Genomic DNA, 144,179 nt, shown 5'->3' on the forward strand with positions numbered 1-144,179 from the left:
GGGGCGCCCCGACCTCCATGGCGGCGGGAGTCCCCACGCAGAGCTGAGCTGTGTGGTGCCCAGGATGGGCCAAGGCGTCCAGACGGTGCCTGTGCTCAGTGGGGCCGCCGTCTGGCAAGCCGCCAGGGGCGCTGGCCAGCGTCCGACCCAGACCACGAGCCCAGGGAATGGACGTGGGAGGAAGCGGCCCAGCCGCGAGGAGGCTTCCCGGTCTGTGAAGCTTCCACGGCGCTGTCTGTTTTCCGGAGCTGCAGTGTCCCCGTGGTCAGCGTCTTCGCCGCCTTCTTCTCCAAGGTCTGAGCCCAGCAGCTGCGGCCATTTTCAGGTTTCTCTGTGGAACCGCGCATCACAGCCGGGTCCTGTCCTCCAAAGCCAGGCTAAAGCACCAGGCCCTGCTCTCCGCAGTCAAGCAGTCAGAGCAGGCCCAGCCCTCTGCCGCCGCGCCACCCAGTCTGGCCCTGCTGTCCGCAGCCGTGTATCGGTGCAACGCCCTGCTCGCCGCGGGCGCACCACCCCGTCGGCTCCCGTTCTCTGCAGTCAGACAGCCAGGCTAGCTCTCCGTAGCCACGCATCGGGGTCCAGCGCTGCTAATCGTAGCCGTGCAGCTGAGCAGAGCCCTGCTCGCCACCACCACCGTGCACCCGAACCAGGCGCAGCTGGTTGCCATCTCTCCGGGCCGGGCGCTGCTCTCCAGCGCCAAACATCAGCGCCAGGCCCTGTTCGACGCCGCTGCTGGACACCCGAGCCAGGTCCTGCTCATCGCCGCCGCCATGCTTCCGCGCCAGGCCCCGCTTCCCGCCGCCGTGCATCTGGGCCAGGCCCTGCCATCGACAGCCACTCCAGCCCGCCAGGTCCTGCTCATCGCCGCCGCCATGCTTCGGCACCAGGCCCCGCTTCCCGCCGCCGTGCATCTGGGCCAGGCCCTGCCATCGACAGCCACTCCAGCCCGCCAGGTCCTGCTCATCGCCGCCGCCATGCTTCCGCGCCAGGCCCCGCTTCCCGCCGCCGTGCATCTGGGCCAGGCCCTGCCATCGACAGCCACTCCAGCCCGCCAGGTCCTGCTCATCGCCGCCGCCATGCTTCCGCGCCAGGCCCCGCTTCCCGCCGCCGTGCATCTGGGCCAGGCCCTGCCATCGACAGCCACTCCAGCCCGCCAGGCCCTGCTCTTCGCCGCCGCCGTGCTTCTGCTCCAGGCCCTGCTCATCGCCGCCGCCGTGCTTCCGCGCCAGGCCTTGCTTCCCGCCGCCGTGCATCTGAGCCAGGTGCTGCCATCGACCACCACTCCAGCCCGCCAGGTCCTGCTCATCGCCGCCGCCATGCTTCCGCGCCAGGCCCCGCTTCCCGCCGCCGTGCGTCTGGGCCAGGCCCTGCCATCGACAGCCACTCCAGCCCGCCAGGTCCTGCTCATCGCCGCCGCCATGCTTCCGCGCCAGGCCCCGCTTCCCGCCGCCGTGTATCTGGGCCAGGCCCTGCCGTCGACAACCACTCCAGCCCGCCAGGCCCTGCTCTTCGCCGCCGCCGTGCTTCTGCTCCAAGCCCTGCTCATCGCCGCCGCCATGCTTCCGCGCCAGGCCTCGCTTCCCGCCGCCGTGCATCTGAGCCAGGTGCTGCCATCGACAACCACTCCAGCCCGCCAGGTCCTGCTCTTCGCCGCCGCCATGCTTCCGCGCCAGGCCCCGCTTCCCACCGCCGTGTATCTGGGCCAGGCCCTGCTGTCGACAACCACTCTAGCCCGCCAGGCCCTGCTCTTCGCCGCCGCCGTGCTTCTGCTCCAGGCCCTGCTCATCGCCGCCGCCGTGCTTCCCGCCGCTGTGCATCTGGTCCAGGCCCTGCCGTCGACAATCACTCCAGCCCGCCAGGCCCTGTTCTCCGCGGTCGCGCATCCGGGCCAAGCCCTACCCTCGGAAGCCGTGCCGCCCAGCTAGGCCCTACCCTCCAAAGCAGCAGCACGACTCCAGGCTTTGTCCTCTGGAGCCCCGCCACCCAGGGAAGATCAGCCCCTAGCAGCCACCCTTCTCCACCTGGGCTTAATGGCCAGAGTCCTCCTTCATCCCCTGGGTTCGCCTTAAGAAGGCTAGTCTTCCAGAGCAGCTCAAGCTCTTCTGATTCTGAGGTCCCAAATCTTGCTTCCCAGCAGGTTTGGCATGCAGTTCGTATGCGTGCCTCCTCACCCTCACCTCCTGGGCCATATGGTGAGAGTTCCTCCTCCCCCTTCTCCTCCTCTGCCGCTGCTCTTTGGTTTCCGGACCAGAGCACCTCCTCCTCCCCCACTGCTTTTTCTGGCAGGAGTTCTCCTAGGTTTCCTGGCCTGAGCTCCATCTCTATTCCTAGCCCTGCTAGCCTTAGGCACATGTTGCTGCCCGATTTTGAGGTCCTGAGCCTTCTCTCTTCAGGAGAGCCGGCTGAAACAGGGAGCATGCCTCCCTCTCCTACATCTCCTATGCTGTGATCCTCCATGAGCATAATCATAAGGCCTACAAAAGAAATCAACCTCCACCCACTGTCCTGAATGGGCTGCCTACTCCGCTGGTTAACTGTGAGGTTTCCAAGTGCTCTAGCTATTAAGCAACATCATGAGCAGTTTTGAAGTTGTTGTTTGAAGAGGCAGTTTTGAAGCCTCCCCTCCCCATAATGGCACTACCTAGCACTTATCTGCTGTTGGCACTTGATTCCAGCCCCCGCTTATCCCCCAAAAAGGCCTGCCTTGGCCTCTGAGATTTCCCTTTTCCAAGTTGCCTTTCCATAATGAAATTTTTGAGTTAACAAATTAAAATGTTGGTTTCACTTAAAAATTGTAGCTTTTTTTATTGTCCAAAAAACGGTTAGTCCTGTGTCTTATTTAGAGGACTTAAGAAAGTTGTTGGCATACTAGCTTACTCATTGCAAGGGAGGGGGAATAAAATATTATCCTAGCAATCATTTATTTCCCCTGTCTAACATGGAGTTCTGTCCAGGAAAATTCCATTTATATGTTATATATGCTCTTTGCATAGGTGTTTTGCAACTATGGACAAGAAAAGGGGGCAGGGTTTACCTCAGGGTGGCTAGAGAAAAGGAGGGGTGATGGAGATATCCAGGTTGAAGAAAGAGGCAGGGCATGACCCTGTATGGATAGGGAGAGTATTTCCTCCTCAGATGGGAGTAGGGGGTGCTAGAAGGAAGACTCCGGATCAGGAAGGGGGAGAACAGCAGGAGTTAGGAGCAGAAGGGGGAAGGTCTCAGTTTCTAGGGGAGAAAAAAATTTGTGTGTTGGGAACAGGGGCTCCTGAGGTCTGTGGGGAGAGGGGAGGGGAAGGTATGGGAGAGTGATTCAAGGTTAATGAGTATGTAAAAATGGTCATATATTTAGTGAAAATTGTGTTAATGGATAATCCCATTTAAAAAATTATTGTGACTAAGTGTGAGCAGATATGCGAGGGTGAGTGTGTATGTGTGTGTTTGTGTGTGCACATATAGACATATTTGGAGACAACTGGATGGACATACACCATGCTGTGATCAGGGCATATATCTCATCTTTGGAATAACTGGTGGTATGGTCTTCTACATTTTCCACCATGACCATATTGCTGGTTCTATGATGAAACTCAACTCAGCTGTTTTTTTTAAGAAGTTTAGTTGTAGAAACATGGTAGGAGACCACATTAAAAGAATAGAGTGAAAAAAATTTAAACCAAACCAGTAAAAGGAAACTCCTCCCTACTTTCCCATATTTTTTTTCTCCTTGCTTTTCTGGTATGTGGCCAGTACTGACCAAGAAGAACCCTATTCCTGGGCCCCACATTATAAAGGTTCCCACTCAGGCCCTCTTCGTGCTGTGTCCAGACCACAAAGCTAGGGACATTGACCACAAGGACTATGGGATGTTCTCACCAGGTCCCAGCACCCTGCAACATTTGGGTAAAACGTTTAGGTTTCCTTATTCCCCGAGGCTGCTTCCAGGTCCTGTAAGGCCTTACTTTCAGGGTCCTTCCTAAGGAAGGGAGGTCTGGGCCTATAGTATGCAAACTCAGGCCCAAAAGGTGGCCAAGTGGCCACTGTAGAAGCAAAGGGTAGACAAAGCTTGGAGATGTAGGCTGAAGTGTTCTCTGGGTTAGGTGTGAGCGATCTCTTGGTGTAGGACATAGCTGGCAATGGGAAGAGATCAAGGACATGGACCAAGGGCCTTCATTTGTACTTTTGTGCCAGACATACTGCAAATGTTAGCGACTGCCCTGTATGTATAGTTAGCTCTGTAGGCCAGCCCCAGAGAATTAGAGACACTAAGGGATATATCAATATATTTAGGAAGCCACATCTTGTCCCTGGAAGTGGCTCTGACCATACAACACCCCCTCAATATCTCAGATGTTGAGGGAAGCAATATTTCAGGTCCTAGGTTTGGTCCTTCCTGCAGTGAGCTAGCATTCAGTGGGCTGAATCAGAGATGCCAGCACTCTACTGCATGTTAATGTTTTAGTGCGTCTCCTGGGCATTTGATCTGTTTGGGAGTGGACCTCAATCCAATGTCCTTAACTCAAGCCCACCATACTAAAATTTACATAGCTGCTATTGACCATAAGCATTTCTTCCTTCTCTGGACCCTCCCTATGAAGGTATCAAATGTCATCACATAGCAGACCTTCATTCTGCAAAATCCAGTGGACACTTCCTAGATTTCATCTTTTTTTTTTTTTTTTTGGCTGTGCAATATGTGGGATCTTAGTTCCCCGACCAGGGATAGCACCTGGGCCCTTGGCAGTCCTAACCACTGGCCCACAAGGGAATTCCCAGTACACTTTAAATTTTTTTTCGTTAATTGTGGTAAGATACATATAACAAAATTTACCATTTGTAAGTGTACGGTTCTATGGCATTCACTGTTATGCAACCATCACCACATTCCATCTCCAGAATTTTTTCATCTTCTCCAACTGAAACTCTGTCCCATCAAACCATAACTCCCCATTCCTCTCTTCCTGAAGTCCCTGGCAATCAACATTCCACTTTCTCTTTCTATGGGTTTGACTACTCTTTTTTTTTTTTAATATTTATTTATTTATTTATTTATTTGGCTTTGTCGGGTCTTAGTTGCAGCGCACAGGCTTCTCTCCAGTTGTGGTGCTTCGGCTTAGTTGCCCTGTGGCCTGTGGGATCTTAGTTCCCCGACCAGGGATTGAACCCACTTCCCCTGCGTTGGGAGGCAGATTCTTAACCACTGGACCACTAAAGAAGTCCCTGTTTTGTTTTTTGATAGCAGCCATCCTAATAAATGTGGAGTGATATCTCACTGTGGTTTTGATTTGCATTTCCTTAATGATTAGTGGTGTTGAGCATCTTTTCGTATGCTTGTTGGCCATTTGTATATCTTCTTTGGAGAAATGTCTATTCAAGTCCTTTGCCCATTTTTAAAATCAGTTTTCTTGTTATTGAGTTGTAGGGGTTCTTTATATGTTCTGGAAGTTAGCCTCTTTTCAGATATATGATTGGCAAATATTTTCTCCCATAGGTTGCCTTTTCACTCTATTTAAACTGTGTCCTTTGATGCAGAAAGTTTTCATTTTGATGTAATCCAATTTATCTATTTTCACTTTTGTTGCTTGTGTTTTTAGTGTCAAATCCTAGAAATCATTGCCAAACCCAACATCATGAAGCTTTTTTTTAAAAATTTTATTTATTTATTTTTGGCTCTGTTGGGTCTTCGTTGCTGCACACGGGCTCCCTCCAGTTGTGGCGAGCAGGGGCTACTCTTCGTTGCAGTGCGCGGGCTTCTCATTGCAGTGGCCTCTCTTGTTGCAGAGCACAGGCTCTAGGCGCGCGGGACTTCAGTAGTTGTGGCTCGCTGGCTCTAGAGTGCGGGCTCAGTAGTTGTGGCACACGGGCTTTGTTGCTCCTCGGCATGTGGGATCTTCCTGGACCAGGGCTCGAACCTGTGTCCCCTGCATTGGCAGGTGGATTCTTAACCACTGCGCCACCAGGGAAGCCCTAGATTTCATCTTAATTCACCTTTTGGCAGCATTTCACCTTTTGGCAGCATTTGACACAGTTAATCATTCCCTTTTCCTTTATATATGTTCTTCTTTAATCTTTGAAGACTGTTCTCTTTATGTCCACCCCACATTCTCCTAGACCTTTCTCATTTTCCACACCTCTAAGTGTTGGATTGCCCAAGGCCTCCGTTTTTTTTTTGCCTTTTTTGCCCTTTTTCCCTATACACATTTACTTCCTAGGTGATTCCATCTAGTCTCACATCTTTGAGTACTGTTTTAGGCTGGTGAATCAAAATATTGTATATCCACTCCCATCTATTCCCTTGTACTCCAGTCACGTATATCCAGCTACCTAATTGACTTTTCCACTTGAGATGTCGAAAAGGCATCTCAAACTTCAGTAATATGGAGTTCTGTCCAGTAGAAATATAATGCTAGCCACACATGTAATACCATTTTCTAGTAGTCACATTTAAAAGTGCCTAAAGAAACACATTTAATTATTTATTTAATTCCATCTATCCAAAATATTATTTCAACATGTAATCAATATAAAAATTATTGAGATATTTATTTTTTAGATAAAAAAATATTTTTAATTGAAGTATAGTTGATATACAATGCTGTGTTAGCTTCTGGTGTACAGCAAAGCGATTCAGCCATGCATATATATACACACTCTTTTTCATATTCTTTCCCATTATGGTTTATTACAGTATATTGAATATAGTTCCCTGTGCTGTACAGTAGGACCTTGTCTATGTATTTTCTACATAGTAGTTTGAATCGGCTAATCCCAAACTCCCAGTTTATCACTTCTCTACCCCCTTTCCCCTTTGGTAACCATAAGATTGTTGTCCATGTCTGTGAGTATGTTTCTGTTTCATAAATAAATTCATTTGTGTCATATTTTAGATTCCACGTATAAGTGATATCACATGGTATTTGTCTTTCTCTTTCTGACTTACTTCACTTAATAATTTATGATATATTTAAAATTTTTCCTACTAAGTTTTCAAAAGCTGGTGTGTACTTTACACCTGCAGCATATCTCAGCCACATTTCAAGTACTCAATAGCCACAAGTGTGGACGTGTGTATACAGCACAGTTTTAGACCTTCTCATTTCCTTAGTCTCTCTTATTCATTTCCTACTGAATCATGATTCCAGTTCCAGAGGTTTCTCATATGGTGGGCTCCTGTCCTAGAAGGGAGCCCTGAAGTGTCAGTTTTGAGAGTTCGCAGGGGCTATGATGCTTCCAGCCCCTTTAGTGCCTTTTCAGCTGGGCTCCCTGCACTTACCTGGTATTGAAAAGGGCAGAAACCCTGCCGGTTTCAGTTTCTCTTTCCAGTGAGCTGGCTAGTTTGTGGTTCTCCTATTATCAAGTTAGTAAAATGCTGTGATGTTACTTCTTTTTCTTCCTGCACAGACACCGGTACCATGTAAGTAATGCAACTTTTAGTGGTTTGTCCTCATCCACTTGAATTGTGGAGGCTGAGGGGATATCTTATAACCTAGATTTGTTGAAAATATTATTCATGCATTTTGCTTTTGCTCTCTAGTTGCTCTGTTTTTATGTGAGTGTTTGGAGAGATCAAAAACCTATATAGCTACTGACGCCACCATCTTCCCAGAATCTCTACCACCAAGTGTCCTTACTCCTTGAAAAATGTTCCACCCAGTCAACCCTTTGGTAGCTCTGAAGGAACACAGTGGGATCCATCATCTGTACTAAAATGGAAAAAAATTAAATTCAGGAATTGGAACAAAAACCTATGGGGCATAGTACTAAAAATCTTTAGAACTAAAGGAATTATTTTTGAGAACACATTTTAAAAACTTTGTCATGTTACTCTGTTGGCTCACAAACTGGCCCCTGTACATGAAGGGCAAGGAGAGATGGAAGAAAGAGGCAGACCACTCCAGATAGGTAGGTGGCAGTTTAATAAGCAAAGAACTTACATTATTTTCAGAAAATATTGGCCTTTAACATTTAAGTCTTTATTTATTTATTTGGCCGCACCATGTGGCTTGTGGGATCTCAGTTCCCCAACCCGGGATTGAACCCAGACCCTTGGCAGTGAAAGCACAGAATTCTAATTACTGGACTGCCAGGGAATTCCCCACAAGGGACTTACATTTCAGGCTTGTCTTGAGCAGCTGCAAGACAGTAGATCTCCATACCTGCTTGCCAGAATCTTGAAAGTTTACATAGAGGCCTTAATGGGGTTCGGTCACATATACCAACCAGATGGTCTCAACATCACATTACTGTCTCAAGGCTGTGTCCTTGAAAACGGCTCCAGCTTTGAGAATGGTGGACTGAAGGTACATTCCAAGGATTGGAGAGGGGATGAGGAGCCTCTGATTGCCCAGGTCCGGCTTGAGAGTCAGCAGTTGGTCACGTCCTCTTGATGACCTCCACCAACATACTAATTCTTTTTTCTTTTTTAACATCTTTATTGGAGTATAATTGCTTTACATGGTGTGTTAGTTTCTGCTTTATAACAAAGTGAAAGAGTTATACATATACATATGTCCCCATATCTCTTCCCTCTTGCGTCTCCCTCCCTCCCACCCTCCCTATACCCCCACTAGGTGGTCACAAAGCACCGAGCTGATCTCCCTGTGCTATGCGGCTGCTTCCCACTAGCTATCTATTTTACGTTTAGTAGTGTATATATGTCCATGCCACTCTCTCACTTTGTCCCAGCTTACCCTTCCCGCTCCCCATATCCTCAAGTCCATTCTCTAGTAGGTCTGCGTCTTTATTCTCATCTTGCCCCAAGGTTCTTCATGACCTTCTTTTTTAAGATTCCATATATATGTGTTAGCGTACGGTATTTGTTTTTTCTTTCTGACTTACTTCACTCTATATGACAGACTCTAGGTCCATCCACCTCACTAAAAGTAACTGAATTTCGTTTCTTTTTATGGCTGAGTAATATTCCATTGTATATATGTGCCACAACTTCTTTATCCATTCATCTGCTGATGGACACTTAGGTTGCTTCTATGTCCTGACTATTGTAAATAGAGCTACAATGAACATTTTGGTACATGACTCTTTTTGAATGATGGTTTTCTCAGGGTATATGCCCAGTAGTGGGATTGCTGTGTCGTATGGCAGTTCTATTTTTAGTTTTTGAAGGAACCTCCATACTGTTCTCCATAGTGGCTGTATCAATTTACATTCCCACCAACAGTGCAAGAGGGTTCCCTTTTCTCCACACCCTCTCCAGCATTTGTTGTTTGTAGATTTTTTGATGATAGCCATTCTGACCGGTGTGAGATGATATCTCATTGTAGTTTTGATTTGCATTTCTCTAATGATTAATGATGTCGAGCATTCTTTCATGTGTTTGTTGGCAATCTGTATATCTTCTTTGGAGAAATGTCTATTTAGGTCTTCTGCCCATTTGGGGATTGGGTTGTTCGTTTTTTTGATATTAAGCTGCATGAGCTGCTTGTAAATTTTGGAGATTAATCCTTTGGCAATTGCTTCATTTGCAAATATTTTCTCCCATTCTGAGGGTTGTCTTTGTGTCTTGTTTATGGTTTCCTTTGCTGTGCAAAAGCTTTTAAGTTTCATTATGTCCCATTTGTTTATTTTTGTTTTTATTTCCATTTCCCTAGGGGGTGGGTCAAAAAGGATCTTGCTGTGATTTATATCATAGAGTGTTCTGCCTATGTTTTCCTCTAAGAGTTTTATAGTGTCTGGCCTTACATTTAGGTCTTTAATCCATTTGAGTTTATTTTTGTGTATGGTGTTAGGGAGTGTTCTAAATTCATTCTTTTACATGTAGCTGTCCAGTTTTCCCAGCACCACTTATTGAAGAGGCTGTCTTTTCTCCACTGTATATGCTTGCCACCTTTCGCAAAGATAAGGTGAACATAGGTGCGTGGGTTTATCTCTGGGCTTTCTATCCTTTTCCATTGATCTATATTTCTGTTTTTGTGCTAGTACCATACTGTCGTGATTACTGTAGCTTTGTAGTATAATCTGAAGTCAGAGAGCCTGATTCCTCCAGCTCCGTTTTTCTTTCTCAAGATAAATAAAGAATGGCTGTTAAGTTTACATAAATAAACAAACAAACAAATAAATAAATAAATAAAACAAGGGTAATGTAAACTGCAGGCGGCACTGAGATCACACAGACTTGGGTTTGAAAACTGGCCGTACCTTGGGCTTACCTTGTGACTCTGAGCAAATATAACCAGACCCTTGTTCTCCTCATATGTAAATTGGGGTTAATAATGGTATCTACTACATAATCCTTCCTCTGAGAGGTGCCTATCCTGATCCTGCTCACCCACCCCTCCAGATGTGATTTAGGGTCTTTCCTCTGTATTCCCAGAGCCCCTTGTTCTTAACCTTGCCAGAGCCTTCTACACATTTTTGGAAATTACATTTCTGTATAACCATCTTCCCATTGGACTGTGAGAATTTTGATAATTTGAATAGAGCCTGAATTTTCTGTATCCCCAGAACTCAGGAAAGTGCCCTGGGGCCTGGTATCCAGAGAGAATTATTTATTGAATTAATGGTGATACCACAAGCTATGTGCTTAATAAAGAATAAAAATTAATTTACAAAATATTTATTTGTTGAAAATAACCTATAAGAAATGCATGAACTCAGGATATTTCTCTACCTCAATTTTCTTCACTCAGGGAGGGTTTGTACCTATCATTCTTTTCCTTTTTCAGAACCATCAAGAATCAGTGTGGCTTCCCTGGTGGCGCAGTGGTTGAGAATCCGCCTGCCAATGCAGGGGACACGGGTTCGAGCCCTGGTCCAGGAAGATCCCACAAGCCGCGGAGCAACTGGGCCCGTGAGCCACAACTACTGAGCCTGCGCGTCTGGAGCCTGTGCCCCGCAACAAGAGAGGCCATGATAGTGAGAGGCCCGCGCACAGCGATGAAGAGTGGCCCCCGCTCGCCGCAACTAGAGAAAGCCCTCGCACAGAAACGAAGACCCAACACAGCCAAAAATAAATAAATAAATTTATAAAAAAAAAAAAGAATCAGTGTGTCCCAGATATAGTAGGTTCATAATGTAATTAGGACCTTCTGTTACTCACTCAGCCTCAGATCTGGCCTCACAGTGGGACTGCATTGGACATGACACTGAAGGCTTCCCAAACAAGTATTACTGATGCTAAACAGCCCCTCAAAAATATTTGCTGAACGGATGTCTGGTTGGATGAATAAAAACCAGCTCATTACAGCTAAAACTGTTATGTTTTGTGGGTTTTTAAAAAATATTTATTTATTTATTTATTTATTTATTTATGGCTGTGTTGGGTCTTCGTTTCTGTGCGAGGGCTTTCTCTAGTTGCGGCAAGCGGGGGCCACTCTTCATCGTGGTGTGCAGGCTTCTCACTATCGCGGCCTCTGTTGTTGCGGAGCACAGGCTCCAGACGCGCAGGCTCAGTAATTGTGGCTCACGGGCCTAGCTGCTCCGCGGCATGTGGGATCTTCCCAGACCAGGGCTCGAACCCGTGTCCCCTACATTGGCAGGCAGATTCTCAACCACTGCACCACCAGGGAAGCCCTATGTTTTGTTTTATAGGTAAAAGGCTTACATATCATTTGATCTTAAGTTGGCAAAATTGAAGACATGAACCAAAAAGTCAGTAGAACTGTGAAAATCAAGTGATCACTTCCACACAGAAAGAGCCTGCTCTACTGGTGTTCCTCCCTCTTCCATGACCAGTCATCTCCAGTCAATTTCACTTCCTTATCTTCTCCTGTGCCCTTTATTTTCGTGTCAGTACACTGTACCTGCAAAGACTATCTAGTCCAGCTAATGATCATGTGACCTTTATTGATCATGTGACTGCCTTCCTCAACAGAATGTGAGACCATGCTTCCTTGGTCATTGCCAGAGCCAGAATCCAAGCCAATGCCTAAAATATGGTGGGGATCACTGAATAGTTGTCAAATTAATTAATCTTTTGTTGTGACATTTATACAAAAAATATCTACCTTCCAATCTGGGGATCATTCTATAGATACTACCTGTTTAGCCAACGTATGTACATCTTTTGTATATCAGGTACCAGATGCACTCTGGTATTCAGGTGTGAGTTGAGGCGGAATTATTCCAATTCCTTTTTCTATATCATTTTGTATAGTAAGTACTACAGTTTTCAGTACATACCTTAAATAAGGGTAGCATTTTACAGACCTCAGGCATTTGTAAGAAACTTTGGGATTTTTTTCCTTTCTGTTTTCTTTCTCTATGTGTTTTTATCTTTCTATTTCCTTCTTTCTCCCTTTCTCTCTTACTTTCTCTCTCACTTTCTTTCCTCCCTTCTTTCCTTTCTTTCCTTCCTTCCCTCATACTTCCCTTTCCCCTTTCCCCTTCCTTTCCCTTCCTCTACTTTCCCCTCCCTTTTTTACAGCTTAATTGAAGTATAAGTGAGATAAAATAAATGGACGTATTTAAACATATGATTTGATAAGTTTGGACATATATATATTCCCATGAAACCATCACCAAGTTTACAAACAAATACTTTACCCCCAATGGTCCCTCATGTCCTTCGCCACCAGGCCTCATCCATGGACAATTACTGACCTGCTTTCTTTATATACTGTGTTGCATTTTCAAGAGAGTTTTATATAAATTGAAATACGTAATGTTTACTCCTTTTTGTTTTGTCTCTTTCACTAAGCATGATTATTTTGAGATTCATCCAAAACAATTGTGTGTATCAGTAGTTAATACTTTTTATTGCTGAGTGGTATTCCATTGTATGGCTATACCACAATTTGTTTATTCAAACATGTGTTGATGGGTATTTGTTTTCATGTTTTGGTATTAGACATAAAGCTTCTGTGAACACTTATGTACAACCCTTTGCATAGACATGCTTTCTTTTCTCTTGGGTAAATACCTAATAGTGAAATGTCTGGGTCATACGGTAAATATATGTTTAACTTTTTTTTTAGTTTTTAAAAAAATGTTTTATTTTTATACAATTTTAAAGGCTACTTTCCATTTACAGTTATTACAAAATATTGGCTATATTCCCTGTGTTGTACAATACATCCTTGAGCCCATCTTACACCCAATAGTTTGTACCTCCTACTCCCCTACCCCTGTATTGCCCCTCCCCCACTGGTAGCCACTAGCTTGTTCTCTATATCTGTGAGTCTGCTTCTTTTATGTTATATTCACTAGTTTGTTTTATTTTTTAGATTCCACATATAAGCGATATCATACAGTATTTGTCTTTGTCTGGCTTATTTCACTTAGTTGCTGCAAGGCAAAATATCATTTTTTTATTGAAGTATAGTTGATTTACAACGTTGTGTTAGTTTCTGGTGTACAGCAAAGTGATTCAGTTATACATATATATACATATTCTTTTTCAAAGTCTTTTCCATTATGGTTTATTATACGAAGTTGAATATAGTTCCTTGTGCTATACAGTAAATCCTTGTCTATCTATTTTATACATAGTAGTTTGTATCTGCTAATCCCAAACTCCTCATTTACCCCTCCTCCACCCCCTTTCCCCTTTGGTAACCATAAGTTTGTTTTCTCTGTCTGTGGGTCTGTTTCTGTTTCATAGATAGGTTCATTTGTGTCATATTTTAGATTTCACATGTAAATGATAGCATTAGTATTTGCCTTGCTCTGACATACTTCACTTAGTACGATAATCTCTAGGTCCATCCATCTTGCTGAAAATGGCATTATTTCATTCTTTTTTACAGCAGAGTAGTATTCCATTGTGTATATATAAAACATCTTTATCCATTCATCTGTTGATAGACACTTAGGTTGCTTCCATGTCTTGGCAATTGTAAATAATGCTGCTATGAACATTGGGGTACATGTATCTTTTCAAATTAGTGGGGTTTTTTTTCAGATATATACCCATGAGTGGTGTGTGTGTGTGTGTGTGTGTGTGTTTGTGTGTGTGTGTGTGTGTGTGTGTGTGTGTATAGTCATATGGTAGTTCTATTTTTAGTTTTTTGAGAAACCTCCATAATGTTTTCCACAGTGGCTGTACCAGTTTACATTTCCACCAACAACATACAAGGACAAGGGTTCCCTTTTCTCCACATCCTCGCCAACATTTGTTATTTGTAGACTTTTTGATGGTAGCCATTCTGACAGGTGTGAGGTGACAGCTCATTGTGGTTTTGATTTGCATTTCCCTGATGATTAGCGATGTTGAGCATCATTGCATGTGCCTGTTGGCCACCTGCATTTCCTCTTTGGAAAAATGTCTATGCAGTTCTTCTGCCCATTTTTTAATTGGGTTTTTTTTTTGATGTTGAGTTGTATGAGCTGTTTATATATGTGGGATTTTAATCCCTTAACAGTCATATCATTTGCAAATATTTTCATCCATTGAGTAGGTTGTCTTTTCATTTTGTTTATGGTTTCCTTTGCTGTGCAAAAGCTTTTAAGCTTAATTGGGTCCCATTTGTTTATTTATGTTTTTATTTCCTTTACTTTAGGAGATGGATCCAAAAAATATTGCTTCAATTTATGTCAAAGAGTGTTCTGCCTATGTTTTCCTCCAGGAGTTTTATGGTATCCGGTCTTACATTTAGGTCTTTAATCCATCTTGATTTTTGTATATGGTGTGAGAAAAATTTCTAATTTCATTCTTTTACATGTAGCTGTCCAGTTTTCCCAGCACCACTTATTGAAGAGACTGTCCTTTCCCCATTGTATATTCTTGCTTCCTTTGTTGTAGATTAATTGACTGTAAGTGTGTGGGTTTATTTCTGGGATATCTATACTGTTTCATTGATCTATATATCTGTTTTTGTGCAGGTACCATACTGTTTTGATTACTGTAGCCTTGTGGTATAGTCCAAAGTCTGGGAGCCCGATACCTCCAGCTTTGTTCTTTTTTCTCAAGATTGCTTTGGATTTGGGGGATGTTTTGGGGTTCCATATAAATTTTAGGATTATAAGAGCTTGGTCTCTGCCATCTGGAACGTACACATACGGTGTACATTTGGTAGCCAGTCAAATAGAATGGGATTCCAAGCAGTCTTTTGTCTGTCTGTGCCAACTCTCAGGGGCCTTTGTCATTTCAACCTTCATTGCATCTGCCTGTGCAATGAAGGTATTTACTTTCTTAGACTAATTTTGGGAGTTAACTTTCTGGATCTTGTGAAGGCTGCAAATCCTTTACAGTATCTTGTGGGGACTCCTCTTGCATCTTTTTGGTTTGAGTCACTATTAAGATGCTACTTGTCAAAGACCAGATGATGGATCCTTTAAATTTTAGAAACTTCTAAATTGGTAAATTTTGAGAGAGCTCTCATATGAAGAGCTGTTTTGTTGGTACCTATGAAAAAAAAGCAAATTAGAAGGTGGATACAAAAAAAAATAAAGGCTAACTAAGAACTTGCTTAGTCAAAAGCAAACAAACAGAAAAACATTTTGGGAAGCCTTATTTGTGGTCTTGGCTTCCCCTCAATGGGTCTTACAGATGCTAATTAAAAAATTAGGTTAACTAATGTTAGTTAGGTTGATTAATGGGGGAAAAATGCTGAAGGGAAAATCAAGAGTCTTCTTCCCAGCAAGGTGAAAACTTCAAAGGGAATTGTTCCGGTAGGATAGAAATCTTTAGATGATTATAAAGAAATAGGATAAATAAAACAGACATTAATAGGATTAAAACAAATGTTTTGATAGAACAATACCTAAGGTTGGGTGGGGCAAAGGGACCCGCTATTGGTCCCCAGAATTAAAGGGCCCCAAAAATGTCTGCTCTATTTACCCCAGTTTAAAACATATATGCATTTGAAAGGCTGGAAGAAAATTATACTAAGATACATGACCAGCAATTACTTGCTGGAGTGTGCACCAGGGTGGTCATAGTAAACTGGTCAGAGTCCCATGCAGTTTCAATCTGCTTTCTCCACTTTGTTTTGGAAGTAAGTGTGGGTGCACTCTTCTTGAGTGGAGTCTAGGTTTCTTACAGCCCTCATGTTAGTCCCACTGGTTTTCTAACCATCTACAAGTCTCATCTTCCTGGTCTTTGGCCCCAGGCCTGGGGCACCCAATATGCTGCTTCACCCAGTCTTAATAACAATTATAACTTAATGACCTCTCAAGATCTAATCAAATAACAATATAATGTGGATCTTTATAAAGATCCTAGAATTTCCTCCCCTGAAACTCCTCCATTTGACTATTCACATCAGTGAAAACTGGACTTGGAGTATTATAAAAATCCTGCTCGAAAGCATATATTAAACCATTGCCATTTACTATTAAGTACACATTTAAAAGGGCCAATTAAATACATGCTGCACATGGGATTTCAAAAAGGTAGTTCTATCACTCTTAAATGATTTTCCCCTCGCCTTTTGGGTATCTGGACTTCACGGATCAGAAGTAGTAGTATCCTAGAATGAAAAAAACTAAAAATAAAAATAAAACTTTTCCTCCATTTTCTTCTTTTTTAAAAATTTATCTCTACACTATACAGTGACCTTAGTGAGAAAAACTGTGATAACTAAATATGTGTGTGTGTGTATTTCTGAATGGTATATTTTCAACCATTTATGACCATTGTCTGTAGAGAAATTGCCTAATATTTCTGATTTTTGGTTTCCCATTATGTAAAATGTTGGGTAAAACAACTACTTCCCAGTGATGGTGTGAGTATTAGATGCCATTATTGTATGTGGAAATACTTCTGTGAACTATAAAGGGCTATATATGTGTTATATGCTCCTTAGGAACATTCTGGTGCACTACACATGTAAACCACTGAAAAAGCAATTTTTATAAAGGCAAACAGTTTCTCTAGCCCGATTCCTGGTATGCGATAGTGCTGCGTAATATATTTTATTGTACCAATGAATTTATGCACACTTAACCCATTCAGAAGCCATACTAAATTATGCTGACACCACACTAGGAACCTGAGATCCAAATGGACAAAACAGGGTCCGTGGAACTCATGGTCTAGTAGGAGAACAACCTGGAACAAATAACTCAAGGACTATGACAGGGTACACAGAAGTGTATACTGGGTAAAGTGTGGTTGTATAGGTACTCCCAAATTCTTTCACCCTCTCAAGCTCTTGTTCCGTTGGTTACCACATCTTCCTATGTCTTCATCCTCTCACTCTCTACTGGCTCCTCCCCATCAACAAATAAGCCATGCTACCATCTCTGTCTTAGTCACAGTTTAGTGAGTCAGACAAGTACTTCAAGAAACTGCTGGATTCACAGTGGAATTTCATTTTAAAGTTAAATGGGAAGGGAAGGCTGTGGAATAGTGGTAGGGTGAGGTGTTTGGCTTTAGTTACTGAGAACGTGGTGGGGTCATTTGCCAAGACAGGGAACCCAGGAAGAGGGAAATTATTAGGGAAGAGAGGCTTTGCAAAAAGGCAGGTTCAGATGTAGATGAATAAATCAGAATAATGTTTAATGCTTTGTACTTGGCAAGAAGTGGAACAAGATAATTGTGGAAGAAGATAGTCTTTGTCAGGCCAAATTCAGCTCACATCCTGGCTCTGGTGTACATTAGCTCTATGACCTTGGGAAATTGACTTTTATGTGTTGAAGGTTCAATTCACCCAACATTATTGGTAAAATTAAAAACAACAGTATAAGACATACTATGGCACAGTGGTTGAGACTCTGGAATTGGATTGCCTAGGTTTGAAGCTCAGTACTATCCCTTACTTGCTATAGGAGAGTGAGTAAATTTTAACCTTCCAAGTATTCTCATCTATAAAATGGCATATTAAATACAGGCATACCTTGTTTTATTGCACTTAGCAGATATTGTGTTCTTTACAAATTGAAGGTTTGTGGCAATCCTTTGTCAAGGAAGTCTATTGGTGCATTTGCTCGCTTCCTTACTCTGTGCTACATTTTGGTAATTCTCCACCAGATATTGTAAACCCTCCACCAGGAAAATAATTAAGACTCCCTGAAGGCTCAGATGATGGTTAGCATTTTTTAACTTCTTACTTTTGTAAAAAGTGCTTTTGTTTACTTTTAAATTAAGGTATACACATTGGGATTTTTTAGACATAATGCTATTGCACACTTAATGCAGTATAAACATAACTTTTATATGCCCTGGGAAACCAAAAAACTGGTGTGACTCACTTTGTTGCGATATTCACTTTATTGTGGTGGTCTGGAACTGAACCTGCAATATCTCCAAGGTATGCCTGTAATAGTGACGACTTCACAGGGTTCTTATGAAAATTCAAATGCTTACTATGTTAAATAGTATAGAACAGTGCCTGGTATACAGAAACTGCTATGCATTTTCTAAATGTATTTAAAATACATAATTAAAAGTTTATTGCAAATCTCAGAGGACATGAAATAATAAATAGTAGTTGTTATTATGCCATTATACTCTCTTCTAAAATCCTGTTTGAAAAAATGTCATGGCATGTCTTCATAGTTTAGGATTATGTTTAACTTTAAAATAGAATTCCACTGTGAATCCTATGGTCCCTTGAAGTCCTCACCTCACCTGAGATCACCAAGTTTGCTTTTCTCCTTTCCTTCAGAACTTTCCCCTACATTCCCTCTGACATTTCATAGGGCACACAAATGTCCTAGTGTCTGGCAAAGTGCTATTAAGACAAGTCATGAGACAGACTTTGAATATGTGGATTTTGAGCTTCCTGAAATAGGTAAAGTACAAAATCCAAATAATGGATAATATATATTCAAATAGAGGTATTGTTTTTATTTTTTAAGGTTTCGTTTTATTTTATTTAGTTTTTATTGAGGTGTAGTTGATGTACAATATTGTATAAGTTTCAGGTGTACAATATAGTGACTCATAATTTTTAAAGGTTATGCTCAATTTATAGTTCTTATGAAATATTCGCTATATTCCCTGTGTTGTACAATATATCCTTGTAGCTTATTTTACACATAATAGTTTGTACCTCTTACTCTCCTACTCCTATATTGCTCCTCTTCCCTTCCTTCTCCCCACTGATAACCACTAGTTTGTTCTCTATATCTGTGAGTCTGTTTTTTTTATTATATTCACTAGTTTGTTTTATTTTTTAGATTCCAGAAGTATTGTTTTTAGAGTGGAAGCAGTGGAAGTTTATTTAGTCTGTCATTTAACTGTAAAGAAACAGGGTCACATTAAATAGTTTCTATGGGTCTATAGCCACTTGTCACCACACAGGTGTTTTCCGACCTCACCTCTCACTGCTGCCTAGAAATCTTGCTCTATTTTCTTAGTTCTCTTTTCTGTTCTCCACAGAGTTATTCAATACATCAATTCTGCTCTTCTTTCTCCTAACCTCTTATCTTACACATTCTCTCCTCACACAGTAGATGATTTGACTCTTACCTCCCCAAGGGAAATGAATCTCTCAAGTGTAACATACCTCAGTTTTACAGCACAAATGTACAACCTTCCTTATACATAATCCAGCCTTTCCTCCTTCCCTCCAGGTATGGTGGAAGAGGTAGCCTTCCCCCCATCTAAGATAAATTCCTTCACTGTGCTTCACACACAATTTGTTCTACCCTCTTGTTCCATTGGTTACCACATCTTCCTGTGTTTTCAGGCTTTCCCTCTCTACTGGCTCCTCCTCATCAATAAGTAAAGGTGGTCAAGTGTCTGCCACCTTGAAAACATTAAAGCTGTCCTTCAATGCGACATGAACTTTGAGCTACCATTCCATTTCTCTCCTCTTTCATAATTTAACTGCTTGAATGAATTATTTAGACTCACTGAATCTAATTCCTTATCTCCCACTCATTCCTTAGCCCACTGTCATCTGTCTTCCCACCCTTCTATTTTATTGAGGCAGTTCCTATTAATCATTTTTTCTACTATGTCATTGTCACTGTAACACCCCATATGCCTTAAACTCCCTCCTTAAAATGTTGTATGCCCTCAACTCTGTCATTACTTTCTCCCCATTTCCCTCTTATTTTGATAACTACTCCTTTTTTGATGATCGTTTTGTATGCACTTCTCTCTCTGCCCAACCCAGAAATTTTTGTTAACGGTTTTATTAAGATGTAAATTACATATCATAACCTTCACCAATTTAGTGTATAAGTCAATGGTTGTTAGTGCATTTATAGAGTTGGGCAACCATCATCATAATCTAATTTTCAAATATCTTCATCATTTCAAAGAAAAACCTTGTACCCATTAGAGGTCAATCCCTATTCCCCTTTCCTTCAGGCACAGGCAACCATTAATCTATTTTTTTGATTCTATATGTTTGCCCAAACTAGACATTAAGTGAAATTGTACAATATGTGATGTATGATGTCTGGCCTCTTGTTCATCCATGTAATAGCATAGTACTTCATTCCTTTTTACTGTTGAATAATATATCCCATTGTATGAATGTACTACATTTGTTTATACATTCATCAGTTGATGGGCATTTGGGTTGTTTCCCTTTTTTGGCTATTATGAATAATGCTGCTATAAAAATTCATGAACAAATCTTTTTTATGGAATATGTTTTTATTTCTCTTGGGTATATATCTAGTAGTAGAATTGTTGGGTTATGTGGTAACTCTAACATTTTAAAGAACTGCCAAACTATTTTCCAAAGTGGTAGTAATATTTTACACATATGAGGGCTCCAATTTCTCCACATCTTCAATAGCCTTGTTATTTTTAGTCTTTTTCATTATAGTCATTCTAGTGGGTGAGTAGTATCTCATTGTGGTTTTGATTTGCATTTCCCTAATAGCTAATAATGTTTCATGTACTTATGGTCCACATGTGTATTTCTTTGGAGAAGTCTATTCAAATCCTTTGCCCATTTTTAATTGCATTATTTGTTTTATTATTGACTTATACATATTCTTAATATTCTGGATATAATACAGATTGTTGATCATTTCAAAGAGTCAACTTTTAGTGTTGTTGATTTTCACTATTGTTTTTCTATTGTTTATTTTCATTCTATTCTTTTGTATTACTTTCTTTTTGCTTGTTTTGTGTTTACTTTGCTCTTCTTTTCATAGGAATTAATAATTATGAATTATCCTTTAAAGTACTGCTCTAGCTGCATCTCAAGTTTTGGTGTTTTGATTGTATCCATCTCAAAGTATTTCCTAATTTCCATCATGATTTCTTCTTTAACCCATTGGTTATTTAGGAATGTATTGTTTAATATCCACATATTTGTTAGTTTCCCATGTATCTCTCTCTTGTTGATTTCTAATTTAATTCCATTTTGGTTAGAGAACATAATTTGTATGATTTCAATCTTTTAGATCTTTTGAGGCATGTTTATGGCCTAGCATACAGTCTTTTTTGGAGAAGGATCCATGCACTTGAGTGGAATGTACATTTTGTTGTTTTTTGGTGGAGTAGTCATTAGATGTATATTAGTCCAGTCGTTTTATAGTGTTGTTCCCCTGTTGCTACTAGTATCCTGGAGCTACCAGGCCCCTCTTAATTGCTCACCATTAAGATCCCATTGTTTTTTCAAAAATGCCCTTAGGCATAAATGTTTCCAGGTTCTTTTCCAAATAAATTCAGTCCCTTCAGGCAAAGCTGCTGTGCTTAGTTCTTATGGCCTGCTTCTGCACCCAGGCAGAAACTTCAGACAACTATACCTGAACTGGGGGTGGATATAGCAGGACACTTTTCCTGCAGTAACACCCCATTGGGCATTCAGGGGAGATGGTAACACCTGGTTATTTCAGCTTGCTTGTCTCCATGTAGAAACTTCACCCTACAAATGAATTTGGGCAGAGGAGATTGGGATCCCACTTTTACTGGCCTCTCATGCCTGATGTCAAGCCCTCACCCTATAATTAGGAGTTAGTCCTCTAGCCCAGGCTTGCCTGGAATAGTGCCTTGGCAACTGTGGTGGAATAAAAGACACTGGTGCCCACCTCCTGGGATGAAAGTATAGCCCTAGACTAGGAACTGGGGGGATAGGGAGCCCTCGTCTTCTTGGGAACATCCATATCTGGAGTAAAGCTTGTCACATAGAGCTGGGGGAGATGGAACAGGTTATAGCTCAAATGCCAGATTCTATTTTTACAGAGATTTAGTAGATTTTTTTGAACAAATGTTTATCCATTTGCTGTATGCCCTTATGACAATTTCTAGGGACTTTAAACGTGTGTGTGTGTGTGTGTGTGTGTGTGTGTGTGTGTGTGTGGTATGTGTGTATGTATATACATATTTGTCACCAATTAAATGGTGTTTCATTGGGGAGTGGGTCCACCAAGATCCTCACACAACTATTCTGGAAGTCCTGCACCCACCCTTAAGTGTTGATATTCCTCAGGGAGATTTTCACTGTCCTCTCTGTACACCCTCTCCTGGATGACCTTGACCCACCTCTTCACCTATTACCCATCTACTGATGATTCCAAAATCTACACTTCCAGCTCATTCTTCTTTCCTAAGCTGCTTGTCTATGTATCTCTGGCCTTTTGGACATGTCCAAGTTAATGTCCCTTGGGTACCAGAAACTAACAGTTATAAAACTAATCTCATCTTCTCAGTCCTCCGTAACTAATGCTTTCCCTCTATTAGATTCCACCTAAGGGAATGGTACCATCAACTCAGTTGCTCTAGACAGATATCTTTAAATATATCTATATCTACCTCTCTCTAATCTCCTACATCCAATTAATCAACTCATGCCCCTTTAAACCCTATAAATTTCTAAAATGTGTCCACGCCTATAAATATACTCAATTACCCTAGTTCAGGTCACCATCATTTCTCACCTGAACTACTATCACAGTCTTCTCTCCCTTTACAAATAGTTTTCCATTCTTCAGACAAACTGATGTCATGTCTCCTCTCCTCAAATCCCTGAACAAGTCACATCAGACCCTCTATAATCTTTTTCTTACCCCATTGACTTCATCACTAGGAGATCCTTTCTTCTTCTCTACATGCTCAAACTATGTTCCAGACATAATGAACAAGTTCCTGTTCCTAAAAGCATCATACTTTATCTGGCTTCTAGAACCTCACACCTGCTCTTCCCTCCTTCTGGAGGAATACCCTCCCACTACTTCTCCTGGCTAAGCTCTATTCACCCTTCAGGTGAAGGCACTTTCTCTGAGAATCTCTCATCCCCGCTAAACTAGGTTAGTTTACTATGTGCTGGCAGAGCCCACTGAATCCCCACTATCATAAAAACTGTACATTTTGTTGAGATTTCTTGTTTTGTCATCTGTCTCCCCAATACACTGAGAGCTCCAACTGTAAGGACTGAGGTACTAGATAAATGCAAATATTTTCCTATTTATCTACCAGGTTAAAGCTAGATGAAAGAACACAGCTTAAAGACTCGAAATTTTATTGATTGGGACATGATAGAGGGTCTTTCTTCATATATAACATATTAAGATTTAATTCAGGATTATGAAAAAGGTAATTGTAAATAGACTTGGACAGCAAGGTGCTCTTGCGCAGCAAAGTATTGATATTCCTGGGAAGGGTTTCCTTGCTCTAAACAGAATGCATCCAGGACTGGGTTAATTCCTAAAATGCCCACTAGGGATTGTGATGCCATCTCTGATACCACCTACTAAAAATGATTTTGCAGTCCATTTATCTTTTGTAACACCCAAGAAATGAGGTCTAAGTTTGAGTACGTAGACAAAAGGAAAAGAGAGAATTGATACCAACTCTGTTCCAAGTCCTCTATGCCCTCAGCACTGGCCCCAAAGAAGTCTAAACTTCTAGAGGTCCTGCCTGCTTTTTCACACTGCTGTGTAGGATTACACAGGGGCAGGGTGTTAAGTCTTCTTGGACCAAGGATGGACATTTTGGTTCCCTATGTTTACTATCCTGGGAAGAGGTGGAGCACTGAGTTCACTGTAAGATATTGTCAGCCCTGTTCTTCTTCATCTTAACATGAATCATGATCTTTGGAGTAATACGAGACTGAATTTCTATATCCAACCCATCACATTCTAGCCCTTTGATCCATTCCATTGATTTCAGGTTCACATCTTTGATTCCAGGAATATAAATTTGAGACACTTTGAGTACTTTTTAGAGATTGAGTTGTGGGAGCAGCTTTCCCTTCTCCATGGTGAGGATCAGTTTATCCATGATTTGAAACTGCAAACTCTCAGGTTTTTGGTAGTGATGGGGAGTGGGGGGTTGAGGGACTTTCCTAGGCCATTTGGAGTCAGCCTGCATTAGGGAATTGGTCTAGCAATGGAACCTAGAGAAGGTATGAACTGTGCAGTAGGTGTAAATTGTGTTCTTTGCCTCACATAATCTGGTAATCTTCAATAAAATCTCATCAAAAGTTACGGCCTTGTCTCTGGAGTACTGTAGGAAATTAGGGATGGATAAGGGCACATTCTGGGGTAAAAAGGTAGAAGGGTGAGAACAGGGTTCCATTTCCTGAGTCCAGAGTGGTGGTGTCCTTGTTTACCAGTTGAAAATCACTGTCCCCAGAAGAGCACATGAGGGTCAGAGGCTGCAGACATGGTAGCTTGCTGAGGATTCAGAAAAGACAGAGGGAACTTTCTGGAAAACAAGGTAGTAGCAGGCCTACTTTTAGCCAATACATTGCAATGTGTGATTTAACAAAGGGGCACTCCCCTCTGAATTGATATTTCCCCCTCTCCTGCCAGCCTCAGTGCTTGTTGAGTAGAAAGTTTGTGTGGGAATTAGACAAAAACCAAACCAAACCAAACCAAAACAAGCCTATTCTGCCCTACATCAGGACTTGGTAGAGAGCTTGGTCTGGATTTCACACCCAAGTTTTGTGCCATGCCTGCCTCACTTGTGCAGGAAAGAAGTAGCACAAATTCCATGACAGCCCTGAGCATTAGCCTAAAAAACTGAGGAACAGCAAGGTGCCTGTGTGGTATTGCTTAACAAAAGGGGTCATGGATTTTGGGAAATATTCTGGAGGAAGGGGCTCACTTGTGCCATCTGTGTCTGGGTTACATATGTTTATATTTGAAAAGAAAAAAGGCTGGAATATATATACACACACACACACACATATTTTTTTGAACTTGGTTATTCTGGGTAGGGGGATCATGTGTGATTTTTGATTCATTTATTTTGGGGGGAATTTTCCAAATTTTCTGAAATTAAGATGAATTAATTTTGTAATCAGGAAAACAATTCAATTTTTTTAAGGTAAATTGTAGAATGGGGAGTGGAACCTAAGCTTATGTCCACCACTGGGGTTCAAAACTTTCTGGTCACATCTGACATACTGATGCAACTAAAAGTCTTTTTACATGTAGAACTGGGAGACCTCTAAGGAAACAACTCACACTAAGGGAAGAGCAAGTCTGCCAACATGTCAGCTCAGGAACAAAACCTAGGTTTTTGGAGGGGAGGAGAGAGTCTGGCAGGCTGGGCTATAGATTGATGTTCCAACCAAACTTCTCTACTTAAGTCTTAGGGATAGAGGGGGGCCTACAAGTAAACTCTGAAGAAAGTTTTTTCAATTTTTATTATGGAAAATTTCAAACATATACAAAAGTATAGAGAATAGAGTAATGAACTCCCAAATATCCATCACGCAGCTTCAATAATTATCAATTTATCACCAATTTCATTTCATCTATATGCTCTCTTACTCCACCCTCAGATTATTTTGAAGCAAATATCAGTAGCATATCACTTCATGTGTCAAATTTACAGTACATTTCTCTAAAAGATAAGAATAAAAAAAACATAACCACAGTACCATATCACACCTAAAAAACCCCAATATGTTGGGGAGGTGTGTTTTTATTTCAAATTCTGTAAAGGTTGGGGGAACAATTAATAAATAAATACATTTCACTGGTAACATGAGGAAGGGTGTAACACTCAAATGGAGCCCATTTTTTTCCCGATGTAGTTGCTTTACAATGCAAAAGAAAGAAAACTACCATATTAAAGCCACTTTAGGGCCTTTGTAGGGACCTGGGGAAGAGTGCTGACATCACAAACCCCATGGCAGAACTCCATAAAACTTCCTCTGAACACCTTTGTCATTTTCTTAAAGTTGATCTCCTGGAGGTAGCTGACCCAAGTCCTCTCTAAATCTTTCATTTTCAGTACCCCCCCAACAGAAGTTTTTTTTTTTCCCCCCAATGCCTTTGCCAAGTGACAACAATTTAGTTGTCTTTCAGTCCTCTGCATTCTCACATGCAGAAACCAGGGGGGATGAGGAGCTAGCTGATGTATTGGAAAAGGGGAGGAAAACTGTGGCCAACTGAATCACTAAGAGATGCAAAAGAAACCTAGGCAAACTAAGTGGCATGATTAACTTTGGAAACTGCCTATAGCAGTCTTTGTTGCCGCTGGCATCAAATAATACAGTATACTGAATCTGAAAAATAAGAAAAAACATCTTTTCTTCAAAGAGATGTTAAGATTACATGAAAGAGGTGGTTAGAGCAGTGCAAAAACATTAAATTTATTATTTGTATATCATTTTAAAATTTTTATAAAAAGCACATTATCTTTTGTTCATTGTATTTATTTTTATAGTTACTTTTATAGCAAGTGATATTTTTGAATAAAATTTTAAGCAAATTAACAACAGTACAAAAACACTGAAGTTGTTACACAAAGGACTGATTCTACAAAATGTTGCCTTAAGTGATGGGTAATCTTAAAACTGTGCTAGCCACTGTGTGGTATGACTTAGAAATATGAGTAATAATTCTTGTCCTTGAATATCTTACAACTGCCTTGAAAAGTTTCTGAAACACCTGATACAGAAAAGCCACACACGTGGTGCCTGGACAGCATATACTCTACTAGCACCAGATTGGAAGGGGAATGTTTTGCCATGTAGTGATTATAAAATATGAGTTGAATCAAAGAACCTTCAGTGATGCCAACCATATTTCAAGTAGTGTCTCAGATGCAGAATATGCAAAGAGTAAGGAAACGTGGTCCTTGCTCTCAAGGATATCATAGTCTAATGAAGAAGGCAGACATATCAAAAAAGCACAATAAAAGGCTACGGGTGCTGAATAAGAGTCTGTTCACATACAATAGTACAATCACCAGGGCAAGAGGAGTCAGTGGAATAGACAGGGAAGGAGTGTCCCAAGATGTAGGAGGAAAACCAGATGAGCTGTCTCCTTGGAAACATGGAAGTGCTCACCTATACTTGCCAATTCCATTCATCAGTGGTTCACATCAATGACTCTTTCAAAACAATCCTGGACATCTTTGCTGTTCATCTGGAGAAACAAACCAACATACAATTAGGAGGCTCATACTAATTTAACAATTCTTCCAATTGATAAATTTACAAAAGGTTTATTATCTGCATCACTCACTTTGCATTTGGAAAGCCTTCACAGAATTATCTAATGCAGATGCAATGTGAGTCTGGATCAGCAGCTGAGGGAGTTACAGATCAGTATATGTTACAAAACAAAAAAGTCAGGAAAGCAGTGATACCAGAAGTTTTGCAAAGGGAGGAGTGGTCATCTAAGACATAAAAAAGTCCTAAATTCCATGTTCTGGACTCTAAGCTTATGGAAATTATTCAGGCTGGTTCTTACCCATCAAAAAGTTTGTGGTCTACTGGCCACACAGCCATGCAAATAGAGAAGTACAATAAATTGTGAGAACCATGACACACACAGAAGAGGGTATGTTGACCCAGGTGGTCAGAAAAGGCTTCTCATAGGAAAAGTTTATGAAGTAACTATTTTTATTATCTTCAATTTTATATTTAAAAACCCTGAGCATCAGATAGTTAGATAACTTGGCTGAAGTTACAGAATTAACAAAAGCTGGAAGCAGTTTTCAACCCTAGGTCTGTTTGACTTCAAAGCCCAATGTAGTTTGATGTATCACATCAAACTCTCATAAAAATGTCAAGTTTTATTTCAGTCACCATAGTGACTTTTCCATTTCTCATAATGCTGTTTGCCCATAAAATCTGTTAAATACAGTGTAACAGTTTATCAGGAGACAACTACCAGGAAAATACTGATGAAACTCTGGTAGTGCCTGGTGGCTTCCCCATATGGGACGCCTGGAAGTAAAAGCTCTGCCCCCCAAAATATACATTATTTGTGTGTGTGTACATATACAGACACAATTTCTTGAAAAAATTTTATACTTTATAGACATAGCACTAATTATTTCCAGTGTTTCTATGTATCTACATTAATCTCTAACGTTTTCTCTCTATACATTAAAATAATAAAATATTTGAGCAGCTGAAAATATATGCTGTTTATAAAACATGCAGAAAATAAATCTGATTCATTTCTGCAAACTTCAGTTATCTATGGAGAGTACCCTTTCTCCGTTTTTACCAAGGGGAGGGCTGAAAAACCAAACAAACAACATATAAGTGACTTTTTAACACTCTTAGAAGGAAAAAGAATCCCAACTGTACATTAATCTTTGGAGCGCTGAGGTGGTAGAAATTTTCTATATATGACCTCTGCTCACCTGTTTAGCCTGAAACACTTGGTCTTAAAGAGAAAAAATGAAATCTCCTTGGAGCTTTAAACTATTTTAGGCTAGGTTCCAGAGAATATTTCACAAAAACTACTTAAATGAACCTAACGGTCAATCCTAAAAAATAGCATGACATATTCTAAATGTTTCTGGCAAAAAACAACAACGACAAAAAAAACCAACCAAACAAACAAAAAAACCCAAACCCACAACATATTTATAGGCTAAATTCTTTAAAACGGGTTAATATGAATACTGTACATTTTTGCCTTTGTCAGCTAATTTAAGAACCAAATAAGATGATGCATTATTACCTCTAAGAATAACAAGTTAAGGCTCCAAAGTATTTGTGACAGCATTTCAGGTGGAAGGGGTTTTTATCTGCAAAAATATCTGTAAAATAAGAACCCAGTATATCTGCTGCGTTAATGTTAATGTAGAATTTAAGAATCTTCTTGAATAACTAGGTTATTGGGGGAAAATATCTTTGGGTCTATTTGAGATTGAATGAATAGTAAAATTCAAATTGTTTGGAATTAAAAATATGTACTCAAATATATATTCGATATATATCACTTTTGCAGAGAAAAATAGAAAAATACACAATAACCATAATTAATTAAATGATATAATTCAGATAATAAAACTGTCATTGGTTTTAAAAACCCACTCATTTTTTAGTTTACTTTGATAGCATTAGTACCGAAAATGTTTTGTTAACTGAAACTTGTACATTGTTTATCTGTGCTTGAATGTGTAATAAGATTTGTTTTCAAAAGAGTGGTACTGAATTTCTTTAGAAAGTGGAACAGAACCCACTTTTCAGAAGCAATCATATAAGCATGTTACCAATTTGTAGAATTAAAATGCAACCAAATAGAGAAAAATATTTGAGTATTTTGAGGAACAAAATACGTATAGCACACAAGGGGGCAGCACAAAAGAGTATGTGTTCTAAAATTCAATATAAAGTTCAAAAGCAGAACTTAAAAGATAGGAGGGCAGAGTATGGTCTTAAAAGATAGGAGGGCGGAGTACTGATTAGGAAGAGGAATGCAATGGGCTTTTGAGTTACAGGTAATATTAATTTCTGGATCTGAACTCTGTTTACACGTATGCGCTCACTATATAAAGATTCATTAAGCTGTAAAGATTTGTCAACTGTTCTGTATGTATGCTGCACAACAGTAAACTATGAATTAATTTAAGAAAGGTAACTTCCATTAAATCTTCAGCAGTAATTGTGTTTAAAAACAGGTTACTTTGAGGACTAACAAAATGTTTTAAACAACCATTATTTTCTACCTTATTTATTTACTAGAAGGATGTTTTAAAAATGCTTAAGCATTATATAAGGAATGACCTTTCCACCCTGATGTCCTCTTCAGAAAGTAGATTTTCCCTCTACCTAACTGCCGACATGGCTAGAGGAATAAAGGTAGTTCCAGAAGACAGACCTATGCACTTTAGATAGGATCCCTGATTTCAAACAAGTACTGAAGCAAATGTAAGAGCTTTTAATTTGGTAGCGTTTAAGTCTGTCATGTGACACAAAACCTTTATCCTAAATCTTCACGAGAGATTGTTCAGGCGTTCTGACAGTTTGAGAATTCTGTAGCAGCTGTATATCAATAAAGCTAACTCACTCAACTGGGATGTAATTACCATATAATATTCCATTCCTTTGGCTACTGGCATTCAGACAAGTTTAAGTGGACTATCATGAATTCAAATATGTGAACTAACTTTCTTTCAAAGACTATAATGAGAGAACCACGGTTGTTCTAGGGCACTGAGAAAGGAGCAATGGGAGTTGGAAGTTGAGCACGCTAAACCACACTCAGAATACAGTTTTCATAATATGTACATATCAGGATATGTACATAACAATACCTTCCCGAGAGGGTCTTTATTCTATAAAATAATATTTTGCTAAGCTACATTCAGGCTCAATGGGAAATGGCCATTTTAAGTAAGAAGTAAAAAACTACCAGTTGTGAAAATGTTCTGAAAATCGAATTATCGAAATATGAATTAAGCAATTTCAGAAAAGGGCAAATTAGATCACATATCTGAAGATAAAATTATTGTTCAGTGTGGAAAGAGCACATGATGTAAAATTCCTTAAATACTTCTTTGAAATTCAACACTTGTCCTTCAAACCAATCACAGAAGGGCTTGCTGACAAGGGCTAATGCTGTGAATGAGAAAACAACTTAGGAGGAAAAATTAATGAAATTGCCACACAACCAAGGTGATCAGATTTTAAAGGCCTTCACTACAGAAAAAACCACAAGACTGGTACCAAAAGTGCACATACACACACAGACAGACGCAGACACATACGGACACACACACACGTGTGAACTGTAAAAAAAACAAAAACAAAAACCACAACACGTATACACGTGTACACACACACACACACCCGCCCCCCAAAGACTGGGTCAGCAGTTAAGGCACCTTTATAAAAGACAAACAAACAAAACAAACAAACCAAAAAATACCATGTGGCTTTGGCTTTCCGAAATGTGTTACAGTGCTACCAAGAAGCGATTCTGAAAGCATCTGAAAAACGTGCAAAATGTCTGAAAACAGTGCCTGGCAACTGAGACAGTTTGCAAGCGTGATTCAGAGGTCTGCCAAGGAAACAAAAGAAGCCTCCCTCCTCCCGGTGAGACCGCACACGGCACCAGGGGTGCTCCGGGCACTATTTACTGTCAGGTGGGTGGAAAGCAAGAGTCTGTGCAGGAGCGGTACATACTAGGAATCGCTCTCTGGCAGGGACGGGGCCATGGAGTTTCCACTGGTTGGGGAACCGCCCAGCTTTAGTTTTTGCAGATATTCGGCATGCACGGGCTTGTGGCACTGGAGAACCTTGATCGCATCTTCGATTTTGAACCACTCTCGCTTCCTCCCAATGCTAACCGAATCTTCCCAATCCTCCAGAATCTCAGTGACAGTCAGTACATACACGTACGTTCTGTGCTTGCGATCTTGGTTCTGCTCGAAAATGCCCAGGAGCCGGCCTAACTTCCCCTTGACTCCCGCCTCTTCGTACACCTCGCGGACGGCAGCACCGCCCGGCTCCTCCTCGGGCTCCACGCCCCCGCCCGGCACGATCCAGCGGTCCGGGTACCGACTGCTACTCACTAACAGCACCTCGTCCTCGCGCTCGCTCCGGAAGCACAGGCACGCCGCCCGCTTCTTGAACCCCTCCGGGTCGTAGGTCCGCGTCTGGTTCGGTTTGCACTTCATCCTCGAGGCCGCTCGCCGCTGCTCGGGTGCTCGCTGCCGCCGCCACCGGGCCGAGGGACTCCGAGGTGCCGCGGAGAGAAAGGGCCGCGGCGAGGGGCGGTGAGAGAGAGGCGTCTCAGCCCGCGAGCCCCGGGAGCTCGGGGAAGATGAGGCGGGGGCGGGGACGGAGGCGGGGGCGCGCGAGGTACGTCAGTCGGTCCTTCCCCCCGCGCGGCCGGGGGGTCCCGGGCGCAGACGCCTGAGTGGAGGAGGCGCCGCCGCCACCGCCCCCATCCCCGCCTCCGCCCCGGAGCCCGCCACTCTGCGCGGAGCCCACCGGCGTCTCCGGTGCGCGTCCCCGTCTCTCCCTCCTCAGCCGCCGGGGCCGGGGCCGGGGTTGAGCGAGGTGAGGCGCATTCGCGGACGCGTCCGCGTCCCCGGGCACGTGCGCGTTCCCGTCGGAGGGCGTGGGGCGGGGGTCTCGCGGCTCCCGCAGCGCGCGGCGCCTGGGGCGCACTGCGCAGGCGCCCCGCACCTCCGGGCTGGGAATCTCCGTCCCCCGGGGTGAAATGCACCGCCTTGTGACTTGGGCCAAGCTTGCCTCCACGTGTGCCTTCGAGCCCGACGTGGCTGTGGCGCGGTCGGACGTTTCTCCTCACCCTCCCCACCAGGTTGCAGGCAACACACACGCAGTCGTTTTACACACAGGACGGACGGTCAAGTAAGTGCGTATGGTCCTCGTCATCACCCATAAGGTAGAGTACCGGCTTACTTACAGGAAGGCCCCGGTTTTGTCAAGACGATCCTCGGTATTCTTGACAAAACAGTACCTAATCTTTGCTGAGTCATATCATGCAGTTTTGTTTCTTCAACAGGTTCTTCACCTTGCCAGGCATCTTGGCACAGCCCATAAGTGAACACTTTTCTTGAACCCCTATTGACATCTTACCTAACCTCTGGTCCTCGGTTTCCTCAGCAGTAAACTCCTCACCTACTTGGTTCAGACCTTTGCACTTTGGGTCATGTTCACCCAACAGCTGGAGAACCACCCAAAGCAGTGTTTTATTAAATCCCAGGCATCTCTCCCCTCCACGCACTCCACCCTTGGCTCTCTTTCTCATTGAGAAGTACTGGTTGAGGCTTTGGGAAACGTGCCTCTGGCAATCCCTTCATATTTTGCATTTTGAGTTTTAGGAGCCTCCTGGCCTGGGACTCCAGCAAGGCCACTTGGTGCTCTCTCACCTCTGTCTGGTCATCCTGCCTCCTTGGCCAAGAAGTGGCCCTCCCACAGCCCCAGATGTAACAACCTAAAGCCTTCCCCCTCCTTTGTATTTTTTCTTATCGTTTCCCTGCTCTCACAGGAACCTATGGAGAAGACCTCTGATATCCCCTCCCTTTTGCCTTATTGCAACTTAGGCATCTTTGTCTCTCTCTCACCCACAGACCCTCTGCTGGCATCAGGCAAGCAGGATCACAACAACTCACTTTTCCAGTGAAATAATCCATTCATCAAGGGGAAATTGAATCGGAAAGGTATGTGGAAAATGGTTATGAAACATACAGTCCGGTTTTTAAATAACAAGTTAGTTCAGCTTGCCAGGGTCTGTTCCACGCCGTGTATATCCAAATAGCTCATAAAAATGATTCTGTTCCTGGTGGCAAGACTACCCTCAATATCTAGAGCATAATATGACAACAATATATGGGCATAATATAATAAAACTGTATGAAGAAAATGATAAAATGGAGAAATGAAGAGAATGACCTCAACCAATAGCGATACTAGTGCTAATGACCATATTTTACCGATACATGGATCATTTGGAGGAAGGCAACATACCATGATTAAAAACAAACTAGGAGGACTTCCCTGGTGGCCAAGTGGTTAAGACTCTGCGCTTCAATGCAGGGGGCACGGGTTGGATCCCTGGCTGGGGAACTGCCTTATGCCGCGAGGTGCGGGCAAAACAAACAAACAAACAAACAAACAAAACAAAACAAAAAACCCCAAGACACTAGAAAAAATAGATTTCAGCACAGGCTGTGTACCTCAGTGTGCCCATACTCACAAATACACAAATGATGTTAAACAACTAGAAACAAAATCCATTATAGTCAGGATCTAGGCAAATATACCAATTCTCACCCATATTATTACATATCATTTTAGATTTTCTTTCCCGTGTAATGAGATTGTAAAGAGAAAAAAGCCTACCGTTTTGGTAAAGAAGACAAAATTGTCATTCTTAGCAGATGGTAGGAATATATTCTTGGGAAACACCTAAGAAACGATGTAAAGATAAATTTCTTTAAACGGTAGAAGTTAATAAACATTAACATTTAAAATCCCAAGAGCTTTCATGTATGCCAGCAATAACCCTGTAGAAAATATAATGGGGAAACGATGACATCACAGTAGCAATATCAACCACTACAAAGTAAACAAAATACCGAGGGATCCTAAAAAATATGGTTAGGGCGTTGTAGTAGAAAATGATAAAACTTGTACTCAACTCTAAGAGATATTTGAATAAATCAAGAGGAACTTTAGCGAAGCTGGGAGATTGGGCTGGTGTCTGCAGGGAGGTGTGGACCAAACAGGCCCCAGCCACATGACAAGTCTGCTTCACAGTTACCAGGTACTATGTCCTTGTCTCACAAGAGGTGCCGTTTTATAGTCTGCTGCATCACTCCCACATCAGATTATGCCTATGCAATATGTCTGTGCCGGGGGTGGGGCATATTTATTGGAAGGGGGAGGAGAAGCAACATTATAATATGGAAGGAGGTAGAGACTGAGTTCCTCCTGGCAAAGTCATAGCATGTTTCTGGATAAAGAGATCCACAGGTTGTAGGTTTAGTGCAATGCCAAGGAAATTTTCAAATTAGTTTTTTTCCAAATTTCATAAAATAATTTTATTTTCCACCTGTTAAAACAATAGGGCAAGACAGTTTTAACTTTTTCTAAAGAAGAGTAGAAATCTTTTTTGGGAGACTAGCACTCTGCTGTCTGGTTTATCTATAGTTCATTGCTTCTCCGCTGATGAACAGGGTTGTTTCATGAGCCACTGTGGTAGCAGACTGTTACAGCAACAGCTGTGATAACGTGCATGCCTCCCGCATTGTCCTTGGCCTTGGCATGGAGCTTGCTCTGTGCCATGGGACCACAGCAAGTGTGAAGCAAGCAGAGAATTGAAAAGTGCCTGTGCACTGGGGTTTGCCCTCTCTTGCTGCTCTTGAAACAAGATGACAACAATGTGAAGAAGCCTGGGCTAGGTGAATGATGAGAGATCCACAGTCCATGCATCGCCTTCACCCCACCTTACAGTGGATCCTTTGCCAGAAATGTAGGTGAGACCATCCTAGACCATCCAGCCCCCAGCAGAGCCAGTTAGCCGATAGAGCACCGACCACGGATGCATAAGTAAGCCTTCTGAGAAGAGCAGAAGGACCAGTCACCCGAGCCCAGCTGAAGTCGTTGAGCTGCAGAATTATGAGCAAAGGAATCAGTTGTTGTTTAAAGCCACTAAAATTCGGGGTGGTTTCTTATACATCAAGAGCTAGCTGACACCACCATTAACTGCCATCCATCAAAGTCCAACCAAAAATAAAGTATGTTTCCCAGTAGAAATTCCACCTCTTCTTGAAGAGGTTGCTGTTGAACTTTCCCTGGAGTCAGAAGGAAAGGGATGAAGTTAAGACATGTAATATTTGTACGTGTCAGTCTTTGTGCCGGACCCTGTGTTGAGCCCTGTATCCTGTGTAACTGACAGCCCGTTAAATCCTAAGGAGTCAGTTATTATTTCCGTTTCGTAGAAGAGAAGGCTTAGAGTGGAGTTAGTATTTGAATCCAAGTCCTCATGTCTCTATAGCTGTGCTCTGACAAAGTCACCATGTCTTGTCAAAAGGATTCTTTTTATCAAGAGCTGCGGCTTGTTGCGGCATTTTTAAAAATTTATTTTATTGAAGTGTAGTTGATTTACAACGTTGTGTTCGTTTCTGCTGTGTAGCAGAGTGATTCAGTTATACATATGTATACATTCTTTTTCATGTTCTTTTCCATTATGGTTTATCACAGGATATTGAATATAGATCCCAGTGCTGTACAGTAGAACCTTGCTGTTTATCCATTCTATATATAATACTTTGCATCTGCTAATCCCAGACTCCCAATCCATCCCTCCCCCAGCCTCCTCCCCCTTGGCAACCACGAGGCTGCTCTCTATGTCTGTGAGTCCTTTTGTGTTTCGTAGATAAGTTCATTCGCGTCATATTTTAGATTCCACATATAAGTGATAGCATATGGTATTTGTCTTTCTGTTTCTGACTTACTTCACTTCGTATGATAATCTCTAGGTCCATCCATGTTGCTGCAAGTGGCATTATTTCATTCTCTTTTGTGGCTGAGTAGTGTTCCATTGTATATAGGTACCACATCTTCTTTATCCATTCCTCGGTCGATGGACATGTAGGTTGTTTCCATGTCTTGGCTCTTGTGAAGAGTGCTGCAGTGAACACTGGGGTGCACGTATCTTTTCAAGTTATGTTTTTCTCCGGATATATGCCCGGGAGTGGGATTGCAGGATCATATGGCAACTCGGTTTTTGGTTTTTTTGAGGAACCTCCATACCGTTTTCCATAGTGGCTCCGCCAGTTTACATTCTGTTGTGGCATTTTTGGATGACGTTCAGAGTTGGCTTCTTAGGTAAGGTGTTCACTTGCTAAGGGTCACTGAGTTCAAAGGAAGCTATTTCCGCTCTGGATGTTCTTCTCCTGAAAACTGTAGTGAAAAGCCCACCTGAGGGCCCATCTCACTCCCACCAATGAAGGGTGTCACCTTGACATGTTACTTCACAACTTGAAGTTCAGTTTCCCCTGCAAGCATAAAATGGAATTAGCGTTACAGAGAAGAAGATGTTCTATTTTGTCATCATCCTGGGCATTGATTTTGGTTTGTCGAGGGTCCGCTTTACGCATGTAATATTTATTTACCAGCAAAATTGAAAAATGAGTATCAGAATCTTCTTTCAACAGATTAAGAGACAGGCTGAGATGGGTTTAAGTAAGTGAGGCAGCAAGTGATGGAGCTGAGTCACACGCTGGTCTGCCTGACACCAAAGGTAATCTTCCCTTCACTGTGACAGATTTCGCGTGTGTTGAGAGTTGCTGAGATACACACACAGTACATGTCATTCCTTGTGGCACAGACTTCCTCCGCTCTCACTTTTTTCTGCCTGGGAGATCTGGGCACCCAGGAGAACACAGCTTCTCTGTAATGTTCTAAAACTGAGAGGGTCTGCTCTGAGCGCAACAAGTCTAGGATACACATTTCCGCATGTTTTCTGATTTAGGAAAGAGCAGGCAGATTGGAAAGTGACAGCAACATTAGAAGCATGGTCCTGGGAAGTTGGGTGCCTTTCTTGGTGGGATGGGCATGGAACCTAGAGCTGCCTCTTTTGCGATTAATTTTAAGTGAAATGCAATTCTAAGAGGGAGGAGCTCTCCAGAACAGCTGTCACTGCAGATGGAGAATGTTACAGACCTTCTGAGAGCCTTGTGGTCTTCACAGCTGGACCCAGCTTTCAGGAGAGTGACCACACATACCTGGGAGGATTTCTAGATGTACTAAAGGGAAGCAGAGTCGGGAAATGTGATTTTAGTAGTAGTCAGTGAGTGGGAAAGAATTGGTGTTTTGTAAACCGAATGCCCTAGAATTTAAATCTGGCTCTCTCAGTAGCTATGCAGCCTTAAGCAAGTGAGTATCTTGGACCTTGATAGTTCTCATCTGTAAAATGGGGATAATAAAAGTACCTACCTTATTAACTTCAACCCTCCCCCAAAGGCTTTCCCGACCATGTGTACTCACCCACCCCTTAGACTGCGATTAAATGACCCTCCTCCATTTTACCGGGCTCCCTTGACTTTAATTCTGTCTTGGCTGTAATCAAGGAGTGTTGTGATGATCTGTCTGTATGTTTGTGAGAAATTGAAAGGCTAGGGTCCAGCCTGATACATACCTGTTCCCCCTGAGTCAGCACAGTGACCTGAACTTGGCATCCAGCAGGGGTTCAAAATACATTGATTGAGTGAAAGAGTGTGACAAAGCCTACATGGATCATAGAGGATGGTTCTCATTGCACCTAATAATTGTTTATTACAAATATAAAATGAAAGACGAGTGAAGAGAGGCAACTCCACACATAGCTTTTCACGTATGTGAAAAGGGAGGCTTCATCATGTTCCTTGGATAGTCTGTTTTTCCTTGAAGCACAACAAGGGCTTCAGAGTGGGGCTACAGTAGGTAGTTCAGTAGAAACTTCTCAAATACAAAGGGATTGGAACAAAAAACTACCTCCCCATTTTTTTTTTTTTTCTTTGCTTAACGGATGAACCATGGGGATGAATACGGGACTTGTAAGTTTGTGATTTTGTGAGTAACGGCACACGTGTGCACAGTCACGGGTGTGAGCCCAACGGTCAACGGAGGTCAAGTCCAGGTGAGTGTTTCCACTCTCTCGCAAAGAGGCAGCGCTCCTTGATTTCTCCTGCTTCTTTGATCACTCCCTCTGGTCCCCTGACTGCTGTATCCCCGCTTTTCAGTGATTTTGTCCTCTGTACAGACCTCTAATTCAGCAACTAAACCCTTCCTAGCGCTGTTCCGTTCATGCCTCAGAGTCAAATGTGAAACCCTCAGAAAGGTGTACGAGGCCCTACAAGATCTGGCCCCATTTCCTCTCTGGCTTTACGCCCCCAGCCTCCCTTCAGTCACTCAGGTCCAGGACTCTGCAGTTTCTGGGTCTTGTCAGCCAGGCTCCCTCCTCAGGGTCTTTGCTCTAGCTCTTCCCTTTGCCCGGATGCTCCTCACCCACATGTGCTTGGCTGACTTCCTCATTTCCCTGGAGGCCTTGCTCAGTTCTCGCCTTCTCAGTGAGGGCTAACCAGGCCACAGGACAGCATATTGCCAAGTGCACCCATCTTTCCCACCCTCCACCCTATCCCTGATCCCCTTTGCCTTGGCCTAAATTGTCCTTTTGTCATAACACTTGTCAACTGACAGACTCTGTTATTTACTTCTTTGTTAGGTTTGTTGCTTACCTCTGTCCTCCCCCAGAGCTCCCAGCTGTGAGGTCCTTGGTCTTAGGGATCTTTGTCTCTTGCTCACTGGTCAATCTCCAGCAGCCCAGAACTTTGCTGAGCACACACTGTAGTCATGCAGAGGATATCTGTTGATGTAATGAGTGTGTCTGCCTCCCTTGGTACATTGTGATACCCTTGAGGGCAAGGGCCATGTTTCATTGGTCTTTGTCAGTCCATGATCCAGGACACTTTCTGGTACAACTGGGAAGGCACTACTGAATGTTCATTGAATTAATCAATCAATTAATTAATTTGTGAAAGTGATACTAACAGGGAAAACATTTTGTTTTACAAACTGCAGTTATTCCAGTAGGTGCCATCTGTGTGAGCACCATGTCTGTATGAGCTGCCATGCAAACTCTGCTAGTCGGCGCGGCCAGATGTCTGACTCATTTTCTGTGGCTGCCTCCTAGGCCAGCCCTGTGCTGACTACACAGCATGACTTAGGGTGGCGTTTCCAGACCTCAGGCCTTCGTCACCTAAATAGACTTTGCCTTATCTGCGCAGAACACGTACTAAGTTACATAATATATTTTCTTCAAATAAAATTATATCTTTGAGAATAAAAGATAATCATACAGTTAAACACGGTGAATGCAAAAGAATGTAATGAGCTAGTTGAGATGAAAGTTGAGAGTAATGTGAAGTAATAGTACACGCAATGATGGGCACCAAGCTAGGCTCGTCATTGATCTTCTGTCGTTGAATCCTAGGACTACGGGATTTGTAGTTGAATTCCTTCAAAGGAGATATTGTCATTCCCACTTCATAAGGCAGACTGTTGAGATGACGGACATTCTGTAAGTTGCCCACGATCTGGCAGTAGATAGCCCAAGTGAGCGGGAAACTCGGGGCTCATCGATGATAACACCCCAGAAAGAGTGCAGCATAGGCAGACCCCCGCTTAATTTGCTCCCAGCAGTCCTGTCGGGTTCCCTTCCTTTTTTCACTGATCCAGCTCTCCAAAGCTTTCATCCCATCTCCTAACACTTGCAGAAGCTCTTCATCCCAGAGCTCTCGCCCCAGCTGCTTTGGCCAGATGTTGGCACATTCAACACTGATTCCTGCTGCGGCAGATGGAAGGTGACTATTCTGAGTCCTTGTGAAGGAACAAAGTAATTGTTGTTTACACTCCTTCATGCCTTTTGATGACTGTGGATCCTGGGGAGGGTCCCTTGTTGCAGAGCTAGTTTCCTTGTGTGAGAATCCTGTTCTTGGCAGGATGCCCTTTCCTTCCACAAAGACATCAGACTGGCCCAGGAGGGAGGATCAGGAGTTTACTGATCGATGCTGCTGTGCACCCACAGGCCCAGGCACCGTGAGACCAGTTCCCTCAGAAGCAATACTACAGATTTCTCAGGGTTACCAAGCTGTTCTGCACATTTCGCAGGCTCCTTTGATGAAGACAACAAGTGCGGTGTGGAATCAAAATTGGGGTCAGGAAAACGGCCACATTCTCCCAGTACCCCCAGTAAAATCCACCTGTTCTGGGAAGGTGCACCATTAGTGAGCAGCATGGTAGGGTGGCCCTGACCAGGGGTTCTGAGCCGGGCATCATCCTCTGGAATTCGAGATTAGTAGGAAAACGGCTTTTCCTTTACTTTCCCCCCCCCCCCCACCCCATCTTCTCCTCGGGTGTTTATTATTTCAGGGCACATTGGAAAATCGGTGGTTTTGTTAGCAGTTCTCCCCAAATGCGAGATCTCCTAGGAGAGGACACCCATTAGACTCTTAGTTTCTAAACTTTGCTTTAACTTCGATCAAACGGCTTTTAGTACCAGCCTACATCTCAAAGGAAGTATCCTTGATTTGTTACTTCGGATGAACTTGCTGCTGTGTGTAATTCCCAAAATTCTTGTAAAGGAATCCTTTTTTTCTGTTGTTGCTTTTTCCTAACTACGTATCAGAAGAGATGATAAAATCTCTTTGAGGGCCTACCATGTGTCAGGTATTTACATATCTCACTGACAATTTTCATAAAATCCCTGTGGCATAAGTACCATTATTCCAGTTTCACAAATGAGGAAATCAAGGCCCAGGAGGGTAGATAACCTTGCTCATCACAGAGCTAGGAAGTGGCAGAGCTGGGATTTAGGAGAACTGCTGTCACAATCCATTGTCTGCATATCTCCACATTTTTAAAAAGTTTTTGAAAAAAGTTCCTGTGTTCTTGAGAGTCACCAATGTAAATTTTAAAATTCCACACCGTTGCTGTGTCCTCATTCTATTTATTTTTCGAGGTTTTCTCATGACAAATAGTACCTTCCTTTACAGAAAACGTTAAGCTTATAACATTAGAGTTGGGGGTGGCAGACATGGAAAGGCTTACACATGACTAAGTTCTGGGAATTGTTGCTTTTAGCCATACTGTGGGCTAAAGCCCGTGCCACGTGCTGTGTAGAGGCACATGGACAAATAAATGAACCAGATCTCGTCCTCCAACACCTCCTAGGTTCTAGAAGAGTTTGCATGATACTCAAAAACCACACACATGCTACCTATATAGAATGCATCTACTGTCCTCCCAGATTGCAAGTGGATGTTTTTGCTGTCAGCGTTTCAGTATGAAAGAAATGCCTTCAGCAAACCTTCAGCAATGCCTACCATGTTTCATGCCGTGTACGTCGTACAGGATAAGCGAAGAGCAAAGAAAATATGGTCCCAGCCCTTAAGGATCTCACAGGAAAACAAACATAAAAAAGAATGTAATTTCTGAATTAGAAGTATCCACGGAGTACATACATTTACAGTGCAAGAGAGGAAAAGAGGAAGAAGAGACAAAGATTTGGGGGATAAAAAAATAGAGGCAGTAGGATCAGGAGTCAGATCAGGGGAACTGAGACCTTGTGACTGTGAACATGAAGGCCTCTAGCTGAAAATGCCACTGTCTGGGGGCTCGTGGATGTGATTCCTTAATCCTGAATATTTGTGATTTTCAGCAAAACAATTAAATAATCAAATTATCAGTCTTATATTCACTAATTAATTTCTGCAGTTAAAGTTTTTAAAATGATTTTTGTGCTTCAGTCACTTTTTACTTGCAAAGCCTAGGGGATTGAAAAAGGCTCCCACCGTGAGGACATTTCAGAAACTGAGAGATTGTTAGAAAGGCCGGCACTGATCACGAAGCCAGGAAGTCAGCAGTGCACTGGTACTAGAAGCTGCTGCATACAGGGAGCTGGTATAAAAGTCAGAAAATGCGTGTGTTCCATGTGCCATGGTAGGCTCTGGGGTTAGAGGGATCAGGCAAGCTGATCCAGCTGTCTTAGTACAGAAAGTCACGCAGGCCGATCTTAAACCCAGTGGTCTGTAAAGATTTGTCAGGATTATCGAGGAGGTGTCTCACCTGCACACACACAGGAGCACGCGTGCGCGCGCGCACACACACACACGCCACACACACACACTCACACACAGTTAATAAATTAGAATTCCGAAACACAGCTAGGATCACAGAGTGTTGGAGCCAGTCTGTCTACCTCTAAAGCCTCAAAGAATGTCTATGACATCAAACCCTTTTTCATAATAATTTATTTCCATTTAATTCAGAGCCACTACCTGCAGTTCCCCTGACTGCTTGCCTGCTGTTGCCCTGTAGAGAGCCTGGGAACTGAGTGTTCTGCTTTACCTGAAGTGCAGGGACTGAGTGGGCAGCTCCAGTGTCCAAGCCCTTCACACTGAGTATGGCCCTACCTTACCAGGACGTGCCCTCATGTTGCTGTCACACTGCAGGCTGTCTGTCCTTGCCTCTGTATTGCAGTTAATCTTCCAGTACACTAGCGTTAGAATTCTCTGCCCTGCGACTTTGGTGGCGCTTATTTTAATTTGCACCTTAGAGGTTCATGTGGTTATGGCTGGGCCAGAAATGATTCCTCACCCTCGCCAGTAGGTTGGATACTACAGAGAATTACCTTACGCACAACAGATTCAATATGCTAATGACCTGAATAGCGGTGTATCAGCTTTCTAGTGCTGCGTAACAAACTGCCGCAAATTTGGCAGCTTAAACCAGCACGTATTTATTATTTCACGGCTTCCACAGGTAACACGTGTGGCATGCATCAAGTGAGTTCTCTGCTTAGGGTCTCACAAGGCTGAAATCAAGGTGCCAGTGGGCCTGGGATCTTACCTGGAGGCTCCGGGGAAAAAGCAGCTGCCAAGCTCATTCATCCAGGTGAGTGGCAGAATCCAGCTCCTGTGGTGGCAGGACTGAACTATGTCCTTGCAGGATGTCGTCGGGGCTGCTCTCAGATCCTAGAGGCTGCCTGTATATGGTTCCCTCCATCTTTAAGCAAACAGTGGTGTGTCAGATCCTCCTTGGGCTTCAGATCTCTGTTGCTTCCCTCTGCTGCAAGCCAGAGAACACGGTCTGCTTTTAAAGGGCGCCTGTGGTTAGATTAGGCCCTTTTGGATAATCCAGGATAATCTCCTTATTCTAAGGTCAGGGGTTTAATAACCTCAATTACAACTGCAAAATCCTGTTAGCCATGCAGCATAGTGCAAATGTGCACGTGATTCCTCCTCTAATTCACAGTACCTGGGATTATGGTGGGATATGTTGGGAGACCAGTTTTAGAATTCTGCCTACCACAGCCTTTACTAACCGTCAGATGATTATTTGTTAAAACCCTGTTTTGTGACCCTGATGGGGTATCTGTAATTCCTGTGATCATACTGCCCACTCTTTACTGAGTTCCATCATGTCATCATGTAGTTTTACTTGCACCAGGAGCTTGTGCCTTCCCAAGTGTATTGGTCAGGGTTCCAGAGGAACAGGACCAATAGGATATTGAGAGAGAGAGAGAGAGAGAGAGAGAGAGAGAGAGAGAGAGAGAGAGAGAGAGAGAGAGATAGATTGAGAGATTTTTTATTAGGAATTGGCTCCCATGTTGTGGAGGCTGACAAGACCCAAGGTCTGCATTTGGCAAGGTGGAGACCCAGGAGAGCTGATGGTGTAGTTCCAGTCCGGGTCCAAAGGCCTGAGAACCAGGAGAGCCAGTGGTGTAAGTTCCAGTCGCAAAGCTGCTGGCATCGTCTCAAGAAGATGCGCTTTTTCAGTTCAAGTCCGCAGGCAGGGAAAGACCAGTGTCCCACCTCAAGCAGTCAGGCTTCGGTCCCTCCTGCTTGAGGGAAGGTCAGCTTTTTTTGTCCTGTTCAGGCTTTCAAGTGATTGCTATGGGACACCCCCATTAGAGGGCCACCTGCTTTACTCAGTCTACCTATCCAAATGGTGATCTCATCTAAAACTCCCTCACAGACACACTCACAATAATGGTCGACCTAATATCTGGGCATCCTCCGTGGGCCAGTCACGTCGACACATAATATTACACATCACTCCAGGCACCTTGACACAGTCCATGAGTTAACATTGATTTTAAAATCCCTATTCTATCTCAATTAACCGTTCGGTTTCCCAGCTTCCTCGCCTATAAGACGGAGTTGTGAATAATTTCGCTTTGTTAGTTGCATTTAAACTAATTACCTTTAAGGTTATATGTGTGAAAGGGAAAAACGGATCAGGAAGCAGCTTACATTCTTTACCGTAAAGGAGAATTCTGCATCATGTGGCATGCAGATTTAATAATACCTAATATTTATGAAATAGTTACCATATTTAGCAAGTCCTCTTGTAAGCTGTTTAAATGCTTTACCTCATTTGTTCAGCAAAACACCATGAGATACATGCCATTGTTAGTCCCCTTTCCATATGAAGAAACTGAAGCACAGAAGTTAAGAAATTTGTCCAAGATGACGGCTGGTAAGTGGCAGGCCCAGGATTGGAATCTATGGCTTCAGAACCAATGTCCCTAACTAATTAGTGTGACCATATAATTTGTCATCCACACCAGAATGAGAGCACTATTAAAAATTATACCTCAGTGGGCATAAAACAGGAAAGACTTAGATGTATGAAGACACTGCTCACTCTGTTAGTGAACATTCTTTGGGTTGCAAGTAGCAGAAACTTCTTTTCTAGATTGGCTCAATCCAAAAGGAAGTTCATGATCTCAGAGTATTTGTGACATCAGCATCACTTTTCCTCCCTCTGCTCGATGATTCCTGTCAGCATACAAACTGGTGTTGTTATTTCTTTTGATTATTATTATTTTAGAAAAACAAACACAAAACAGACAAAAAGACGTTCTTTTTGCCTCACTCCCTCTTACCTCCTGTGGGGCCATTTCTCCTCCCCTTGGTAGCAGACCTCCCATAAGGAGTGTCTACACTCGCTGTCTCCAGTTCCCCTCCTCCCATTCTGTCTTAATCTCACTCTGATCAAACGAGTACACCTTCACCTAAACTGCAACTGTTCCGGTCAACGTATAATGGCATCGATATTTCTAAGTCAATGGCTGTGTCACAGTCCCCTCCTTAAGTGACCTGTCCATAATTTTGGACCCAGTTGATCCCTCCCTCCACCTGGAACTACTTTCTCCCCTGGTGTATTATTCAGCATTCTCTAGAGACGTGGAAACAATAGGATATGTATACGGGAAGTGATTTATTAAAAGGAATTGTCTCACGCAATTTTGGAGGCTGAGAAGTCTCCCAATCTGGTGTCTGCAAGCTGGAGTCCCAGAAGAGCTGGTGGCCTAATTCAGTTTGACTCCAGTGGCCCAAGAACCAAGAGAACCAACGATGTAGATTCCAGTCGGGGTCTGAAGACCTGAGAAACTGTAGTGCCGAGGACAGAAGAAGATCAGTGTCCCAGTTCATTCATTCAGTCAGGCAGGAAAGGCTCAGTTTTTCCTTCCTCCACGTTTTGGTTCTGTTCAGGCCTCGAGGGATTGTTTGATGTCCACGCGTGCTGGGAAGGGCACACTGCTTTCCTGAGTCCGCAGATTCAAATGTTAGTTTCACCTGGAAAGAGCCTTACGGACATACCCAGAGATGATGTTTAGCCAAATATTTGGACACCCCGTGATCCAGTCAAGTTGACACATACACACCTGCGTTCCAGGACCGTACTTTCCTGGTTGTTCTCTGATGTCATGTAGCTGTAGCTCCTCAGTCTTCTTGGCTGTTTCTCCTCCTTTTCCTGTGATCTCTTGATACCGACAAAGCTCAGAACTGAATCCTTGTCCTCTTCTCCTCTCTACCTACGCTCATTCCTTTCGTGATCTCATCCGGTACTGTGGCTTTCTATGCCATCTGTACCCTCTTCTCTCCCCACTTTAGATAGCCAACTTAGACTGCAGAGTCTGTTGCCACTGTCCCCTTGGAAGTCCACATGGATGTCTAATAGGCATTAGATTTTAGCCATGTAAAAACTGAACTTATTTCAAACAGTCGACTTCTGTTCTTTGTCATCTCAGTTAACATTAACATTATCCTTCTAACGACAGCCTCTTCAATAAGTGGTGCTGGGAAAACTGGACAGCTACATGGAAAAGAATGAAATGAGAACACTGCCTAACACCATACACAAAAATAAACTCAAAATGTATTGAAGACCTAAAGGTAAGGCCAGACACTATCAAACTCTTAGAGGAAAGCCTAGGCAGAACACTCTATGACATCAATCACAGCAGGTTCCTTTTTGACCCACCTCCTAGAGGAATGGAAATAAAACCAAAAGTAAACACATGGGACCTAATGAAACTTAAAAGCTTTTGCACAGCAAAGGAAACCATAAAGAAGACGAAAAGACAACCCTCAGAATAGGAGAAAGTATTTGCAAACGAAGCAATGGACAAAGGATTCATCTTCAAAACATACAAGCAGCTCATGCAGCTCAATATCAAAAAAACAAACAACCCAATCCAAAAAATGGGAGGAAGACCTAAATAGACGTTTCTCCAAAGAAGATATACAGATGGCCAACAAACACATGAAAGGATGCTCACCATCACTAATCATTAGAGAAATGCAAATCAAAACTACAATGAGGTATCACCTCACACCAGTCAGAATGGCCGTCATCAAAATATCTTCAAGCAATAAATGCTGGAGAGGGTGTGGAGAAAAGGGAACCCTCTTGCCCTGTTGGCGGGAATGTAAACTGATACAGCCACTATGGAGGACAGTATGGAGGTTCCTTAAAAAACTAAAAATAGAACTACCATACGACCTAGCAATCCCACTCCTGGGCGTATACCCTGAGAAAACCATCATTCAAAAAGAGTCATGGCCCACAATGTTCATTGCAGCTCTATTTACATTAGCCAGGACATGGAAGCAGCCTAAGTGTCCATCGACAGATGAATGGATAAAGAAGATGTGGCACATATATACAATGGAATATTACTCAGCCATAAAAAGAAACGAAACTGAGTTATTTGTAGTGAGGTGGTTGTACCTAGAGACTGTCATACAGAGTGAAGTAAGTCAGAAAGAAAAACAAATACCGTAGGCTAACACGTATATATGGAATCTAAAAAAAAAAAAACACACAAAAAAAGAAATGGTTCTGAAGAACCTAGGGGCCGGAAAGGAATAAAGACACAGACGTAGAGCATGGACTTGAGGATACGGGGAAGGGGAAGGGTAAGCTGGGACGAAGTGAGAGAGTAGCATTGACATATACACACTACCACATGTAAAATAGATAGCTAGTGGGAAGCAGCTGCATAGCACGGGGAGATCAGCTCGGTGCTTTGTGACCACCTAGAGGGGAAGGATAGGGAGGGTGAGAGGGAGACGCAAGAGGGAGGAGATATGGGGATATATGTATTATGTATAGCCGATTCACTTTGTTATACGGCAGCAACTAACACACCATTGTAAAGCAATTATGCTCCTCTAAAGATGTTGAAAACAAGCAACAACAACAAAAGAAACAAACAGAAAAACACATTATCCTTCTAGATGCTCACCTAGAAAGATTGGGGTCAGTCTTGCCATTATATCCATCCAGAAATCCTGTTGCTTCCATGGTCTAATGCCTCCTCCCGTGCTACCACTTGATTCTAAGCCACTACACTTTATTGCCTTAGAACAGCAACAACTTGCAACACCTCCGAAGTATTTACGTGGTCTACAGCTTTCTACAAGATTTGCTCTTGTGTTATTTCTCTGAAATCCAACTACACTACCACTAGATCCCTCCACATCTACCTTAACCCTAGTAGTTACACTTTAACTGAAGCCTCTTGCACTGGCTGTTCTCTGTGTTGCAAATGTTCTTCCTCCACATATTTAATGGCTCGCCCCATCAACTCCTTCAAGACTTTACTCAAATAATCACTTTCTGAGGAAGGCCTATCCTGACCACTTCACAAAATTTCCAGTTTCTCAGCATTCCAGACCTAGTTTGCTTTTCATAACAGTGTAATCTTCCTACTTAGAGTATAATTTAATCATTTATTTGATTTATTGTTTATACAGTTACCCCAAAATATGCGTTCTGTGAGGGCAGAGACAGATGTCTGTTTGTTGACTACAGTCTCTTCAGGGTCAACAGGAGTGCCTGGCAGTTAGCTGTCAGTCACTACCGTTTGGTCCACTTCCCAAATAGCCTGCAAGTGCAAAGTAGGGTGGGTTGTAGCCATGGCGAAGTCTAGCTCAGGGATGTCATCAAGGGTTCAGATACTTTCCCTCTCGTTTTCTCAGCCACCTCAGTGTCCTCATCATTCTGGTCCCCAGATGTCTGAGGCAGTTCAGGGCTCGTATCTAGGAATGGTAATATTTAGGCAAAAAGGGAAGATATCTTCCAGGGTTCCTTTTCAAAGAGAAAGAAAACTGACATGATACTTTCCGGAAGGTATCCACCCGCATCGACCCAAACATGTGAGACTGAATCTGGTCACATGACCAACCTAAAATCAGAGATTGTCAAGGATATTGGATGCGTCCTGACCGGCTTAGATGAACATGAGATGATGAGGAGTTTATCACAGTGTTCCCTGAAGCACATCTGTGCACTGGTGTGATAAGATGAGAGCGGGGTCGGGGGCGGGGCGGGGAGAGAGAGAGAGGAGAGAGAGAGAGAGAGAGAGGTTTTGTGTGTGTACTTGATAGGGGGCGGAATTCTGGTACTCAGTGGTTTCAGATTGTAAAGAAACAGATGATGGTAATTCAGGAGGCAGAAGATGGGGGAAAGTTGTCGTCTTGCATAGAGACTCCTGGTCTGTTAACGGCATGAGGCTAACATCATCTGATATGTCCATCTCATACTAGGTAATGCTTTGACAGAGGCACCAGAAATACTCACAGTCAAGTTGGTAGAGACACTTTTACCCACACAGTGTTTAGATAGGCATTGAAAGTGTTTTATTTCATGGATGAGTAACCAACCCCTTCTGACTGGTAACATCTTCTTCACGTAGCCATGTTAATACCTTTATTCAAATCTCAAGGTTTCCCTGTCTTGGGACCTTCCTATTCTCTTTTGTTGGGTTCAGTTTTGAAATAACATATAGCTGCATACAAAAGAAGCATAAAACATATATACAGAGATTTATAATGAACAGTTATAATGTGAAAACCTATGTGACCACCACTCAAAGCAATGAATCAAATAGTATTAAAACCCCAGAGCCCCTGAGGCTTCCCTCCCTGACCACGACCGTGTGTCTCCTCAGTAGAGAAATCTGCCATCCTAATCGTTGTTCAGTATCTCTTTTTTTTTTTTATATTAATTAATTAATTTATTCATTTTGGGCTGTGTTGGGTCTTCGTTGCTGCGTGTGGGCTTTCTCTAGTTGCGGCGAGCGGGGGCCACTGTTGGTTGCGGTGCACGGGCCTCTCATTGCGGTGGCTCCTCTTGTTGCGGAGCACGGGCTCTAGGCACACGGGCTTCAGTAATGGTGGCACGCGGGCTCAGTAGTTGTGGCTCACGGGCTCCAGAGCGCAGGCTCAGTAGTTGTGGCGTGCGGGCTGAGTTGCTCCGCGGCATGTGAGATCTTCCCGGACCAGGGCTCGAACCCATGTCCCCTGACTTGGCAGGCAGATTCTTAACCACTGTGCCACCACGGAAGTCCCCAGTATCTCTTCTTGTTGCTCATTGTAGCTTCACCTACCACCTATGTAAACTACACTAAACTATCTAGTTTGATTAAAAAACAAAAACAAAAAGCCTTATGGCATCAGGCATCCCTTGTCTGCTTTGAGTTTTTAGGGTACACTCAGAAAACCACCTCATGCAACTTGTTTCTAGAGGCTCCTTGAAATGTGTAAAGAAATCCCTCTTCCCAGGTTAAAGGGACAAACCGTCTTCCCAAATATGTGCTTGGGGGTGAGTTCAATGCCAGGGTATACATGAGAGCTAAACGGTGTTCTCTACCTCCAGTGAGTCTATAGTCTAGGTAGGAAGATGGTGCTTACCGATGCTGTGCACTGGCAGAGCTGAAGACAGCTCAGGTTAGCAGGAAGGCCATGGGTGAGATATTCTATGTGCCGCCTCTCCCTAGTTTGTGATTTGGGGCGAGTCTCGCTACCTCTCTGAGCCTGTGTACTTACTTCTTAAAGAGAGATTTAAAACCTGCTCCCCAGGGTTGCCATGTGTGGAAGCTTGTAGCTCTCTGCAGTAACCCACTGCACTGGTCCGAAGGAAGGGTGAACAATATTTCAGTTCTCCCTCAACAGTCTACACGGCATACATACGAGTCTAGTGACTTTAGTACCTACTAGGTGTTAATGTGAGGATTTCTTTGGCCCCAGGAGCACACCAAGGCAGCCAAGTGGAGTGGTAGGAGGCTGGGCATTAAGATCAGAAATATCGGGCTTAATGATCATAATCATGGTGAAAGCGAACTTGTACTGTGCCCTGTAAGCCCCCACAGGCACAGAGAGTCTGCCTCCTAGCGGGCACCGCAGTGACACAGTAAGATCTGAGTACTGAGACCAGAAGCGTCTAGGTTACTGATGTACTTTCCTTTTTAAAGAATCAAAAACGTTAGAGAGCCTGAAGTTCTGTTGAGTATTCCCTGCATCCAGTCTGTTGCTCAAAACATACTATATGCATCATCTCATTTAATCCTTACCATGGCCTGGGGAGGTAGGTGCACTCAGTGATTACCCCTATTTACCAGTCAAAAACCTTGACTTCAGAGATTAAGTAACTTTTCTGTGATCACACAGTTAATAATGAAGGACACAGGAAATGATCCCAGTCGCTATCTAGAGCCCACGTTACTTTTTGTGAGGGAGATAACTTTTTTGGGGAAATAATTTCAAACTTAGAGAAAAGTTTCAAAAATAGTGCAAGGAACTCCCATTTCTACTTCACCCAAATTCCTCAATAGGTAATAGTTCCCATATTTGTTCTCTCTCTTTCTCTCTCTCCTCCACCTTTCTCTTTCTGTCTGTCTCACTGTCTTGTTTTCCTGTCCATACACACACCACACGCAGGTGCACATACATACAAACTTTTTCTAAGTCGTTTGAGAGTAAGCTGCAGACATGTCCTTTGACCCCTAAACACTGCAGGGTTACTTCCTGAGAACTAGGGCATCCTTTGGGGTAAGCACTGTACGATTATCAAAGTCAGGAAACTAACATTGACAGAGTACTGTTATGTATCTGATCACAGACCTTATTCAAACGTGGCAATTATCTCAACCATGTCATTTATAGAAAGTTTTATAATTTTCTGTTCTACTCTCCAGTCTAGAATCACGCTTGTATGTATTTGTTGTTTCACTTAAGTCTTCTTCAGTCTGGAACAAGTCCTCAGACTTACTGTCTTGAACGACCGTAACAGTTTTGAAAAGTATGAACCATGCCCCTCAATGTGGGTTTGCCTGATTTTCGATTCTCATGACTAGATTCAGCTTGTGTATCTTTGCCAGGGAAACGACAAGAGTGATAGTATATTCCTTCTTAGTGCATTATATCAGTCAGCACATGCTATTTATTTACTCTGTACTGGTGAGGTTAAATTTGATCACTTGGTTAAGGTTGTATTCACCAGGTTACCCCAAAGTGAAGTTATTATTTTCCCTTTGTCCACTTAAATATATTGTGGGGGGATACTTGGAGACTACGGAAATATCCTGTTCTACCATCATTGATGATTCTTCCCTAAACCCACTAATATAGGACGGTTGAAAAATCATGCGTTTCCAACTCCATCATTTCCCCCCATTTACTAGTTGGGATTCTTCTGCAATGAAGAGCTTTTCTCTGACCCTCATTTGTGAATTATTCATGTCTTCACTGATATCCTATGAGCTCATGGACATATATTTTATTCACTGGGTATATCAACCCATTACCATCGCGATTCAGTTTGACGCCCCAGTTTGCCCAGATTTGGTCAGTGGAACAATGGAAGCCCCGTAAATCTTGTTCCTGTATCCTTTTAGATGTACCCCTATATTTTTCTTTGAAAATTTCTTTTGGTACAGCAAGATATTCCTGGCTCTTCTTGTACTTTCCCTGTTCCGGCCCTGGAATCAGCCATTTCCCAAGGAGCTCTGGTTTCTTTTGTGTAGAATGGTATTTAGAATCAAGTCTGTGCTTTTAACTATTGTTCTCTTACTGGCAGTATGAATTTACACCCCCGTACATTTCCCTTAACTTCGTTACCCAATATGTGGAATTGGCATAAAAATAGGAATTTTTTTTTTTTTTTGGCCGTGTTGCGCAGCTCGTGAGATCTTAGTTCCCTGACCAGGGGTCAAACCCAGGCCCCAGCAGTGAAAGCGCTGAGTCCTAACCCATGGACCGCCGGGGAATTCCCCAAAACAGGGTTTTTTTGTTATTGGTATGTTGTAAGGTTTAGATACAGTAATGAAGCATGTAGTACAGTGCTTGGCACACAGGTAGTTTTAAACAAATAGCATAATTTCAGCATCAAAAAGAATAATAATAACGGTTTATCACCCAATGAATAAAATAAGAATCTATAAGTCCATTTGAAAATGTGTGGTAGCTATTTTCATCATCATTTTTGTTACTACCAAGTACTTCTGACTGTCAATAAGAGATACCTCTGGGAAAGACCTCAGGTTTACAATAGTAGCCTTGTCAAGTCAAGGCCAACTCAATAGCATCACAGAGCTTGCAAAAATAGAAGCATGAAGAATGATTGCAGAAGCAGGCCTCAGGCCTCGGTGACTGACACCACTTGAGTATTAGAAACAAGGGACATGAAGTGAAGGGCACCAGCTACTCCTACAGCCTGCTTCTGGCACCCAGGACCTCCCTTATCATGGCCCTAAGAGCACTGTGCTGTAAACAGTTGTTTGTCTGCTTCATTCATTAGACTGTGAGCTGATGATGGATGTAACTTGTTTATGACTTATTCTCGGCACCTAAAACAGTACCTGTCAGATAGGAGACATTCGGCAAATGTTTGCCGACTGAATGAATGGAAGTGTTGAGCAGTTTCGAATATCTCATTAGGATAACTAAGGAGAGGAGGAAACTAAGGCTCAAGAAGGTAGAGAAGTATCCCCAAGGTCATACAACTAGTAAGAGATAGAGGTGGAATTCCATCCTGGTCTGACTCTAGAAGCCTGAAGTCTTAGTTGTATTGGCCTCTTTGGGCAGTGGGCCTTCCCAGAAAGATTAACTTGTCCAGTTTCCATGTTTCCCAGAGTCAGGTGGGAGACCCCTAGGCCCCAGATTGCATATCCGAGACTGGTTCAAGGATCAGGCATTTAACTCAACAAATATTTATGGATCACTTACTATAGGCCTTTCCATCTCGGGGGACAGAGCTCTGAGCACGATAGTCAGATCCCCTTTGTTCAGCTATATTTCATTCTAGTGTGAAAAGACAGACAGTGAAGATAGGGATAGATAAGAGTTAATATGGTGGATAAGTTATAGCTTGATTATCAAATAAGTAATTATCCATCATGTGTGTGTACAGAAGAGAGAGTGGATGTGGAGGTGAGAGAGAGCTTGCTGGGGTCAGGGAAGTAGGAGTAGTGTGTAATGGCTGGAGGTAGAATGAGATGTAGACTGGGGGCTGAGGTGGGAAATTGGAAAGCAGAATCCACAAGAAAGTGAGTCACTTAACTTCCCTGAGATGAAGTGTTCTTTTCAAGAAAATGGGGATTTGAATATCTGAGAAAATGCATGGAAATGTCTAAGGCTGAAATCTAAAAACAATAATTTTATTGTTATCACGTAATATGCATTTAAGATTCTTCCATGTCTTTTCATATCTTGAGAGTTCATTTCCTTTTAGCTCTGAATAATATTTCATTGTCTGGATGGACCACAGTTTATTTATCCATTCACCTACTGAAGGCCATTTATTGCTTCCAAGTTTTGACAATTGTGAATTAAGTTGTTACAAACATTTGTATGCAGATATTTGTGTGGTTATAAGTTTTCAATTCATTTGGGTAAATACCAAGGAGCATGATTGCTGGATCATATGGTAAGAGTATGTTTAGTTTTGTAAGAAGTGCCAAACTGTTTTCCAAACTGACTGCACCATTTTGCGTTCCCACCAGTAATGAATGAGAGTTCCTGTTGTTTGACATCCTTGCCAGCATTTGATGTTGTCAGCATTTTGGATTTGGCCATCCTAATAGGTGTGTAATAGTATTTCATTGTTGTTGAACATGTTTTCATATGCTTATTTGTCATTTGTACATCTTCTTTGGTAAGGTGTCTCTTCAGATCTTTGTTTTTATATCAGGCTATTTTTTAAGCTTTATTGAGGTATAATTTGTATACAAAAAATTGCACATACTTAATGTATATATTTTGATGAGTTTGGTCATGTGCATACACCTGTGATATCATATCCACAATCAAGGTATTAAATATATCCATCACACCCCAAAATTTCCTTGTGCTCTTTTGTGTTTTTTTTGTTGTTGTTGTTTTGTGTGGGGTAAGAACACTTAACATGAGATGTATCCTCTTAACATATTTTAAAGCACACGATATTATATTGTTAACTCTAGGTACTGTGTTGTACAACAGATCTCTTCTTGTTGAGTTTTAAGAATGCTTTGTATATTTTGGATAACAATTCTTTATCAGATGTGTCTTTTGCAAATATTTTCCCCAGGCTGTGGCTTGTCTTCTCTTTCTCTTGACATTGTCTTTTGCAGAGCAGAAGTTTTTTATTTTAATGAAATCTAGCTTATCAGTTATTTCTTTCATGGATCGTGCCTTTGGTGTTGCTAGCTACCGTGTAGGGCTGGTAAACTTTTTTTGTTGATGAGATTCTCCCAGAAAGGCTCACAGTTGCCGAGTGGTCTGCTTGGAAACTGATCTCAGAAGTCGTAGAAATAGTGTCTGCAAAAACAGCATCTACTGTATCAAGTCCCTATTGGAAGTGGGTATCTTTCCAATCTGTGGTCTCTATAAAATATTAATTTGTTATGACAGCAAATACTCAGTTATTTCCACCATATTTCCAGAAGTGTTCTGTACCCTGGATATGCAAAGCTCAATGAAATATGGTATATCATAATGATGGATTTCACCATCTTGTGTTGGAAACAGACAGACAAATGAAAAAAGAAGGAACTGTAGACTCTGAGATATAAATCTGTACAGACTATAGTGGAAATACTAAGGAGGGACGCAGGAAAAGTGGACCAGAGAAATGGACAGAGAAGGAGTATCCCAAAATGTAGGATAAGGGCAGGAGAGCTGTCTCTTCCTTGTTAAGGTCAGAGTCTTCACCTTTACATGACCATTGATTTCTTCATTGAATTCATCATATCCTTGTTTTTATCAGTATAAACCTGAATGAAATATATCTTTATTATGTGAAATAAAATAATTTAATTATCAGACACTTATTTGTTCAACTGTTTCTCCATCCAAAAAATAAAAACTACTTGAGAAGCTATGTTAAAAATTAATCATTTTATATTTGATAAGTTTTTGGAGAATTACCAAATCAAGTCCAACTGTAAGTTCAGATCAGACGGTCAGAAAATAACAGACTGTCCCAAGTACATTGTGAAATCATACGTTAAGAAGTTCAGAATGTGCTGGTACTAGATATTTCTCAAAACAGAGCAATGATCAAGTACATAAACTTTCTCTAAGTGAGGGTAAACTGAGTACAGTGATATCCTATATTCAGTAATTTATCATGGATTTTCCCCAATGAACAAATGGCTCATAAAAAATAGCCATGTTTTATTGGGTGATTATCAGATCATGGGTCATCCACATTTATACCATGAATGTTTATTGAGCACCTGCTGGACACATTTCCAGGCTATGTGCCAAATTCTGTGAACACGTGTGACGTGGACTGAGTCCCATTTTTCAGCGACTTCTCAGATTAATGAACATAAAAACACAGAAACAGATAATTTCTGGGTTATTATCAAGAAAACATGACAGAAGTAAGCACAGTGGACATTAAGAACAGAGAATGTGATGCTAATTCAAAATTTCTAAACTGCTTCTCATTCTTTATTAGATAGTTGCTATTATTATCATTCCCATTTTTCAGATAGGGAAACCTAGGAACAGAGAGAATGGTGCCAGGAAGATAGCAGACACTCATAATTTGTGGAATGCATGAAAGTATTTGACCAACATTTCAGAGACAGATACTGTATGGAAGTAATTTTTTATATTAAAAAAATTAATCTCTTTTAGAGCAGTTTTAGGTTTATGAAATATGAGCAGAAATTACAGAGTCTCCATATACCCCCTCACAACCCCCTTCCTCTGTTATTAGCATCTTGAGTTAATGTGGTACATTTGTAACAATTGTTGAGCCAATATTAATATGCTATTAATAACTAAAGTCTGTAATTTATATAAAGTTTCACTCTTTGCATTATACCGTTCTCTGGGTTTTTGTAAATGTATTAGATGTATCTATCATTACAGCATCATACAGAGTAGTTTCACTGCCTGAAAATCCTCTGTGCTCCACCTATTTTAGCCCTTCCTCCCTCCCCCCCGCAACCCACTTGCTGCCACTGATTTTTTTTTCTCTCTCCATAATTTTGCCTTTTCTACAGTGTCACATAGTTGGGATCATACAATATGTAGTCATTTCAGATTGGCTTCTTTAACTTAACAATTAGGGATCCTCCATGTCTTTTTATGGCTTGATAGCTCTTTTTAAAATTTATTTATTTATTTATTTTTGGCTGTGTTGGGTCTTCGTTTCTGTGCGAGGGCTTTCTCCAGTTGTGGCAAGCAGGGGCCACTCTTCATCGCGGTGCGCGGGCCTCTCACCGTCGCGGCCTCTCTCGCTGCGGAGCACAGGCTCCAGATGCGCAGGCTCAGTAATTATGGCTCACGGGCCCAGCCGCTCCACGGCATGTGGGATCTTCCCAGACCAGGGCTCGAACCCGTGTCCCCTGCATTGGCAGGCGGATTCTCAACTACTGCGCCACCAGGGAAGCCCGATAGCTCTTTTTTTATCATTGAATAATATTCCATTGTATAGGCGTACCACAATTTGTTTATCCATTCACCTTTGAAGGATATTTTGGTTATTTCCAAGGTTTGGCAGTTATGACTAAAGCTAGTATAAACATCTATGTGCAGATTTTTGTGTGGATATAATTTTCAACTCACTTGGGTAAATACTAAGGAGTTTTGTAAGAAACCGCCAAACTGTCTTCCAAATTGGCTGTACTATTTTTCATTTCCACCAGCAATGAATGAGAGTTCCTTTTGCTCCATATCCTTGCCAGCATTTGGCAGTGTTTTGGATTTTAGCCATTCTAATAGATTTATAGCAGTTTCCCTTTGTTGTTTTAATTTGCAATTTCCTCAATAAATATGATGTTGAGCATCTTTTCACACGCTTACTTGCCATTTGCATATCTTGTTTGGTGAGATATTTGTTCATATCTCTTGTCCATATTTAATTGGGTTGTTTTCTTATTGTTGAGTTTTTTCTTTGTATATTTTGGATATCAGCCTTTTATTGTATCTATGTGTTTTGCAAAGATTTTTTTCCCCTGTCTTCAGCTTATCTTTTCATTCTCTTAAGAGTGTATTTTGCAGAGCACAGTTTTTAATTTTAATTATATCTAAGTTATCAGTTTTTTCTTTCATGGATCATACATTTGGTATTGTATCTAAAATGTAATCGCCAGGGACTTCCCTGGTGGTCCAGTGGCTAAGACTCTGTGCTCCCAATGCAGGGGGCCCAGATTCGATCCCTGGTCAGGGAACTAGATCCCACATGCCGCAACTAAAGATCCTGCATGTGGCAACGAAGATCCTGCATGCCACAACTAAGACCCAGCACAGCCTAAATAAATAAATAAATGTATGTATGTATGTATGTAATCACCAAACCCAAGGTCACCTCGATTTTCTCCTATGGTTTCTTCTAGGTGTTTTATAGTTTCATGTTTTACATTTAGATCTGTGATCCATTTTGAGTTAATTTTTGTGAAAGATATAAAGTCTGTGTCTCCACTCATTTATTTTGCACGTGGATGTCCAGTTGTTCCAGCATCATTTGTTGAGAAGACTTCCTTTGTCCATCAAATCGCCTTTGATTTTTTTGTCAAAGATCAATTGACTATATTTGTATGGGTCTGTTTCTGGGCTCTCTATTCTGTTCCATTGATCTATTTGTTTATTATTTTGCCAATATGACAAGGTGTTGATTATTGTAGGTTTATAGTAAGTCTTGAACTTGGGTAAAGTCAGCTACCAACTTTGTTCTTCAATATTGTGTTGACAATTTTGGTATTTTGTCTTTCCATATAAACTTTAGAATAAGTTTGTCGATATCCACAAAATAACTTGCTGTTACTTTGATTGGGATTGCACTGAATCTATAGATCAAGTTGGAAAAGCTAACATCTTGACAATGTTGAGTCTTCCTATACATGTACATGGAATATTTCTCCATTTATTTAGTGCTTTTCTGATCTTTCATCAGAGTTTTATAGTTTTCCTCATATAGATCTTGTGCTTATTTTGTTAGATTGTTTTACTTAGGCACTTCATTTTGAGGGAAATGTTACTGTATATGGTGTTGTGTTTTTAACTTCCAATTCAAATTCTTCATTGTCTGTACATAAGAAAGCAGTTGAATTTTGTATATTAGCATTGTGTCCTGAAACTTTGTTATAATTACTTATTAGTTCCAGTTTTTGTTGTTGTTGATTCTTTGGAATTTTCTATATAGACAATCATGTCATCTGTGACCAAAGATAGTTTTATTTCTTCCTTCCCAATCTATATACCTTTTATTTCCTTTTATGTCTTATTCCATTAGCTAGATCTTCCAGTATAAAGTTGAATAAGAGTGGTGATAGTGGACATCCTATCTTAGGGGGAAAGCATCTAGTTTCTCGTCATTGATGTTAACTGTAGGAGTTTGTAGTTATTCTTCATCAAGTTGAGGAAGTTCCACTCTCTTCCTTGTTTGCTGAAGTTTTTAATCATGAATGGGTATTGGATTGTTTCAAATGCTTTTTCTGTATCTACTGATATCACAATATTATTTTTCTTCTTTACCCTCTTGATGTGATGAATTAGATTAACAGATTAGTAAATATTGAACCAGCTTTGCATACCTGGAATAAATCTCACTTGGCTGTTGTGTGTAATTTTTTTATACTTGTTGGATTCAATTTTTTAATATTTTGTTGAGGATTTTTGCATCTATGCTCATGAGAGATACTGAACTGTATTTCCATTTCCTATAATATCTTTGGTTTTGGTGTTAATGTAATGGCTGGACTCATAGAGTGAGTTAGGGAGTGTTCACTTTGCTTCTATTTTCTGCTAGAGATTATGGAGAATTGGTAAAATTTCTTTCTTAAATGCTTGGTAAAATTCACCAGTGAACCAATCTGTGTTTGGTACTTTCTGTTTTGGAAAGCTCTTCATTGTTTATTCAATTGCTTTAATAGATGTAGGCCTATTCAACTTATCTAATTATCCTTATGTGAGTTTTGGTAGATTGTGTCTTACAAAGAATTGGTCCATTTCACCTATGTTATCAGGTTTGTGGGCATAGAGTTGTTCATAATATTCCTTTATTTTCCTTTTAGTGTCCATGGGATCAGTAGTAATGGCCCCTCTTTCATTTCTGATACTAGCGATTTGTGTCTTCTCTATTTTTTTCTTAGTTAACCTGGATAGAGGTTTAACCAGGTCAATTCTTTTGGCCTTTTCAAATAACAGATTTTGGTTTTGTTGATTTTCTGTATTGATATCCTGTTTTCAATTTCATTGATTTATACTCTAAGTTTTATTATTTTTCTTTTTATTTTGAATATAATTTGCTCTTCTTTTTCTAATTCCCTAAGGTGGAGACTTAGATTATTGATTTTAGGTTTTTCTTCTTTTCTAATATATGCATTCAATAGTATGAATTTCTGTCTAAGCACTGCTTCCACTGCATCCCACAAATTTTGATAATTTGTATTTTCATTTTTATTTAGTTCAAAATGATTTAAAATCTCTCTTGATATATCTTCTTTGACTCAGTATTTACTTAGAAGTGTGTTGAAGAAGTGTGTTTAGAAGAAGTGATCTTCAAGTATTTTGGGATATTCCAGGTATCTTTCTGTTATTAATTTTTAGTTTAATACCATTGTGGTCATTTTTGTTTAATTCCATTGTGGTCTTTGTATGATTTCTATTTGTTTAAATTTGTTTAGGTGTGTTTTAGGGTACATAATGTGGTCTGTCTTGGTGAATGTTCCATGTGAACTTGAAAAGAATTTGTATTGTGTATTCTGGTTTTGGATAAAATATTATATAAATGTCAGTTCATTCCAGTTGATTGATGGTGCTGTTCAGTTTAACTAAGTCCTTACAATTTTTTGCCTGTTGGATCTGTCAGTTATATAGTCTCCAACTATAATAGTCGATTCATCTATTTCTTCTTACAGTTCTGTCAGTTTTTGCCTCACATGTTTGATGCCTTGTTGTTAGGCACATACACATTAAAGACTGTTATGTCTTCTTTGAGGATTGACCCCTTTATCATTATGTAATGACCCTCTTTATTCCTGATAATTTTCCTTGCTCTGAAGCCTGCTTCCTTTGAAATTAATATAGCTATTAATATAGCTATTAATATAGCTACTTAAGCTTTCTTGATTAGTTTTAGTTTGGTAGACCTTTTTCCACCACTTTACTTTTAACCTGTGTCTCTATATTTAAAGTGGGTTTCTTGTAGACAATATATAGTTGGGTCTTGTTTTTTATCCACTTTGTCTTTTTATTGGTATATTTAATTGGTATATTTATTGGTATATTTTTATCCACTCTGTCATTTCAAATGATTATTGATATAGTTGGATTAATAGCTACCATAAGTGCTACTATTTTCAAAACCAGGTTTTTATCTTATTTTTTTAAAGAATGAATAATCTTTTAATCATTTAATCTCCTTTACTGCACAGATACTAGCTACATTTCCTTGGCTTTGCTTGCCCATAAATTTGAAAACTAAATTTGCTCAGGATAGTATAAAATTGACCAGGAGAAAACATCCAAGGCAAAACAGGTAAAAATCTCTGTTTTTGCCTGATGCCTAACTTAATCCTCATGGGAACATTTTGAACTATTTTCTGACATATGGTATGTGCAATGATTTTCCTAATTCCACAATAGAGGAAGCAGAGGCACTTGATGAGGCATCTCAGGTCACTTGATGAAGGTCCCACTGCCAACAATGGCTGAGGCTGGAATTTGAACCCAAGTGGTCTGGCTCATTGCTCATGTTCTTTAACTTATTCGCATTAAGCAGTTGGGGCCCTGATAATTTTGAAGGGGGGTGTGCAGCTGCATACACCAATATCTTCTGTGATCTGCTACTGGGGCTAGTGAAGAAGATTGCTCCTTCAGTGCTCTCTCTGGCCCCCAGGATCTCATTCGTGCTGTTCCTCTGCCTGGACAACTCACCACCCACTCTCCACTGGGCTACCTCCTACTCATCCTTTAAATCTGAACTTACCAGTCACTTGGGGAGACTTATACCCTTAAGCAGCATTATAGTCCCCTGCCATATGCTGCTAGAGCTCACTGAATTCTGCTCATCACAAAGTGCACTCATCACAGTTGAAGATTATTTGTGGTCTGCCTCCCCTCAGCTGACTGTGAATTCCCTAAAAGCAGAGTCTATGTCTGCCTTTCTCAGCCGAGAAGCCCCAAATCCTCACTCTACAGGAGTGTGAGGTCCATAGATCTTAGAGGAAGTCTATTCCTGCTGGGACCAAATGATTGGTTGAGGGTGGGTGCTAGCATATATATGAATAATTCAACATCTTTTTCCTGTTCATCCAGGAAAAATTCAAAAATGGATAAAAAGATACAGCTAAAGATTGACATTTTGATGGAATGAAAAATGATGGATTTCTAGGGAAGAGACTGGTTAGGTTATTTTATTATAACATACTTATGTGTGTAATACACACATGAGATTATATATTTGAACCATTAATGTATTAACAAGATAAAATGCTCATAGTATTTTCTATATATATTATATGTAGTATATAACATATATATGTTAATGCAGTATATAGACAGATACCTAGATAAAGGGAAATATTCACTTTACACAGTAATTAGTACTAGAACAGCTATTTAGGGTTTACAAAAGTGAACATTCTAGTACACTAAGCGAATGAAGCAGAAATTAGTAACTGAAATTAAACAGTGTCTCTAACAGAGTGCCTGTTATATAGTGGGTGCTCAGTAAGTATTTGTTGTGTAAATGAATCTGTGCATCCTTATGGATAAAATTCCCTCATACTCATTTTTTAACAGCTTTATTGTGGTGTAATTGTCATGTACAAATCAAATATACAATTTGATCTTTTTACATATGTATATACTTGTGAAACAATTACCACAATCAAGATAGTGAATATATTCATGTCTCTTTCTCACCCCTCCCACCACTCCTTATCCCCATGCAACCATTGATCTGATTTCTATTATATTTTATTAGTTTATATTTCCTAGTTTTATATAAATGGAATGACACTTACGTAATTTCTTTCTGGGTTCTTTCACTCAGATAATTATTTTGAGATTCATCCATGTTGAATTATTTTGAGTTATTTCTTTGTGGTTGCTTTGAGGATTACAATATGCATTTTTTTAAAGGAATTCCTTTCTTTTTATTTATTTATTTATTTTATTTTTGGCTGTGTTGGGTCTTTGCGAGTTGGGTTTCTGTGCGAGGGCTTTCTCTAGTTGCGGCGAGTGGGGGCCACTCTTCATCACGGTGCACAGGCCTCTCACTGTCGCGGCCTCTCTTGTTGCGGAGCACAGGCTCCAGACGCGCAGGCTCAGTAATTGTGGCTCACGGGCCTAGTTGCTCCGCGGCATGTGGGATCTTCCCAGACCAGGGCTCGAACCCGTGTCCCCTGCATTGGCAGGCAGATTCTCAACCACTGCGCCACCAGGGAAGCCCCCTACAATATGCATTTTAATTAAACCAATCTACTACAGATTAATACTAATCTAAATGCAGTAGTGTATAGAAAGTTTGCTACAGTATAGCACCCTTTTGTCCTATTATTTCATATGTATTACCTTTATGTTATAAACCCAAAAATGCAACAATGTTGTAATTTTTCATTAAACTGTCTTATATTTTCAAGGAAACTAAGAAAATATATATATATAATATATATATAAATACTGTGTATAGTATTTACTCATATATTTACTATTTCTGGTGCTTCTCATTGCATCTTATGTTTTCAAGCTAATGCCTGATATAATTTCCTTTCAGTTTATAGGACTCCCCTTAGGATTTCATATAGGGCAGGTCTGCTAGCAATAAATCCTCTTAGTTTTCATTTATCTGGGAATGTCATTATTTCCATTTATTTTTAAAGGATAGTTTCACTGGATATAGAATTTTGGTTGACTTTTTTTTTCCTTTTAGTAATATGTCATTCTACTATCTTCTGGCCTCCATAGTTTCTGGTGTGAAGTCAGCTATTATTGTATTGTTATTCCACTATAAGTGACTGGTCATTTTTCTCTTGTTCCTTTTAAGATTTTCTCCTTGTATTTTAGACTTCGACTATGATGTGTCTAGGTAGGGATACCTTTCTGTTTGTCCTACTCATGGTTGGTTGGGCTTCTTAGATCTATATATATTGTTTCTATTAAATTTCAAAAATGTTGGCCATTATTTCCTCAAATGTTTTTCCACCTTTCTCTCTCCTCCCCTTCTGGCATTCCCATTAAATATATATTTAGGTGTATAACATGTTGTTTCACAACTCTCTGAGGCTCTCTTAATTTTTCTTCATTTTTTATTCTCTCTGCTCTTATTTTTAAATGTTTATTGACGTATAATTGACATACAACATTATATTAGTATCAGATGTATAGCATAGATTCAATATTTGTATATATTTTGAAATGATCACCACAATGTCTAGTTAGCATCTGTCACCATATATAGTTACAGAATATTTTTTTCTTTGTGATGAGAACTTTTAAGATCTACTTTCTTAGCAACTTTCAAATATAGAATACAGTATTCTTAACTACAGTTGCCATGCTATAGATTACATCCCCAGGGCTTATTTTATAACTGGACTCCCTTCACTCATTTTGCCACCATTCAAGCCCTGCCCCAGCAACCAGCAATCTGTTCTCTGTACCTATAAGCTTTTTTTTTTAACATCTTTATTGGAGTATAATTGCTTTACAATGGTGTGTTAGTTTCTGCTTTATAACAAAGTGAATCAGCTATACATATACATATAATCCCATATCCCCTCCCTCTTGTGTCTCCCTCCCATCCTCCCTATCCCACCCCTCTAGGTGGTCACAGAGCACAGAGCTGATCTCCCTTTGCTATGTGGCTACTTCCCACTAGCTATCTATTTTACATTTGGTAGTGTATATATGTCCATGGCACTCTCTCACTTCGTCCCAGCTTACCCTTCCCCCTCCCTGTGTCCTCAAGTCCATTCTCTATGTCTGTGTCTTTATTCCTGTCCTGCCCCTAGGTTCTTCAGAAACTTTTTTTTTTTAGATTCCATATATATGTATTAGCATATCATATTTGTTTTTCTCTCTCTGACTTACTTCACTGTGTATGACAGATTCTAGGTCCATCCACCTCACTACAAATAACTCAATTTTGTTTCTCTTTATGGCTGAGTAATAGTCCATTGTATATATGTGACACATATTCTTTATCCACTCATCTGTCGATGGACACTTAGGTTGCTTCCATGTCCTGGCTATTGTAAATACAGCTGCAATGAACATTGTGGTACGTGACTCTTTTTGAATAATGGTTTTCTCAGGGTATATGCCCAGTAGTGGGATTGCTGGGTCGTATGGTAGTTCTATTTTTAGTTTTTTAAGGAACCTCCATACTGTTCTCCATAGTGGCTGTATCAATTTACATTCCCACCAACAGTGCAAGAGGGTTCCCTTTTCTCCACACCCTCTCCAGCATTTATTGTTTGTGGATTTTTTGATGATGGCCATTCTGACTGATGTGAGGTGATACTTCATTGTAGTTTCGATTTGCATTTCTCTAATGATTAGTGATGTTGAGCATCCTTTCATGTGTTTATTGGCAATCTGTATATCTTCTTTGGAGAAATGTCTATTTAGATCTTCTGCCCATTTTTGGATTGGGTTGTTTGTTTTTTAGATATTGAGCTGCATGAGCTGCTTGTATATTTTGGAGATTAATCCTTTGACTGTTGCTTCATCTGCAAATATTTTCTCCCATTCTGAGGGTTGTCTTTTCATCTTGTTTATGGTTTCCTTTGCTGTGCAAAAGCTTTTAAGTTTCATTAGGTCCTATTTGTTTATTTTTGTTTTTATTTCCATTTCTCTAGGAGGTGGGTCAAAAAGGATCTTGCTGTGATTTATGTTGTAGAGTGTTCTGCCTATGTTTTCCTCTAAGAGTTTTATAGTGTCTGGCCTTACATTTAGGTCTTTAATCCATTTTGAGTTTATTTTTGTGTATGGTGTTAGGGAGTGTTCTAATTTCATTCTTTTACATGTAGCTCTTCAGTTTTCCTGAGCTTGTTTTTTGTTTGTAGATTCCACATATAAGTGAGATCATACGGTATTTGTCTTTGTCTGACTTCACTTAGCATAATGCCCTCGAGATTTCATTATTTTTATGGCTGAATAATATTCCATTATATATGTATATATATATGTATATATCACATTTTCTTTATCCATTTATATTTTGATAGATATTTTGTTTATTTCAGTATCTTGACTATTGTAAATAATGCTGCAGTGAACATGGGGGTGCATGTATCTTTTTGAGTTAATGTTTTCATTTCCTTCAGATAAGTACTCAGAAGTCAAATTGCTAAATCATATTCTCTCTGCTCTTAGATTAAGTAGCTCTCTTGGTATATAGTCAAGTCCACTGACTCTTTCTTCTGACATCTCAAATCTGCCATTGCACCCCTCTAGTGAATGTTTAATTTTATGATTGAATGTTTCAACTCCAGAATTTACATTTGGTCCTTTTTAATAGTTTCTCTTTATCTGTTGAGACTCTCTGTTTGTTTTGTCATTGTCATCATATTTTCCATTAATTATTTTAGTATTGTTTCCTTTAATTCTTTCAGCATACATGCATACCTTGTTTTATTGTGCTTCCCTTTATTGCATTTCACAGATACTGCATTTTTTACAAATTGAAAGTTTGTGTCAATCCTGCATTGTCAGGGTTAGAATTTTTTAGCAATAAATTATTTTTTAATTAAGGTATGTACATTTTTTTAGACATAATGCTATTGCACACTTAACAGAGTGTGGTATAGTATAAACATAAGTTTTATATATACTGGGAAACCAAAAAATTTGTGTGACTTGCTTTGTTGTGATATTTGCTTTACTGCAGTGCTCTGGAACCAAACCCGATCTCCATTGTATGCGTGTAGTTATATTGGGCTGGCCAAAAAGTTCGTTCGGGTTTTCCATATGAAAAACCCGAATGAACTTTTTGGCCAACCCAATAACTGCTTTGAATGATCTGTCTGCTAAATATAACATCCGGGCCAACTCAGAGTAAGTTTTGCCTATTTTTTTTTCTGCTATGTATGTGTCACACTTTCGATTTGGTTGTCTCAAAACTTTGGGTGGTAAACTGGATATTTTAGATAATATATTGTAGCAATTCTGGATTTGGTTTTAACTTTATGAGTTTTTTTTTTCTGGAGAGTTGCCTAGCTTTAGCATTGTAATTTCTCATTCCATGGTAAGCAGCCACTGAGATCTCTGTTCAGTTTTTTTTTTTAATTTTTTTATTCTGTCTTCCTGTTGGTTACCCCTGTGCTTACATAGTTTAGTGGTCAGGCAATCATTTGGGAAGAGGTTGTTCTCAAATATCTTGAGGTTGTAAGGCTTCCAGTCTCAGCTGCTCTGGGAAGCACCGTCAACCAAATGAACAGATTTTACCATTTGTTTCCTAATGAGTTTACAAGCATTAGCTAACGGTGACCTGTTTTTTTCCCATCTGACCCAAATGGAATTTACTTCCTCTCAGAGTAAAGCTGCTAATTTTGGGGGGCCAGCCCATAGTTTGGTAAAACTATGCTTTTCACCTTCATAGCTGAAGGAGAATGAAGTAGGTGCTGTATGGGAATAGCCTCATGCAAGGCCACAGACTCCTATTCCTATACACAGCTCTAGTAGTTTTTCAAGGCAGTGTCTCAGTAAGTTGTTTGCCTTCAGTAGACTTTCAGAGACATAAAATAGTTGCTTGTTCTGTATCGGTCTCAACCTATCAATAGTGATGCTCTCAGCTACAAATGCCTGGGGGCACTCATCTGGACCCCTACTACTTGTGGGGAGCCCCCACAGACATTTCCCCAATCAGAGCCAATCTGGCCCTTGTGATGCTTATTATGATAGCAAGACACACCTCAGCAGTAACCATCATGGAACTTCGAAAAATACAAGGTTTATTACTTACAAATCCTGGAGGGTACATGGCATACCCAGGGCCACAAAGGGAGGTCACAGGGAGAGACAGAGAGAGAGAGAGAGAGAGAGAGAACCTGAACCTGAGGTTCTGCCTTTATTTGGGGTTGACGGTGGGGCACCTAGGGTTTCGTGGGTTCAGTCTTTATTGGTGAATTTAAGAGGAGAGCGGGTATTAAAGCATGGGAAGGGAAAAGCAGGATCACTCAAATGGTCGGTAATCTAGGTCAACCAGGGATTTCTAAAATGGGTGAGGTGGCCTGGCTCCTTATCTAGTTGTGTATTGGGCAATGTGCTTGTTGGAGATGGATGTTGGAAATAGATGCCTCAGCAATCAAAAGCTTAATGTCAGGCAGTTACATTACAATCAGCAAAGCTAATTGTCTGGCACTTACTACATTACTTTTGACAATTTTTTCCAGTTTTATACTTGATTTTGGCAGAGGGGATTAGCCAAACTCTTCAAGCCACCATAACCAGAATTTTCACTCTATCAGGTAGAATTCTTCTCATTTTCTCACAACCAAACCTAAAAACTTTGCCACATTCACTCTTGTATCAGTTTGTTATTTCTGTACAACAAATAACCCCTATACTTAGTGGCTTAAAATGATACCCATTTATTTAGCTCTTCTTACTCTGGGTGAGCAATTAAGGCTTAGCTCAAATAATCAGTTCTTCTGGTCTCAGTTGGACCCATTCATATTCCTCTGGTGAACTGACAGATAAACCAGGGACTGGATTTTTTAAGATGGCCCCAGAAGGGATGGGTTGTCTGTCTCTGCTACATGTGGTCTCTCATCCTTCAGCCAACTGGCCCAGGATTATTCACCTGGAAACTGATCAGGGTTCCAAGAGTGAGAGCAGAAGTACTCAAGGCTTCTTTAGGCCTATACTCAGAATTAGCACAATACCATTTATTCAGCACTTTATTAGTCAAACCAAGTCACAAGGCTAGCCCCAATTCAAGCTGTAGAGAAATAGAGTACGCCTCTTGATGTGAGGAGCTTCAGAGTCACATTGGAAAGGGATGTAACCCAGGGAGGGGTAGAAAATTCCATTTTTGAAATTGATCACAGCATCCATCTTCCCTTCCTTTCAAGTACAGTGGAATAGATGTTCTTTCTCCCACCTAAGATAAATCCATCTACGTGTGCTCTGTATGCTCACTTCTTCCACCTTTTAACTCTCTAGAGGGAAGGTATCATTGGAGCAATCAGGCAAAAAGAAGATGGTGGTTTTATTTACGGGTATTTCTTTGAGAGATTATAATAATGGATGGGTTTGTCCTTTTTGTGTGAATTTCCAGATCCTCCCTTGTTCATTTGTAAGTATGAAAATGATGTCCTTGCCAAATATGGATGTTTTGTGTTACTAGATATTTTCCTTCTATTCAAGAATAGTCAAGGGTAGTATTGATAAACATGCATGTTCCCTAGGTCCTGATTACATTGTTGCTCTAATAATTATTATTGGCCCCATTTTACAGATGAAGAAAATGAGGCAGCAAGGCACTGCTCCGAGGTTAAGAAATGGGTAAGTACATATTTCAATCCATATATGCTCTTCTAGATTTTGTGTTTTCTCCATCATACATTTCAAGTGATATATTGAGGGTTTGGAGAAAAATGATCACAGCTGAAGTCCATTTTGAGGGATGGAGGTAACGTATAGAAATAAAGACTTTGTCACATTCGTGTTCCTGTTCCAGATTTCATTTGCTGCTCATCACATACCGCTTTTCATACAAGTAAAAGCTTGAAATTTCACTGGCTGGAGCTTGATGGAGGTTCATTATAACTATCTAGAATGGACCAAGGTCTAATTCCTCTTCAAACAAAGATCACTGGAAATAAAGTCTGTTAGCGTGATTGATATATGTAGTCTAAAACATTACATGTTAACTTTTTTTCTGTTTCAGTCTGCCAGATTATTGAGTTGCGAAAGATACTTTTTGTTTGACTGACTTTAGTATTGTTATTTTAGTAGTATTTTTAGTTGTGAGAATGGAAAGTCATTAATGTATTTAGAAATGGGGGAAAAAAAGCAACCACTCATAACATTTTCACATATTTCCTGTTCAGTCATTTTTCTGTTTATTTATAATGGATAAATATTTTTATATTTTACATTTTTAGCAAATACGCAATATATAGTTTTTGTCTTGGGTATTTTAGTTCATTTTTCTGATTAAAAACATAATAATTTTTAAAGTAAAACATAAACAGTGGAGATTTGGGGGAAAAGTAAACAGTCTGTATAGGATCCCCTACAAAATTAAAATGTACACTAACAAGCATAATGCTGGTTAAACAAATAATTCCTTATTTATAAGCAATTTGATTGTATATCTAGAAAAACGAAGAGAGTTAATGGTGAAAATAAGTCTCTTAGTCAAAGTGCTTGGTAAATCATCTATATGCACAACAACTCCCAGATTGGTATTTCCCAATATACCATAAATAATGACTTATTGACACTAGTAGTAAAAACAAAATATCTTAAGAATAATATAAAAGAGATATGGGTCCTATATGAGGACAAATATTAAATGGAGTGAGAATAAAAGGTGATTTGAACAAGCTGAAATATTTACTGTGCAACTGGATTTGAAGACTGTATTATACAGATATAAATTATCTTATACACTCAATAGATTTTCCAAAGGCACTCAATAATAATTCAACACCTATTCCCATTTTTTTAAAATGTATATTTTAAAAGTAGATATGTATTAGGCTATATTGATGTGAGGTTTTGGGTTTTTTTTTCTGTAAAAAGGCACAAAATGATTTTATACCACTGGAGGAAATTCCATTAAAATTAGGACCAAGACAAATATGCTCATTATCCCTACTACCTAATATTGCTTTAGAAATTCTCTCCACCATAAAAATATATTAAAAAGAAATAAGGCCTATAACTTTCAGGACGGAGAAAAAATAATCATTGCTTGAAGCTGAAAGCAGTGTATTCTTGGAAAACACATTAGAAACAACATAAAATGCCTTGCTATACATGAATTCTATAAAAAGCTAGAATAAACAGTGACTATTTAAGATATCAATAACTTTTACGTGTGTCAGCAAGAACCACATACAAAACATAATGAGAGAAATGATGGCACTCACAACAGTTAGTTAAAAAGAAATGATAAAATTGAGAGTTTATTTATTTATTTATTTATTTATTTATGGCTGTGTTGGGTCTTCGTTTCTGTGTGAGGGCTTTCTCTAGTTGCGGCGAGCGGGGGCCACTCTTCATCGCGGTGCGCGGGCCTCTCACTATCGCAGCCTCTCTTGTTGCGGAGCACAGGCTCCAGATGCGCAGGCTCAGTAATTGTGGCTCACGGGCCCAGTTGCTCCGTGGCATGTGGGATCTTCCCAGACCAGGGCTCGAACCCGTGTCCCCTGCATTGGCAGGCAGATTCTCAACCACTGCGCCACCAGGGAAGCCCAAAATTGAGAGTTTTGAAAGAAGGTTTGAATGATAAATGGAGAGACAGTTTTTCAGAGCTAGTGATGATTGAGGTGGTGGCTGGGATGATAAGGAAACAATCACAATGCCCCTCTCAGATTATAAAGTCCCCAGGTTCTAGCCGTGTCACAGGGATCCCTCGTAATCATTAGGCAGGGTTCCCATGTCTCATCTATGTGTCCTTTTGTATAATTCATTATAATTGAATAATCCAACACTTCCACAACGCATTATGCCCTTCCAATCTTTGCAAAGACCTGTGTCAAAGGGAAGCAGAAAGAGGAGAAAGGCGTGCTAACACAGCAGGGGAGTTATGGGATAGGTGGTCCCCTAATGATGATGGTAGACAAAACTTTATTTCTAGAGCGCAAGGACCATAACTTACAGGTTTAATACAATCCCAATCAAAATGTCAATGGAATTTTATTTGCAGAACTCAGCATAACCATGTTAATATTCACCTATTAGAATAACGTTGAAAGAATGCATAATTTAAGAAGAGTAAAATCATTTTCAAAAGCTTGGCATTCCAATGTCTGAATTTGCAATAATTATTAAATAATTTGCTAATATTGCTTAAATATTATTTGCTAACTGCTTTGAACTTTAGCTCCCATCTTTTAGCTTCACCACAAAGGAGAGAGACAAAAATAACACAAAACTTGCTTTTGTAGTAGAAATTAAATCTATGGCCAAGGGGGTAAATGCTTAACATTGCCTAGGTAGAAGGAAAGGGAAGGGTTTAAGTCATCCAACATTGGTTGAGAACAATCTATGTGCCAGGTCCTGTGCTAAGCACTTCATCTTTAATTCTCATAATATTTTGCTATTGATGCTAATTATATTAAAGGAGACCAAAGATTAGAGTGGAGTTGGGATTTGAATTCAAGTTTTTCTGGCTCCCTATCCTGTGCTCCCTAGCCTGTGCTCCTTACACCACCACCATTACTTATCTAAAGAATTATTTCACTGAGTACTGTTTTTTTGGTTATGTCAGTTTTGGTGGTGTATAGAGTTTACAACTTAGATAAGTTCCTCATCTGCTTAAAACACTAGTTCCCTGGATGGTGTTAGCTGTGTTGGGTTTTTTCTTCTTCTGCAGGATATGATGAATAATCTTGAGTTTTATCGTAATACAGATCTGCATTCCAATTACATTCCCAGCAGTTAATAGCTGTGTAACCTTGGACAAACTGTTTAAAAAGTTGGAGCCTCAGTTCCCTCAACATGCATAAAACTTCATGTAGTCACTCAGAAAAGAGGACAGTCTACTTTGCCATCACCCCATGCAACCATTTTGATAAAAATCTTCACCTTCACAAGGGATTCCGTGACATTTTGGGTAACGATGATATTGTCGAGTTGCCTTTATTGTACCTTAACTGTTGGGCGTGTTTATCACCCAGCCTAGTGTAGAATGTGAAGAAACAAATCTGGTCCACATCTAGAAACATCCAAATCAAAGCCTCAAGTAAAAATAACCAATTTAAAAGTCATAATGCAGGAAAATTTGAATTTTCTGTTTGGTGGATTAGTAGTTTTCATAGAAGTGTTGGATACACTTTCAAATGGAATCACATTATCTTGCAGAGGAAGAGATCAAGAATGTATTTGATCAACTAGAATACACTGACACCAAGCATGTTAGGTGCTGTGCTAGGTATGGAGGTGCAGAGGTGAATCATATAGAAATCCTTCCGTCAAGATGTTAAGAGTCTAGTTGGGGGAGAAACATAAACAGATTAATAAATCATAACCTTTCTTGATGATCTACTCTGTGCCATGCAAATTTATATATATATATTTATAATATATATATATATATAATATATATACATAATTTTTTTCTCAATGGGGTTTTTTCAATGTTGCTGAGAGGGTAAATAACTAAATAGTGCTAAAGCTGGGACTTACATACACTAAGTATTTTGACACTAAAGCTGATCCTCTTTCCACTCGTTATGGCAACACTTATTTCATATGTAGTAGCAGGTATAATTCCCAATGAGACAGTCATCCTGTTCCCAATAGGATTCATGTCTGGAAAATCCAGGCATACAGCAAGGCTTAGCTTCCCTGTAAAGAACCAGATCACTCTCAGTCAGAGCACAGATAAGAAATGTGCTTTGTGTTAGTGTCAACTTAAAGAAAATTGCACGATGTAAAAGGTGTGAGTTAAGTTTTATTCTGGGACTTACTGAGGACGATAACCCAGGAGACAGCCTCTCAGATAGCTCTGAGGAACTGCTCTGAAGAGGTAGGGGAGGAGCCAGGATACATACAAATTTTTTTGGCTGGGAAATACTTGTAGTCAAGCATACATCTTGGTAAAAAATGACTGCTAATTACAAAGAACATATACTTCAAGTTAATGATTCTAGTGCTTTTCTATGTATGGGAAGATGCAAGGAGCAGGGGTCATTGAAATTCTTCCTTAGATATGCATCTTAACTATCTAGGGGCCCAGTATCCAAAGCACAGAATGTTCCATCCTTCTCCCCCCACCCCACCACATCCCGAGTTCCCTTAGGGCACACTGTCAGTGGGCTACTGCAGTCGGTTGCAACTTAACCCTCTGCATAACTAGATGATGAGCAACACTCTTTGTTCTTTTTGTTTACATTAGGAATGAGTGGAGAGCTTGGAAAGTGAGAGCCACACTATTGGGCCCTTCATTGTAGTTTTGATTTGCATTTCTCCAATGATTAATGATGTTGAGCATTCTTTCATGTGTTTGTTGGCAATCTGTATATCTTCTTTGGAGATATGTCTATTTAGGTCTTCTGCCCATTCAGCCATAAAAAGAAATGAAATTGAGTTATTTGTAGTGAGGTGGATGGACGTAGAGTCTGTCATACAGAGTGAAGTAAGTCAGAAAGAGAAAAACAAATACCGTATGCTAACACATATATATGGAATCTAAAAAAAAAAATGGTCATGAAGAACCTAGGGGCAAGACGGGAATAAAGGCGCAGACCTACTAGAGAATGGACTTGAGGATACGGGGAGGGGGAAGGGTAAGCTGGGACAAAGTGAGAGGGTGGCATGGACATATATACACTACCAAACGTAAAATAGATAGCTAGTGGGAAGCAGCCACATAGCACAGGGAGATCAGCTCAGTGCTTTGTTACCACCTAGAGGGGTGGGATAGGGAGGGTGGGAGGGAGGGAGACGCAAGAGGGAAGAGATATGGGGACATATGTATATGTATAACTGATTCACTTTGTTATACAGCAACAACTAACACACCATTGTAAAGCAATTATATTCCAATAAAGATGTTAAAAAAAAAAGATACAATTGTTATTTTGGAAAGGGGCAGTTAAAGGCCTGGCTCAGAGCCTTCAGCCACTCAGAGCTGGGCAGATCTTTCACCTCCAGGGCTCCCCCGTGAGAGGTGTCAGAAAAAGTTTCTTTAGAGACTTCAACAGTTTTTTTAAAAAAATTAATTAATTAATTAATTAATTTATTTTTGGCTGTGTTGGGTCTTCGTTTCTGTGCGAGGGCTTTCTCTAGTTGTGGCAAGTGGGGGCCACTCTTCATCACGGTGCGCGGGCCTCTCACTGTCGTGGCCTCTCTTGTTGCAGAGTACAGGCTCCAGACGCGCAGGCTCAGGAGTTGTGGCTCACGGGCCCAGTTGCTCCGCGGCATGTGGGATCTTCCCAGACCAGGTCTCGAACCCGTGTCCCCTGCATTGGCAGGCAGATTCTCAACCACTGCGCCACCAGGGAAGCCCTCAAAAGTTTTTAAGTAGAACCAAAAGAGCCATGGGACATGTTTTGGAAGCCAGAAATGAAAGCATACTGCAGGTTGGAGTCAAGAGACCCAGAATTGAAAATGGACTTTGCCACTAGCTAGCTGTGTGATACTGATTATATAACAGTTCCTGACATTTGTATTCACTCAATAAGTATTCATCCATTGAATGAAGGTCTTTGTTTCCCCCACTAGATTATGAGATCCTTGAGGGCAAGGGCAAGATTTCGTTGGTCTTTGTAAATCCAGCATCCAGTTCACTGTCTAAATCCTGTTAAGCACCACTAAATTTTGAATTAGTTATCCTTTTGTGAGTAACATTGATAAGAAAATCATTCGCCCAGTGTGGACATAGTACAGAAGATATCATTGATGTAGGCACCACATATTTTGCTCTTGCATACAGGTACCAAGCAAATTATTCTTTCTAATCAGCTGAGTTTTTGAGAGCAAAGAAATCTGACTCATTATCTTTGGTATTCCACACAGAAGCTAGTATTTATAGTACATGTAATGATTTACTGCAGCTTTACCTTGATCTCAATCATTCAAGTGTCAGTCTTACGGTTTTTGCTTTATCTGTGCACAATCTGTACTTTTATTAAAATGTTTTCATTTTTTGAAATAAAAAAGTATCTTTTAAAGTGAAACATAACTCTAAAAATTAAGAACACAAAATAATGTTATGAAATATCTTAAAATGAAATTAAGATTCAGTACAAGTAATAGTAAGCTAGTATGTACATTATACTAACTACTTTATATATCTTCTCTCTTTCAATACTCACAATAGCTCTTCTAGAAAAATGTTCTTCCCATGACCACAGATGAGATTAAGACCCAGGGAAGTTAGGCAACAGCCCAGGGTCACACAGCTAGGATAAGGGAGAACCTGAACTCTAACTCAAGGTTTTTAGATGCTAACGCCCACATGGAGTGCACTGTCACTAACTTTATTATTCCCAAGTACTTCCCCCTGAATCCTTTCCCCTTTTTTTCATTGATACAGACTTCCCTGGTTTTCAGGCCAGCTCCTCTTCACACTTTCAGCAGCTCCTCATCCCATAGGCCACTCCCCAGATCCTGTGGCCCACTGCCTATACATTCAACACTGAGGCTTGCTAGAACAGAGGAAAATGAATATTTTAAAGTCTTTCTGAGAACATAAAATAATTGTTATCTACACCTTCCTGAGAACTATTAAGGGGTGAGCATCTGAGGAGGGCTCTTTGTGATTGAGTTTCTTGGAGTGAGAATGCAGATAGGGGCCTGAAGGAGAGATAGAAATTGTCCTCCTTGTGCAAAGGACTGGGGGAGGAGATGGAGTCTGGAGGATCTAGAGGCTGCTGTGGAGGGAGGAAGGGAGAGTGAGCTGCTGATCTGCAGGAAATGTGGGAGATAAGGGAGGGCTCATGGTGGGCACCCAGTAAATGTCCATAGGTTTTAACTAGAGAGAGATGTGGTAAATTATGGGGAACCATATAATCAGGAAGTTGCCTTCCAAATTGAAGCTGTGACCAGGAACTTTGCCTTTGGGTTAACAAAAATCTTTCTTCTGTTTCAGAAGCTGAGTAGTCAGATCAAGGAAACTTGAGGCAGCAGTGATTTGAGGTGAGATAGGATTCAAGGAATAATGAATCTGGAGCTGGTAGCTAAAGTCAAGGGATAGAATATGTAGTAAGAGGAAGAGGGAAGGGAACTATGTTGCTTATTGGTGCCCTTCCTCCACCATGTCAGGTAATTAATGTATATTACTCCATGAAATCTTCAGAGCCAATCTGCAAGGCAGTTGTTGCCCCCCACACGACAGATGAGGAAATAGGCTCAGAGTGATTGAATGTCTCGTTAAAGGTCACACAGATTGAAAATGTCAGAGCCCAGGGTGTTACCTCTAGTTGTTTGTGCCCCAAAGAAAAAGTTTATGAGGACTCCTGGATTCTAGAGTAGGAACATGTGTTTGATAAAGGTGTCTCTACCCCCTTGGCAGAGAGCAGTGTGGTTCCCTGGAACAGACCCTAGAGCAACCACAGGACTGACCCAGGACATGTCCAGTTTCCTTAGACTCATATAATCATGGTCCAAGCCACAGCTTCCAAACCTGGTGAAGCTGAAGCAAACTCTGAGTGGACCATGGAAAGAACCTGTGTCCTTATTCTGTAGTCAAACTCAGAGCAGGGTGACAGTTAAGACTAGTAAATCGTCACTTTTCAGAACTATCTTCATACTAGAACTTCTAGGGGAGTCATAGATCTTGGGAAAAGGCTGACTTGGGTCAGGACTATGTGTCAGAACAGCTGGGGTAGTCTTTGGATTTAGTGAGATTACACTGTGGATAAAGAATGTCACCTGCCAGATCAGTAAACAAAGGATGTTGTGGCCATTAAGCCATCAGCCACTGTAACCCCCTCCCCACGGTGCACCCTGAGGGCACTCAGGATGTAGAAAACAGGGTATTGGCCCTAGATAGCTAAGGTGCATATCAAAGGAATGATTTCAGTGAGCCAAGACTCTTGCATTTTCCCAAACATAGAAAAGTGCTAAATTCATTAACTTGAGATATCTGGTTTTTCTTTAATTAACAGTAATCCTTTGATGTTCCGACTACCTGTTTTTATTTGTTTGTTTCTCTTGGTTTTGGTTTGCAAAAACTCCTATATATATCCTGGCTCTTCCCTTACCTCTTTGGAACAGTCCCTCAGAGCTATCTAAGAGACTGTCTCTCAGGCTTAAGTCCTCAGCATGTCTGCTGAATAAAACATAATTCTCAACTTTTAGGTTGTGCATCTTTTTGCCAGTTGAGAATACTATGTCACTGAGGACAAGTCACTGAACATCTCTGAAGCTCAGTTTTGTAAAATGTGGATGATCTTATCTACTGCCAGGATCTTGTGGGGAATGGAGATAATATTAGACAAGAGTTTGCCACAACAGGTTAAGACCATGATATTAGCAGCTCTGGTTTTCGGAACGTTTTAAAAAATTCCAACATACTTTGTATATAACTATGTGTGTATTTTTTTTAAACATCTTTATTGGAGTATAATTGCTTTACAATGGTGTGTTAGTTTCTGCTTTATAACAAAGTGAATCAGTTATACATATACAAATGTCCCCATATCTCTTCCCTCTTGCATCTCCCTCCCTCCCACCCTCCCTATCCCACCCCTCTAGGTGGTCACAAAGCACAGAGCTGATCTCCCTGTGCTATGCGGTTGCCTCCCACTAGCTATCTATTTTACGTTTGGTAGTGTATATATGTCCATGCCACTCTCTCAATTTGTCACATCTTACCCTACCCCCTCCCCATATCCTCAAGTCCATTCTCTAGTATGTCTGTGTCTTTATTCCCGTCTTACCCCTAGGTTCTTCATGACCTTTTTTATTTCCCATAGATTCCATATATATGTGTTAGCATACTGTATTTGTTTTTCTCTTTCTGACTTACTTCACTCTGTATGACAGACTCTAACTCCATTCTCCTCACTACAAATAACTCCATTTCATTTCTTTTTATGGCTGAGTAATATTCCATTGTATATATGTGCCACATCTTCTTTATCCATTCATCTGATGATGGACATTTAGGTTGCTTCCATGTCCTGGCTATTGTAAATAGAGTTGCAATCAACATTTTGGTACATGACTCTTTTTGAATTATGGTTTTCTCAGGGTATATGCCCAGTAATGGGATTGCTGGGTCATATGGTAGTTCTATTTTTAGTTTTTTAAGGAATCTCCATACTGTTCTCCATAGTGGCTGTATCTATTTACATTCCCACCAACAGTGCAAGAGGGTTCCCTTTTCTCCACACCCTCTCCAGCATTTATTGTTTCTAGATTTTTTGATGATGGCCATTCTGACCGGTGTGAGATGATAACTCAATGTAGTTTTGATTTGCATTTCTCTAATGATTAATGATATTGAGCATTCTTTCATGTGTTTGTTGGCAATCTGTATATCTTCTTTGGAGAAATGTCTATTTAGGTCTTCTGCCCATTTTGGGATTAGGTTGTTTGTTTTTTTGTTATTGAGCTGCATGAGCTGCTTGTAAATCTTGGAGATTAATCCTTTGTCAGTTGCCTCATTTGCAAATGTTTTCTCCCATTCTGAAGGTTGTCTTTTGGTCTTGTTTATGGTTTCCTTTGCTGTGCAAAAGCTTTTAAGTTTCATCAGGTCCCGTTTGTTTTTGTTTTTATCTCCATTTCTCTAGGAGCTGGGTCAAAAAGGATCTTGCTGTGATTTATGTCATACAGTGTTCTGCCTATGTTTTCCTCTAAGAGTTTGATAGTGTCTGGCATTACATTTAGGTCTTTAATCCATTTTGAGTTTATTTTTGTGTATGGTGTTAGGGAGTGTTCTAATTTCATACTTTTACATGTACCTGTCCATTCTTCCCAGCACCACTTATTGAAGAGGCTGTCTTTTCTCCACTGTATATGCTTGCCTCCTTTATCAAACATAAGGTGACCATATGTGCGTGGGTTTATCTCTAGGCTCTCTATCCTGTTCCATTGATCTTTGTTTCTGTTTTTGTGCCAGTACCATACTGTCTTGATTACTGTAGCTTTGTAGTATACTCTGAAGTCAGGGAGCCTGATTCCTCCAGCTCCATTTTTTGTTCTCAAGATTGCTTTGGCTATTCGGGGTCTTTTGTGTTTCCATACAAATTGTGAAATTTTTTGTTCTAGTTCTGTGAAAAATGCCAGTGGTAGTTTGATAGGGATTGCATTGAATCTGTAGATTGCTTTGGGTAGTAGAGTCATTTTCACAATGTTGATTCTTCCAATCCAAGAACATGGTATAATTCTCCATCTATTTGTATCATCTTTAATTTCTTTCATCAGTGTCTTATAATTTTCTGCATACAGGTCTTTTGTCTCCTTAGGTAGGTTTATTCCTAGATATTTTATTCTTTTTGTTGCAGTGGTAAATGGGAGTGTTTTCTTAATTTCACTTTCAGATTTTTCATCATTAGTGTATAGGAATGCAAGAGATATATGTGCATTAATTTTGTATCCTGCTACCTTACCAAATTCATTGATTAGCTCTAGTAGTTTTCTGGTGGCATCTTTAGGATACTCTATGTATAGTATCATGTCATCTGCAAACAGTGACAGCTTTACTTCTTCTTTTCTGACTTGGATTCCTTTTATTTCTTTATCTTCTCTGATTGCTGGGGCTAAAACTTCCAAAACTATCTTGAATAATAGTGGTGAGAGTGGGCAACCTTGTCTTGTTCCTGATCTTAGTGGAAATGGTTTCAGTTTTCACCATTGAGGATGATGTTGGCTGTGTGTTTGTCATATATGGCCTTTATTATGTTGAGGAAAGTTCCCTCTATGCCTACTTTTTGGAGGGTTTTTATCATAAATGGGTGTTGAAATTTGTCAAAAGCTTTCTCTGCATCTATTGAGATGATCATATGGTTTTTCTCCTTCAATTTGTTAATATGGTGTATCACATTGATTGATTTGCATATATTGAAGAAGCCTTGCATTCCTGGGATAAACCCCACTTGATCATAGTGTATGATCCTTTTAATGTGCTCTTGGATTCTGTTTGCTAGTATTTTGTTGAGGATTTTTGCATCTATGTTCATCAGTGATATTGGCCTGCAGTTTTCTTTCTTTGTGACATCTTTGTCTGGTTTTGGTATCAGGTTGATGGTGGCCTCGTAGAATGAGTTTGGGAGTTTTTCTCCCTCTGCTATATTTTGGAAGAGTTTGAGAAGGATAGGTGTTAGCTCTTCTCTAAATGTTTGAGAGAATTCGCCTGTGAAGCCATCTGGTCCTGGGCTTTTGTTTGTTGGAAGATTTTTAATCATGATCTCAATTTCAGTGCTTGTGATTGGTCTGTTTATATTTTCTATTTCTTCCTGGTTCAGTCTCGGAAGGTTGTGCTTTTCGAAGAATGTGTCCATTTCTTCCAGGTTTTCCATTTTATTGGCATATAGTTGCTTGTAGTAATCTCTCATGATCCTTTGTATTTCTGTAGTGTCAGTTGTTACTTCTCCTTTTTCATTTCTAATTCTATTGATTTGAGTGTTCTCCCTTTTTTTCTTGATGAGTCTGGCTAATGGTTTATCAATTTTGTTTATATTCTGAAAGAACCAGCTTTTGGTTTTATTGATCTTTGCTATTGTTTCCTTCATTTCTTTTTCATTTATTTCTGATCTGATCTTCATGATTTCTTTCCTGCTGCCAACTTTAGGGTTGTTTTGTTCTTCTTTATCTAATTGCTTTAGGTGCAAGATTACATTGTTTATTCGAGATGTTTCCTGTTTCTTGAGGTAGGCTTGTATTGCTATAAACTTCCCTCTTAGCACTGCTTTTGCTGCGTCCCATAGGTTTTGGATCGTCGTGTCTCCATTGTCATTTGTTTCTAGGTATTTTTTGATTTCCCCTTTGATTTCTTCAGTGATCACTTCGTTATTAAGTAGTGTATTGTATAGCCTCCATGTGTTTGTAATTTTTACAGATCTTTTCCTGTAATTGATATCTAGTCTCATAGCGTTGTGGTCGGAAAAGATACTTGATACGATTTCAATTTTCTTAAATTTACCAAGGCTTGATTTCTGACCCAAGATATGATCTTTCCGGGAGAATGTTCCATGAGCACTTGAGAAAAATGTGTATTCTGTTGTTTTTGGGTGGAATGTCCTATAAATATCAATTAAGTCCATCTTGTTTAATGTATCATTTAAAGCTTGTGTTTCCTTATTTATTTTCATTTTGGATGATCTGTCCATTGGTGAAAGTGGGGTGTTAAAGTCCCCTACTATGATTCTGTTACTGTCGATTTCCTCTTTTATGGCTGTTAATATTTGCCTTATGTATTGAGGTGCTCCTGTGTTGGGTGCATAAATATTTACAATTGTTATATCTTCTTCTTGCATCGATCCCTTGATCATTATATAGTGTCCTTCTTTGTCTCTTGGAATAGTCTTTATTTTAAAGTCTATTTTGTCTGATATGAGAATTGCTACTCCAGCTTTCTTTTGATTTCCATTTGCATGGAATATCTTTTTCCATCCCCTCACTTTCAGTCTGTATGTGTCCCTAGGTCTGAAGGGGGTTTCTTGTAGACAGCATATATATGGGCCTTGTTTTTGTATCCATTCAGCCAGTCTGTTTCTTTTGGTGGGAGCATTTAATCCATTTACATTGAAGGTAATTATCGATATGTATGTTCCTATTCCCATTTTCTTAAATGTTTTGGGTTTGTTATTGTAGGTGTTTTCCTTCTCTTGTGTTCCTTGCCTAGAGAAGTTCCTTTAGCATTTGTTGTAAAGCTGGTTTGGTGGTGCTGAACTCTCTCAGCTTTTGCTTGTCTGTAAAGGTTTTAATTTCTCCATCCAATCTGAATGAGATCCTTGCTGGGTAGAGTAATCTTGGTTGTAGGTTTTTCTCCTTCATCACTTTAAATATGTTCTGCCATTCCCTTCTGGCTTGCAGAGTTTCTGCTGAAAGATCAGCTGTTAACCTTATGGGGATTCTCTTGTGTGTTATTTGTTGTCTTTCCCTTGCTGCTTTTAATATGTGTGTATTTGCACATTAAAAAATATAAAGGTCTGTAAGTCGTAGGCAGTAAGTTGTTTTTGTTTTCAGTTTTTATAGTTATGATGAATGCTGCAATAAATTCATTCATTACAAAGGTTTTAATAAAACTCCTTTGCCAGCCAAACATCTAATAGAGTTCAGTTTATGTGTCAGTTTATATGTGTGTATGTGTCGTATATACATCCTAGTTATTCTATTTGAACATATCTAGATACATCAGAGATGCTTACTGAATACTTATACATTTATTTATTTAAAAAGTAAAATTTATTTCCAAATCCTTAAACGAATAAATAAGACTTACGGAAAATAAGAAAAATTTCAAAAAATTCTTAATTTTTTGCTACTTTAAGCAATGTTCAGTGTATAACGTAATTAAGGCTTAGGCCACAGAGTTACGTTTCTGGAATTATGGCAGGGACCAAGTCCTACTGAAAGCAAACACAAAATGCTATGGTAAATAACACTGTGATCTATCCTTTTGGGAGTATTTTATCTGAAATTATTAATTGTTCCTGTAAGAAAATATGAATTGATTTTTGTTTTGTTCTATCTCAACAGTCATCATTCAGACAGCCCCAAGTCATTCTAATATTTTGTGGAAAAGGGCACTTCCTTGGCTCAGGAGGGAGATTAGCAGGTAGCATACCATTAATATCCATTTTAAAGAAAGTGGTTCTGACAGATACTTGGCAAATGAGTGCTTCAGGTGCTCCTCCTCTGTAATACAGTCTCTTCCTCATGGCTTTAGCATGCCATATCCACTAAATGCACAAAGTCTTTTCTCAAACTCTTTTTGATGATAGATTTTTCTAGAGAAAGTTGAAAAATCACTATTATTTATAGGATGTTAACTATATTCCAGGAACTGACTTAATTTACCCCCAAATCCAAGGGAATACAAACTGTTAAATCCACAAAACAACATAGACAATACAGACAATTAATTACTGATTTTAGATATAAGGAAAGTGAAGCTCAGGATAAGCAACTTATCCAAGGTCAAATAGTTAGTAGCTGAAAAAACTAGAGTTGGTGTTAGGGGAAACACTGACTGAAACTGCCTGCCCTGGCCAGGCAAAGACAGTAACAATTTGCATGAGTAATTTTATGACAGGAGATCCTGGTAAGGGTTAGGGTTAGCACGGAACTAACAAGCCACCACCAACCAGAAGAATACGGGAAAGGTGAAAAGGAGAGGAGACGCCAGTCAGTCTGTCCTACCATCCTCCCAGAATCCTCCTCGCTGGAATCCATCTTGGCTGGGCGGTTGCGCTCACCACCAGGAAGGACCCTGAGTCAGAATGATTGGCCAGAGACAACCCGGAAACTAACCCCATTATCATGAAACCCAAGACTGTGTGCCACGTGGCAGAGAAGTTCTCCTGGGTTCCCTTACCCTGCTGCTCTCCGCCCGGGTGCCCCTTCCAACAGAGTCTCTTGCTTTGTCAGCACATGTGTCTCCTCATACAATTCATTTCCAAGTGTTAGACAAGAGGCCACTCTCAGGCCCTGGAAGGGGTACCCCTTCCTGCAACATTGGAACTTAACGTGGTCAGTGGTATGCTGGTAAATGTTTAAAAACCATCAAGGGAAGAAGGAGAGGCCTGGGAGTACATATTCTGTAGAGTTTTCTGGTTTCTGTGGTGGAAATAATCCACCATAACCAATTTCAAGGGAGGGATGCATACAATCAGTTCTCAAGAGCCAGTGTGAGCCAGCTCCGGCATACCACTACAATGGGGCAGGCAGTTAAACAGTCAGCATCATAATTTCCTCACTGTAAACTGAGAATGAGAATAACTGCACTGAAGGAATGCTCTGAAGGCTTACTGGGATAATAGTGGGAGAGTGCCTAACACTGGGCTTGGCCCACAGGTGCTATAATAGTGACAAAAATAACTGCTTTCTGTGTAACAATAAAACAAGATCATTACCACTTTCCTTAGCTAACTCCTGAATTGAATTTACTCTTTATCAGCAATAACTAACATATTTACCAGAATATTCCTGTATGGGCCTTTCCCTAGAGACAAATTTAAAAATTAACATATGAACAATAATTTATAACATGTAGGTCAGAAAACTATAGACTGACCGGGTTCTGTGTGGCACACCTTAACTCTTAGTTATCTGACCTTTCTGAGTTATAGCTCCTAATTAAACAGGCATCATATGAGTTACACTTCAAGTCTGGTAGGATAGTGAGAGAATTTTGTGGCACATCTGGCACGGAGTCTGGTACATAGTGCAAGCACTTATATATGGTACCTTTAGACTCATATAGTAATTCACACCCTGAAGCTTTCCCTGCTATAGTAATTTTCACCCTGAAGTTAGGGAGGATGTTCTTCTTTCCCCCAGGGACACTGAGAAATGGACTATTTCCTGCCATATCAACAAACAAAGGATGTCACAGTCAACAATGATTGCAGCCCTCCAACGTGAGCCAATGAGCCAAGGAAATTCGGGCTGAAAAGAATACCTGCCATCTAGCAGCCATCAGACTGCAGCCATTCCCTGTGGTGAGCCCTGAGGAAACTCAAGATGTGTCCAGATACTGGCCCCAGATAGCTGAGGTGCATATCAAAGGAATGATTTCAGTGAGCCCAGACTCTTACATCTTCCCATACATAGAAAAGCGCTGAATTCCTTAATTTGAGGTGTCTGGTTTTCTTTAATTAACAATAATCTTTTGACATTCCCGACTACCTGTCCTTTGTTGCAAAACTCCTATACATCCTGGGTCCTCCCCTCGCCTCCTTGGAGCAGTTTCTCAGAGCTATTGGAAATGCTATCTCCTGGGATGCAGTCCTCATTTTGCCCCAAATAAAACTTAACTTGCAACTCTCACGTTGTGGATATAGTTTTTTAAGTCAACACACCAAACAAGACTAGGAGAAAAGATTGTTTCCTTACCAGTAGCATAGTGTATGCTATCAGGCAGAGGCTCCATGGGACCGGTCCCCACATAGGGTGCACATACTTCCCAGAGTCACCAAGCAGCTTCAGAAATCTCACAGGTTCCTGAGATTGAAAAAAAAAAAAAACTCACACAACTATCCTTTTGGTCTCAGAATGTACGGTCAGTAAGTAAAATGGCTTGCATTTCCTGTTCATTTGTAGAAGCTTTTAAGTGCCTTTCTGTACAATCAACCTATTCTGGAGTGATGCCTCATTAGCAGGCACCAATGGTAGAGAGGTTATGACCACAGGCTCTGATTCAGGCATTATTTTTTGGAATCTGTCTGGAAAGAAAACAACTTTTTCCTTTCATTTTATTTTATTTCAGGTTGTGTATTTCAGGACCATTTTTTCCAATAAGTAGCTGTATTTTAGTTTTCCCAAATTACAGTAATGTTCTGTAGGAGATGATATCAATTAGATGTTTAGTTTATGAGCTTCCCTTTTGCTTGAATCTGATAGCTTTCAATATCAATGTACATCTTAGAGGGAATCATCCTCACCTTAAAAAAAATTTGTCTGTTTTTGCAATTACCAAGATGCCTATTTAAAAATTCCAACCATATGACAGACACTTTATGGGTATGTGGTGTTAAGACCAAAAATTTAGGCTCAGTATTATGTATTGCCTTGACATGTGGTGAAATTAGGAGGGTGTTGAATGACCTAACCACGAGTTCCCCTCCCCAGTTGTACCATGGATAAGGTCCTTTAATCAAACAGCCTTCCTTATCAGGATGACCAGGCACAGTTCCTGCTTATCCCTGAGTAGCAGGTTTCACTTCCCTGAATGCCTAAGGAATTATTCAAACAAGCCAATCAAATCCTCCCATGGGAAACAGGGGCACCTCAGCCTCTTAATACTACAAAACCTGCTTTACACGACACTAGTTGTCTACTCTGTTCCCAAGTGCAACCCCTGTGTGGCCCTGCATGGCATGAGGTGTCCTTCTCCCCCAGGTTGTGAATATAGGTGACTGATAAACTACTGTTGATTTCATCTGTTCAGTGTCGAGTGTCATGTGTTTGGCCATCCCCATAACCAAAGCACAGGAATATCTCCCTCAGCAAAGTAGTGAATAGGAGGCAATCTTACTGCTAATTACCACAAAACCCCTGTGACATAGGTGTTTTTATTACAATTTTACTAATGTCAAGAAACTAAGATTCAAAAAAAGATAACTTTCTCCCAGTCACACAGCTAGGAAGGTGCCACACTAGGGTTTAACTCAGTCCTTTCACACTTCAAAACCTGTGCTTGTTTTAGCTAACTTATCTCAAATGTCCAAAAAATTGAGAAAAAATCTGCTTATTTTAAATATCCAATGTAATAAACATTTTAAAGAGTTCATATTAAAACAAGGAAACAAATAAGCTAGATACTAGGTGCATGCACTGTAAGGTAAGCTCTTGTCAAAATGAACCCATATTTGCATGTGACTATATTTCCCAAAATGCTTTGAAAGAGGTATTGTGTTTTCCTTGCAATGAACATTCATTCCCAGTCATTTCTATTTTTCTCCCCTGAATCTCAGTGGCTGGAGACCTGGAAAATATATATTTTTCCTAGACCTCGACCTCCTTGTCAGCAGGAATGTCAATGTTTTTATGTGTTCAGCTAAAAAGATGACCTCTTATGAGATTTGGAAGGTGCAGGGGAAGCAGAAGCCATGTTTTCCCCAGCTACAGTGGCTTATACATTGGTTTTGGTGAACATGGGTTTTGCAGGGGCTTCTGTTTTCCCTTATCAGTCATCTGCCTCAGAAATGCAGAGGATTCATGGAGTTTGCTACAGTTTTCTGATCTCTGGGTGATAGCAGAAACTTCTGTTTTTTTCAATTCTGTGGCAAAGAACCTAAAAAGTAGAGATGAACCCTGTATCAATTTCACTCACCTAATTCCACATATTAAATATCATCCACTGATAGCTTCATTCTTTTCCCTATATCCACTGCATCTTCAGGACTTTTCACTCATCTCTGTTAATAGATGACCAATTTATATCTCTGTCTAAGCCCCATATTGCATGATCACTTCCCAAACTAGGTCTTCAACAAGGGATCCTTCTCAGAATCTTTACTTCTTATAGGAGGCACCTGGAAACATAATTCTTTCTCACTCTCACAAAAGTTCAAAACAAATTTCCCTGACACAATATAACTAAAACACTGATATGGTTCAGGTTGAAAACTAGTTTGAATTAACCAGACGGTTGCTGGAGGTTCTGAGAAGTCTCTGGAATAAAGAGCTGGTAGAAACTCTTAAGAGGAAATTAGATTACAAACTTTGGGGAATTTCTTAGTGAGAAAAGAGAAGGGAATCAAGGCTAACTGTTGGGACAATAATCAAGATGGGGGCTGGCTATACAAGTCTTGAGTACACAAGCAAAAAATGGGATTGAATACTACTTCTGAGCATGGAGTTGATTATAATATTTACTTATTATCCCATAAACCCTATAGAGTCTGTAGCAATAGCCCCTCTTTTATTCCTGATATTGGTACTTCGTGTGTTCTCTCTTTTGTTCTTGATCAATCAGTCTGGCCAGAGGTTTATCAATTTTATTGACCTTATCAAAGAACCAGCTTTTAGTTTTATTGATTTTTTAGTATTATGTTATCAATGATAATGATTTCTACTCTTTTTCCTTCCCTTTGCCTTCTTTGAGTTTCATGTTGTTCTTGCTTTAATACTTCTGAGGTATCATTTACTTACCATGAAATTCACTGATTTTAAGTGTCCAATCAGTGGTTTTTAATAAAACCAGGGCAGATATGTAACAGAATGAGCATGAATACAGGCAATCTCCAGGTGTGTATGGATGATCTAAAAAATCTCTTTGGAGAAAGGGCTACAATATACAGTTTGCCAAAATGTTACAGCAGTAAAGTTGTTTTAGGTTCAGGCTGAAGAGCCTCTTGGCCTCATTTCCAATAAGTGGTCAATCTTGGTAGTGCAGACAAAGGGGCGACCCGGTAAGTTCTTAGAACCTGAGCACACACCCCATACCCCCACCCCCCACCCTGTACTGCAGGGTGACAACCTGGCCAGATTTGCTTTTATGGCTGAGGATGCCATAGGCAAGGTAAGGAAGAGAACTGCGGCTCAATCGCACAGCCAAGAGCAGCCAGGGATCCCTGATCCCCTTGCTCCCCGCCCCCCAACCCCACCCTCACCCTCACTGCCCCCACCAGCGCAGCCACTTTGGTCTTGGTGCCGGGCGCGTGCAGCCACCGGCTTGTCCAAGGTCAGGAGCCCGGCGGTGGCAAAGAACACTACTGGAAAAAGTCGGCAGGCTAGTGAAGCGGACTCCAAAAGACCCATAGCCACATGCGCCGCCCTGGCACTCGCCGTGTCCTCAAAGGAGATAAACCTGAGTGCGCAGCCAGGGCGCTGGGAGACCTTGGGGAAGCTGTGAGGTTTCGGCTGCATGCATACGGCCGAGTTTGCTCGACACTTCAAGTCCCCAGGCCTGGTGAACTACACTGGGGGCTGCCACTGCTGCACGGTTAAATTTGAGCCTCGCCCCTGCAAACCTGTGAGTTCTGGTTTGCAGCTGCAGGCTGTGCAGGAAGAAGCAGCACAGATACTCCCTCCTCCCAGTCTCACGCTTCATGCTCCTCCTGGGCGCTGAGAACATCATTATTTACCTATCCCACACCCACCCGGCGCTGCACAGCTTCTGCAGCAGGTGCAGGGTGCAGAGTTTCCACGCGTCCATCTCTGACCCGGGGATTTACAGCGTCGCCTCACACTGCCTGGACGAGGGGAAATTTTCCTGACGGTAAAGCTCACGGACACGTGGAGGCCCCCTTACTCTCGTACTATTCCATGCTCAGCTTTAAGCAATTCAGCAAATTTACCATTTAAGTGTTGTATGTTTATGGCTCTAGAGACATCTCCAGGTAAGCAGATCTCCATCGTGACTCTGAATCTGTCCTTCGCGGTGGTGGTTTGCTCTGCAACCTCGGCTCACCAATGATTTTTTTTTAAGTTGATTCAGTTTGTCCAGCTTCTTCTTCTTATAAGAAAGGGGGTGAGGATTTCCAACCTCTTTACACGAAGGAGCTAGAACCAGAAGTCCTCACTTGTGGTCATTTTTGCAATATGCTACAATCATTATAAGGCTATAATTTAGAAATATCATGGTAAATTTCAGAGAAACAGAAAAGATGAAAGTTGTCTCAGGGAGCCGGAGCAGCAGGAGTGGGTAGGGTATGTGTGTGTAAGAGAATTTAGAATCAAATGATTTCTGACTTCATTAAAGGCTAGTGTTACTATTTAACTTTTAAGAGCATGCATGTGTGCTATTTTCAGAAAATTAAAGAATAGGTGATGCATTTTATGTAGAAATAATCTGTATGTGGAAAATACATAGAAATAATAAGCATAACTTCAAGAAGATTAATAAAATCTCAGAAATACATACACTTTCCTAAAACAGTTATTACCTCCTACTTGTTGATGTTAATTGTTACTTTGTAAATTACCACATGTTTTACTCTTGATCCCAGCAGGCTTGCACATTAATTGACTTGAGTAATAACGTGAAAATTGCCCTTTGCTAAATTTGGGGTAAACAATGCAAGAGAGGGGACTATATTCCCATTTCCCAGATGAAGAAACTCAGGGTTGAAAGATTAAGATTAATTTGGGGAAAGTCATACACTAAGTGGTGGAACTAGGACAGTCACCCAAGTCCCTCTGTAATCAGCATCTATGTTATTTACGGTGTATCTCTCTCCCTTTCCTAGAATGCACTTTTGAATAGCCACACCTTTATCAGAAAATGGTGTTATTCTTCCACTAGGCCTGGGAACCAAAATTACTGTTGAACGCACAAGGAAAATTGAATACAATCATCCCATTCTTTTAAAGAATCACAAATTCCTAAAACGATAAAAAAAAAAAGTGATCTAGAAGCTAGAAGAAAAGATAGAAATCTTCCAAAATTATGAAGGGAGTCTAAACCCTGATTCTAAAACCTGGAAGAGATGGTATACCACCCACCATCTCACAGAGAAAAATATGGCTCTATCTCACTTACGAACATAAATTACAGTTTTTTATCAATAAAGCTTGAGTGAATAAAATTCGACAGTTTATAAAAATCTACCCCAATCTGGTAGTTTCCTAGTCATAAAAGCATGGTGTAGTATTAGGAAATATTTGAAAATTTTAATAATCAGTAAGTCAAAGGAGAAAGATCATATGTTCATCTGAAGCACTGAACAAAGAATTCAATAAAATCAATCAAATGATAAATTTTGCGGTTTTTCTTAGTTCTTGTTTACTCTGCTGACAGAATTATGTTAAAATCCTAAACTCTTGGGACCAGGGCTCCTTAGTTGTGGCTGTCGGGCTCCTTAGTTGTGGCAGGCGGGCTCCTTAGTTGTGTCATGCAAACTCTTAGTCGTGGCATGCATGTGGGATCTAGTTCCCTGACCAGGGATTGAACCCGGGCCCCCTGTATTCAGAGCATGGAGTATTATCCACTGCGCCACCAGGGAAGTCCCAGTAGTTTGTATCTGTTAATTCCATACTCCTAATTTATCCCTTCCCCCATCCTTTTTTCCCTTTGGTAACCATAATTTTCTATGTCTGTGAGTCTGCTTCTGTTTTGTATATAGATTCATTTGTATTATTTTTTTAGATTCCACATATGAGTCATATCATATATTATTTGTCATTCTCTGTTTGGCTTACTCCACTAAGTATAATATTCTCTAGGTCTATCTGTGTTGCTACAGATGGCAATATTTCATTTTTTATGGCTGGAGTAATAGTCCATTGTGTGTGTATATATATATATATATATATATATATATATATATATATATATATATACCACATCTTCCTAAGCCAGTAGTCTGTTGATGGATACTTGGGTTGTTTCTCTGTCTTGGCTATTGTAAATAGTGCTGCTGTGAACATTGAGGTGCATGTATCTTTTCAAGTAGAGTTTTCTGGGGTTTTTTTTTCCAGATATTTACCCAGGAATGGGATTGCTGGATCATATGGTAGCTCTATTTTTAGTTTTTCAAGGAATCTCCATACTATTTTCCATAGTGACTGCAATAATTTACATTCCCACCAACAGTGTATAAGGGTTCCGTTTTCTCCACACCCTCTCCAGCATTTATTATTTGTAGACTTTTTGATGATAGCCATTCTGAATGGTGTGTAGGTGATACCTCATTGTGGTTTTGATTTGCATTTCTCTAATAATTAGTTATGTTGAGCATCTTTTCATGTACTTGTTAGCTATCCATATGTCTTCTTTGGAGAAATGTCTGTTTAGGTCTTCTGCTCATTTTTTGATTGATTGGGTTGCTTGTTTTTTCAGTATTGAGTTGTATGAGCTGTTCGTATATTTTGGATATTAACCTCTTGTTGGTCACATCACTTGCAAATATTTTCTCCCATTCCATAGGTTATCATTTTGTTTTGTTGATGGTTTCCATTGCTGTGCAAAAGCTTTTAAATTTGATTAGGTCTCATTTGTTTATTTTCTGCTCTTATTTCTTTTGCCTTGGGAGACTGACATAAGAAAATATTGCTATGATTTATGGCTGAGAATGTTTGGCCTATGTTCTGTTCTAGGAGTTTTATGGTGTCATGTCTTATATTTAGGCTTTTAAACCATTTTGAGTTCATTTTTGTATATGGTGTGAGTATTTCAATTTCATTGATTTATATGTAGCTGTCCAGCTTTTCCATCACCACTTGTTGAAGAGACTGTCTTTTCTCCATTGTATATTCTTGCCTCCTTTGTCATAGATTAATTTACTGTAGGGTGTGTGGGTTTATTTCTGGGTCCTCTATTCTGTTACATTGATCTATATGTCTGTTTTTGTGCCAGTACCACGCTATTTTGATTACTATAGCTTTATAATACAGTCTGAAGTCTGGAAGGGTTAAAAGCATTTCCATTTTTCCATTTTAAAATTGCCTATAAGGGGTGTGATTCTGAAGTATATTTCTGTCAACGCTTCTTGCCTTTTATAAGGTTTTTTCTTATATGTTAGCTTTTTTTTCCATTGAAGTAGAACATACAAAGAGAACAGTTCATAAATCATAAGGGGCAACAACTTGATGGCATTTTACAAAGCGAACACATGCATGTAAAACCACCAAGACTAAGATATAGAACGTTACTGGTGCCCAGAAACCTATATTATGTAGTCATTACTCCTGAAAGTTAACCACTCTTCTGACCTATGTCGCTATATATTCATTTTGCCTGTTTTTTAAACTTTATACAAACAGAATTATCAATCATGTACATTTTTATGCTGGTTTCCTTTGTTCAATACACTGATTTTTGGATCTGTCCATATTTGTTGCATGTAGGGATATTTGATTATTTCATGGCTGTGTAGCATTCCATTATATGGATACCACACTTGTCTTTATTCACTCAACTGTTGATAAACATTCACACTGTTTCCAGTTTGTGACTATTTCTAATAATGCTACTAAGAACATCTTGTTCATGCCTTTTGGAGAACATATTTATGCATTTCTGTTTGATATATACTTTGTGCAGTAGGCAGAATTCTATGATGATACCCAATGATGCTTAACTTTGTATGATCTCCTCCCATTGAATGTGGATGGAACCTGTGGATATAATAATAATCAGTAAGATATCACTCCCATGATTGTGTTAAATTGTATGGTGGGGGGAGGCTTTTGCAGGTGTAATTCAGGTCACAGATAGTCGATCTTAGGACAGGGAGATTATTTGGGGTGGGCCAGACCTACTTGAGTGAGCACTTACAAGGGCCTTGGTCCTTGCTGAAAGATCTGAAGCATGAGAGAATATTTGGAGGGGGCCACAGGGTGAGGAAGTACAGGCAGCCTCTAGGAGATGAGTGCTGCTCCAGGCTGACAGCCAGCAATGAAATGGGGGCCTCGTTCCTCCAGCAGCTGGGAAGTGAATTCAACTAACAGGATGGGAGAGTTTGGAAGGGACTCTTCCCCAGAGCCTCCAGAAAGGAACACAGCAAGTCCACCATCATCTCATCCTGTTAGACCCTAGCAGGGAAGCTGGGCACAGACTTCTGACCTGCACAACTGTGAGCTAATAAATGAGGGCTGTTTTAAGTTGCTGAGTGTGGTCATTTGTTCCCTATCAATAGAAAACTAATATAGGTTTTGATACCTGGAGGCGCGGTGCCGCCACTGCAAACCCCTAAAAATGTGGGTGTGGCTTTGGAACTGAGTATTGGCTGAAGACTGGAAGAATTTTGATGTCAAAATACTAGAGAAAGACTAAGTTGTCTTCCTGAATTGCCTTGGACAGACTGTTAGTAGAAATCAGCTGAATTTCCAGACTGCCTTGGAATTCTGACTCCTTTCTGCCTTCTATGTCCCCCCATATTAGACCATAATGTTTATAGCTGTTATCCTATGCCAGTCCCACTATTGTGTGTAGGGGAAGATAGTTTGTCACTTTAGTATCACCAGTACACAGTTGGAGAGGGATTGTGTCCCAGGAGTTGTACTGCATGGATTATACCAAGGAACCTCATGCATGCTTGATTTAGATGATTGAGATGATAAGATTTTGGACTTTGAGCTGATGAGATTTAGATGAGCTTTTGGAATTGAGCTGATGCTATAATACCTTGAGAAATTTGGAAACTGTGAGATGAGGTGAATGACTATTCTATGTGGGACTGGATTGCCTGGGGCCAGAGGGAAGAATTCTAAGATGACTCCTAATGACCCTTGACCTAGTATAATCTCCTCTCCTTAAGTGTGAGAAGAGCCTGGTATTATGATGCCATATTGCTCCTGTGATTATGTTACATTATATGGGAAAAGATTTTGCAGATATATCGAGGTCCCAAATCAGGACTTTCAAATAAGGAGGTACCCTGAGTGAGTCAGACCCAACCAGGTGAGACTTTAAACTGGCCTGTGCGCTTTCTAAGAGATTCAAGTGAGAGAGAGTATATGGAGAGACTGATGTTACAAGAAACTGTTAGAAATCTCTAGGAGCTAAAAGTGGAACTAAATTCTGCCAATAACTTGAATGAGCTTGGAAGTGGATTCTTCTGAAGAGCACTCAGAAAGAAACACAGCCTGGCTGTCTTAATTAGTTTGGGCTGCTGTAACAAATTACTATAGACTGAGTAGCTTAAACAACAAAAATTTATTTCTCACAGTTCTAGAGGCTGGGAAGTCCCATATCAAGGAGCCAAAGGTTTGGTGTCTGGTGAAGGCCTGCTTCCTGGTGTGCAGATGGCCACCTTACTGTATCTTCACACACAGAGAGAGCTCTGTTCTTTTCATCCCCTTATAAGGGCACCAGTCCCATCCTGGGGCTCCACCGCCATGACCCATCCAAACCTAATTACCTTCCAAAGGCTCCACCTCCAAATTCTACCACATTGGGGATCAGGGTCTTAACATGTGGATTTTAGGAGAGACACAAACATTCAGTCCATAGCACTGGCGGACTGATTTCTCAGGCTGACTTCACCCTGTGTGACAACTGAGCAGACAACCCAGCCATGCCATGCATGGACTTCTGAACCTACAAAACTGGGAGCTAATAAATGGACATTGTTTTAAGCCATTAAGTTTGTGGTAATTTGTTATGCAGGAATAGAAAGCTAATACAGATGGAGTTGCTGGGTTATAGAAAAGGCATACATTCAGCTTTGATACTGCCAAACAGTTTTCCAAGTGGTAGTACCAATTTATACTCCCACCAGCACTTAGAGTTCCACTTCTTTGTTTTCTCCACCTCTTGATACTTGGGCTATTCTGGCTACATTTTGGCTATTCTGGTAGATATTTTCTGATATCTCATTGTAATTTAAATTTGCATATCCCTCATGACTGAGTTTGGGCAATCTTTTGTTTATTGGTCAGTTGGATGTCCCATATTGTGACGTGCCTATTGAAATATTGCACCAATGTTCAATTGCATTGGCTTTTTATCTTCTTGATTTTATTCTGTACATAAGATATTTTTTGGATGTGTGTGTGGATATATATTTTTTCCATGTTTTCCTTTATGGTCAGTGCTTTTTCTGTCCTGTTTCAGATATCATCATCTACTCCAAGGTCATGAAGATATGTTTATACATTATACATGTATACATTTCTTTCTTTCTTTTATTGAAGCACAGTTGATAAAATGCTTATACATTATTTTCCAGCTTTATTTTCTGGAATTAATTTTTGTGTATGATGTAAGTTAGGAGCCAAAGTTATTTTTTCCGTAAGGATGGATATACAATTAGTCTAGTTCTACTTATTTAAAGGACTGTCCTTCCTCCAAAGCACTGCATTGGTACCTTTGTTGTAAATCAGGTGAAAATATATGTGTGTGTGTGTGTGTGTGTGTGTGTGTGTGTGTGTAGCCATATTTGTGTGCATCTCTTTGTGGACTCTTTTCTTTGTTCCATTGGTCTATTTGTCTATTCTTTTACACAAATCACACTATCTTTTGTTTTGTTTTGTTTAACATCTTTATTGGAGTATAATTGCTTTACAATGGTGTGTTAGTTTCTGCTTTATAACAAAGTGAATCAGTTATACACATACATATATCCCCATATCTCTTCCCTCTTGCATCTCCCTCCCTCCCACCCTCCTTATCCCACCCCTCTAGGTGGTCACAAAGGACCGAGCTGATCTCCCTGTGCTATGCGGCTGCTTCCCACTAGCTATCTATTTTACATTTGGTAGTGTATATATGTCCATGCCACTCTCTTACTTTGTCCCAGCTTACCCTTCCCCCTCCCCGTGTCCTCAAGTCCATTCTCTAGTAGGTCTGCGTCTTTATTCCCATCGTGCCCCTAGGGTCTTCATGACCATTTTTTTTTTAATCACACTATCTTAATGATTATGGCTTTATAGTTGCCCTTGCAATGTAGCTTTGAAAGTCCTTCAAATTTCTTCTTCTGGATGGCTTTGGCTGTTCTTGGATCTTTGATATTCACATATATTTTAGAATCAGTTGGCTAATTTCCATTTACAAAAAATCAGCTGGGATTTCAACTGAAGTTAGATGGAATCCATAAATCATTTTGATGAGAAATCTCTCTTTGATTTAATTTTCATAATGTTGTCTTCTAATCAATGAACATGGTGTATCTCCAATTTATCTAGGTCTTCTTTAATATCTCTCAGAAATGTTATATAGATTTCTGGGCAGAGGTCTTGTGAATATCTTTTATTAGATTTGTTCCTAGGTATTTGATGTTTCTGATTTATAGTGAATGGCATTAAAATTTTTTTCTTTATAAATAAAGAATATAGAAATGCAACTCAATTTTGTAATATTGACCTTATATCCAGCAATCATGCTAAATTCATTTATTGATTCTAATATTTGATATATACATTCTTTAAGTTAAGTTAAACAATCTGTTATGTCTCTTCTATTTTTTAAAAGCTGAGAAACCATTCCCCAAAGACCCCAAAGCTACTTACATTTATATCTCGTTAACCACAACTGGGAAATATACATTCACAAACCAGTCACTGGAGTAGTAATGAGGTTATTATGACCTGGTTAGTCAAACACACTGCCCTTTATATATCAAATACATTGCTTTATGATTATGATGCCACAATTTTTCCTTATTTTAACCAAATATATAAATATTTACATATTAATACTTAGATTAGAAGGTTGAGAATCAGTAAATATATGATGATGGATTTTTTGTGGAATATTCCTCCATGTAAATGAGTTGAAATTGTAATTCTTAAGTTATATAATTTCTTAAGCAATGACTAGTATGTTTCATATGTGAAAAACATTTGTAGCTTGTTGAAGAAGAATAAATTTTTAAAATGAAAAAAAATTAGTTCATTTCAAAAAATACCCTTTTGCTATTTATTAAAGCCCAAAATTATCATAGAAAATTTAATACATACACATATCAAACTTTTAGCAATAGTGATCAATCACTGGTAGGATTGATCATGATGTAAATTTTGTCTTCAACTTTTTTGAATAATTTAAATGCTCTACTGCGGGGTTTGTCAAACTGGACACTGTTGGCATTTTGGGTCAGATAATTCTGTGTTGTCAGAGGCTCTCCTGTACATTGAAGGGACTGAGAGCATCCCTAGCCTCTGCATACTAAATGCCAGTAGCACCTCTCCCTCCCCAATTGTGATGGTCTCCAGACGTTTCCAAATCCCGACACCTGGGGGGCAAAATGCCCCCCTCCCTGTTGCATTATAGTGAATGAAATTCTAATATATGTAGAAAGCTAGGTAGATGTAAAAATAAATATACAGATGTAAACATAGATCAGTAGATAGAATACATCATGTGTTTTTTGTGTAGATATCATAGCCCACAGCATTAAAAAATTTTTAAAAAATCCTATAAATGCTGCATAGGTTTATTTTATGGACATCCAGTATCCTATTGGAAATAGGATTTCAGGTTATTTAAAATAAATGACACTATAATAATCACCTTTGAGCACATAACATTGTGAGTATATATGAGTATTTCTTTAGAGTTAACGCCTAGAAGAGAAATTGTAGTGTCAAATGGACATTTCATCGGCAAGATGCTATGAATTTATAACCCCATCCAGCAGTATATAAGATAGCCTGTTTTTTTTTGTTTTTACAACAGCTTAAAATCTAAACAAACATTATAAATTGTTTTAAAAATGCAAATAGCTCTATTTTTTCTGAGCACAAGAGTAATGTATGCTCATTGAAAACATTCAGAAGATAAAGTATGAGAGAACAAAACTCACCCTTCCAGATTCTTTTTCTATGAGCACAAACATACATAAACACTATCTCTTAAACAGGGGCACTGGGAAAGAAAAAGGAGAGGGCACTGAAGACACACCAATAGAGTTAAACAGAGGGACTTCCTTAGCATAAAGTTTGAGATCTTAGAGAAGAGCAAATCAATAAGTGGGGAAAAACTATATACATCTCTATATCTATATAGATAGCTCCTTTAAAGAAAGCAGGGATGGGGGCATTTTAGTTATTAGTAAGTCAAGGATCATGACTAAGACCCAGAGATTCTAGAAAGGAGGAGGAGGAAAAGAAAGATCTCAGAGAGTAAACTGAAATGACTCTTAAGAGGAAAACTGGTGAAAGTTGACGTATAGAATTAAGAGAATGGCCATGAGATAAGTTGGGGTTCATAACCCTAAATCCCTAGGACAACTACAGAGCGCATAGTGGCTAATATGGTCAGAACAGATCACTGATTCCCACTGTGACCCCAATATTCAAGCCTTCCCTATTCCAGGAAGTGACACCATCTACCCAGATACTCTGGCCAAATGATTGTTGTCCTTCCCTTATGACCTCACAGCCATTCAAGTTTTCACACCTGAGGCTCCAGACATTGTGGAGCAGAGATCAGCCATTCCTGCTCTAACCTATCTGAATTCTAGCTCTACAAAATCCATGAGCATAATGAAATGGACATTATTCCACAACACTATATTATGGAATGGTAGATGACCAGAACATTTATATAGACAGCCTTGTGGCCCTCAACCCCTCTTTCGAGACGCATACACTCCTAGGGTAAGGATGGGGAATTCCCAGCATTGACCCGGCGGCGTGCTGAGCAGGGCAGGACGGAGCAAACTCCTGGCGTGTGGAGCACACCCTCCTGTTTGGCGCTAGGTGGAGCCAAGTTGGCCCCCTCCCCGGGTGACGAAGGTCACGTGACATCCAGCCCACCAATCAGAAGCGAAGACTCCACAGGGCCCGCCCATCCTCCCTCTTGGCGCCCAGGGCTCCACTGAGGTAGCGTCGGCAGCCGCGTTCTCCTGTCTCTGAGGGAGAACCTGGCCTTGTGGCCGCGCAGTCGTGCTGTGAGAAGGAGCAGAAGCCACAGCAAGGTGAGATGCCCGCAGGGCCGAAGAACGAGGTCGCCTCTGCCCCTGGCGACACCCGTGGGACTGAAAACCCCAATCCCGGTGCCTTGGTCCCCACAGTCTCGAGCAACCCATCTCCGTCAGGTGGCGGCGCCCCACGCGGTGGCACAGCAGGTCCCTCATCCTGCAAGATGGCTGCTGCCGGCGCCATTTCGCTCACCGGGGAGGACCCGGGGCCTCCCTCCGTGGACGGTGTGCAGGAAGGGGGGCGCCCCGACCTCCATGGCGGCGGGAGTCCCCACGCAGAGCTGAGCTGTGTGGTGCCCAGGATGGGCCAAGGCGTCCAGACGGTGCCTGTGCTCAGTGGGGCCGCCGTCTGGCAAGCCGCCAGGGGCGCTGGCCAGCGTCCGACCCAGACCACGAGCCCAGGGAATGGACGTGGGAGGAAGCGGCCCAGCCGCGAGGAGGCTTCCCGGTCTGTGAAGCTTCCACGGCGCTGTCTGTTTTCCGGAGCTGCAGTGTCCCCGTGGTCAGCGTCTTCGCCGCCTTCTTCTCCAAGGTCTGAGCCCAGCAGCTGCGGCCATTTTCAGGTTTCTCTGTGGAACCGCGCATCACAGCCGGGTCCTGTCCTCCAAAGCCAGGCTAAAGCACCAGGCCCTGCTCTCCGCAGTCAAGCAGTCAGAGCAGGCCCAGCCCTCTGCCGCCGCGCCACCCAGTCTGGCCCTGCTGTCCGCAGCCGTGTATCGGTGCAACGCCCTGCTCGCCGCGGGCGCACCACCCCGTCGGCTCCCGTTCTCTGCAGTCAGACAGCCAGGCTAGCTCTCCGTAGCCACGCATCGGGGTCCAGCGCTGCTAATCGTAGCCGTGCAGCTGAGCAGAGCCCTGCTCGCCACCACCACCGTGCACCCGAACCAGGCGCAGCTGGTTGCCATCTCTCCGGGCCGGGCGCTGCTCTCCAGCGCCAAACATCAGCGCCAGGCCCTGTTCGACGCCGCTGCTGGACACCCGAGCCAGGTCCTGCTCATCGCCGCCGCCATGCTTCCGCGCCAGGCCCCGCTTCCCGCCGCCGTGCATCTGGGCCAGGCCCTGCCATCGACAGCCACTCCAGCCCGCCAGGTCCTGCTCATCGCCGCCGCCATGCTTCGGCACCAGGCCCCGCTTCCCGCCGCCGTGCATCTGGGCCAGGCCCTGCCATCGACAGCCACTCCAGCCCGCCAGGTCCTGCTCATCGCCGCCGCCATGCTTCCGCGCCAGGCCCCGCTTCCCGCCGCCGTGCATCTGGGCCAGGCCCTGCCATCGACAGCCACTCCAGCCCGCCAGGCCCTGCTCTTCGCCGCCGCCGTGCTTCTGCTCCAGGCCCTGCTCATCGCCGCCGCCGTGCTTCCGCGCCAGGCCTTGCTTCCCGCCGCCGTGCATCTGAGCCAGGTGCTGCCATCGACCACCACTCCAGCCCGCCAGGTCCTGCTCATCGCCGCCGCCATGCTTCCGCGCCAGGCCCCGCTTCCCGCCGCCGTGCGTCTGGGCCAGGCCCTGCCATCGACAGCCACTCCAGCCCGCCAGGTCCTGCTCATCGCCGCCGCCATGCTTCCGCGCCAGGCCCCGCTTCCCGCCGCCGTGTATCTGGGCCAGGCCCTGCCGTCGACAACCACTCCAGCCCGCCAGGCCCTGCTCTTCGCCGCCGCCGTGCTTCTGCTCCAAGCCCTGCTCATCGCCGCCGCCATGCTTCCGCGCCAGGCCTCGCTTCCCGCCGCCGTGCATCTGAGCCAGGTGCTGCCATCGACAACCACTCCAGCCCGCCAGGTCCTGCTCTTCGCCGCCGCCATGCTTCCGCGCCAGGCCCCGCTTCCCACCGCCGTGTATCTGGGCCAGGCCCTGCTGTCGACAACCACTCTAGCCCGCCAGGCCCTGCTCTTCGCCGCCGCCGTGCTTCTGCTCCAGGCCCTGCTCATCGCCGCCGCCGTGCTTCCCGCCGCTGTGCATCTGGTCCAGGCCCTGCCGTCGACAATCACTCCAGCCCGCCAGGCCCTGTTCTCCGCGGTCGCGCATCCGGGCCAAGCCCTACCCTCGGAAGCCGTGCCGCCCAGCTAGGCCCTACCCTCCAAAGCAGCAGCACGACTCCAGGCTTTGTCCTCTGGAGCCCCGCCACCCAGGGAAGATCAGCCCCTAGCAGCCACCCTTCTCCACCTGGGCTTAATGGCCAGAGTCCTCCTTCATCCCCTGGGTTCGCCTTAAGAAGGCTAGTCTTCCAGAGCAGCTCAAGCTCTTCTGATTCTGAGGTCCCAAATCTTGCTTCCCAGCAGGTTTGGCATGCAGTTCGTATGCGTGCCTCCTCACCCTCACCTCCTGGGCCATATGGTGAGAGTTCCTCCTCCCCCTTCTCCTCCTCTGCCGCTGCTCTTTGGTTTCCGGACCAGAGCACCTCCTCCTCCCCCACTGCTTTTTCTGGCAGGAGTTCTCCTAGGTTTCCTGGCCTGAGCTCCATCTCTATTCCTAGCCCTGCTAGCCTTAGGCACATGTTGCTGCCCGATTTTGAGGTCCTGAGCCTTCTCTCTTCAGGAGAGCCGGCTGAAACAGGGAGCATGCCTCCCTCTCCTACATCTCCTATGCTGTGATCCTCCATGAGCATAATCATAAGGCCTACAAAAGAAATCAACCTCCACCCACTGTCCTGAATGGGCTGCCTACTCCGCTGGTTAACTGTGAGGTTTCCAAGTGCTCTAGCTATTAAGCAACATCATGAGCAGTTTTGAAGTTGTTGTTTGAAGAGGCAGTTTTGAAGCCTCCCCTCCCCATAATGGCACTACCTAGCACTTATCTGCTGTTGGCACTTGATTCCAGCCCCCGCTTATCCCCCAAAAAGGCCTGCCTTGGCCTCTGAGATTTCCCTTTTCCAAGTTGCCTTTCCATAATGAAATTTTTGAGTTAACAAATTAAAATGTTGGTTTCACTTAAAAATTGTAGCTTTTTTTATTGTCCAAAAAACGGTTAGTCCTGTGTCTTATTTAGAGGACTTAAGAAAGTTGTTGGCATACTAGCTTACTCATTGCAAGGGAGGGGGAATAAAATATTATCCTAGCAATCATTTATTTCCCCTGTCTAACATGGAGTTCTGTCCAGGAAAATTCCATTTATATGTTATATATGCTCTTTGCATAGGTGTTTTGCAACTATGGACAAGAAAAGGGGGCAGGGTTTACCTCAGGGTGGCTAGAGAAAAGGAGGGGTGATGGAGATATCCAGGTTGAAGAAAGAGGCAGGGCATGACCCTGTATGGATAGGGAGAGTATTTCCTCCTCAGATGGGAGTAGGGGGTGCTAGAAGGAAGACTCCGGATCAGGAAGGGGGAGAACAGCAGGAGTTAGGAGCAGAAGGGGGAAGGTCTCAGTTTCTAGGGGAGAAAAAAATTTGTGTGTTGGGAACAGGGGCTCCTGAGGTCTGTGGGGAGAGGGGAGGGGAAGGTATGGGAGAGTGATTCAAGGTTAATGAGTATGTAAAAATGGTCATATATTTAGTGAAAATTGTGTTAATGGATAATCCCATTTAAAAAATTATTGTGACTAAGTGTGAGCAGATATGCGAGGGTGAGTGTGTATGTGTGTGTTTGTGTGTGCACATATAGACATATTTGGAGACAACTGGATGGACATACACCATGCTGTGATCAGGGCATATATCTCATCTTTGGAATAACTGGTGGTATGGTCTTCTACATTTTCCACCATGACCATATTGCTGGTTCTATGATGAAACTCAACTCAGCTGTTTTTTTTAAGAAGTTTAGTTGTAGAAACATGGTAGGAGACCACATTAAAAGAATAGAGTGAAAAAAATTTAAACCAAACCAGTAAAAGGAAACTCCTCCCTACTTTCCCATATTTTTTTTCTCCTTGCTTTTCTGGTATGTGGCCAGTACTGACCAAGAAGAACCCTATTCCTGGGCCCCACATTATAAAGGTTCCCACTCAGGCCCTCTTCGTGCTGTGTCCAGACCACAAAGCTAGGGACATTGACCACAAGGACTATGGGATGTTCTCACCAGGTCCCAGCACCCTGCAACATTTGGGTAAAACGTTTAGGTTTCCTTATTCCCCGAGGCTGCTTCCAGGTCCTGTAAGGCCTTACTTTCAGGGTCCTTCCTAAGGAAGGGAGGTCTGGGCCTATAGTATGCAAACTCAGGCCCAAAAGGTGGCCAAGTGGCCACTGTAGAAGCAAAGGGTAGACAAAGCTTGGAGATGTAGGCTGAAGTGTTCTCTGGGTTAGGTGTGAGCGATCTCTTGGTGTAGGACATAGCTGGCAATGGGAAGAGATCAAGGACATGGACCAAGGGCCTTCATTTGTACTTTTGTGCCAGACATACTGCAAATGTTAGCGACTGCCCTGTATGTATAGTTAGCTCTGTAGGCCAGCCCCAGAGAATTAGAGACACTAAGGGATATATCAATATATTTAGGAAGCCACATCTTGTCCCTGGAAGTGGCTCTGACCATACAACACCCCCTCAATATCTCAGATGTTGAGGGAAGCAATATTTCAGGTCCTAGGTTTGGTCCTTCCTGCAGTGAGCTAGCATTCAGTGGGCTGAATCAGAGATGCCAGCACTCTACTGCATGTTAATGTTTTAGTGCGTCTCCTGGGCATTTGATCTGTTTGGGAGTGGACCTCAATCCAATGTCCTTAACTCAAGCCCACCATACTAAAATTTACATAGCTGCTATTGACCATAAGCATTTCTTCCTTCTCTGGACCCTCCCTATGAAGGTATCAAATGTCATCACATAGCAGACCTTCATTCTGCAAAATCCAGTGGACACTTCCTAGATTTCATCTTTTTTTTTTTTTTTTTGGCTGTGCAATATGTGGGATCTTAGTTCCCCGACCAGGGATAGCACCTGGGCCCTTGGCAGTCCTAACCACTGGCCCACAAGGGAATTCCCAGTACACTTTAAATTTTTTTTCGTTAATTGTGGTAAGATACATATAACAAAATTTACCATTTGTAAGTGTACGGTTCTATGGCATTCACTGTTATGCAACCATCACCACATTCCATCTCCAGAATTTTTTCATCTTCTCCAACTGAAACTCTGTCCCATCAAACCATAACTCCCCATTCCTCTCTTCCTGAAGTCCCTGGCAATCAACATTCCACTTTCTCTTTCTATGGGTTTGACTACTCTTTTTTTTTTTTAATATTTATTTATTTATTTATTTATTTGGCTTTGTCGGGTCTTAGTTGCAGCGCACAGGCTTCTCTCCAGTTGTGGTGCTTCGGCTTAGTTGCCCTGTGGCCTGTGGGATCTTAGTTCCCCGACCAGGGATTGAACCCACTTCCCCTGCGTTGGGAGGCAGATTCTTAACCACTGGACCACTAAAGAAGTCCCTGTTTTGTTTTTTGATAGCAGCCATCCTAATAAATGTGGAGTGATATCTCACTGTGGTTTTGATTTGCATTTCCTTAATGATTAGTGGTGTTGAGCATCTTTTCGTATGCTTGTTGGCCATTTGTATATCTTCTTTGGAGAAATGTCTATTCAAGTCCTTTGCCCATTTTTAAAATCAGTTTTCTTGTTATTGAGTTGTAGGGGTTCTTTATATGTTCTGGAAGTTAGCCTCTTTTCAGATATATGATTGGCAAATATTTTCTCCCATAGGTTGCCTTTTCACTCTATTTAAACTGTGTCCTTTGATGCAGAAAGTTTTCATTTTGATGTAATCCAATTTATCTATTTTCACTTTTGTTGCTTGTGTTTTTAGTGTCAAATCCTAGAAATCATTGCCAAACCCAACATCATGAAGCTTTTTTTTAAAAATTTTATTTATTTATTTTTGGCTCTGTTGGGTCTTCGTTGCTGCACACGGGCTCCCTCCAGTTGTGGCGAGCAGGGGCTACTCTTCGTTGCAGTGCGCGGGCTTCTCATTGCAGTGGCCTCTCTTGTTGCAGAGCACAGGCTCTAGGCGCGCGGGACTTCAGTAGTTGTGGCTCGCTGGCTCTAGAGTGCGGGCTCAGTAGTTGTGGCACACGGGCTTTGTTGCTCCTCGGCATGTGGGATCTTCCTGGACCAGGGCTCGAACCTGTGTCCCCTGCATTGGCAGGTGGATTCTTAACCACTGCGCCACCAGGGAAGCCCTAGATTTCATCTTAATTCACCTTTTGGCAGCATTTCACCTTTTGGCAGCATTTGACACAGTTAATCATTCCCTTTTCCTTTATATATGTTCTTCTTTAATCTTTGAAGACTGTTCTCTTTATGTCCACCCCACATTCTCCTAGACCTTTCTCATTTTCCACACCTCTAAGTGTTGGATTGCCCAAGGCCTCCGTTTTTTTTTTGCCTTTTTTGCCCTTTTTCCCTATACACATTTACTTCCTAGGTGATTCCATCTAGTCTCACATCTTTGAGTACTGTTTTAGGCTGGTGAATCAAAATATTGTATATCCACTCCCATCTATTCCCTTGTACTCCAGTCACGTATATCCAGCTACCTAATTGACTTTTCCACTTGAGATGTCGAAAAGGCATCTCAAACTTCAGTAATATGGAGTTCTGTCCAGTAGAAATATAATGCTAGCCACACATGTAATACCATTTTCTAGTAGTCACATTTAAAAGTGCCTAAAGAAACACATTTAATTATTTATTTAATTCCATCTATCCAAAATATTATTTCAACATGTAATCAATATAAAAATTATTGAGATATTTATTTTTTAGATAAAAAAATATTTTTAATTGAAGTATAGTTGATATACAATGCTGTGATAGCTTCTGGTGTACAGCAAAGCGATTCAGCCATGCATATATATACACACTCTTTTTCATATTCTTTCCCATTATGGTTTATTACAGTATATTGAATATAGTTCCCTGTGCTGTACAGTAGGACCTTGTCTATGTATTTTCTACATAGTAGTTTGAATCGGCTAATCCCAAACTCCCAGTTTATCACTTCTCTACCCCCTTTCCCCTTTGGTAACCATAAGATTGTTGTCCATGTCTGTGAGTATGTTTCTGTTTCATAAATAAATTCATTTGTGTCATATTTTAGATTCCACGTATAAGTGATATCACATGGTATTTGTCTTTCTCTTTCTGACTTACTTCACTTAATAATTTATGAGATATTTAAAATTTTTCCTACTAAGTTTTCAAAAGCTGGTGTGTACTTTACACCTGCAGCATATCTCAGCCACATTTCAAGTACTCAATAGCCACAAGTGTGGACGTGTGTATACAGCACAGTTTTAGACCTTCTCATTTCCTTAGTCTCTCTTATTCATTTCCTACTGAATCATGATTCCAGTTCCAGAGGTTTCTCATATGGTGGGCTCCTGTCCTAGAAGGGAGCCCTGAAGTGTCAGTTTTGAGAGTTCGCAGGGGCTATGATGCTTCCAGCCCCTTTAGTGCCTTTTCAGCTGGGCTCCCTGCACTTACCTGGTATTGAAAAGGGCAGAAACCCTGCCGGTTTCAGTTTCTCTTTCCAGTGAGCTGGCTAGTTTGTGGTTCTCCTATTATCAAGTTAGTAAAATGCTGTGATGTTACTTCTTTTTCTTCCTGCACAGACACCGGTACCATGTAAGTAATGCAACTTTTAGTGGTTTGTCCTCATCCACTTGAATTGTGGAGGCTGAGGGGATATCTTATAACCTAGATTTGTTGAAAATATTATTCATGCATTTTGCTTTTGCTCTCTAGTTGCTCTGTTTTTATGTGAGTGTTTGGAGAGATCAAAAACCTATATAGCTACTGACGCCACCATCTTCCCAGAATCTCTACCACCAAGTGTCCTTACTCCTTGAAAAATGTTCCACCCAGTCAACCCTTTGGTAGCTCTGAAGGAACACAGTGGGATCCATCATCTGTACTAAAATGGAAAAAAATTAAATTCAGGAATTGGAACAAAAACCTATGGGGCATACTACTAAAAATCTTTAGAACTAAAGGAATTATTTTTGAGAACTCATTTTAAAAACTTTGTCATGTTACTCTGTTGGCTCACAAACTGGCCCCTGTACATGAAGGGCAAGGAGAGATGGAAGAAAGAGGCAGACCACTCCAGATAGGTAGGTGGCAGTTTAATAAGCAAAGAACTTACATCATTTTCAGAAAATATTGGCCTTTAACATTTAAGTCTTTATTTATTTATTTGGCCGCACCATCTGGCTTGTGGGATCTCAATTCCCCAACCAGGGATTGAACCCAGACCCTTGGCAGTGAAAGCACAGAATTCTAATTACTGGACTGCCAGGGAATTCCCCACAAGGGACTTACATTTCAGGCTTGTCTTGAGCAGCTGCAAGACAGTAGATCTCCATACCTGCTTGCCAGAATCTTGAAAGTTTACATAGAGGCCTTAATGGGGTTCGGTCACATATACCAACCAGATGGTCTCAACATCACATTACTGTCTCAAGGCTGTGTCCTTGAAAACGGCTCCAGCTTTGAGAATGGTGGACTGAAGGTATATTCCAAGGATTGGAGAGGGGATGAGGAGCCTCTGATTGCCCAGGTCCGGCTTGAGAGTCAGCAGTTGGTCACGTCCTCTTGATGACCTCCACCAACATACTAATTCTTTTTTCTTTTTTAACATCTTTATTGGAGTATAATTGCTTTACATGGTGTGTTAGTTTCTGCTTTATAACAAAGTGAAAGAGTTATACATATACATATGTCCCCATATCTCTTCCCTCTTGCGTCTCCCTCCCTCCCACCCTCCCTATCCCCCCACTAGGTGGTCACAAAGCACCGAGCTGATCTCCCTGTGCTATGCGGCTGCTTCCCACTAGCTATCTATTTTACTTTTGGTAGTGTATATATGTCCATGCCACTCTCTCACTTTGTCCCAGCTTACCCTTCCCCCTCCCCATATCCTCAAGTCCATTCTCTAGTAGGTCTGCGTCTTTATTCCCGTCTTGCCCCAAGGTTCTTCATGACCTTCTTTTTTAAGATTCCATATATATGTGTTAGCGTACGGTATTTGTTTTTTCTTTCTGACTTACTTCACTCTATATGACAGACTCTAGGTCCATCCACCTCACTAAAAGTAACTCAATTTCATTTCTTTTTATGGCTGAGTAATATTCCATTGTATATATGTGCCACAACTTCTTTATCCATTCATCTGCTGATGGACACTTAGGTTGCTTCCATGTCCTGGCTATTGTAAATAGAGCTACAATGAACATTTTGGTACATGACTCTTTTTGAATTTTGGTTTTCTCAGGGTATATGCCCAGTAATGGGATTGCTGTGTCGTATGGCAGTTCTATTTTTAGTTTTTGAAGGAACCTCCATACTGTTCTCCATAGTGGCTGTATCAATTTACATTCCCACCAACAGTGCAAGAGGGTTCCCTTTTCTCCACACCCTCTCCAGCATTTGTTGTTTGTAGATTTTTTGATGATAGCCATTCTGACCGGTGTGAGATGATATCTCATTGTAGTTTTGATTTGCATTTCTCTAATGATTAATGATGTCGAGCATTCTTTCTTGTGTTTGTTGGCAATCTGTATATCTTCTTTGGAGAAATGTCTATTTAGGTCTTCTGCCCACTTTGGGATTGGGTTGTTCGTTTTTTTGATATTAAGCTGCATGAGCTGCTTGTAAATTTTGGCGATTAAGCCTTTGGCAATTGCTTCATTTGCAAATATTTTCTCCCATTCTGAGGGTTGTCCTTGTGTCTTGTTTATGGTTTCCTTTGCTGTGCAAAAGCTTTTAAGTTTTATTATGTCCCATTTGTTTATTTTTGTTTTTATTTCCATTTCCCTAGGGGGTGGGTGAAAAAGCATCTTGCTGTGATTTATATCATAGAGTGTTCTGCCTATGTTTTCCTCTAAGAGGTTTATAGTGACTGGCCTTACATTTAGGTCTTTAATCCATTTGAGTTTATTTTTGTGTATGGTGTTAGGGAGTGTTCTAAATTCATTCTTTTACATGTAGCTGTCCAGTTTTCCCAGCACCACTTATTGAAGAGGCTGTCTTTTCTCCACTGTATATGCTTGCCACCTTTCGCAAAGATAAGGTGAACATAGGTGCGTGGGTTTATCTCTGGGCTTTCTATCCTTTTCCATTGATCTATATTTCTGTTTTTGTGCTAGTACCATACTGTCTTGATTACTGTAGCTTTGTAGTATAGTCTGAAGTCAGAGAGCCTGATTCCTCCAGCTCTGTTTTTCTTTCTGAAGATTGCTTTGGCTATTCGGAGTCTTTTCTGTTTCCATACACATTGTGAAATTTTTTGTTCTAGTTCTGTGAAAAATGTCAGTGGTAATTTGATAGGGATTGCATTGAATCTGTAGATTGCTTTCGGTAACAGAGTCATTTTCACAATGTTGATTCTTCCAGTCCAAGAGCATTGTATATCTCTGCATCTATCTGTATCATCTTTAATTTCTTTCATCAGTGTCTTATAATTTTCTGCATACAGGTCTTTGTCTCCTTAGGTAGGTGTATTCCTAGATATTTTATGCTTTTTTGTTGCATTGGTAAATGAGAGTGTTTTCTTAATTTCACTTTCAGATATTTCATCATTAGTGTATAGGAATGCAAGGGATATATGTGCATTAATTTTGTATCCTGCTACCTTACCAAATTCATTGATTAGCTCTAGTAGTTTTCTGGTAACATCTTTAGGATTCTCTATGAATAGTATCATGTCATCTGCAAACAGTGACAGCTTTACTTCTTCTTTTCCAATTAGGATTCCTTTTATTTCTTTTTCTTCTCCGATTGCTGTGGCTAAAACTTCCAAAATTCTGTTGAATAATAGTGGTGAGAGTGTGCAACCTTGTCTTGTTCCTGATCTTAGTGGAAATGGTTTCAGTTTTCACCATTGAGGATGATGTTGGCTGTGTGTTTGTCATATATGGCCTTTATTATGTTGAGGAAAGTTCCCTCTATGCCTACTTTTTGGAGGGTTTTTATCATAAATGGGTGTTGAAATTTGTCAAAAGCTTTCTCTGCATCTATTGAGACGATCATATGGTTTTTCTCCTTCAACTTGTTAATATGGTGTATCACATTGATTGATTTGCATATATTGAAGAAGCCTTGCATTCCTGGGATAAACCCCACTTGATCATAGTGTATGATCCTTTTAATGTGCTCTTGGATTCTGTTTGCTAGTATTTTGTTGAGGATTTTTGCATCTATGTTCATCAGTGATATTGGCCTGTAGTTTTCTTTCTTTGTGACATCTTTGTCTGGCTTTGGTATCAGGTTGATGGTGGCCTCGTAGAATGAGTTTGGGAGTTTTTCTCCCTCTGCTATATTTTGGAAGAGTTTGAGAAGGATAGGTGTTAGCTCTTCTCTAAATGTTTGAGAGAATTCGCCTGTGAAGCCATCTGGTCCTGGGCTTTTGTTTGTTGGAAGATTTTTAATCATGATCTCAATTTCAGTGCTTGTGATTGGTCTGTTTATATTTTCTATTTCTTCCTGGTTCAGTCTCAGAAGGTTGTGCTTTTCGAAGAATGTGTCCATTTCTTCCAGGTTTTCCATTTTATTGGCATATAGTTGCTTGTAGTAATCTCTCATGATCCTTTGTATTTCTGTAGTGTCAGTTGTTACTTCTCCTTTTTCATTTCTAATTCTATTGATTTGAGTGTTCTCCCTTTTTTTCTTGATGAGTCTGGCTAATGGTTTATCAATTTTGTTTATATTCTGAAAGAACCAGCTTTTGGTTTTATTGATCTTTGCTATTGTTTCCTTCATTTCTTTTTCATTTATTGCTGATCTGATCTTCATGATTTCTTTCCTGCTGCCAACTTTAGGGTTGTTTTGTTCTTCTTTCTCTAATTGCTTTAGGTGCAAAGTTACATTGTTTATTCGAGATGTTTCCTGTTTCTTGAGGTAGGCTTGTATTGCTATAAACTTCCCTCTTAGCACTGCTTTTGCTGCGTCCCATAGGTTTTGGATCGTCGTGTCTCCATTGTCATTTGTTTCTAGGTATTTTTTGATTTCCCCTTTGATTCCTTCAGTGATCACTTCGTTATTAAGTAGTGTATTGTGTAGCCTCCATGTGTTTGTAATTTTTACAGATCTTCTCCTGTAATTGATATCTAGTCTCATAGCGTTGTGGTCGGAAAAGATACTTGATACGATTTCAATTTTCTTAAATTTACCAAGGCTTGATTTCTGACCCAAGATATGATCTTTCTGGGAGAATGTTCCATGAGCACTTGAGAAAAATGTGTATTCTGTTGTTTTTGGGTGGAATGTCCTATAAATATCAATTAAGTCCATCTTGTTTAATGTATCATTTAAAGCTTGTGTTTCCTTATTTATTTTCATTTTGGATGATCTGTCCATTGGTGAAAGTGGGGTGTTAAAGTCCCCTACTATGATTCTGTTACTGTCGATTTCCTCTTTTATGGCTGTTAATATTTGCCTTATGTATTGAGGTGCTCCTGTGTTGGGTGCATAAATATTTACAATTGTTATATCTTCTTCTTGCATCGATCCCTTGATCATTATATAGTGTCCTTCTTTGTCTCTTGGAATAGTCTTTATTTTAAAGTCTATTTTGTCTGATATGAGAATTGCTACTCCAGCTTTCTTTTGATTTCCATTTGCATGGAATATCTTTTTCCATCCCCTCACTTTCAGTCTGTATGTGTCCCTAGGTCTGAAGGGGGTTTCTTGTAGACAGCATATATATGGGCCTTGTTTTTGTATCCATTCAGCCAGTCTGTTTCTTTTGGTGGGAGCATTTAATCCATTTACATTGAAGGTAATTATCGATATGTATGTTCCTATTCCCATTTTCTTAAATGTTTTGGGTTTGTTATTGTAGGTGTTTTCCTTCTCTTGTGTTCCTTGCCTAGAGAAGTTCCTTTAGCATTTGTTGTAAAGCTGGTTTGGTGGTGCTGAACTCTCTCAGCTTTTGCTTGTCTGTAAAGGTTTTAATTTCTCCATCCAATCTGAATGAGATCCTTGCTGGGTAGAGTAATTTTGGTTGTAGGTTTTTCTCCTTCGTCACTGTAAATATGTTCTGCCATTCCCTTCTGGCTTGCAGAGTTTCTGCTGAAAGATCAGCTGTTAACCTTATGGGGATTCTCTTGTGTGTTATTTGTTGCTTTTCCCTTGCTGCTTTTAATATGTGTGTATTTGCACATTAAAAAATATAAAGGTCTGTAATTCGTAGGCAGTAAGTTGTTTATGTTTTCAGTTTTTATAGTTATGATGAATGCTGCAATAAATTCATTCATTACAAAGGTTTTAATAAAACTCCTTTGCCAGCCAAACATCTAATAGAGTTCAGTTTATGTGTCAGTTTATATGTGTGTATGTGTCGTATATACATCCTAGTTATTCTATTTGAACATATCTAGATACATCAGAGATGCTTACTGAATACTTATACATTTATTTATTTAAAAAATAAAATTTATTTCCAAATCCTTAAACAAATAAATAAGACTTACGGAAAATAAGAAAAATTTCAAAAAATTCTTAATTTTTTGCTACTTTAAGCAACGTTCAGTGTATAATGTAACTAAGGCTTAGGCCACAGAGTTACATTTCTGGAATTATGGCAGGGACCAAGTCCTACTGAAAGCAAACACAAAATGCTATGGTAAATAACACTGTGATCTATCCTTTTGGGAGTATTTTATCTGAAATTATTAATTGTTCCTGTAAGAAAATATGAATTGATTTTTGTTTTGTTCTATCTCAACAGTCATCATTCAGACAGCCCCAAGTCATTCTAATATTTTGTGGAAAAGGGCACTTCCTTGGCTCAGGAGGGAGATTAGCAGGTAGCATACCATTAATATCCATTTTAAAGAAAGTGGTTCTGACAGATACTTGGCAAATGAGTGCTTCAGGTGCTCCTCCTCTGTAATACAGTCTCTTCCTCATGGCTTTAGCATGCCATATCCACTAAATGCACAAAGTCTTTTCTCAAACTCTTTTTGATGATAGATTTTTCTAGAGAAAGTTGAAAAATCACTATTATTTATAGGATGTTAACTATATTCCAGGAACTGACTTAATTTACCCCCAAATCCAAGGGAATACAAACTGTTAAATCCACAAAACAACATAGACAATACAGACAATTAATTACTGATTTTAGATATAAGGAAAGTGAAGCTCAGGATAAGCAACTTATCCAAGGTCAAATAGTTAGTAGCTGAAAAAACTAGAGTTGGTGTTAGGGGAAACACTGACTGAAACTGCCTGCCCTGGCCAGGCAAAGACAGTAACAATTTGCATGAGTAATTTTATGACAGGAGATCCTGGTAAGGGTTAGGGTTAGCACGGAACTAACAAGCCACCACCAACCAGAAGAATACGGGAAAGGTGAAAAGGAGAGGAGACGCCAGTCAGTCTGTCCTACCATCCTCCCAGAATCCTCCTCGCTGGAATCCATCTTGGCTGGGCGGTTGCGCTCACCACCAGGAAGGACCCTGAGTCAGAATGATTGGCCAGAGACAACCCGGAAACTAACCCCATTATCATGAAACCCAAGACTGTGTGCCACGTGGCAGAGAAGTTCTCCTGGGTTCCCTTACCCTGCTGCTCTCCGCCCGGGTGCCCCTTCCAACAGAGTCTCTTGCTTTGTCAGCACATGTGTCTCCTCATACAATTCATTTCCAAGTGTTAGACAAGAGGCCACTCTCAGGCCCTGGAAGGGGTACCCCTTCCTGCAACATTGGAACTTAACGTGGTCAGTGGTATGCTGGTAAATGTTTAAAAACCATCAAGGGAAGAAGGAGAGGCCTGGGAGTACATATTCTGTAGAGTTTTCTGGTTTCTGTGGTGGAAATAATCCACCATAACCAATTTCAAGGGAGGGATGCGTACAATCAGTTCTCAAGAGCCAGTGTGAGCCAGCTCCGGCATACCACTACAATGGGGCAGGCAGTTAAACAGTCAGCATCATAATTTCCTCACTGTAAACTGAGAATGAGAATAACTGCACTGAAGGAATGCTCTGAAGGCTTACTGGGATAACAGTGGGAGAGTGCCTAACACTGGGCTTGGCCCACAGGTGCTATAATAGTGACAAAAATAACTGCTTTCTGTGTAACAATAAAACAAGATCATTACCACTTTCCTTAGCTAACTCCTGAATTGAATTTACTCTTTATCAGCAATAACTAACATATTTACCAGAATATTCCTGTATGGGCCTTTCCCTAGAGACAAATTTAAAAATTAACATATGAACAATAATTTATAACATGTAGGTCAGAAAACTATAGACTGACCGGGTTCTGTGTGGCACACCTTAACTCTTAGTTATCTGACCTTTCTGAGTTATAGCTCCTAATTAAACAGGCATCATATGAGTTACACTTCAAGTCTGGTAGGATAGTGAGAGAATTTTGTGGCACATCTGGCACGGAGTCTGGTACATAGTGCAAGCACTTATATATGGTACCTTTAGACTCATATAGTAATTCACACCCTGAAGCTTTCCCTGCTATAGTAATTTTCACCCTGAAGTTAGGGAGGATGTTCTTCTTTCCCCCAGGGACACTGAGAAATGGACTATTTCCTGCCATATCAACAAACAAAGGATGTCACAGTCAACAATGATTGCAGCCCTCCAACGTGAGCCAATGAGCCAAGGAAATTCGGGCTGAAAAGAATACCTGCCATCTAGCAGCCATCAGACTGCAGCCATTCCCTGTGGTGAGCCCTGAGGAAACTCAAGATGTGTCCAGATACTGGCCCCAGATAGCTGAGGTGCATATCAAAGGAATGATTTCAGTGAGCCCAGACTCTTACATCTTCCCATACATAGAAAAGCGCTGAATTCCTTAATTTGAGGTGTCTGGTTTTCTTTAATTAACAATAATCTTTTGACATTCCCGACTACCTGTCCTTTGTTGCAAAACTCCTATACATCCTGGGTCCTCCCCTCGCCTCCTTGGAGCAGTTTCTCAGAGCTATTGGAAATGCTATCTCCTGGGATGCAGTCCTCATTTTGCCCCAAATAAAACTTAACTTGCAACTCTCACGTTGTGGATATAGTTTTTTAAGTCAACACACCAAACAAGACTAGGAGAAAAGATTGTTTCCTTACCAGTAGCATAGTGTATGCTATCAGGCAGAGGCTCCATGGGACCGGTCCCCACATAGGGTGCACATACTTCCCAGAGTCACCAAGCAGCTTCAGAAATCTCACAGGTTCCTGAGATTGAAAAAAAAAAAAAACTCACACAACTATCCTTTTGGTCTCAGAATGTACGGTCAGTAAGTAAAATGGCTTGCATTTCCTGTTCATTTGTAGAAGCTTTTAAGTGCCTTTCTGTACAATCAACCTATTCTGGAGTGATGCCTCATTAGCAGGCACCAATGGTAGAGAGGTTATGACCACAGGCTCTGATTCAGGCATTATTTTTTGGAATCTGTCTGGAAAGAAAACAACTTTTTCCTTTCATTTTATTTTATTTCAGGTTGTGTATTTCAGGACCATTTTTTCCAATAAGTAGCTGTATTTTAGTTTTCCCAAATTACAGTAATGTTCTGTAGGAGATGATATCAATTAGATGTTTAGTTTATGAGCTTCCCTTTTGCTTGAATCTGATAGCTTTCAATATCAATGTACATCTTAGAGGGAATCATCCTCACCTTAAAAAAAATTTGTCTGTTTTTGCAATTACCAAGATGCCTATTTAAAAATTCCAACCATATGACAGACACTTTATGGGTATGTGGTGTTAAGACCAAAAATTTAGGCTCAGTATTATGTATTGCCTTGACATGTGGTGAAATTAGGAGGGTGTTGAATGACCTAACCACGAGTTCCCCTCCCCAGTTGTACCATGGATAAGGTCCTTTAATCAAACAGCCTTCCTTATCAGGATGACCAGGCACAGTTCCTGCTTATCCCTGAGTAGCAGGTTTCACTTCCCTGAATGCCTAAGGAATTATTCAAACAAGCCAATCAAATCCTCCCATGGGAAACAGGGGCACCTCAGCCTCTTAATACTACAAAACCTGCTTTACACGACACTAGTTGTCTACTCTGTTCCCAAGTGCAACCCCTGTGTGGCCCTGCATGGCATGAGGTGTCCTTCTCCCCCAGGTTGTGAATATAGGTGACTGATAAACTACTGTTGATTTCATCTGTTCAGTGTCGAGTGTCATGTGTTTGGCCATCCCCATAACCAAAGCACAGGAATATCTCCCTCAGCAAAGTAGTGAATAGGAGGCAATCTTACTGCTAATTACCACAAAACCCCTGTGACATAGGTGTTTTTATTACAATTTTACTAATGTCAAGAAACTAAGATTCAAAAAAAGATAACTTTCTCCCAGTCACACAGCTAGGAAGGTGCCACACTAGGGTTTAACTCAGTCCTTTCACACTTCAAAACCTGTGCTTGTTTTAGCTAACTTATCTCAAATGTCCAAAAAATTGAGAAAAAATCTGCTTATTTTAAATATCCAATGTAATAAACATTTTAAAGAGTTCATATTAAAACAAGGAAACAAATAAGCTAGATACTAGGTGCATGCACTGTAAGGTAAGCTCTTGTCAAAATGAACCCATATTTGCATGTGACTATATTTCCCAAAATGCTTTGAAAGAGGTATTGTGTTTTCCTTGCAATGAACATTCATTCCCAGTCATTTCTATTTTTCTCCCCTGAATCTCAGTGGCTGGAGACCTGGAAAATATATATTTTTCCTAGACCTCGACCTCCTTGTCAGCAGGAATGTCAATGTTTTTATTCAGCTGTGTTCAGCTAAAAAGATGACCTCTTATGAGATTTGGAAGGTGCAGGGGAAGCAGAAGCCATGTTTTCCCCAGCTACAGTGGCTTATACATTGGTTTTGGTGAACATGGGTTTTGCAGGGGCTTCTGTTTTCCCTTATCAGTCATCTGCCTCAGAAATGCAGAGGATTCATGGAGTTTGCTACAGTTTTCTGATCTCTGGGTGATAGCAGAAACTTCTGTTTTTTTCAATTCTGTGGCAAAGAACCTAAAAAGTAGAGATGAACCCTGTATCAATTTCACTCACCTAATTCCACATATTAAATATCATCCACTGATAGCTTCATTCTTTTCCCTATATCCACTGCATCTTCAGGACTTTTCACTCATCTCTGTTAATAGATGACCAATTTATATCTCTGTCTAAGCCCCATATTGCATGATCACTTCCCAAACTAGGTCTTCAACAAGGGATCCTTCTCAGAATCTTTACTTCTTATAGGAGGCACCTGGAAACATAATTCTTTCTCACTCTCACAAAAGTTCAAAACAAATTTCCCTGACACAATATAACTAAAACACTGATATGGTTCAGGTTGAAAACTAGTTTGAATTAACCAGACAGTTGCTGGAGGTTCTGAGAAGTCTCTGGAATAAAGAGCTGGTAGAAACTCTTAAGAGGAAATTAGATTACAAACTTTGGGGAATTTCTTAGTGAGAAAAGAGAAGGGAATCAAGGCTAACTGTTGGGACAATAATCAAGATGGGGGCTGGCTATGCAAGTCTTGAGTACACAAGCAAAAAATGGGATTGAATACTACTTCTGAGCATAGAGTTGATTATAATATTTACTTATTATCCCATAAACCCTATAGAGTCTGTAGCAATAGCCCCTCTTTTATTCCTGACATTGGTATTTCGTGTGTTCTCTCTTTTGTTCTTGATCAGTCTGGCCAGAGGTTTATCAATTTTATTGACCTTATCAAAGAACCAGCTTTTAGTTTTATTGATTTTTTAGTATTATGTTATCAATGATAATGATTTCTACTCTTTTTCCTTCCCTTTGCCTTCTTTGAGTTTCATGTTGTTCTTGCTTTAATACTTTTGAGGTATCATTTACTTACCATGAAATTCACTGATTTTAAGTGTCCAATCAGTGGTTTTTAATAAATTTACAGTTATGCAACCATCACCAAAATCAAATTTTAGAACATTTCTTCACACACACACCCCAAATCCCATGTGCCCATTTGCACTCAATCTCCATTCTCATCCCAGCCCCAGACAACCATTAATCTACTTTCAATCTCTGTACTCTTGCCTTTTAGCCTTTTAAGGTCCTTTGTATAAATTGTATAATACAGTATGTATTCTTCTGTGTCTGGTTTTTTTTTTTTTTACTAGCATAATGTTTATGAGATTTATCTATGTTGTAACATTTAACAATCCTGAGATCTTTTTATTGCTGAACAGCATTTTGCATGGATATAATTCAGGTTGCAAACATTCACAGATTGATAGGCATTTGGGCTGTTTTCAGCTTTTGGCTATTAAGAATAATGCTGTTGTAGACATTCGTCAAGTCTTTGTAAGGACGTATGTTTTCATTTATCTTGAGTAAATTCCTAGGGGTACAGTCATATGGTAAATTTATGTTTAGCCATTTAATAAACTGCTAAACTCTTTTCCAAAATGGCTGCTTCATTTTACATTTCCACCTACAATGTAAAAGAGTTTCAATTTCTCCACATCCTCATAAACACTTCTTGTTGTTTGTCATTTTGATTATAATCATATTCTAGTGGGTATGAAGTGGTATAGATTTGTATTTCCCTAATGAGTAAAGATAAGTTTCTTTTTATGTGCTTATTGGATATTCATATATTGTCATCAGTGAAAAACTATTAAAATGTTTGATCAATTTTGGTTGGCTTATTTGTCCTTTTGCTATTTAGTCATATAAATTCTTTTTATATTTAAGATACAAACCCTTATCAGATATATGATTTGCAAATATTTTACCAGTGTGTGGCTTGTTTCTTCTTACTCTTCTGAAGTGCAGCTCTACTGAGGTTGACAAAGTACAATTTATCATTTTTTTCTTTTTGTGGATTGGGTTTTTAGTGTTGTATCCAAGAGCTCATTGCCTAACCCTAGGATATGAAGATATGAATCTGTTTTTTTTTCAAAAAACATTATATATAGTTTCAGCTATTACATGTAGCGTTAAGATCTGTTATGAGTTAACTTTTTGTATAGTATGAAGTAAGGGTCTGAATTTGTCTTTTTGCATGTGGATTTCCAGTTGTCCCAGCACCATTTTTTCCAGCTCTATTGAGGTAGTATTGACATATAACGGTGTGTACGTTTAAGGTGTACAATGTGATGATTTGATACACTTACATATTGAAAATAATTACCACAGTAGGATTAGTGAACACATCCATCACCTTGCATAATTACCATTTCTTATTTATGGTGAGAACATTTAAGATCTACTCTCTTAGCAACTTTCTAGTATATAAGATAGTATCATGAACTATAGTCACCCTGCTGTAGTTAGCTCTCCAGAATTTATTCATCTTACAACTGGAACCTTATATTCTTTGACCAACATTTCCCTATTTCCCCCTGCCCCCAACCTCTGGCAAGCACCATTCTATTCTTTGTTTCTGAGTTCAGCTTTTTTAGATTTCACATATAAGTGATAGCATACAATATTTGTCTTTCTCTGTCTGACTTATTTCATTTAGCATAATGCCCTCAAGGTTCATCCATGTTGTCACAAATGGCATGATTTCCTTCTTTCCCATGGTCTAATAATATTCCATTGTGTATGTATATATATACACACACACCACACCTTCTTTATCCATTCATCTATAGACAAGACACCTAGGTTGCTTCCATATCTTGGCTGTTGTGCATAATGCTACAATGAACATAGGAGTGCAGTTATCTCTTCAAGATCCTAATTTAGTTTTCTTTGGATGTAGACTCAGAAGTGGGTTGATGGATCATATGGTAGTTCTATTTTTACTTTTTTTGAGGAACCTCCTTGCTGTTTTCCATGGTGCTGTACCAATTTAGATTCCCACCAACAGTGCACAAGGGTTCCTTTTTCTCCAAATCCTTGCTAACACTTGTAATCTCTTGTCTTTCTGATAATAGCCATTGTGAGATGTGAGGTGATATCTCATTGTGGTTTTGATTTGCATTTCCCTGACAATTGGCGATGTTGAGCATCTTTTCATGTACCTGTTGGCCATGTGCATGTCTTCTGTGGAAAAAATGTCTACTCAGTTCCTCTGCTCATTTTAAAATCACATTATTTGTTTGTTTTTGTTTTTGTTTTGCTGTTGAGTTATATGAGTTCCTTATATATTTTGGATATTAATCCCAACTCAGATATAAGGTTTGCAAAGACATTCTCCCATTCCATAAGTTGCCTTTTCATTTGGTTGATTGTTTCTTTTGCTGTGCAGAAGCTTTTAAGCTTGGTGTAGTACCACTTAATTATTTTTGTTTTTGTTGCTTGTGCTTTTGGTATCGTATCCAAAAATTCTTTGCCAAGATCAGTATCAAGTAGCTTTATCCCTATGTTTTTTTCTAGCAGGTTTATGGTTTCAGGTCTTAAGTTTAAGTGTTTAATCCATTTTGAGTTAATTTTTGTGAGTGGTATAAGATAAGGTTCCAACTTCATTCTTCTGCATATGGTTATCCGGTTTTCCCAACACCATTTATTGAAGAAACTGCCCTTTTCCCATTGAGTATTCTTGGCTCCCTTGTCAAATATTTGTTGAACATATTTCTGGGCTCTCAGTTCTGTTCCATTGGTCTATTTGTCTGTTTTCATGCTAGTACCATACTGTTTTGATTAATATGACTTTGGTCAGGTTTGTTAATATTTTGTTGATAATTTTTACAAATATATTCATCCAGGAATATGGACGAAATATTAAATGTTTGGTGAGATTCACCATGAAATCATCTTGTTCTGAGCTTTTCTTTTTGGGAGGTTTTTGAATACCAATTCAATGTCCTTATTTGTAATTGGTCTGCTCATAGTTTGTATTTCTTCATGATTCATTTGTGGTATGTTGTATGTTTCTGAGAATTTATCCATTTCTTCTAGGCTATCCAATTTGTTGGCATACAGTTATTCATAGTTTTCTATTACGATCCTTTGTATCTCTGTGGTATCAGTTGTAATGTCTCCTCTTTCATTTCTCATTTTACTTATTTGCATCTTCTCTTTTTCTTAGTCTAGCTAAAAGTTTGTAAATTTTGCTATCTTTTCAAAAAACCAACTCTTAGATATGTTGATCTTTTCTGGTCTCTATTTCATTCGTTTCTTTCCTGATGTTTGTTATCTCTTTTCTTTTGCTAACTTTCAGTTTAGTTTGTTTTTCTTTTTCTAGTTCCTTGAGGTGAAAAGTTAGGATGTTTGTTTGACATCTTTCTTTCTTCTTAATGTATGTGTTTATTGCTATAAACTTCCTTCTTAGAAATGCTCTTGCTGCATTCCACAAGTTTTGGTATGCTGTGTTTTCATTTTCATTTTCTTCAAGATTTCAATTTTCGCTTTTGTTTTCTTTGACCAATTGGTTGTTCAGGAGAGTGTTGTTTAATTTCCACCTATTTGTGAATTTTCCAGTTTTCCTTCTTGATTTCTAGTTTCATACCATTGTGGTTGGAAACGATATTTGGTATGATTTCAGTCTTCTCAAATTTGCTAATACTTGTTTTATGACCTATCATATGATCTATCCTCAAGTGTGTACTTGAGAAGAATATTTATTCTGCTGCTCTTGGATGGAATATTCTGTATATGTCTGTAAGGTTCATTTGGTCAAGTTCAATGTTTCCTTATTGATTTTCATCTGTATGATCTATCCATTGTTGAAAGTGGGGTATGGAAGTCCCCTACTATTATTGTATTTTTGTCTATTTCTCCTTTTAGATCTGTTAGCATTTGCTTAATATATTTAGGTGCTCCAATGTTGTGTGCATATATATTTATGCTTATTATATACCCTTGATGAATTGATCCCTTTATCATTATATAATGACCTTCTTCATGTCTTGTCACAGCTTTTGAGTTAAAGTATATTTCGCCTGGTATAAGTATTCTATTCCTGTGCTCTTTTGGTTTCCACTTGCATGGAATATCTTTTTGCATCCCTTCACTTTGAGCCTATGCGTGTCCTTAAAGCTAAACTGAGTCTCTTGTAGGTAGCATGTAGTTGGGTCTTGTTTTTTTGTCCAGCCAGCCACTCTCTGCCTTTTGATTGAAGAATTTAATCAATTTACATTTAATGCAATTATTGATAGGTAAGGACTTACTATTGCTGTCCTATTAATTGTTTTCTAGCTGTTTTGTAGTTCCCTTATTCCTTTTTTCCTCTCTTGCCACCTTCCTTTGTGAACTGATAATTTTATGTAGTGGTATGCTTTGATTCCTTCTCATTATCTTTTGTGAATCTGCTTTAGGTTTTTACTTTGTTGTTACCATGAGGCTTACATAAAACATCTTATAATAGTTATTTTACACTGATAAAAATTTAACTTTAATTGCATACAAAAACTCTATCGTTTTACTCCCCACCTTTTTTATGTTACCGCTTTCACAATTTACCTCTTTTTTATTATGTAGTCATTAACCAGTTATTGTAGCTATGGTTTATTTTAAATATTTTGTCCTTTAACCTTTATACTAGAGTTAAGTGGTTAACACACTGTCATATTAAAACATTAAAGTATCTGAATTTGAGCATATACTTACCTTTACCAGTGTGTTGTGTATTTGCATATGTTTTCATGTTACTGATTATTGTCCTTTAATTTCAGTTTGAAGAACTCCTTTCACCACTTTTTGTAAGGCAGGTCTAGTGGTGATGAATTCCCTCAGCTTTTGTTTGGGAAAATTTTTTAACTCTCCTTCATTTCGGAAGGACAACTTTGCCAGATAGAGTATTCATGGTTGGCAGTTTTTGTTTTTTTTTTCCTTTGAGCACTTTGAGTATATCATTCCACTCTCTCCCGGCCTGTATGGTTCTACTGAGAAATCCTCTGATAGGCTTATGATGGTTTTCTTGTAAGTTACAAGCTTCTTTTCTCTTGCTGCTTTTAAGATTCTCTCTTTGTCTTTGATTTTTGACTGTTTTATTATAATATGTCTTGGAGAAGATCTCTTTCGGTTGAGTTTATTTGGGGACAGTTGAACTTCATGAAGTTGGATGTTCAAATCTCTCCCCAGATTTGGGAAGTTTTCAGCTGTTATTTCTTTAAATAAGCTTTCTACTCCCTTCTCCCTCTTTTCTCCCATGACTCCAATAATATGCAGATTTTTTAAAATGGTTTTGTATCAATCACATAGTATTTCTTTACTCTTTCCATTGTTTTTTCTTTATTCTCTGACTGGATAATTTCAAAGGTCCTTTCTTCCAACTTACAGATTCTTTCTTCTTTGATCCATTCTGCTGTTGATTCTCTTTATTGCATTTTTCATTTCATTCACTGTACTATTCAGCTCGAGAATTTCTGTTTGGTTCTTTTTTATTATTTCTGTCTCTGTTAAACTTCTCATTTTGTTCATTTTGTTTTCCTGATTTCATTGAATTGTCTCTCTGTGTTTTCTTGTAGCTCATAAAGCAGCTATTTTGAATTCTTTATCAAATAAATCACAAATCTCCATGTCTTTTATGTCAGTTACTGGAAGATAATTGTGATCCTTTGGTGGTGTCATGTTACCTTTATTTTTCATGCTCCTTGAAGTCTTGCATTTCTGTCTTCACATAGGAAGTAGCTGTCACCTCCTCCAGTCTTTCTGACTGTCTTTGGGAGAGAAATACCTTCCGTCTGCTCTGCTAGTGATTGTGAATTTTTCTCAGACCTTCTATGGATATGCCTGCTCCACACTTCTTGCTCCCTCTGTCACAGAATATTGAGCATATATGCTTTCTTTTAATTCTGCAACATACCAGGCTGAGTGCTGACATCCTCCCTTTGCTTTCTCAAGGGCGGTGCTAAATCTGAAGTTTGTGGTCTCTCCCTGGCTCACACATTTGGGCCATCTTTCTTTATGTGCTCACTAGCCATCTGCCAGGCTTGCTCTTGCCACATTCAGGCGTACACACAGGGAGCTGGCCACAGGGTGGGGGACTGTGTACATGAGGCGTGTGGAGTGCTGGAGGTGCCTGTGTTTCATTGGGGGAGATCAGCAAGTCAGGTTTCACCAGTGTTTCATAGTCAGACTTCTTAATGGAGTCTGCAATGTAGTTAGTAGAATCTGTTCCCGTTTAATGCCCTCTGAGAGTCCTATCTGCTGCTCTCCCAGCTTCCTCCTTCCCCCTCCCCTGCAGTCATCAAATTAACATCTCAGTGCTCTGGATGCAGCAAGAGAGAAATGGGCCTCTTTGGCAGCATCCGACACAGCTGGAGAAGCTGGACAGTTACTCACATGGTCTCACATTCCCCCATGGGAGAAATCACAAGCTGAGAAAGTCTCTCTTGGCACTAAATTGTGCTGCCTTAGGAGAGAGGGGACACAGGTAAAGTCAAACTGTTCCTCTTAACCTCTCCAGTGCATCCAAACTCATTTTTTTTTCTCTAACAGTGTGTTGGAACTTCTCTGCTGGACTCCTGCACTCATGGACTTCCATGAAGGCTCCCTTTCTATGCATGATTGTCTAACACAGTGTATTCCAAGAGCCTATAAACTATGGCTGAGAGGGACTGGTGCCAGTTCATGGGCCACTGTAGGGTCCGCAATCAGGACCAAGGTCTATATGCCTATTACCCAATGCACAAATGGGCAAATACACTCTCAGGTCCCTTGGTGTATGGTGTTGGATTCTACAGCTCCCACAGAAGCACTCTTGTCTGTGGGTGGATGCCAAATTGTTGTTGTTGAGGGGGGGATATGAGCAAGGGACATCTTATTCGGGCATTTTGCTGATGTCACTCTTCCCAGCACCATTTGTTGAGAAAACTATCCTTTCCCCATTGAATTGCTTTAGCATCTTTGTAAAAAATTAATCATAAATGTAAGAGATTATTTCTGAACTTTCAAAATTATTCCATTGAACTATATGTCTTTATGCCAGTAAAAGTGTTTTATTACTGTAGATTTATAAATCCTTTTAAACTGAGTAATATAAATCCTCCAACTTTTTTCTTTTTTTTCAATATCATTTTGCCAATTTTAGATCTCTTGTTTTCTGTATTTTGAATCAGATTGCCATTTTCTGTAAAAAAGACTACTTGAATTTTGGTGTCAGGGTAATGGTGCCCTAGTAGAATGAAGTTGGGAGTGTTCCCTCCTCTTCAATTTTTTGGAATAGTTTGAGAAGGACAGATATTAGTGCTTCTTTATAAGTTTGGTAAAATTCCCCTGTGAAGCCACCTGGTCCTGGACTTTTGTTTGCTGGGCATTTTAAAATTACAAATTCAATTTCAATTCTAGTAATTGGTATGTTCGAATTGTCTGTTTCTTCTTGATTCAGTCTTGTCAGATAGTATGTTTCTAGAAATTTGTTCATTTCTTCTAGGTTGTGAAGTTTGTTGGCATATAACTATTCATAGTATTCTCTTATGATTTTTTTGTATCTCTGTGGTATCGGTTGTTATTTCTCCTTTTTCATTTCTTATTTTCTTTATTTGGGTCCTCTCTCTTGATAAGCCTGACTAAAGGTTTATCAATTTTGTTTATCTTTTCAAAAAACCACTTCTTGGTTTTATTGATCTTTTCTATTGTTTTTTAGCTTTATTTTATTTATTTCCTTTCTGATCTTTATTATTTCCTTTCTTCTGCTGACTTTGGGCTTTGCTTGTTCTTCTTTTAGGTGATAGGGTAGGTTGTTTATTTGAGATTTTTCTTGTTTCTTGAGGAAGGCCTGTGTCACTCTAAACTTCACCCTTAGAACTGCTTTTGCTGCATCCCACAGATTTTGGAAAGTTGTATTTCCATTTTCATTTGTCTCAAGGTGTTTTCTGATTTCCCCTTTGATTTCATCATTGACCCATTGGTTTTTTAGTAACATGTTGTTTAGTCTCAATGTGTTTGCTCATTTCCCATTTTTCTTTATGTAGTTGATTTCTAGCTTCATATCTAGTCTTTCTTTTTTATCTTAGTCAATGTAAGTTTTTCAAAGTTGTTTATCTTTACAAAGAACCGGTTTTGATTTCATTGATTCTCCTTTGTTTTCCTGTTTTCTCTTTTGTTTATGTCTAGTCAGTCTTTATCATTTCCTAACTTCTGCTAGCTTTGGGTTTAGTTTTCTCTTCTTTTTCTAATTACTTAAGGTGGAAAGTTATGCTATTGACTTGAGATCTTTATTATTTTCTAGTATAGGTATTTACAGCAATAAGTTTCCTCTCCAAGCACTGCTTCCACTGCATCACTATAATTTTTGGTATGTTGTGTTTTCATTTTCATACATTTCAAAGTATTTTAAAATTTTACTTGTGATTTTTTCCTTTGACTCACTGGCTATTTAAAGTGTGTTGTTTCATTTTCAGATATTTGTATATTTTCCAGTTTTTCTTGTATTAGTTTCTCCTTTCATTCCATTATGGTCAGAGAGAGTACTTTGTATGATTTCAACCTTTTAAAATTAATTCAGACTTGTTTTGTGATCTAACGTATTGTATATTCTGGAGAATGTTTCATATGCACTTAGGTTTATCCTATTCTGGGTTCACTAAGCTTATTGAATCTCTATATTTATATCTTTTGCCAAATTTGGGGAGTTTTCAGCCATTATTTCTTTGAATACTTTCCAGTCCCTCTCTCTCTCTCCTCTCCTTTTGGGACTCTGATGATACAAATGCTAGCTCTTGTTTTATTGTCTCACAGGCCACTGAAACTCTCCATTTTTTCAGCACAATGTCTCTCTGTTGTTCAGTTTGGGTAAATTCTATTGATCTGTTTTCAATTTCACTAATTCTATCTTCTGTCATCTCCACTCTAATTCTGAGCCCTGGAGAGACTCACTGAATGTGAGAGGTTTTTAAAAAATTTGTTTATTGTGTTTTTCATTTCTATAATTTCTATTTATTTCCTTTTCATAAATTCTATTTTTTTTTGCTGAGATTTTCTATTTTTTCATTTGTTTTAAGAGAATTTATTATTTTTTTGTTGAAGCATCTTTGTGATGGCTGATTTAAAATTCTTATTAGAAAATTACAATATCTGGTTCATCTCAGTCTTGTTGTCTATTGATTGTCTTTTCTTATTTGTGTTGTGATTTTTCTGGCTCTTGGTATGACATTTGATTTTCTATTGTATATGGGACATATTAGATATTATATTGTGAGGCACTAGATCTTATTTATTTAATCCTCCTCCTTTTAAACCTAGTGTAGCTTCTGTCGAGGTATAGCACAAAGGCCAGGTGAGTGTGTATGTTCAGCAATTGCTGGTCCCTACCTATAGTATCCTGGCAAAAGTAAGTACTCACTAGCACTGCCTCATTGCAAACTGCTGGAGTGGAAATTCAGCTTCCTCCTTTGATCCCACTAACTTCTTCATGATGGTAATAGGGTACCAACTTTCACTGTATCTGTTTCCTCTGAGTGCTGGTGTAAACCCAGATCCCAATTTGGCCTTTTTGACACAATGTCATGGGTAGCAGGAAAGTGAAGTGCCAACTACCTTCACCTCACAATATCATTCTGTCTCATTGATGCTGGGTGGGGAGGTGGAGGCTTCAGCTCCTCAGCCAGCCCTGCTGACACTGGCAGGAATGGCAGGTGAAGCATAGTGGTGACTAGCTCTACCTTGAACTCCCTTGTTAAGTCTCTTTGCTTCTGTATGTGGTTGGACATCCAGCTCACTACTGGACCCCACTGACAACTTCCTGGCAGGAGAGTCTGCATTGCCTGCTTCCACCAAGTGAGGGGTGGGAGATCAGCTCCCCTTCACACCATCCAGAAGTACAAGCCCTGCATGGGAATCATTAGAACATCACAGCCTGCTCCCTTCAAATAGAAGTGGAGGATCATTTTACTTCTTGGCACACTGAAACTATTCAGTGGGGCAATAAGAGCACTACCTGCTTCTTCCAGGTGGGAAATGTAACATTAGCTCTCTGCTCAGCTTCACCAATACCACTGGGTTAGAGAATTACAGGACTGTCACTGTAGGGGGAGGAGGGTGTAGTTTTTTCTTTGATGTTTGGCTGGAGTAGTGCTGATATTGCTAAAAAGATTTTCTATTGTTAGGGCACACTTTTCTGGTCCTTTGGCTAAGAGGAACAGCTTTTTTCTCGAAGCTTTTTGTCTATGCCTGTTAGCAGTTCTGGGTTGGAGGCTTCTGCAGAGCTCTGTCTGTCTGGAATATAATGGAGGCAATAAGGAAACTCGGGAAATCACTACCCGTGTCGTTCCTTGAGTCTCAAGGTCCCTAGGCAGCCTGATTTATTTCCACCTTTCAGGTGTTTTCATATTTACAGTGTTATGTCTAGATATTTTTAGTTATAAGAAGGAGAACCTTAAAGCAGTGGGGCTGCTCCATCTTGCATATATCACAAATTTTGAAAACATTATATTTTCATTTTTATTCAGTTCCAAATATTTTTAAATTTGTCTTGAAACTTCCTCTTTGACTCATGGGTCATTTATAAATGTGTGCTTTTGTTTGAATATAGTTAGAGATTTTCCCAGATACCTTTCTGTTATTAATTTCTGGTTTAATTGTGCTATGGTTGAGGAATATATCTTATATTCTTTCTATTCTTTTAAATTTGTTAAGCTTTTCTCTTTTATGGCTCAGATGAAGGCCTGTCTTCTTTAGATGTTCAACGTGTACCTAAAAAGACTGTTTATTATACTGTTATTAGGTGGGGCATTCTACAAATATCAATTAGGCCAGGTTGGTCAGTGATATTGTTTGGGTCTTTTACAGCCTTGCTGATTTTCAAACCACTTGTTTTATTGATTGCTGAGAGAAGAGTGCCAATTCTGAAAGTTTAATTATGAGTTTCTGTAGTTCTGCTTCATGTTCTATCAGATTTTGCTTCATGCACTTTGAAATTTTGTTCTTAGTGCACACATATTTAAGATTGTCATTCCTTCTTTGTGAATTAACCCTTTTATCATTAGCTACTGTTCCTCTTTATGTCTGATACTTTTTCTTGTTCTGAAATTTGCTTTGACTGATATTATTTTAACTATTCCAGCTCTCTTTTGATTAGACTTTACATGGCATCCTTTTTCTATCTTTTACTTTTAGCCACCTGTGTCATTTTATTTAAGGAGTGTCTCTTATAAAAGGCATATAGTTTAATCCTTTTTCCTTTACCTAATCTGACATCTATTTATAATTAATTTGTTTTGAACATTTATATTTAATATAATTATTGTTATATTGGATTTAGCTCTACTATTTTATTGTATTTTTGTTGTTTTTGTTGTTGTTTTTCCCATGCGTTTTAAATTTTTCTGTTCATTTCCTCCCTTATTTTATGTTATTTGAATAGTTTTCATATGCCATTTTATTTATCTTTTGTTTTTTTTAACTGTCTCCTTATATTAAAATTTTTAGTGGTTGTTCTAGGGATTAAAATGTATATACCTTACTTTAAAAAATCTACTTCAGTTAATGTTTTACCATTTCAAGTAAAATCACCTCCCCTTTAGAGTTGTTGTAGGTCTTACATCTACATACTGTGGTAACCCCACCAGTTAATGTTACAAGTTTTTGCTTTTTATAGCCATACATATTTTGAAAAATTTAAGAAGAGAAAAATAGTCTACTATATTCATCTAGAAATTTACCATTTCTATTTTTATTCATTCTGAAGTTCAAAGTTTTCTACTCCTGTCATTTTCTTTCAGTATAAAAACTTTCTTAGCATTTACTTTAGACTTGATTTTCTAGCAGCAAACTCTATTAGTGTTCTCTTTATCTGAGAAGGTCATTATTTAAATGTCGTTCCTTTAAGGGTATTTTTTGCTGAATGTAGAATTCCAGGTTGACAATTATTTTCTTTCAGCATTTTCAAGGTATTGCTACACTGTATTCTGGCCCTGATGGTTTCCTAGGAGCAGTGCACTGTTATTTGAATCATTATCCCCTTATATGTGTTGCATTATTTTTTATTGGCCATTTTCAAGGTTTTTTTTTTAATCTTTGGTTTTTAGAAGTTTGATTTTGATTTTTCTGGGCATGATTTTCTTTGAGTTTATAATCTTTGTGGTTCACTGAGCTTCCTGAATCTGTATATTTATGTCTTTCACTTATTTGGGGAATTTTCAGAAATTATTTCTTGAAATGTATGTTCTGCACTAGTATCTTTTCCCTCTCCTTTTTAGAGTCCAATGAATACCACAATTTATGAGTCTCTGCTCATTTTATTTCCATCTTTTTTTCCTCTTTGCTTATGTGATTGGATGTTACTCAGTCTGTCTTTATCATTTCTATTCTTCTATTGAGCCCATCTAGTGAACTTTTAAATATCTGATATTGTATTTTTGATTTATGAAATTTCCATTTGACTTTTAAAATAATTTATATTTCTCTGCTTAGAACATCTGTCTTTCCTTTCATTTCAACAGCATCTACCTTCACTCCACCTTCACCCATGGAGGATGGTTGTAATACCTTCTTTAAAATCTTTATCTGACAACTCCAATATCTGGGTCACCTTGAGGTTGGCACATGTTGAATTTTCCCTTACGCTTCTTTTCAAACTTTCCTTGTTCTTGATATGTAGTATATTTTTGGATTGTATTCTTGACTATATAGTTGTATTGTATTCTGAATATTATATTGTTTGATTTTGGGTCCTATTAATATCCTCTGGAGAATACTTTTTTGTTTGGTTGGTTGGCTTAGCTAGAAATCAACCTGGTTAGGTTTAAAGTAAAAATCCTGTCTCACCTTTGGATGATTATTCCATTTTAAGTTCAATTTGCAAAGAAATTGCTATGCTGTTTTGACTGTCTCACACATGCACCTCTCAGGATTTAGTCTGAGACTTGAGTGGTGGTTTATGGCATAGTTAAGTTCAAAGTATCTTACTATGCTGCTTTGGGTCTATGCTGTGCATGTGCAACTTAACAATAAGCCTGAAATGTATAGAAATTTCATTAACAGAATTAGGATATTCCCTTCTTGCACACTCTCCTCTCCAAGATTCCCCTCTCCATATTTTCTGGCTTCCAAAGGCCCCTGTAACTAATCTTCTGTGCAGAGAGATAGAGGTTCTCTTGGGTTTTTAATTACCCATACCACCACAGGGGAATTCTGTGGATGACAATTCTCTAGCTGTGAGTGGCACAGGGCTTTCAGGGAAGACATGACCTCTTCTTTCCCAGATAACAGCTGTTATTGAGAAGCTGCTCTCTTTGAAGAATGGACCCTATTTGAAGGGCAGAACAGAAGAAGCGGCTCTGTTTCCCAAGTCCTTTAAACTCTGTAAGGTACCCATCCATTTTGTACTGTCTTTTACTTTTGTTGTTTAGGTCACATGCTCCATCTTCACCAATGGAAATTTGGAAAGATAGAACCCAATCTTGTTGGTTTCAAAGAAGAGCCTTTTAGTTTTGGTCAAGAATACTTTATAGGGATGCTATGCCCTGTGAGGTGCCTATATTTTTCAGGAAAAATAGTATTGGAAATGGATGACTATCTTAGGAACAAAGACATTTGTATCTCAGCAATTCTAACATAACTGAATTGCTTTTATCATCCAAAACTGAATATTTATCTACATGCTGTGAAATAGAAAATGATCCATTGCACTCAAGTTCTTAACTGCATGACAAAAAAAATTGTATCTAGCAGTATAATAAAATCTGTTTCCATTTTCAAATAATTAAATATATATTTTTAATTTCCTCAATATTAAAAGCTAATTTGGAAAAATATCCCCTTACATGAGTCTACAGCAGATATCTCCTCCTCATGCCTAAGTCCTTGAGCTAGAATTTAAACTCTGTAACCTCTCCCCCACCCCCACTCTCTACAATAGCCTCTCTGAGAATAATCCTGATGGTCACTACTTTTTGATATATTGCAATTTAAAATCTTTATCTTTTTCTCTCTTTCTGGAACACGCTATCTACAGTTAGTCATGAAAACTTTCTTTTTAAACAAAATAATTTCTTGTATCCAAGGGCAAGATGCAAATGGAAATCAGTGGCTAAGCACAAAGTATACTTTTAAAGAACAATATAGTTCTGTTTGCCAGTATCCATTTCACTTCACCAAACTTGGAATCCAAGGTTCCACTATTATTCCTAAATATTATACTGGAGCATAGAAATTTTACTGACAAAATGTGTAGCTCCAGGACAGACTTGGGCCGGAGGCACAGAAATAATTTTTAAAAATTTAACATTGTCTATTCATTCATTCCAGACAGCCTGGATGGACACACACACACACGCATGTGCATTACAACAAAAGAATCTCATATAAATTCTACGTTGGGAATGTTTGTTTATGGAAGATGCTGTGTTAAGCAAACAGGGATGTTGGAAACATCTGACCACTGATTTTAAACCAATTACCTCTGAACTGATTTTCACAGAAATATTGATACTAATACTTATTGACTACTTAGGATATGCCAGCACTGCTTTAAGTACTTCATGTTCAGGGACTGACTTAATCCTTACTGCAATGTGGGCACTATTACTTTTTAAATATCACACATGGGTACATGGGGAACCTTAGTTGATTTACACAGCCAGCAAATGGTGGTGCTGAGATATGAATCCAAGCATTAGTCTGGTCCCCATATCCACAATCTTAGCCCACTACAGTACACTATTTCTTTCTTATTTGTGAAAAGAAGAAACAGAAAGACATTTTAATACAGAAATACAGACATGGTAAGAACATAACACTTTCTCTTATTAAACCATTCTCTTTCCCTCCCCTTTGCTGCCACAGTCCATCAAATCCATGCTATGTGATATTGCACACTTCTAAATTCAAGTGCTCCTTTGACATTCTTTGACTACAACCTCAAAATAAGTGGATACTCTGGGAGAGACACGGTTAATACCAGAGACAAAGAGCCCTTTTGGCATGTTAAAGGAGCTGTAGCCCTTGGAGGCTCTCCAGAAAGTGGAAGTGATTGACTATAGCAGTTTCTCCTGAAAACAAAATGTCTTGGTTGTCAGATTACCTGCAAGGGGTGTATTAGGGAAAATGGATCCTAAATTCATTCTTAAGTCAGGGGTGGATAAAGGAGCAGGGATGGAGGGTAGAGGGTGGGGGGCAGATATAAAGGGAAGGTGGGCATCTCTGTGTGATGGGTGTGAGGGCTTAATTTTTTCTACCCCACACAAAATACATCACTACTTCTTTGGATTCCAAAAATACTAGGTCCCTTGGCACTGGACAGTGTCTGCACAGTAGAGGGCTGCCACTCCTGGGGTGGTGATTTGTGATGACAGGTGATTCAGGAAGAAAAAGTACAGGAGGTTACAGGGTGCTGGACATGGAGTTACAGCAAAGGGACAGGTTGGAGAACCTGGTTTTTTTTTTAATTCTTTGGGTGGCAGGCAGGGACTTTGGGAGGCAGAGGAGGGTGGGAGGGTTGAAGGGGGTGAGCTTCTCTGTGTAACTGGCATTATAGGTTATTTCTATTTTACTATGCTCATGTGGGAATAAATGACTCTTCATTTGAATTTTTATGGATTTTTACAAATAGTTTATAATATTCACTTGGTAAAGAATTTAGTAATTTTCCAAGGGAATTAAGTGTATTGATCAATAGATTCTCCATCCATTTTTACCTAAGTGTAGCACATTGTACACACTGTTCTGTACCTTGCTCTTTGGAATTAGCACTGTAACCATAGACAACCAGAAAAAAACCCTAAATGTTTACCAATGTGGGCGGTGATTAAATGAATTATATTATAACCATGAAATTGGATATCATGGAAACATTAAAAATGATGATGCAGGCATATATTACTTGACGTAAAAGTATATTCACCTTCTAAAGCCAAATGAAAAAAGTGGCTTTTGAAATAGAGAAATGTGTGTGTGTGTGTGTGTGTGTGTGTGTGTGTGTCTGTGTCTGTGTCTGTGTGAGTGTGCATGCATGTGCATAGCCAGAAGTTTGGAAAGATACACAAACACAATCATGGCTGACTGTGGACATCTCTGAGTGAAGGCGTTATAGATGCTATATTTTGCCATTTTTATGTGCATTTTGTTATGTTTATGTTTGCTACCATGTGAACAAATTGCATATTTGATTGTTTTATTTCTGATTATAAGTCTTTCACAGAATTAAAAAATGAGCAAATAAGACCAAGATCTTATTCGGGCTCAGAAGAATTAAATTGAAAATAGAATTTGGGATTTCTGTGAAGGGTTTTCTTGCTCCTCAGAAAGGACACACAGGAGAGAGCAGCCTTCTTTTTCTGCTGAATGTAGTTGTGCCTAGACTTGATGCCTGGAACTCTTATGGCAGAGGCAAGTGTCATAACTGAAGTATCTTTTGATGTCAGAAGGCTCAGTTCTTTGACCCTCTGGAGACAGAAACCATCTATCTGCCAGCTTCAGGGAATCTTTCCAGACTTGCTGAAAAGGAGCCAGCCAAAACTTTGGCTTCACAAGGAACCTATCCAGGATTGTACAATTCCCTCCAATATCCACTGGAGGTCGCTACTCCATTGCTGCTATCATTTGCCATTTTCCAGTGAGAGTAAATGTGAATCATTTACAGCCTATTATTTATTATAAGTCCTCATAGCACAGAGCACATAAATGTAAAATAGAATAGGTCCAGGATTTAGTTGTATGGTCAAAAAGATAAAATAGAAATTGTAATGTTCCTGCCACTGGCCTTATTTCCCCCATCCCTGGCCTGAAGACTCCTGGGGTCCTGGCATGCTTCCCTCCACACTCATGCATGGCTGACAGAGGCACAGTGTGAATGCTCTTCCTGGAATGGCGTGTACTATTCAGCAACTCTACGTAAAGGATGCCATAATCCAGGACTGAGGGATTATCTCCAGCTGTGAAGTGCAAAATGGCTTATTCTAGACAAGATTATTAACTGTTTGCTCACCTATTCCACCACCTTCATGTGTAACTTTTCAATCCAGGCCTAACTGCAAAGCCCTTTCTCTTTCCTGAAAGTAAGAGCTCTCAGAAGTGTGGAACACAGAAAACTGGTGACACCCAGAATAATTTTAGTGCTACTTGGACACTAAAAATTTAATAGTAGGGCTTCCCTGGTGGTCCAGTGGTTAAGACTCTATGCTTTCACTGCAGGGGGCACGTGTGTGGCATGGCCACAAAAAAAATTAATAGTAATATATGTGTTTTATTTGGCAGTAAACATATAGCTAATCACAGCCACTTCAAGGCCTTGGTGGGATGATGGGGAGTGCGTTGACATTACACACTCCATGGAATATCACCATAAATTTTCCTGTAAATATCGTTGCTCTTTCTCCCAGATTTCTTCCTTTATTGGCAATTGCCCAGTTTCTCTCTTCCCACCCTCACTCCCTCTCCCTGTCTTCCTCTCAATCCTCCATCCCTTATCATACTTCTTGATTCTCCAGGAATAGAAGCTGCCTCTCCTTCCTTCCCCTCTATCATCTGTTTTTCCAGAAGCCAACTCTAAGCTTCTCATTTGCATACTTTCTACCAGAAACCATTTCTGCAATAAAGGACTCTCCTCAGGATACAGTTTTTTGTATGACAGCAGGACAACTGTAAACAGCAATGAATTTTCCCTATTAGAAAGTATTCAAATAAATTACCCTGTCCCCAAAAGACAGAAAACATAACTACATTTCAGGAAGAAGAATGCCATACTTAATCTCATTGGGGTGTCGTGAACATCTTGCCACAGGATCTGGGGAGATGTCTCAAGGGTGATAAATTGGCTGATAGTATTGAGAGGAAATGGGATGTAAACTCCATAAAACTGTGTCAGAGAGAAAAGGAAAGGGACGATTGTTGGTAGATAATTAAGCTGAGGAACACCTGCACGGCCTGCTCAGGAGTCTTTGTGGGCCTTGGCATCGTATGACTGTGGGTTTCCATCCTAAGTCTGTGACATAGCACTTCTCTTACTTTGTGCGTGTCTCCAAACTTCTCAGATCTCAGTTTACTCATCTTGAAAAATGGAAATGGTATTATGCATTCTGGATTGTCTTATGAGAACTAGATGAGAGAATACGTATGAAATGTTAAGTAGTACGGACATCAATTCATTTCACTCTTTTTATTTCAGTTTAAAATTTAAAATGAAAATGTAAAAAAAAACCTTTTAAACATCTTATTGTATTTATTTTTATAGTTATCTTTCAATTACCATGATTTTTCATTTAAATCTTAAAAGTCATTCAATTTTCCTGAAAATATTAGAAAAAATCAGCACAGTGGCATCCGGATATGTCAGAGTCTTAAAAGTGGGGAATGAGTGACTGAGTTGTGAGAAATGCTAACCCAACTTATGCCCTGTGGTGTGGACTGCTGGCTACAATGAAGGATGACACTGAAAATGGGTCAGAATTCCCCTCTCTATTGTACCTCATAGCGCAATAGAGAACTTTACTTGGCACCTAATACACAGCAGCCAAAAGCACTGGAGACAGAGTAAGGCTTCTAAACACCAGGCTGAGGGGTGGGCAAATGTGATCAGGCTGTAAAAAGGCTTAACTTGGTCAGGGACATAGTGGTGTAGTCAGTTCTCATCACTAGTGGTCCATGCAATTTACATTACCCCAAGCTCCCACCTATAACAGTGTCATCACTTTTAATTCAGGACTTAAATGTACACTGCCCCCTCGCTCTGCTGTCACTTCCATGGTGCCTTCTCTTTCCTGACTCACTATAGAGAAAAGTTGTTGGTTTCAGGCCTATTGGTTTCAGAGCAGCAATTTTGAGATCTAACTTAGCACTTTACAGGGATACTCTTCCCTGATGGGTTCCTAGATTTTGCACGTGTGAACCCTATCAGAAAACATAATGCATGTCTCATCAGGAAGGACAGGTATAACTCAGTAAGTATAATGTAAGTGAAATGTCATAGTGAGTGGATGAAGGTCTGGCTTTGGAAACAGACAAACCTGGATGTGGGTCCCAACTCCATCACTTACCACCCAAGTTACCTAACATCTTTCAGCCTGTTTCCTCATCTGTAGAAGGCAGGGGGTGGGTATTGAAAAATACCTCTCAGAGTAGTTGGGAAAGAAAAAAATCCACATATTAAGATGATCTGTTTATGTTTCTGTATTGTTAGACTGTAAGTTCTCAGAGGGTAGGGACCTTTTCTGAGTCATCTCTGTGACCTGAAAATTCCCAGAAATATGTCCAGCCCAGTACAGCCACTCTGTCTAATTTCTCTTGCCATTTTTCTGAACCAGGTTTCAGCTGCTTCTGCTCCGAAGTGACAATGCTTATCTTGAAGATTCCTTCTTGCATATCTTGGAGTTTCTTTCTTGTGTCCTAGAGGTCTATGGAAACTTTTCATGTGCCAACATTGATGGTCATCTCCACAGACGAAAGTATATTTTGCTCCATTGTGACTTTTGCTGTCATTTGAGTTATTGAGCTACACTTGGATGGAGCTGAGCCAGAAACAATTTGTCACTCTCTCTGCCATGTTAAATTTTATACACAGATGATTCAAGAGGCAGGCTGGAGGCCTTTTAGAGGTGTATGACTTTATTACCAGAAAGGTTGGAAGGATGTGAACAGCAGCAGCTTCTTTTACTCCATCTGCCAGGGGCACTCTTATAATATCCCTGTCAGAGCCCTAATCCCATTGCACTGTAAACAGTGGTAACTTGTCTATCTCACCATTGTGACCTTCCAGAGGCAACGAAATGTATTTATTCCTCTTTTTATTCCCAGCACCCATGACAGGTTCCTGGTACATAGAGGACATTTGATAAATGCTTCTTGAATAAATGAATGAGAGCTTTTGTGAATTTTATACAACTATGCGGAGGAGATAACAGGCTAAGAGAATTCCTAAAACAATCTTAATGTCACACAGCTTGCAAGTGAGAGAGGCAGAATTCCATCCCAGTTCTGCCTAAAGCAGGAAGCGTGCACTCTTTGTTGTATTGGTTTTACTAGACTCTGGGACTCCCTACAGCTTAACTTGGCCACTTTCCATGCTACTCAGAATTCAGAATTCATCCTTGTTTAGGATGGACCTTGTATCCAAAGCTGGTTCATCGATCAGATTATTCCTGTAACAAGTATTTATTATTCATTTAAAATGACTAGGCACCCCTGTAGGTGATGGTATTCAGCAGTGAAGAAAACTGACAATGCCCTTCCTCTATTGAAGCTTTATTCTAGTTCAAGGAGGCAGAAAATAAACACAAAATACATAGCAATGCTCACTTAACAGTGCTCCTTGAGGATTAATTACTATAACAAAGTAGGTGCTTAGCACATTGCAAAGGAATTAAATAAATAATAGTAAATAGCATAATATTCTGTTATTTATTTTTATACCTGCAATTAAAGGCAAGTGATATTTTTGAATTAAAAGCAAGACTGTGCAAGTAAAATCGTATAAAGAGCCTTGATTTTTTGGAACAAATATCTGATTAAATAGCCAGTGCCTCAAGTCTCCTTTACCAACTCACACAGCTTCTGAGAGCAGAAAAACTCTTTAGTGGAGAGTACTTTTGACTGACACATTCTTTCTCTAGCTGTGATATCATTATGGATTCAGTCTTGTCAAATTATGTCAAATTTTAAATACAAACTGAGTCACTAGTTTACTCAACAGGTATTTCATGTATACCTACGGTGGGCTTAACATCAAATTGGGTACCAGGGGCACAAAAGAATGCTAAATCATGTTCTCTGCCTGTAATGATCCTATAGCCCAGCTGGGAAAACAGTGCATCTTGACCTCCTACCCTGGTAAACTGAAGGCAGTTTGGATTCAGGTGAAGGATATGGGATCCAGATTCATAATGTACCCTTGATTACCAGTTCTTGGTTTGGGGACTCTGGACATGACCCTGAACTTTTCTGAGCTTGTTTACTCATGTGTAAATTAGAGAAAATAAAACTATCTCCCAAAGTTACCAGGAAGAACAGAAATTACTGCTGTATATTGTAGAATCAGGTATTATTGGTCTCGTACATTGTGAGCATCAGGGATTAGCACAGAGCTATCCATATATATTAGGCATTGTTACTAATCTGCATTTTTATGGTCAGAAAATGGGAGTGGGAAATAATTAAATGCTATGTGATCCATACACAGAGGACAAGCAGAAATCCTTAAAATAGATTAAATATTGATCTAACACTGTGATGGTCTTATTAGCCCCAGGAAACTCAAGGTCTAGCAACACAATAATTTGGTAAGGGGTTTGCCACTGGGATCAGAACTAATCATAATAAGGATGAGAGGTATATTTTTGAGGACTATGTTCCGACATCCATTTTAATCCTTAGAACAACATTATGTGGTAGGTACTGTTATTTTGCCCCATTTACAGGAAGAACAAAAACCCTAAAACTCAGAGGCTACTGAACTTGCCCAGAAATACACAGTCAGTGAAGGAATGGGTCAAGATTCAAACCCGGGCACTCTGATTTCAGCACTTAACACCTACTAGGGACTACTTTTCTAAGTGTTTCACATCTACTATCTGACCTAGTCCTCACAGTTACACAGTTCTTTATTAAAAAGTACAGAATGGCTATCATTATTTATTTTACAAATAATAAATGCTGGAGATGGTGTGGAGAAAAGGGAACCCTCCTACACTGTTGGTGGGAATGTAAATTGGTACAACCACTATGGAGAACAGTATGGAGGTTCTAAAAAACTAAAAATAGAACTACCATATGATCCAGCAATCCCACTCCTGGGCATATATCCAGAAAAGACTAAAACACTTAACTCAAAAAGATACATGCACCCCAATGTTCACAGCAGCACTATTTACAATAGCCAAGACATGGAAACAACCTAAATGTCCATCAACAGATGAATCGATAAAGAAGATGTGGTATATATATATATACAATGGAATATTACTCAGCCACCAAAAAGAATGAAATAATGCCATTTGCAGCAACATGGATGGACCTAGAGATTATCATACTAAGTGAAGTAAATCAGAGAAAGACAAATATCATATGCTTATATGCAGAATCTAAAAAATAATACAAATCAATCTATTTACAAAACAGAAACAGACTCACAGACATAGAAAACAATCTTATGGTTATCACAGGGGAAAGGGATTGGGGGAGGGATAAATTAGGACTATGGGATTAACAGATAAAAACTACTGTACATAAAATAGATAAGCAACAAAGATTTACTGTATAACATGCAGAAAAATATTCAGTATTTTCTAATAACCTATAATGGAAAATAACCTGAATATATATATTTATATTTGTATAAAACTGAATATATATATAAAACTGAATCACTTTGCTGTACACCTGAAACTAACACAGTATTGTAAATCAACTATACTTCAATTAAAAAAAAGTACAGTTCTCACTGAGAAAGATTTGCATACAGAAGTTTTTTCAAATCCAGAAACACTGACATTGCTGAAATAATAACAAACATCCAACCTACTTTTAGCTTCTCTCTCTCTCTATCTCTTTATCTCTATCTCTGTCTCTATCTCTATTTCTAACTCTATGTGTATCTGTATCTGTATCTGTATCTCCTCTTCCTCTCTCATATCATATGCAAATTCTCAGAATGTTACTGAGAGCTCCTTTGCCATTCTTTTGCCATGAGGTAAAGGACTGCCCCTGCAAAGACAAGGGTTAAAACCATAGAGAACAGAGCACCAAGCATAGTAGAGTCTTTGCATTGGTCCAATACACCCAAAGATGATGGTGACTGCCTGGAGTAAGGGGGTCAAGACCAGTGGTCTGCTGTAGGCAGCTCATACCAACTCAGAGCAGATGATTAAAAATAAATTATTTGAACTTAACAATAAACTAATTATATAAAAAGGTAAAAATACTCAAAACTTATTGCTTCCTAAGTATTTTATTACATTTTACTATTATCTATGTTCTTGAAGTTATTTATATCTTTTGTATCTGTATTGTGGAAATGTTATATAATGGTATGCAACTGCATATCTCTACTTAGATATGTATCCAGTGCCTTTACATTGGTAGCTGGAAACAGGCCACGGTGAAGGTATTTACAGCACACCACAGAGATCAGGAAATCAGGGTTTGATCGATTGTTATGTTGATTGTCTAGAATTAAGAAAGTGATGTAAAATATGTTTTTGTTTTTGTGGGGGGGGGGGTCTTTGTTTTCTTTGTCTGTGAGACTTGGGATATGTTAGTTCCCCAACTAGGCATTGAACCTGGGCCCACAGCAGTGCAAGCGCCAAGTCCTAACCACTGGACCACCAGGGAATTCCTTAAAATATGTTAATGCAGATTAAATTTAAATGTGTTTTGTTTCTGTAGCCATTACATTGTGAATAGAATAGCACACAGAATTGAGAAACTAGTCTTTTAGTATTTGAAAAACTATTGTGCAATTCAGTAAGGAAGTCGTGGAAGTCATTAATGAATTAGTGAAGTTCTGATATAGGTCTTCACCTCTGTTTGAGTTTTGTCTTACTAGTTAACATAAACAAAAACCAAAATTCATATCAGAACTACACTTGGAGCGACACATGTTAAGTACTTACCAGTATTTATTGGGTCAGTACCCTTAACTCCCCCCCTTCCCCCACACACACAAAATAACCTGGCCTCCCAGCACTGACTAGTGGTTCCGGAGCAGTGTAGGTGACATCGGAAGAGATGATTAGAGAAAATGAGCCATAAGGTCTTGAAGCAAGGGGTGGGGGTTGGGTAGAAATGGAGGAGGAAGGAGAAAATAATGAAGAGGGGGAGGAGTTAGGCCGTTTCTATGAGTAAACCTGTGTGAGAATATATATCTAATGTTTACTTTAGATTTGTTCGTTTACAAACTTCAAAGCATATTCTATGCAGATCCAAGGATATACATGTACACAAATGTACACACACAGATTTCAAGCATATAAATATGATAGATGTACTGAATTTTATTTGTTCATTTTTAAATAAGTTAAAGCATAGACATGGCAGCTTTTACAGTAAATGTTCAAGAATTTTCAAAAACACTGGTTGGTTCTTTCCCCACTTTTTGTACTCAAATGGTAAATACATTTTTCAGAATTTCTTACCATTGGCAAGAAATAGCTATATTTTAATTTACATACTTTCTGAATAAGTTTGAATTTTATGAAAAGCCAGTAGTAGTTCTACTTCAATGTCTGGCATGTTGCGGGTGCTCTTAGTTTATGTATACATAGATATTTATTGAATAGTGATGTATCAGATGCTGTACTGAGCACTTGGGCTTTAGAAAGAATTGGTTAGGATCCTTACCCTCAAAATGCTTGCAGAGAACAACAAACAAATACAATTTATGATCGGATATTGAGGCCAGAAGTCTGTTCCTCATGTGCATCACACTCTCTCCAACTTCTAAGACATCATATATATTATTCATTTCCCTGGAAAATTCTAGTTCCATTTTACACCTGACCAACTCCTGTTTACTTCTTATGTCTCACATGGCAAGTCTCTTTCTTTGAAAGTCTATAGCTTGCCCCCATCTTGATCTGTGTTATCAGGACATGTTGAATTCCCCCATCACTGTGAGCACCTACCAGAGTTTCTTGTAGTTTCTGTCTCCTCCAACAAGCTGCAAGCTTGGCAAGGACTGAGACCAGGTATAATCCCAGAGCCTATTTCAGGATGTCAATGAAAAAATGTCGCTTGCCATATCAGGAAACAAAAGATGTTGCAGCCATCAAGCCACTATATTACAACCACCCCGATGGTGAACCCTGAGGGAACTCAGGATAGAAACAGGATGCCCACCATCAAGCCATCAACCACTGCATCCACCCCCCAACAGTGCACCCTCAGGAGACTCAAGATGAGAAAGCACAGGATACTGGCCCCAGATAGCTGAGGTGCATATCAAAGGAATGATTTCATTGAGCCCAGAATTTTGAATCTTCCCATACATAGAAAAGCACTAAATTCATTAACTTGAGATGTCTGGTTTTCTTTGATTAACAGTAATCTTTTAAAGTTCCAACTACCTGGTCTTTGTTGCAAAAACTCCTATATGTCCTGGCTCCTCCCTTACGTCTTCAGAGCTGTCCCTCAGAGCTATCCGAGAGACTGTGTCCTGGGGTTAAGTCCTCAGTTTTGTCCGCCAAATAAAACTTAATTCTCACCTTTTAGGTTGTGCATTTTTTTCAGTCGACAAGTACATACCACACTAGTATTAAAAAAAGGCACTATGACAGCTGGAAGTCTGAGTTTATAGGGTAAGGATAAAAAGCAGATAGAAATAATGCATCCACATCAATTTCTTATTCACATGTCACAGGCAAAGCTGGATGAACAGACATGGCTAAGGACTGGAAATTTATTGATAGGGGTTCTTTTCTTAAGATACTAAATAGTGCAAGATCTTATTCAGCCAGAAAAAGAAAACTGAAAATAGAATCTGGGAGCAATGATTTTATTAAAGATTTCCTATTTCATGAGAAGAGACACACAGAAAGAGACAGGTCTTCTTTTTCTGCTTGACACTGTTTTTCCTGGTTTTAATTCCTGGAACAGTTATTGTAGAGGAAAGCATGCCACCCACTGGGGTTCTTTCCCAGAGACTTTGAGAAAGAAAGCTTCACCCATTCCCTTTGAATTTCTCAAGTGTTGCAACAAAATCATCCAGTAATGTGACATTACTTACAATGTCCACCGGAGGGCGATATGCTCCTACTGATACCACCTGTTGCATAATCTGCGAGGACTAACTTTAGTTACTTATAGTATTAAGAACACATAATAAATTAAATAAGTAAAATAAAAGACGCCCCTTCAATATATATAAAGACATAGAGGAAAAGATGTAAATGGCACCAATCCTGCCCCCACTCCCATTTCCTTACCCATGGTCCCAGGGTAGACTAGATTCCCAGGGGTCCTGGAATGCTTCTGTTCCACACTGATGTGTGACACAGGGCACAGAGTTAATGGTTTCCCCTGGAGTATAGCTGGTCTTCTTAGGTTCCTTTGTATCTCATCCTGGAGAGAGGACAAGATTAGGAGATGAGTATTATTATTATTATTATTATTATTATTATTATTATTATTATTTTTAATTTTATTTATTTATGGCTGTGTTGGGTCCTCGTTTCTGTGCAAGGGCTTTCTCCAGTTGCGGCAAGCGGGGGCCACTCCTCATCGCGGTGCGCGGGCCTCTCACCATCGCGGCCTCTCCCGTTGCGGAGCACAGGCTCCAGACGCGCAGGCTCAGTAATTGTGGCTCACGGGCCCATTTGCTCCGCGGCATGTGGGATCCTCC

At 40.2% G+C, this 144,179-nt stretch overlaps 2 protein-coding genes and 1 long non-coding RNA gene across 3 annotated transcripts; 1 reads left to right on the plus strand and 2 right to left on the minus strand.

The window, feature by feature from the left end:
• Positions 1-25,640: 25,640 nt before the first annotated feature.
• Positions 25,641-31,992, minus strand: LOC132357025 (diphosphoinositol polyphosphate phosphohydrolase 3-beta). Its single transcript, XM_059910351.1, has 2 exons — positions 31,137-31,992; positions 25,641-27,132 (listed from the first exon to the last, which is right to left on the minus strand). Coding segments are annotated over exons 1-2 (495 nt in total). The 5' UTR covers positions 31,631-31,992; the 3' UTR covers positions 25,641-27,131.
• A 1,063-nt stretch (positions 31,993-33,055) lies between these two features.
• On the plus strand, positions 33,056-84,715 carry LOC132357026 (uncharacterized). Its single transcript, XR_009500158.1, has 3 exons — positions 33,056-33,142; positions 69,006-69,052; positions 84,677-84,715. It is a non-coding gene; the product is annotated as an uncharacterized LOC132357026 (long non-coding RNA).
• A 15,257-nt stretch (positions 84,716-99,972) lies between these two features.
• LOC132357066 (uncharacterized) lies at positions 99,973-100,878 on the minus strand. The gene has a single exon (XM_059910380.1). The coding sequence runs from the start codon at positions 100,876-100,878 to the stop codon at positions 99,973-99,975; it is 906 nt and encodes a 301-aa protein (XP_059766363.1).
• Positions 100,879-144,179: the final 43,301 nt, after the last annotated feature.

This window comes from Balaenoptera ricei, chromosome X (assembly GCF_028023285.1).
Source record: "Balaenoptera ricei isolate mBalRic1 chromosome X, mBalRic1.hap2, whole genome shotgun sequence".
Lineage (NCBI taxonomy): Eukaryota > Metazoa > Chordata > Mammalia > Artiodactyla > Balaenopteridae > Balaenoptera > Balaenoptera ricei.

Bases quoted from the DNA above. Each gene is read 5' to 3' on its own strand.
- LOC132357025 (XM_059910351.1), bottom strand. From the start codon at position 31,630: ATGAAGTGCAAACCGAACCAGACGCGGACCTACGACCCGGAGGGGTTC.
- LOC132357066 (XM_059910380.1), bottom strand. From the start codon at position 100,878: ATGCACGGCGGCGGGAAGCGAGGCCTGGCGCGGAAGCATGGCGGCGGC.